The sequence below is a fragment of the Pithys albifrons genome, chromosome 9 (assembly GCF_047495875.1).
Source record: "Pithys albifrons albifrons isolate INPA30051 chromosome 9, PitAlb_v1, whole genome shotgun sequence".
Taxonomy (NCBI): Eukaryota; Metazoa; Chordata; class Aves; order Passeriformes; family Thamnophilidae; genus Pithys; species Pithys albifrons.
The window spans coordinates 24,684,096-24,798,147 of NC_092466.1; the positions used below are offsets into that span (position 1 = coordinate 24,684,096).

The 114,052-nt window shown below is 38.0% G+C and overlaps 1 protein-coding gene across 5 annotated transcripts; it reads right to left on the minus strand.

Annotated features, from left to right (window-relative positions):
- Positions 1 to 4,103: 4,103 nt before the first annotated feature.
- DLG5 (discs large MAGUK scaffold protein 5) lies at positions 4,104 to 101,542 on the minus strand. 5 transcript variants are annotated; one of them, XM_071563441.1, is made up of 33 exons: positions 100,560 to 101,540; positions 66,215 to 66,283; positions 55,930 to 56,095; positions 51,659 to 51,802; positions 49,914 to 50,097; positions 46,216 to 46,475; positions 41,738 to 42,050; positions 37,926 to 38,156; positions 36,746 to 36,930; positions 36,018 to 36,143; positions 35,178 to 35,310; positions 32,699 to 32,826; positions 31,921 to 32,096; positions 31,297 to 31,400; positions 30,485 to 30,577; positions 28,568 to 29,587; positions 25,522 to 25,660; positions 24,455 to 24,599; positions 23,811 to 23,932; positions 22,696 to 22,785; positions 21,323 to 21,491; positions 17,466 to 17,628; positions 16,449 to 16,582; positions 15,725 to 15,889; positions 15,168 to 15,351; positions 14,064 to 14,212; positions 13,607 to 13,777; positions 12,174 to 12,370; positions 11,315 to 11,458; positions 11,036 to 11,163; positions 10,148 to 10,257; positions 8,276 to 8,385; positions 4,104 to 5,965 (listed from the first exon to the last, which is right to left on the minus strand). In XM_071563441.1, exons 1-33 carry the CDS (start codon positions 100,858 to 100,860, stop codon positions 5,862 to 5,864), a joined length of 6,057 nt encoding a protein of 2,018 aa, XP_071419542.1. In that variant the 5' UTR covers positions 100,861 to 101,540; the 3' UTR covers positions 4,104 to 5,861. The 5 variants fall into 5 exon arrangements, with proteins under 5 accessions (XP_071419542.1, XP_071419541.1, XP_071419544.1 ...); XM_071563440.1 differs by having other exon boundaries at positions 24,455 to 24,602; XM_071563443.1 differs by lacking the exon at positions 66,215 to 66,283 and having other exon boundaries at positions 24,455 to 24,602; positions 100,560 to 101,539.
- Positions 101,543 to 114,052: the final 12,510 nt, after the last annotated feature.

The following is a 114,052-nucleotide window of genomic DNA, read 5'->3' on the forward strand; positions in this document are numbered from 1 at the left end:
TTTTGCTAGGGGTAACTCATGCAAAGACTGAAGCATTACAAAGTATCCCATGGAGAAGCACAGCTGTGGACCGAAGCCAGAGCAGGCCCAACACTTCCTTACTCCACATCATCACGAGAGCTCTGTGCAGGACAACAGAGCATCAGTCAGTGTCTCTGGGACCTCAAATCTTGCAGCTCTGAAGGATACTCTACCATGTAAGGCCAGAAGGAGGGGGAGGATATTCAATTAATTTTTACAACTTCACTTGAATTATTTTGCAGCTGTATAATGGTCACTCTGGCACAAAGTACGTGGTACCACCCTGAAAAATTACTTCTAAATAATTAAACTGATAATCAGTCAGAGCAGGTCTCAAGAGATCACACTATAATTGCAGCTATTAACCACACATTTTTTACTATTGCATAAGTCAGGGTATAAAAGTATAAGAATTCATCCGAGTGCTAGAAATATATTTGCAGCCAGAAGCTCTGGAAGGCCACAGAGTTCAGCCAACACCAGATATACATGATACATGTTTGCCACCATGGGATCAACCTTACTGTTTGCAGCTTGTATCACCTTCCTGGAATTCAGCTCCATGTGTTTGGTTTCTTCAGTAATTGCACTTACTCATCTTTGCATCACAAACCTGCTTGTTACTATAATGATGTGAGCATTTGCTGGCACTCTGAAATCCTGTCTTCACAGCAGAGAACAATTTTCTATCTCTTACCTTAGGATCTTCTGACTGACTTTACTGGAATTATCCTCTCAAAATGCTATAACTAAGTTATTTTCATCACAGAACTATGACTTAGAATCACATTTAGACTCCTTGCATCTATTTAGAGGGGAAAAAAGGCAACTTCAGCCTTTTATTGCTTACACTAGTCAAACAGACAAGCTTCAAACCCAATACCTTATGTTTATCCCAGGTGGGCCACAAATACCATCTTAATTTGCTTAAACAACCTGATATTTGAGCATCTAAATGCTAAGCTCAAATGCTAAGCATTTGTGGACCAAGCAGATTTGGCAAATGAAGGAATTAAGACGATTTTAATAGATTGGTGTTATTGTTCATGCAATAAGATGAATCTGCAGCAAAATGAGGAGCAAAATTTTCAAAATAAAGGTCACTTACTCTGAAGATCAAAGTCACCATCTTCAGAAAGTTGATCATTCCCTGCTTCTGGAGGAAGGGCATAGGGAATATTACATAAGGAATGTAATTGACATTTGCACTGAAAAAAAACTTTAAAAGAAAAAAAGTCATTGCAAATATGTGTGATTTTTTTTTTCAAATTGTTGAAAGAATTTAATGTTTTGACAGACTTGTTTCTATTTTTGAAGAAATACGCAGTATGTATGTGAATTGAGAGTAAACTGTTGTCTCTAAGAAATTTTAATGTATCTTCAGGAAAAGAAGGACATGAAATCGTAAGAAAGTCAAATTGGACACTAGAAGTGGTGTTTGGCAGGCAGGGGGCGGTTTTGTGCATCCAGTTTGGAGGGGGGGATGTTTCAGGTTTGGGTTGTCTGTTTTTCTTAACTAGCAGAAGCAGAATTCTAGCTCTTGGACACTCTTTATAGTGTGAGCCGCTAAAGGAAAGGAGTCATAAATTAGGATTCCATGTCTTTGAAAGCTTCCTCAGCCACTGGTGCTATTTTCTTCAATATGAGAGACACAGAAAATATCTCAGTGAACATACACATTTACCATATAATGCACTGTTAATAAAACGTAGCAGTGACAGATAATTTACCATAATATTAAGTGACTAGGTTATATAACACAAAGATTTTTCTGATTTGCTTCTTAGAACAATTATTAGATCTGTACCATTTTTCCTTTACCAGGTGCATTTTGTACAGAAAACCAGTAAGCAGTAAGATGAAATAAAGATTAAAAAATAATAAAAAAGATAAAACATTTTCCATACTGGAGGTCTGTATCATAACTTCCAGAACTGCAAATATTTTAAATTTCCTTAGTCACAGTATGCTGTCTATGCACAGTTTGTTTCAAGAAAAGGATCCATGTAGACAACTTTTAAATATAAAGTTACAACATTCATCTAAAATTATAACCTATCTAAAAACCCCTACTCTTATGAAAGCTTGCAAGAAATTTTTGTTAAAACACAGTTGAACAATCCCAAGTTAAGCTAGTACATTCACACTTAAGTAATAGGATCCCCCTGTTCACCTGGTTTTCAGATTCCTGCTCATGTCATTTGTGTTGAGCTAGTAAAAGCGCTTCTTAGTCTTCAAAGAGAGAAAGAAGGCAAACTGAATAGTTAAAAGGTTTGCTAACAAATCTTATCAAAATTTACTTTTTCAGTGAAGAAGATCAAGACATTTTCTGCAAAAAATGGCCCAGAGGACATGTTGAAAAAAATGTCTTTTAAAACAACCAAATGAATAGGAAACTCTTACGCTCATGGACAAAGCAGCCTAAGAAAACCTACAGGAAGAGGGCAAGCACCTTTTGTGTGCTGTTCAGTTTCTACTGCAGTTCTGGAACCTTTATTAGTTGTTGCTCAATACCAAAGTCTGCTTTGCTTGGTATCTGTATTTTTCACAGTAGTCTCTTGAGTTTCCAAGCCAGTGCAAATCTTCCCAATGTCTATTTTAATAGAGACTGTCCATTGTGAAATGGAGGCACAGAATTATAGAAATCACATAGAGCTTTAGACATACATCTAGAAAAGATTAGAAGATTGTACTTTAACCACAAATACATCCATCTGACATTGAACTGGGAAAGCTGTTCAAGACTGCTTAAGGCAATGCTTGCATTCACTAAAAAGGATTATGATACGGCCTCCAAATTTATCAGGCACTGAAAAAGAACCCTTGTTGGAGGTGGAGAGTTTGGCAGCTGTCAGAGTGTAATTCTGCATCTGGCAAATGCTTGCCCTGCAATTCAGGTCAATGGGACCAGAATGCAGAAGTTTGTAAGCAAGTAGATGTTTGTCAACATATTAACAACAGATCATACATACAGGCTGCAGTACCTTCAGCCATTTTATGTCAATTTAGCTACGGAGAAATAAATTGAAAATATGCTGATTTCTGGTTAACTCTTTACCTGCAGCCATACAAATGGTAGCTTAGAAGCCTAAGAGTGAAATTGTCATTTTGTTTCTAGCTTTACTGTTCTGAAACTATTTAAAAAATATCCACATAACTACATTCTTACTTGTTCCAGAAGAAGGGCCAAATCTAGCTCCAGCATGTAGTATTATAGAAGAAAATGGTTTATCAGGAAACTCCTAATTTGAGGTACTGAAATATTTCTAGTGTTTGATGATGACTTCAGTTCTATTTCCTTGTGATCAAAAGATATGCAATGTGTGGCTCTTACTGACCTGCCAGAACCTACCTACGCTCATTTTCTTCATCCTCTCTTGGAAGATGTTACCATGGAGTGATGGTTTTTTTGGTTTTTTTTTTGTTTTGGTTTGGTTTTTTTTTTAAAAAACAAACAGATAAGGTGCAAGTCCTATCTTATGACTGAAGGCTATTACTGGGAATGCAGATTACAAGGAGATTGACAGTGCACCCATTAGGTTCACACTGAAGCTAACTATTTGGCATCTGAGAATAAAGCAACTGATGAAACAGAAGAGTTAATTACCTTACCCCTAAGCTTTCAGGTAACTCAATGAACAGAAAAGGCTGGTCTGTCTGAAGTGTGGAAACAGAGTCAGAGCACTCTGCAATGTGCCTTTAAGCTATTATTTACATTTTTGTCTGTTTTCCCCAGTTTCCTGTGACACTCTCTTGAAAAGAACACTGATAGACTCATTCTTTAGATAACGCCTCCATTCAAATCAATTGCATTTCTATTTGAAATCCTCAACACCAATGGGCCACAATGTTAAAAATGTTAACGCAATCAACATCTAACTTCTTGTGTGCTGCAGTTTTTGAAAGTCTCTGGTATTTAGGTCTCAAGGCTGAGCAAAAGCACAAAACCAAACCTTGTTCCTCGCAAGGTGCATACCTGAAACTATATATTCAAATGTTAGTCAGAAATTTAAACCTTATGTGAGGACTCAGCTAGACAGAATCAAGAAGAGCAAGAGCTATATGCACCCATTACACACAAGTGAAGTTATAGAAATTGACCTTTATTTAGTAATCAGTTTCTTTAACTTTTTTTTTCTTTTGATACAAAGTGACATATTCATTTAGTACAGAAAAATCCATGTCAGAACAGTACCTGTCTGTTTCAGTTGTACCACTGGAGTCTACTCTGGTCTCAAACTTCCAAAAACAAACAAACAAACAAAAAAAATAAACAAAAACCAACTTCTGTCCCTCACCATGAGAAGGACTTGGACTAGTAATTCATCGATACCACTTCATATTATTAATTTATATATACAGTATCATAATAGTATTGTATAATACTATATAAAATACTATATATATATATTAGATGATTTTATAGTTCAAAATACTCTGTATAGTGTATAACTACATAAATACTATAAAAAGTGTTTTGAACTATGAAATAGCAACTGTAAAACAGAATTTAAATTTAGGACCAGATCTTTCTTTGAAGAGCTGTGCAAGAAGAATCCCTTTTTTTAATTATAAAAACTGCAAAACAGAAGCAAAATTACAGCCTGAAGGTAAAACAAGAAACTCTACACAATGAAATGTTAGAAACAGACTGAGAAGCAGTTCTACTCAAACAATATTCTAAAAACAATTAAAATACAGTACCCAGGAAACATGGCACAAGAGACAGAAGAGACAGGTACAAAATCTGTGTTAGGAACACAGTCGGAAGTGCAAAAAACCAAAAAGGGAACCAATATAATAGAGTTTGGTACAACAAGTAAATAAGTATTGCAACCAAAACTAAACGATCACTTATTTTTTAACAGTGAAAACACTAACAATTTAGTACCTTTCTAAAGGCTTTTAATCAAAGCCCTAAAACTGTGTCTGCTCTTAAATAAAAACAATCTATATGAACGCTACACACTGAAGTACAAAGCTTAAGAATTACCCTGCAAAATTGCACCAACATAAGCCTTCCATATTTACAGTATCTAAAAGTGACAGAACACAGCATGCTAGGCCTAGTTTATGACTCTTCCCTACTGGTACTTAATCCAGGCCCAACAACCAAAAATTATTATTTCTCAACACAAGTTAAGCTTGGATTGTTCAGTTACATTATGACGTTTAAATATTAGATTCATGCATAAAACAAGAAACGATATCTTTGACAGACAAGCATTGACAGGATACAAACAGTGGTCTGCCCTGTGTAGGAGTGTACTTCTTTCTGAGCTTACTCCCAAGACGTACCGATTCATTCCCACCTTATTACCTGGTTGTCAAGTCAACAATGTGCTTAGAAATGGTCAAAATTGTAACTGAGAGTCACATTGTGCATAAACTGTCCGCTCTTAGTCAGAATCTCACTCCATTTGGAGAGCTACCTCATTAAGTGAAAGGACACAGTTAAAAAGCAAAACAAAACAAAACAAAAACACATTCAAGTAAACAGCAAGAACCAAATACTTTGAAAAGGTTTTTGTAAACTTGTCATTCTACAGGGTTTTGCAGCATTGTTAAATTCATTACTCATGGACAAGTACACACAGGTCACAATCCCTTGTGACAACCTGTCATGTGTACACGTATGACGCGAGAGACAAGCTCGGTGAAGTGATCTACCCCTTTCCCAAATGCCTCATCAGGTCCTTGTATGTTCAGTGTTATCATTCCCCTTCATGGAACAGAAATCACTTACAGATATCTTTATAAAGACAGAAATGAACAGAGTTCATTGGATAGAAAGTTAGTTGGTTATTTACATCTGCAAAGTAGTTTCACAGCAAAACAATCTACAGTGGGCCAGCTGGAATCCACAGGACTTTGTTTTGTTCTTGGTCGACAGTTGTCATAATCTGAGTGCAAATGCTTGAAAGGGCTCCTCCCTGGACAATGCCTGGAGAAGAAGAAACACCACACACAAATGAGACTGGAACAAATAGTTATGACTAATGACAAAGAGTAGTCTTCTGCATTTACCTGCAAAGTGTTTATCAACAGATCAGAATTAAGCAACTCAATTATTTGACAGATGCATGACTATTTAAAAATACCCAAATAAACAGAGCCAAGAGGTCAAGGATTCAATACACAGTTTCTTCTGCTAGGTCTTAAAACAGTCCCAAGAAGTCACAGAACTAAGGGCTGTAATCAGCTAAGACAACTGTTTTGCAAGAGGCCTCCATGTACTATTTCCAGAAGCATCAGGTGGCAAAGTTTAAGTCTAAAGATGGTCAGAACCTGCTATAGTAAACTTACTCTGTTCAACATGTGGTGTTAAAAGTTTTATATTTACAGGGTAATATACATAGAGACTATAGCTGTAGCAACTAGACACTATTTACAAATATTAAAAGTAAATTATGAGGCAGCTCACAGACCACTGAGCTAAATAAAACAGCAGTGGTTGCTACTCCAGTTCTTATTGTCAACTACATTTAAGGAACAAAAGGCCAACAGCAAGCAACACCATGAAAATCAATTCAAAAGATAAATGAACACCTTTTCTTCTGCCCTTGCTAAACATAACAGTCATAAAAAGTAAAATGCCAACACTGACACAGGAGAGGAGAATGTATTGGCTTTAAGACTTAAAAAAGTGAGGAACTTCATGACCTGAGAAATATGTCAGCAAAGCCTCTGGCTGCAGCTACCACTAATGCTAAAAAAACATGGAAAGTCTTACAGAGCTTAAGGAATAATTTTCCTTTTTCAAGAGAGAGAATTTGATGTCACAGGTGAGTTGGGACACAGAACACAGTAAATAACAAGGTCTTTGAAGGGCAACAAATGGTAGGGAGGAAGTGGTTCAGATTGCACACAGTGCTTACATCTTGGTACTGGAAAAAACCCAACCTGAAAGAGTCATTAGTCAAAAAGTGTCCTTCATGAAGTAGTTACAAAGGTTATGTCACAGAGCGTGTCCTATAGCTCTATGAGTAAGCTACCATGTACACGTCACCCCTAGCTACCAAGCTTATTTTATGCACAACATTGTAACTTCAACAAGCTTAAATGGCAATGCAATGGAAACACCAATCCTCTCTGACTACCAGCATCTGGAAAGGTTGATGACACCTGGAGTCCATGGTACTTGGGACTAACAGAGGGAGGCCCTGCCCACAGAGCAAATGAGAAGATAACACTTAAGACTCTCTTGGAGTGAGTTCCACCTCTACTATCAGGATGAAATTAAAATCCCACAAATGACTAAACAAGAAGCACATGTCACATTCTGTGAAGGTTTAGTAAAAACATTTGTATGGCTATGACAGACAAGCAACTGATTTTGTTGAGAACATGCACAGGATGCACTGAGGAGCTCTACACTAAACACACTCCCTTTCCCTGTCCTGCACTTGGCAGTAATGTGTCAAAATATTTCTGTAATGGATCCATTGTTCAGGGGATGAAAAGTTGGATTTTGGCTAATTTAGTGCGTTTTGTTTGGTTGTTTGTTTTTTTTTTAAGTTTTGTTGCCATACGCACCAAGAAGCCTAGAATTTTATCCCACTCCTTTCTATGGACGTGGAAGCAAATGAAAATATACTCTGAAATGAGCAGAGACAGTCTTCAAACACTGTTTTCCTTCTCTGCTAAAAATACAGTAACATCTACAAACAAGGATTCATTTCATTCATTTTATGAAGTTAAAAAAGGCTTCTAATGTTGAATTTAATTACCCCAAATCATGATACATGCTCAAGCAACCTTGGACAATTTTTTTCATTTTTTGAAATATTTAAAGTATGTCTCACAAATCACAGAATCACACATTCACAGAACTGTTGGGGTTGAAAGGGACCATTGGCAATCATCATTTATTAATTTAAACTACAGGGGTTTTCTGTATTTTTGCTTGATTTTTGCAATTACAAAAAACCTCTTATATACCTCACATGGTATAAAAGTGTCAACACTGTGTCAAATTACCTTGAAGATACTTCCAATACTACTAGATATTAATAAAACAGTTTTAGAATCTCTTCATGTCATAAGACTCAAAACATTCCAAACAAAATAATACTTCTAATTGACATTCCATCCCCCAGTAAAATAAAACAACAGAATATGAGTTTGCCAAAAAGAAAGGCAGAATGAAAAAAAAATAAAGTGCTCATTGAGGGAACGCAGGATCTTTTGAATTACAGTGTAAATGGGTTAAATGGCCACTGTGTTCCTGGTGAAAGTTTGATTAAATACTAACCTGTAAAATACTTGCTATACTCTTGTTCTATTTTTTGAGCTGTCTCAAATTGTTCTTTGGAATGTTTTTGTGTAACTTTGTCCCTCAGGAAGATTGGATCTTTTTGCTCTCTGAAAAAAAGAAAAAAAAAAAGAGAAAAAAAAGAAACACCTTGTATAAGAGTAAATATTTTTTTAAATGGACTTGAAAATATTCCCTCCAGTTGGGTGAATACAAAGGCTAATTCACCTGCAAGCAGACTCTTAGGCCCAGAGTGCCATCTACTGTGTTCCAGCAGTATCAGCAAAAGTGTAACAGCCTAGTCTAACAAATTTATTTGCTGTCAGACCAAGACAGTATTCCTTTAAAGTTTCACACACTGAGAGGTAGTTGAGGAAGAATGAATACGATTTTTTCCAGTATATGTGAATCGGATCATCTCATATGCACACCAGTACTCCCTACAAAAAGCTGGGCACAAGTTTAAGGGGTTGTGAAATATCAAGCATCACGCAAAGAGAATATTTCTGTTATACACAAGATACATTTTTGAGATGCCTCTTATTTTACTATACAAGTTCTAGAAATGCAAAAAAAACATAGAAGAATTTACAAAAAATTATTTTAATTCTGATCAAGGCTAGTAACACTCTCCTGCAAACCTGACTTGGGGTATCCAGTCTGTTTAAAAGGAAGCAGAATTTATATTCAACTAACAAGGTGATATAGGCAGATAGTGAAACAATATAAATATAGTTTCTTGTAGCAGTGAGAAAATCAGCTCAATTTTATTCTACAACTAATTTTTAAAAAATTACTAAACTAACCTATCATTGCTGCGGAGCTATTCAGAGAATGCCAATAGAAGTGCTATATAAAAAAAGCTGTTTGGAAAAACCCTTGTTTCTCAAAACAGGCAGAGAAAATGTACCACTGCAACTTATACTGATGACTGCCAGAAATCCTTGCTTGTCTAATTCGATCACTCTCTGTCACTTTCCAAAAAAAAGGAAATAGCTGTAATGGTCACCATTCCATTTCCGCTGGGGGTTAAGACATGACAGTTCCATTTATTATTCAAATGCACAATCCTACAGAGGTAATAAAATACATCTCATGCTCTGTCTTGCTTCTACTTTGAAGTGGTGATACCTAGATACCCATCTTCTTTTTTTAATAAATAGTAACCAAATTTACCTACAGATCAAGAAAATAAGAATGCTAAAAATTAAGACAGCCCAAGTATAAGATCTGTTAGCAAAAGTGTTTCTTTATATGCATGTTGGGAGATTATGTCACTTCTTGCCAAATCCATCTATCAAAACCTGTGAAGGCTTATTCGGATATCAGGGGACGGACTGGGGCTTGTGACTTCTGTGTTCTGTTCCTGGCTATACTGACGCAGGGAATTCATAATTACTGAAAGAACATGGCCTGAGAAGACCACAGCATATACACTACACGGCAAAAGAAGATTTCTCTTGCTTTTTTCACTGAAGAATGAGGGTGGAAAAGCTGAGGTTATGAAGCGATTGGCACTGCATCCTTACCCTTGGCCCTGGTGAGGATGAAGAACAGCTCCTTGTCAAAGTCACCACTTAATCCTCAGTGGATCTCATCCATACTTGCCTTACAGTTTACAACAAAACTGAGTAGGAAAGATCTGAGTGCCTCCAGGATTTTAGTCTACATGGATTTCTTTTTTAGATTCACTTAATTGTCATGCAACCCAAATGGAGCTAAGACCATACACCTCACAGTGCTTTTTACGAGGCTTAATTTCCCCATTTTAAAGAGATTTAAGATGACTAGGATGAAATAAACAAGAACGGTAAAACAAGCTTATTTTAAGCCAGAATAAACATCCCTGAACTATACCCCTCACAGACTTACTTGATTTGTTTAGCATTTTTGTAGCGAATAAAAATTACAATAGGGTAGATATGAACACTGTGGAGCCGTTCGATGGCATGAGGAGCGATGTCAAGCAGACAATGACAATCCTAAGATCAAATGTAAATGCAAAACACTCATTCAGTTAAAGAGCACAAGCACACATGCAAATCCCCCATTTCTTCCCCTACTTAAATCAGAGCACCCCAACAGAATTTTGCTATACATTGAGCATTTTGGCACTACCGAGCAATTTGTACCCAAAGGATTTATAACAAAAGACAGAAGATGAAAAACTGCAAGAAATTCCATTCATAGTACCAATAGCACGCATTGATAGAACAAAAAGTACTTGAAGAACTAATGAAATGAAAACTCAAATGGAAATATATGCAATAGATTTTGTCAAGTTTAAATGTTCCTATTAATTTTCTCTTTCAGAAATCATAAGCAAACACAAGTGCTAATAGGACTTGCTGCATGGCTAACCGAAAACTGTATGCAAGGTGTAGATTTTAAGTAACATCTGTCTCCAGGATTATTATGATATTTATGTTCTGTATGACTGCATTAAATCAAATAGTTAGAAAAATTAAATCCTTGGTTTTGGGGGGTAGATAGTGGAATTTAAGATATTTCTAACTTTATTTAATAATATTGTAGAAGAATATGGATATTTGTAGTTTCTATAAAGGTGAGTTTGCATAGAATAATCTTTCAACTCTTACATGCCAAAGTGAAGTAAGTTTTATTATATTCAGCGGACTGGGGAACAATTCTCTGAATGCCTTGAAGGATGGCAATACTAATATAATTTCCACCCCCCCAACATTGCATAACTTCATATTGTAACCTGTACAAAGACCTAAAGCATTAAAATTGACTCACCTTTTCTGTTATCTCTTTTATTGAAGCTACAGTTGTCACATCGAAATGGCCACTCCTCCGTTTGTAATCAATAAACAGACAATCCTTCACACCTCGTTCAATGGCTTGTTGGGAAGCTTTCATAACCTCTGTTTCACAGAACCAGAAGAGATCCACTTTCATTACTATTCTTTAGGCACATAACAAAGCTAATAAAAACAATGTCTGCAAATTCAAGTTTTATCCATGTTTGTGTTATCATTTAGTTCATTTATACAGATGTCATATTTGCATACTTACCAAGTGGACATCTGCAAAATTTTCCAGGGGATTCTTTGACCAACATGTCTTTCACAGCATCAAGTAAAGGTCCTAGAATAAGGACAGGCCTAGGAGACGTACAGTTCACTTTCTGGACACGCTGGTATGCCAAACTTGCAGAATCTACTCACACAGAAGAGATTTCCTTGTAAAAGTATAAAATATTTGCCTGACATTCCTTAAAAAAACAGAAGCACCCTAACAGTAATTATGACAACAACTCCCTTGCAAGGGCTAAGGGCCTTGACAAGTACAAAAAAATGTTCAGTCATTACTGCAATATTTCCACTTGACAGCTTAAAATAGACATTTTTCTAATTGAACTGAGTGTTCAATTAGAAAAATTGAACTACCCACCTTCACACAGACTTTAAAACCAATCATCCTGAAAAGTGTAAACAATACACAATATTTGGTGTCTCTGGCTTGATTTGTTGAGCTCTTACAAGGAAGTAATCATTGTAATCAACATGATTTTTATAAAGGAGTGAAGAAATAGAAGTGATGATTTTTTGAGTGGTGTGCAGGATTTGTGTCTAGACTAAGCAACCTGGACAGAAATTAAACAGTGGAAAGGAAGATCAAAATCATGTATCTAAAAGAATCTCCCTCTCCAAATGAAATAGTAATGCCAATAAGTTTAGGAATATATTACCAAAAATTAATTTGAAACACGCTGGCTCATAACTTAATAAAAAAAATGTTGTTAGAAATTATGATCACCACTTGTATTCAGGGCAATCAGAAAGTAGCATTATTTGTTGTGTTGTGCTGTAATTGATTAAAAATGAAAGAGAAGGAAAGGCAACCATCTCACAAGTATAGCAAAGGTACTTGCCATCCAAGAAAGGAATTGAGTCTGTACTGATTGTATCAAGAGCCAGTAAATCTTTTCCGTCTTTGGAGCCACTTCGCTTGTGTTTATGCTTTCTTCTGAAGAATGACCTCCGTGCTGCTGCTGACAATGTCTTAGATGAACTGTTTTCATCTTTAGCCTCAGACATGCTGTGTCTCCTGTAGAATTCCTGATCCATCCTATTATGAGACAGATCAAATAGTTGGTATTTAAACTTATCTTCTTAAATTTTTTTTTTACAGTATTGCTGCTGCTTTTGGGACATGCTTGAAATGCTTTTCTCAAGCCTTTGCCTGAGTATCATCACAGAAAATTAATCCCAAACAAACAATACCATAAATCAAACAATAAGCATCTGAAAACTTTACACTACCATAATTTCCACTGAATTCTTATAAATAGCAGCATGGCACATAGAGTGATCACTCTAACAGGGCAAAATTCTCAAGGGAAGAAGTGGCAGTATGCACCTACAGAGTCATAATTTTGCTGTCCACACACGACTAAAAATGCTCATGTTTCACAAGAATGACAGTGATAACTTTGAATTCAAGGATATTTTGGCTGTAGTTACTCTCATGTTTGTTATTAGAATTATCTATCACAATACTGAATCATAGAATCATAGAGCCAAAGCATACGCTGAGTTGGAAGGGACTTATCAGGATCACCAAGTCCAACTCCTGGCCCTGCAAAGGACACTCCATGAATCACCATGTGCCTGAGAGCATCATCCCGATGCTTTTTGAACTATGTCAGGCTTGGTGCTGTGACCACCCCTCCGGCAAGCCTGTTCCCCCTGGGTGAAGAACCTTTTTCTGGTATCCAACCTAAGCCTCCTCTGACACACCTTCAGGCCATTCCCTTGGGTCCTGTCACTGGACACCCCAGAGAGGAGATCAGTGCCTGCCCTTCCTCTTCCCCTCCCAAGTTGTAACTGCAATGAGGTCTCCTCTCAGTTTCCTCTTCTCCAGGCTGAATAGACCAAGTGTCTTCAGCTGCTCCTCACACGGCTTCCCCTCAAGGCCCTTCACCATCTTCGTTGCCCTCCTCAGGACACTCTAACAGCTTAATGTCTTCCTTCTACTGCAGTCTCCAAAGCTGCACACAGTATTCCAGGTGAGGCTGTCCCAGTGCAGAGCAGAGCAGCACAATTACCTCTCTTGACTGGCTGGTGATGCTCTGCTTAATGCACTTCAGGACATTGATATTTTTACTTTACTATTTAGTTGCACTCAATAGAGAAATATATTTAATTTAATGTTATTAAAATATGCATCCCTAAAGTGACATGTCTAACAATCACCATCTCCCAGAAAGAACAAGCAAACAAATGTTTTATATCACATCTCACTAATCAGACTTTTAAAAGCAAGTACTTTTTAAAGATAAATACTGCAGCCGAGGTCACTTACATATATTTACTTGGAATCTGTCCTCTTTCCAGCTTCTGAGCATTCTCGTCTAGCTGCCAAGCCATCCAGCAACCAAAATTTCCCTGTGGGAGAGTGTCATCCACATATAAAATATCATCTTTCTTAAAGCTTAAATCCTGTTCCACCTCTGCCAGACGGTCATAAAGTGCTCTGGAAAGGAAGACACAAATAGGCTCTGCAACTGGGGAAGAACACACATACCTTTTTTGAAAAGTTAACAGATTAGTGGCACGCTCTACATTTCAAGAACAAACAAGTTTACAGCGAAACATGCAGATTTACTATACTACAGGTTGTGTCCTCGTTGTCAGAGACTAGCTCAAACAACTGAGTAAACTTTGAATTTAAAAAAACATGGCAAAACTGATGTACTATTTATCTCATGGCATATCATCCTAGCAACCATATGCTGTCATTACCAGTCATGCTCAAATACCTGATGTAGAATCCATCTCCAGGAAGCTCTTTTATTTTATTAAACTCTTCTATTTTGTATTGAGCCTTTATTTTGATGTTTTCTCCAGGCTTCAGCATTTCAAGATAAGCTTCCTCAGCTGTTTTATCTCGCATATCAATAGACCCATACTGTAAAACACAAAACAGAAACCCTTGGTGTGATTGTATCTTAACAAGCAATAGAACTAGATGAACTTGAAAAACATGCAAAATAAGTTTATTTTCCTCACTAGAAGGTTCTATACACAAGTAAATCTTGTCACTTAACTCTAGTACAGTTTGCACATTAAGATGTCTAGCAGGAGACTCACATTACATTGGAAAACAAAAACACTGAAGTTCATACCGCAGACATGTACAGTGAGAGAGCCTGCACTTCTTGAAAAAGTTTTCCAAGTGTAAGCTGAGAATCATAAAGTTTACACCAAAAAATATTTAATATTTTTAGGGAAAGCAACTGGTCTGAAGGAAGTCAAAAACATGATCACAAAGCAAAATATCTCGGTACTAGAAGTGCAAAGGGAGAGTCTCAGTATTCAGTTGCATCTGAAAAGCTCATAAATGTATATGTGTTTATCATCTGAACAGTCCTGACAAGCAAATAGGTATTCTCATTTCAGATATAGAAAGCAGAGACAAAAACACATTATATGGTTTTCCCTAAACTCTTCTTAGAATTTCACAGTGATAAGATCAATATTCTAAGTTTTTCAATATCTTTCATATCCTTGCCTTTACCCTACATACAGCAATTGGGTTCAAAGCTTCTTACTTAGATGAAGGGAGTAGGTGTTTATAATCATAAATGGACATACGTCAGTCCTTCAAACTTTCAGGCATCTTGTGCTATCAAAGCTGGTAATTCTCCAGGTCCACATCATTCAGCTTCTCATGTGTCACAGCCAAAATGCACATTTTGCATTCTCACCATTCTTACCCGCATTTTGTGGGAGGAACTCAAGATTCACAGAATATTTCCCACTGTGGGACAGGACAGCACTTGGTACCTTTATATCACTTTATTGGCACTCTCTATGTCACCCCAGCCATTTTGTCAGTATGCTGCAGACTTTTAAGGGCTTACCTCAAGTATCATGTCACCCAAGACTAGTCCATCAGGTCCTTTTGCTGGGCTGTCATCATCTACATCTGAGACAAATATTCCATACAAGTTTCCACCACATATCTGGATCCCAAGATCGACTTGGGATTTTTTAACAACAACAATTCTAGGTTCAGGGGTCCTTTTGTTTGTGTCCACAGGCCCTCTTTAGACAGAAAGAAATAACACATGTACCAGAATTCAAAAACTTGCACTGCATACAATCAACTAGCCATCTGAAGAATATAGATTTACATAAATATTATTCAGAAGAAGTCATTTACAGACAATCTTATATGACAAACATCATGTTTTCAACTAAACCAATCTTGTAGTAAACTTTCTTCACTCCTTACAGACCACCCCATCTTTCAGAAATTGTTTGAAAATATGTACTTCTATTCTGGGGTCCACCTAACTTGTTCTCTGACTTATTTCAACCAGACACAGCAATCTCAGAAGTAAACTTTGTATTTTAACACCTTCCACATCCATCCTAAGCATTTATTTTCCTTTAAGACAAAAGTTTTACTCTCTACCTTAAGGAATTTCGAGGACTTGTAGTTGGAGTGGTTTGTTTGGACGGCGGTGTCATTGTTCCTTCATCCTGTTCACTCACAGTATCAATTACGGAATGATTGTCAGGTGTTGCAGCTCCACTGCCTTGAGGAGTAGAATGATTACTAACAGGTTCTAGGCGAGAACTATGAGGGGGAAAAAACAGAATAAAAGACTGGTGGGTTAATGCCAAATATTTTCCACTCAAAAGTTTAATTTGGCTGTAAATCAGTTTTAAGTTAAAGGTAAAAAAAAACAAACCAGCATGCCAAATATGTTCACTGTAAATCTAAGAGACAGAGCTCTGTTTTGAAGTGTCATCACGCATCAAAATAGGATGGGCAATTTCACTAGGTCCTATGCCTTCTCTAATAAACTTTGAGAAATTCCAGTTACAAAAAGAAGAGTGAAAAAGATTTGAAGTACTACAATCTCATAATTCAAGGAAGAAGTCATCTTTGGTTCTAGTTTACTATATTTAAGGATTGTGCCCAAATAAAAAACGCAGTTAGATGCATCAAGCATTTTACTTTTGTTTTTCACAGGCACTTATTCACACATTACTTTTCTAAACAATTACATTTCTCATCAGCACGAATGTGCTCCTGTCTGCAAACATATTACATGTACAGAAGTTGGCTACTACCAGCTAAATAACTGTGTGGACAGGAGAGTTGCATTTTTTCCAAGTACAGCCAGCCTTACCTTGAGCGTGAATGATTGCCAAGCTGATACATATGGGGGTTATACTGAGCCAGAATAGTGATGGTGTCGCACTGCTGTCCAATGATTAGTCGAGCCTGTTGCTCTGTAGCATTTCTCAAATTTATTCCATTAAACTACGGAAAAATGCACAAACTAGGATGTCAAGTTTTCTAATGAAAACTAGCAAAATCATTCTTTCAGTGTCCTAATTAGTTTACTGTCTAAATGCTGACTTATTTTCACTGGAGTATATAGGAGGATGAAAATGTTGCCATGCAATGATTCCTAAGGTTTACTCCTTGGAAGGAATCACCATAATTTAAAAATGTTTGGTTACCTCACCATGAGTTTAACAATCTGTTAAAGAACATACGTATTCTGAGCTGTGCTATAATTTCACATCACTGATTAAAAAGAAGTTGATTCAGATCACCAATCTAAGTAAATTCAGAATTTAAAGATAAATTCAGATCTACTCAGGTCTATTTTAGTATCATAAAGACATTGTGCAACAGAAGATGCTTTACCATGATCTAACATTTACAAAACAGCTCAGTACTTTACAAAATGGTACCCCATGTGTTTATCTAATACTGTAGGCAAAAACATGACTGAGCTCACCTTAGCTTTTAACTAGGGTATTGCAGCTAAGGAAATGGCACAGCAACAGCAGTATGAAACTAGTAAAAGCCAGCTGCTTAAATATTTACTCACCTTACCAGACTGAGTATGGTGTTGGGACTATACTGTTTTAAGTACTGAAACTAGCTAGCTTAAAATTTAATTATATTTATAATAGAAGATGGAATGCGGATCTATCAACAAAAACCATTATTTTGATGATAAAGCCTGAAAAATTCACAACAATCACAATTATGGAGTATTACAATATAGCATACTGTTTTCTACATCTCATAGCACACAAGCTTTCAAACATAGTATTTTGGGGAAGGCAGTTATGACTGAAGTCATATAAACTGATGCATTAAGCCACAAGAATAGTAAGCAAACAATTACCTCTAGTAACTGATCACCGTACTCAAGGCCAGCTTGATGGGCAATGCTCCCACCTGTTACTTTAGAGACAAATATTCCACCATTTTCTCCGCTCACAATGGAAATCCCTAGTGGCTCAGAACCCTTCTGCACTTTAACATGACGTGGCTCTTCCATGTAGGGCCTTTTAGAGGAGATAGTTAAAACTGATTTGGAAAAAATTGCACTTGAACCATCACAATGTCAAAGTTACATGCAATACTTTATGTCTGTCTGAACTGTAATAAGAAAATATGTTTAAACAGCTACTTAAAAATGCCTTAAACACATTCCTTTAACACCATGCAATGTACAGTGGCAGAAGTAAATGTATACCAGGTACATGACTGCTCTAAAAATCATGGTAAATATGAATAATAAATGGTATGGTCATGAAGTTGGTAGGAAAGAAGCTTCCAGAGGCATATTGTATGAAAGTAATTGAACCACTGTATATAATATGTCATTTACAAACCATATTCCAGAAAGGTATGTTACAAATACAAATGCTGGGAGTCTTCATTGCCAGTGCAAATAAACATAATGAATAACTGGTGATAAACCAAAGGACAACAATGCACAAATATCATATTTCATATTTGTATGCTGGGAAACATAAATTAGTAATGAAAATTAAGTAGTTGCAAACTCAAGCCATTACGATAGCAGTTTGCATGGTAGCATTACAATTACCATGCAAATTCTCCTCAGGGCAATTATCCAAACATGTAAAAAAAGCACAAAGTGCGCAATACTGCTCAAGAAGGACAACCTTAGATCAGGCCAACCTCAAACTCCTTAGTGATGAGAACCTAGGCCTAGGAGCCACAGGGATTCTCAGAAAAGACCTATTACGGAACAGACATCTGAAAGATGTAGAAGATTTGAGAAGACAAGAACACTTAAAAGACAAACAGTAGTAAGACACTAGTAAGTATAACAAGAATATGGCTTATACAAAAGAAAACCCTGACACATTCCCCTTTGCTCCCCACGTATCTGGGATGTAACCACTGTACAAACAGGGCTGGTCCATTCATGCTGTGTATAAACAAACAGTAACTTTCTTAACAGTTCTGGTTTATACTACTATAAACTTAATAATGTCTTCACAGCACGAGGCATTACCAGATGTTAACAGTTCTCACTGTGAATGAAACAGCTTGGTACTATGTGTGGTGTATTTTTTATTTTAATACCACAATACTGCATTTGACATGCATTAATTTGAATTATTTTCTTTCCTAATGTTTCATTATATCATATAGACATTCTCTAAATTGTGCTAACTGCAAAACTATTTTATTGTGCTGTTCAGAGACCAGAAGAGTTAACTGGACTTCACTCCTTTCCACTAATGTGAGCCAGGCTGAGGAAAGGTATTTTTGGGAAGAGTAGGATGCTGGGCTGGGGCAGAGGAAAGGGAATATCATTTCATAGTTATGTATATTGCCACAGTCTTTAAAGGCTTTTATTGGGTAGCCTTCTACAGCAGAGGCATAATAGTTTGTCAGCTTATTAAGGTATACAAGATAAAAATGGCTGCTGACATGAGTGCAATTTTGGAACACAGTCATCTGACATCACTGTAACAGGTAATGCCCTCAGCACTTGTCTATCAATGTAGTGAAGATAAGATTAACTTATTACTGAAGTTCACACTCTTTGCATGTAGCTTAAATTAATGAAACTCCAATAACTCCCAGAAAACTAAAATTTATGAACTTTATTTTTTCCACTCATTATGAGCATGTAAGGCATCATGTTACATGAAACTTCTTAATATCACAAATTTTATCAAGATGTACTAGCTCATTAAAAATTAAAATTACATTTTTCTGAAGTTTGTTTATTGCACCTTTCTGCTTTTCCATCTGCCACACCATTTTCAATTTGTTTGTTTTGGACTGGAATAAAAAAGAATCAGACCTATACAATTTCATAGGGTCCTATCTAAGAATTCTAGTAAATACAAAATGAAAGATAACTATAGTAGAGAAGCAATAATAAACTAAAAAAGAACGATAACATTAAAAAGGTGTTTTACTTGATAAGCAGTATTATTAAAATTAAGTGAAGCACACGCTTCTATAATATTCAGACTGCCTGCCAGAATCACTAAACATTGATTAAAGTCTTCATTGATCTGATCTTTTAATTTTCATTTACATTAAAATCAACAGAACAAACAAATATTGATTTTTTTTCAATCTGTAATATTATTAATTTTATCTGGGGAAAGGCCAGGTGACTCATTTGTATTTTGTGGGGAATAGAAAGACTGCAATACAAAATAAAATTAAAATGCTATCTAGCCATCTTCAAACATTTTTTTTAGGATACATTTAAGCATTTACTTTCCTAAACTGAAAACTGTGTTTGTTAGTTTTTTGTTTTCTTTTTTAAACCCAAACCCAAATCTTAGAATTATACTCTTTTTAGAAAGTCAATCCGGACCATGGTTTATACATAGAGCAATGGGCTGGGACCTGGAACTTCAATCATCTGAACAGCATTAACAGAAATTGTTATTTTCCAGAGATCAGAACATGTATCTTGTGCTCAAAGTCACAAAGAAATAGAGGTGTCAAAACTCCAGCCTGTTCAGCTGAACACTAATCATTACTCATGTGAAAAAGAAAAAAATTCTGACGGAATTTGCAAGTGGCAACTGGAGGAACATTTATACAAGAACACACATTGAGTACATGTAGTAAAAAAGTCACATCGAAGTAAGAAAGAATGAAAATTCACAAAAGGATCTTTACATTCCCTTTCGAAGAAACAATGTCCTTTGTACACAAGACATTCTAGAATTAGTACAGTAACTTAATCACAAATTCTTTAAACAAGACAAAAGTTTCATATAACTTTTTACGAATAACTTTTTATTACTACCATAAAAATCAGAGTACAGAAGAACCCTATTACTTTATCATTCATATTTTTTATGGTCAGTACTTTTACATAAGTTAACTATACAATGGGGTCTTGAAGTCCATATAAATGTAATCTATTCTAACACATCACAGCTCCCTTACACTGCCGGAATAGCATTCAGCTGCCTTATTGTAAATAAAAGTCTGATCCAAATTTGTGTCTTACTGTTCTATGCTTTGAATTCCTGCAAACTTTTTCATATATTCAGTTTAGCCCGATCATGATAAAATGCAAACAGAAGTCCAAGACTGATATCATAAACAATGTATCTTGAAAATATTCGTCATGAGATAGAGGAATTCAATAAAACATAAAACACATGTTTTTAAGAAAACTACCATGTCAGATTCAAATTCTGCAAGCAGCAACACATGTACTTAATGCTACTACTAGCAGTGGTCCAGGTACAGCCAAAAGGATCAAGGTAGTCAAACTGCATCTGTACATATGTTCTTCCACAGTTATGCCCTCAATTTTTCACTTTATCTGGCTGTATTGAGTCAAGGCACAATGGCTAGAGCACATATTCTGCAATGCTAAGACACCTGATATTTAGCCATCAGACATTACTAGGTCTTAATTTTGTTTAGATTTCCAAAGTACAAGACAAGGTTATCACAAAAAAACATTTGAAGTAGTTCAGCTGAAGGGGCATATTTCAATTTAGACATGGAAGAAACAAAACCTTTATGAAATCACTTATTTTAAAAATCCACAAAAACATTTCTTACATGCTTTGTAAGGAAAAGAAAAACACTGGCTAACAGGAACTGAAACGTACCTCTGCACCTACATATCAGTCATTTAAATTAGATGTTCACATTCCTTCAGCTTAATAAACAAACACAAAATTTCCTCAGACACATTTGTATTAAAAACAAAAAACATGGGCACCTTACCTATCTTTCCTACGTTCTCCAATAGATACTGGGCTAATGGAAATCCTAGGTAACGTAGAAAGAGAGTTCTGAGACTGGCTGCTGGTGAAGGAAGATGTTTCCAAGTTAAGAGGTGACTGGGGAGGAGTTATTAAGCTGGGACTGCTACATTCAGAGTGTGACAACGAGCCTAAGAAAAGTCAAGAGTTGAGTTTTAGTATCCTGTACCTGTCATAGCTTGCAGATTCACAGACACAGTGAAAGACACCACACACATCTGGGACAAGAAAGAGGATCGTCTCTTCACAAGTTCTATTAGTCATGTAAAGAGCTTATGGAGACCAGGTAACTCTTTTCAGACAGTGTAAACACACTGTCCTGAATGACTACATGATAAATCTGTCCTCTGTGAGTGTGCACACAATTACTGCCACTCTTACGAGGAGACAAGGTTACACACCATAAGCATGTCTGAAAAGACTTAGCAATGCAAAGAAAAATAATAAAAAACAGGAAAGGAGAGGTAAAATAAAAATTTAATATGTAAGTTTATTTTCAAATAAAATATTTATGTGCAGCTCTTCCCTTTGCATAGGAGATATATTATTCAAAAAACATCAGAACCCCAGGATGAATCATACATAGAGACAGGAAAGCTCTGAAATTTCAAACAAGTCTGACATGACTTCGCATCTTTACACTGGCTGCAACCTCACTCAGTAACCTACTGAACAGATGCCCTGACACAGTTTGCTTCCTCTGAAAAGCTAGAGAAAATAAAACTCAAATTACTAATAAAAAATAAAAGCCATTTTTAAGAATTGTATTTGCCCAATTAGGAAAAGCACTACATACAATACATTAAGACTACAGAACATTTGAGCAATGATGGCAGCAAAAAGTTGCTTATTGGTGTCAGTAAACTCTTAATTCTACAGCACTCCAACCATTACTTGTATCTTTAAATAAGCCTACACCAAGCAGTTTTGAGTAAAGTACTAGAATATTTCCACAGCATTTCAAAATATAGTTTACAATCAGTGATACAACAGTAAGAAAATAATATACTTAATGAAAAAAATGCAGGTCATTTCACTGTTAAAACTTTCAAGGCATCATTCTAGAAGAAACTAAAACTATGAAACATACAGCAGTGCTTATTCTTAATTTTTGTCTGCACTTTTATTTAGTGTGCCATGTACACAAGTCAAACTTGCATCAGAAAGTTTCGTTGTTTGGGGTTTTTTTTACATTTCTGTGGCAAAAATCAGATTTGTGACCTTAATAAAACTGTCATATTTAGATTTTGGCACAACCTGATTTATGAACTGCAAAGGCTTTGTATTGATAATACTGAAAGCAGTAGGACTAACATTACTTATGAAATAATTCACCTCTGTCAGAGCCCATCATGGACCTTGGATATCTTGGTGTTAAAGGGATCTTAATTCTTTCTGTTCTGTATTGCAAGTTACTTGAAGAACCTATTTTTAAAACAAGGAAACATTAAAATTACAGAACTGACTACATTAAACAAAAAAGTACATTTAAATTCTACTTCTTCAATGAGCATTTAAATGGCCTCAATGATCAAGGCAAAAGCCTTGATGATTACCCTCATAATTGTAAATATTATATTTCTAGCCAATTATCTTGATTACACAGTCAGTATAAACAGAGCACAATGCAGCTATACAGCCTATAAGCAGTGTTCATTTTTGTATGAAAAAGATATTTTGAGTATTTTCCTATCAAATGAAACTTAACATGAAGTCCAAGAAAGAATCTAACATCTCTGTTTACTAAAAATCCACGGGATTTTCAAAAAGGCATTTAATTATTCTGATTACATTCTGCTTGGATGAATACATAATCATTGATACTGGATGCAAACCATTATGTCCCTTTTTGCTGTGGTTACAAAGCTACCATGCTCCATTCAAATATAACTGCCAATCATGGATGAAACACGGCAACAAAAACATGCACCAAAAAACAGTTATTGCACAATTTAAAATCTAAATAAATCTCAAGTGTTAAAATGTCATTGCTATAAAGCATGCATTTGCTTTGGTATCATTAGGCAATCAACTAAACATAAGCATAATTTAACTTCCAACAATACAATGACATTAGGCCGTTAGCCATCCTTGACTTTTTGTTTACGGGGCGCTCTCCTTGTCTTCTCTCCACCTCACTGAACCTCAACCTTTGCCTGTGCCTCCCATCTCTCTAAGGGTACTTTCAAAGGGTAACAGGCACAGAAAGGAGAATCACTCACACACACAGAGCATTTCAAAGAGACTGTAAAGAACTAATTAAACACAGCTACTTCCAGGGAACACTGTTAGTCATAAACCCATAAAAATAACAAAATGAAACACAGGAAGTCTTTAGGCTTTGCTAGCTATGAAAATCCCATAACATGGGTACTTAGGAAATTTTCCATTTATTATTTGTCTCCAGTATATAGGAGTTCCATAGAAAATAAATCAGAAAAGCTAGTTACCAAGTCTGGCACTAGATGGTAATGAATTTGAGCCATGAGATGCTCTTGTACGTGAATTTTCTGAGTAGTCATTGGAGTGTTTATGACTTAAGTCCAAACTCAGTCGACCTTGATGCTGGGAACTACATTGAAAGAAAAGGAGAATAGTGCAACAGTTAGAACTGGGCAAAGAACCTCAGGAAGTACCAAGTGGCCAACAAAAAATTTTGGTCAGCCCCATGCTACTGAATTAAATGAATGCTTCTCTCCTTCCCACTTCCCCATTGTCCCATTACTTTATGAATTAAGAGAAGTCGGAGGGAAAATAGCATAAAGTACTATAAAAAGGGGGAAAACTTTGTTTGTTTTGGCAAGGACAAGAAAAATACCAGAAATTAGTTCATTAAAACAATTAATTTCTTCAGTTAATTAAAAACTTTGTCAGTATCAGTCAGTGGAGCAGAGGGAAACCTAATCCATCAGTTACTGAAAGACATGAAAGCAACTGGCACATCACTTATATGCAATAATGGTATTGAGAATCCTGGATCAAAATAACACACAACAGCACTGTGTTTCACTCTGCATTGTGTCAAACCGTTCATTAGGAAGCCATTCCATCCTAATGAAAACAGAATTTTAAGGAGAAATAAATTTCAAAACACCTGGGATGCAGATGCTGATGACATATTTGGCTGGCAACTGATGGGCAATTGCTGGTGTGAACTCTATGGCTCCAGGCAGTATAGATGGGGTTTCTCATGACAGCAGTCACTGCGGGGCATGGTGCTAAGCTTCTTGGTACTGTCCCTGCTTAAAATGATAAAAGCACATTTTTACCAACATTATTAGCATTATATGTTTTTGTAATTATGTATTCTAACAAATACATTATTAAGCACTTTTTACATAATTCATGCATGTTTAAAACCTGGTTTATAATTTTGTAATGAGTCAGAAATAAAGTGGATTATATTACAAAAAACAAATCCTATCATTTTAATGTGTACTGGTAAATAAAAGATTTTCTCTTTTTGCAAGTATGGAAGTTTTTTATACAGCAACAAAATTTCTGCATTTCTCTGTGAATAACTGTCTCACTGGCACTCAAGTTTTTACTTGATACTTGAACTGACTGCAGATAAATTACTCTGGTTCCTCTCTCCTGTTGCCTCAAAGACTCCCACTTCCACTGTGACTTTAAATTCTAGCATTTCAATATTTATTTATGAAACTTATTACTCAAACTATTCTTTTAAGCACATTCACCCTTCAGTACTCAACCAAAGTCTATCTTAAAATTTCCTCTTAAATGAGTTGGTAGCATGGAACACAACAGCAAAAACTGTTCTCATTTCAAGACAGACTTACATTGTCTAATGTAGATCTCAGTTCTGGTGCAAAGGTATCATGCTAAGATAAGGGTTAACTAAAATCTTAGCAATAGTACCTTTTAATATTTTTCTACTATCATTAAGAGAGAGAGAAAACAAGATAAAAGAGTAAAAGAAATCAAAGTAGAGCAAAAGCTGCTTGATCTGAGCTACTCTTGAGCATGCCTTTACACTCTGAAAACTGATTGGGACACTATGGTTTGAAGCTGTCCATTGTTCCAGATACACAAATTATTATCTTCATGGTGTCCAGTAAGAAAAATAGTCCTCAATATTGTCCAATATGGACAAGTCCCTCAGGGCATTCCTGGAAAGTAGTTAGGAGTTCTGCCACTCACCTGCTGACATGCCACCAGTGTATAAGGCAGCAGGCACAAAGCCATCACTGTGCCTAGCAGAACGTTTTGGTGAATAGGGTGCCCACTCCTGTAGCTCTGGAGAGAGATGTTCCTCACTAGCTGGAGCATATTTCTGCACCTAGAATAATACAGGAATTTGATTATAGGAAGTTGGAGATTCAGAAGAATAAAATGGCCAAACTGTGAAGACAGCAAGCAACATCAAACCTTCTAGTATCTGATCCAGAATGTGTCACTACAGTGCTTCTTACACTTTTGTCTTTTAATGATTTTATTCCCTTCTACCCATTTTATCTCCACCCTGCTTTGTTATTCATTATTTTATAATCTTTTTAGGTCAGTATTTGCAACTTAAGTGATATATTTTCCTTCAATAAAACACCCAGCATTTAGTTACATTTCTCCTTTGAAATAACGCTTTCACAGGACATTTCAACTTTTATTTCAGCCACAGTTGCTGCAAGTGTTTTCTAAAGAAGATCTGGCTAACAAGCCAGAAAGTGTTTTCCTCTAAACCTGCAGCTTAGATACATGACTAGCAACTTTTCTTCAACAAGCAGTTCAGGTTTTGGAACCACCACAACTTCTGTTCTCTATATAGCAAGTAGACACTGGTGAATTAAGAAATTTGAGAATACTCTGATATTGAAAGTGATGCTAGAGAGCTGCAGGTGCAGGGCTCAGCACATGGAGTTTACACATTTAACATGTATGACATAAAATACAAGATTCAAGAAAGTAATAAGTGAAAAATAATTACTAACAAGATACTTACAGTTTTTATGATAGCAGTATTTTAATCAAATGAGAGCACAAATAATCTAAAAGGCAGAGGTGCCTTCTTAGAACCAGTACTTGATCATTTCCACAGCTGTACTAGTAATTGTACCACCTCCTGTTCAGGGATTAAAGTTCACTTAAATTTATCACCTTAAAGTACACAAAATTAACTGCAGATATACACAACTAAGGAAACTGACAACACCCCATGAGGCTACAAATTCAACTGATCTATATTTTGGTATTATAGGTACTCTTTCAGGGGTCAATACATGTAGACTGGACACTACTGTCACAACAGCCTGATGTTGTTGCAATTCACAGAAAGAAATTTTCAGAGTGGGTGGTGTCCAAATTTTGAGGCACAATACTACTTGTGCTCTCTAGTCAACAACTTTAGAGTTACAAAACTGCCTATTTTCCAAGTAGACAAGGAAAATTAAGGGAAGGAAAATAAACAAGAATCATAGAACTTAGTCCTAATTTAATCCTAGAAAAAAAAACCTAATACATTAAGCAACCTTAAAAAACCCCCACATCTCTTTGTAATTCTATTACACAATTTTCTTCTTTACCTCAAACAAACACCTACTTGATATCTGCAACATCGCTTGGGCACTACAGGGAAGGAATCACAACGTCCCCATATATCCTTTCTGGTCTCTCAAACAATCAGTGCCAAAACCACCCCCTGTGTTCCAGCAAACAAATCTGTTAGGCACAAGTCCCCACCTACATGTGTCCTTGTCACAGTTGAAAATTTGTCACTCACTAGAGAAATATTACTAGAATTATAATTGTTGCAATTAATATATATAAATATATACACCGGGACAGTGTATATGCTAATGAAGCATGGGACTATCAGTGCGAATGGATCAACTTGATATTCTACATAAAGTAAACACTCTGTCTTCTAATGTATTCAATATCTGATCTTGTTTTGTTGTTATATGTGTGCTAAAATATGACATTAGAATATACCCTCCTTCACTTCTTGCAGTGCAGTTATTGATGAAAACATGGGACCTTTCTGCACTTCAGAATTGTTTAGAATAAATCTGTTGATTTCAGCTACAAAATTAAATTCTTATTCTTTTCTGTCATTTCTTGTGCTGGTTTTGGCTGGGAAAGAGTTCTTTTCTGTATAGTAGCTACTGTGGACTATGTTTTGGATTGTGCTGATAACAGCCTTTGTAATACAGCTGTTTTAATTTTTTCTGAGCAGTGCTTACACACAGTCTTAAAGCTCTCGCAACCATTTTTCCCTAAAAATATGCAGAATATGGCTTCAACCCCTGCACAATTCAGCTCCGCTGTCTGTATTGCTTCTAAAGCTCCATGAACAGGGTAGGATTATCCAGGTATAAATGAGTACAGGCAAAGAATATGAAATTCTATATCATGATGAAGTGATTATACAGAAACAAAAAATAACATTTTTTTAAAATGTCAGTTTTGAGTTGGAAAAGAAAAAAATCTCTATCTGCCACCTGAGCAAATCTGAGGTAGTGAACTCAAAACAACATTATTGATGGATTATGTCACTTTATATAATGCAGTCATTAAATAGGTTCTTCTTCCCAGACCACAAAAAAATTTTTCTTCCATCTCCTCTCTCAAGACATGACCCATCATCTCCTAAGCAGGGTTGTTTTCATTCTAACAAATTATATGTTGATTGTGAACTGTATTATTATATCCTATTCTCATAAACAGTCCATCTTTTTTAGTGTAATGTGCATAAAACCCTATGGATTTCAGGTAAGATGTACAGAATTATTTAGACACATAGAAAGACTTACAAAAAACCAACACTATGAATGGTACACCTCCTTCCATTAAATTATACAGTGAGCCGGGCAACCAATCTGATATTTGTAAAACTTTCGAGGCTCTATTTTCAATTTTTCTAAGGCTGATGCTTTGCATTTTTATTTACATTCCTTCTGGTTGTCAAAAACAAGAGAGCCCTAAGCAGCATTAAAACCCAAGATGTGGCTGCTAGGCAGAATCTTATCATTCCGTTTGGTGCTCACCACTGCCTGTTAAATACTGCAACTCCATGAACTGTTTTTTTATTTTGTGCTACTGCCATGTGCCAACAGAGCCTGAGCTCAGGGGACCTGGATTCTGAGGATGGGCTATGCTTTTCCAGCTCTGATACATAAGTGGGCTCCCAAAACCACACTGAAAATACACTTCAAGGTTTCTAGTTTTGTGCTTCAATACATCAAGTTTCTACCTGAAGGGCAGGATTAGGAATGGGCACAGGGGTCATTTTATGCCTCAGGGCAGGAGCTGATTTTGGCCTTGGTCTTTTAATCTCTGGCTCTTCAACTCTTTGAAAGCCAATGTCATCTTCACAGGATTTCCTTGAAGACAAATGGGTGCAGTCAATTCCCTCCTCCCGGTAATAATGCCCAACATTCCTGCTGCGTCCCTTAAGAGTAGCAGAGTCCTGTTTAAGTGCCAAGGAAACTGGAGCTTGGGCAGTGGCTGGGCTTGTGGGTGGTGATCCAGTTGTTACTGTAGACTCTGATGCAGAGCTTGCCTGCTGTTTATGCTTAAATTTGATAGAGTCGCTTCTCTTAGGAGGAGTTGGAGGAGTTGAAGCCACATCAGTTTTTGATGGCTGAGGTGAATGTCCTGTCACCTGATTAGGGGAAAGGTACTCCAGTTTGGGAGGAGTTGGCGGCCTTTTGAAAGTATCAGGGTCAAAGATAGATTTCCTTTGTTTTGGCTTTTTGTATACAGAGAACTTTTCTGTTTCTGTTGCTGAGATATTAACCATGACTTTTGGCCAGGTACCACCACTATGCTTAGTTCCATGTCCTTTATCAAACGCTGTCTCAACCATCAGACAGTCAGCTCCTGAAGGTTCATACGGCAGCCCCCTGTTGTCCAAGTCAACAGCTCCGTAGCCTTGGTCCCCATATGTCTCTGGGCTGAAGGAGCTGAGACTGTGTTCTGAATTACTATGGCAACTGTGCACTGTGTTCCTACGAGAGTTTACTCGCAATGTGTTACTAGGGAAAGGTTTGTGATCACAAAATGAAGTGCTGCCCTGATCACTCTGGTCCTTCTTGCCATCCATGATGTCTGGATTGAAAATGTCAGTCTGGGTTGAACTGTTGAGTTTCAGATTTCTTTTATTTTGGGCTTGTATCTCTGATGTGTGAACTCTACAGTTTGATATTTTTTCTGAATCCTTCAAATTTTCAAATATATTTTGACCACTCCAAGATGAACTCTGAGGAAAAATCTAAAACAAAAAACACATGCAATCACTTAATTATTGTGGCTGATTTCTGTTTACTATCAGTCATCTTCTACCCTCCTTGAATTACCTAGACCTGAATATACACTAAGGCACCCATAGATACAAATGGGAAAGGTTTAATAGTATCTTACAATTCAAAGAACAGAACATTAGGTAAAATGAAGTGAGAAAATTTTTGTAACTTTTTCAGAATGATTCCAAAAGGACAACTCCACAAGATGGCAGAAGTACTGAACCGAAAGTGAAGGAACCATTTCTACCTCTGATAAGTGATACTAATAAGATGTCTTTCATTGCCCATTTCCCTTCAAACATTTCATCTTTTTATTTTCTTAAGCCTCAAGCTCTCTAGATCTGAAATTATCACTTTCAAAGCCCATGTGACAGAATCCACATAATGGAATTCTAAATGCAATATGCAAAACAGAATAATACTTTTATAGAAAAAAGCCTGAAAAAGAAAGCCTTGTACTTAATCTTCATGGCAGACAAAGTTCAGTTTTCTGCACAACTCCCTAACTCCCTCCTGACTAAAAGCTAACATACTGTAGTCAAGAGGCAGTTTATTTTTCATGTACAAAAACACTGCAGGTCTGAAGCAAAAACCAAGAAGCAGCAGTCATTCCATGTGACCAGCAAACAAATGGGAAAGAAGACAGCAAGTTAGACCAATTTCCTACTAGATGCCACAAAAGTCTTACTTTGGAAATAACTGCTGATTGAGTATACTACAAGTGAAATGCATCCAGGTGGTCTTATTTTTAGGAGAGACTTTCCCATGTTGAAATATTAATTTTTTTCACAGACTCTTCCTCAAACAACTGAAATAATTGTGTATAAGTTCAAGAAAATTCTGCAGATTTAGCTTCTCCTACTCACCTTCATCAGAGATAGAGTAAGGGAGTCTCTACAGTTCCGTAGCAAAGCTTCACATTCAGTAAGTGACTTATTATCTAGTGCAATGCCATTGATCTGAACACAAAAAAGACACAACAGACATCTGTAAATCAAAGGTAACAGGTGTGGAGAATCTTAAGGTAGAAAATCTCTGAGACAGGGAAAACACTAGTTTTATATGTTTACATAACTGAAGTCTGGTTGACCTTTTCCCATTCCTCAAAATCGAGTGGAGAATGGAAAATGCTTAAGTACCATTTACTATTCATCCAGGGACACAGTGCAACAACACTTGTTCACTGCATCAGCCCCTGTTAGTTGTGCACCAACCATAACCACCCCTCATATCACAGGGCATACATCACGCCCATCATTTAAGGCTGCAAATGCACAAAGGGACACACTTTCTCCCCAGAACAGATGACAGCTGCAATACCAAAATTTAGAAGACAAGAAACCTTCCATCCACTGAAGTGATGCCTTTTTGGAACTGACCTTTCCTAGTCAATATAAGACTCACAAGTAATATACATAAGCCAAGTGGGAAGATTAAGTTAGTCCTTCTGTCAAAACCTGTCACAGCACAGCACAGCAAACAACCTGCACACAATATTAATCACTCAGCATATAAAAATATTAAATTAAAATAAATATCTGGTGAATTTACAAAAAGGGCTTAATATTGCAAAAGTAAAAAATTCATGGAACGTTTGGCATTTTAAAGAGTAGCATCAACAATAACACTTCAAAAATAAATAAAAATTAAAAAAGGCAAATGCATTCTTAAGACTTACAGCAATTATTCTATCTCCCACAGTAAGGGAACCCTCTTTGGCAGCTGGGCTTCCAGGCACAACAGCAGCAACAAATACTCCATTTTCTAGACTGACTCCACTATCTGAAATACATAAAAAAGAATTTACTCCTGCAATTCAAATATCTTTCTCAAATGGCTTGTCTGACCTGCCTGCACAAGAGAGAAATATGAGTATCACACCAACTGAGTTTCAATTTCTGAAAACTCTTTTAAAGAAATAATAACACAGAGGGGAAAAACAGGGTTTGTGAATATCCCCAAATTCAATATAATCATACAAAGCTGGGGTGACTGGGTTTAACAGTCTTGTTTACACTCCTAGTAACACTACAGACAGCTAAGTAAAGCTAAGTATTTAAAAAAAGAGAAAAATAAACCTAAACACACCCAAAAATAGAGTTCCTGTATTTACAGAATAAAGCTATTATCAATAATAGCATTCTTAGTTTTCAAAAAATAACCCTAATGAAATCCCTATCTAGGAGGCTGTAACAGTTTAAGAGGGATTTAAGCAAAGGCTCAGAGAACATGTTCCTTTATGTGATGCCATTTCTGGCTGAACAAACATGTACCATTTACATACATCCTTTATAGCCATTACCTTTATGTCCAGAAACATTGATGTGAAGAGGTGTTATCACTCGCCCACCTAATGACTTCCTTCTTCGAACCACCATATTAATAACACCTCCTCCATTTAGAACCGCTTTTATAACTTGTTTTTTATCCTTATTAGTAAGATCCACATCATTTATCTTCAGCAACCAATCATTCACTCTGGTAGATAAACAAAAATAAGAAGACTGGTGTTATAAGTAGACTTTCCCAGACACAGCTCATAAAAAAATACTGCATGAAAAGATACAGAGCTGATCTCAATAAAATAATACTTCATTATGTAGAGTCGTCCATTCCTGAAAAAAGCATTAAGTAGCAGCTAAATGAAAACCAGGACTTCTAGTCTGCATTTCACTAGGAAAAGTATATCCTCAAATCACTAACAACTACTTCTTAGTTAAAAGCAACTCTGACTGAGGACAGTTACTAAAAACCTTATTGACAATAAAAACAGGAGAGAGATTCAAATGATTCCTTGCTCTACACAACTTTTCTATTGCCTTCCCTCCATAACTCACCTTCATGTCTTTCCCAAAATTTAAATATATAGATCTAAACTTGAGAAGATAAGGGAGTAGGTGGGAGACAGTGAAACAAAAGAACATTTCAAATCCTGTTGAGTTTTAAGTGCAGAGATGAATATCTGTAACACTTCTAGGCATTGGTCTTCTCAGTGTGATTTCCCAACTAACATTAATAATATTTTTATTTACTTTATCATGACCAACATAAGACGAGTATCTTCCAAAGTCAAACCCTACCTTAACCGACCATCAGCAATACTTCCTTTGTCTACTTTGGTAACGAAGATCCCACAGTCTCCAGGGAGATATGGCTCATTCACACCTTCAGCCACATCAAAACCAAGTGCTTTCAAGTCCATGTCATCCTAATAAATATTAACAAGTGATTTGACTGCACTGGCAAAAATTGTCTGTTAGCAAGAGGCATTACTACATGTTTGCACTATGCACTTATATTTACAGGGTTCCTGTACTAGGCAAGTTTTTATTTTTTGCACATAAATATATAAACTCCTGATTTCATTAGTTATTAGGGATTCCCTGGCAATAGAATCATTCTTTGATTAGGGCTGAAAAAACACAGGAAGAGAACAGAGAAGCAGAAAAGCATGTGAGAAAGCACACTCAGACTCATATAACCTGTTTTAACATTGATCATGGTTGCGCAATGAGAGCACAAGGACATGTTCCTCAAGAATGGGCATTACATAGGGAAGAACAATTTTCACAGTAAGGTAGCAGCACTGTGTCTTACTGATGAACTCAGACAGACCTCCACTTTCATTTGGCTACAGACCAGAAGCAAACAGGAAAGAAAGCTCTAACATTACGGGGACCATTTCTCAATACAGATGTAGAGGTGATATTCTACTAAGCCTGACCCAACACAGATCACCCTTGATGTAAAAAGTGATAAACATCTTTAATAGATCAGTCATTGAACTGAACAGGGAAATTTTAATGTAGTATTTGCTTTGGTAAATGGTAATGTGACTGTAAAGAAAAAAAATGGTAAAAAAAATAATAAAAAACTGGGACCAACCGACCACAAACTGATTTATTATTGCTATTTTCAGGGTACATTTTCAGTACACTTCCAAACATTAGAATTCTACTAGAAATCTACTGGAACAACCACCTCAGCATACTGAAGGGAGATGATACTTGAAATTCAAAATCTAACATGAAAAAACCAAGCAGAGCTTACATCAGATGTGTAAGCAGGTTCAACTAATCCCCTCCAACTCAGAGGAGCATAAAGTCTTCAGGGAGTGCAAAAGACGCCCAATAAAAGCTGAAGATATATGAATATTTACCAGAAAATAAGTTGAACTAAACCTGACAAAAACATACTAAAATCCTTATGATTCTTCCAAATATTCTATGAAAGAAACAAATTTCCTAGGGATAAGAATGAGGCTGCCATAAAATAAAGATTACTTGGATCATTGCACAGCATCAGAGCTCAAAAGTGAGTATTATTTCTCTCAGTTTTGAGCTGAGTGATTATGTAGAAGAACATGAGCTTAGCCAGACAGATGAAATTTAAGCAAAAATAAAAGGATTGAAATGTATTCGACTTTATAATCTTGATCCTGGAATTCAAGTGCTGGTAAGTCAGCAAGGATTTTTCCATATATCTAATCAAGGTTGGCACGATATTATTACTATATTTTGGTACCAGCAAGTGGAATCCCTGTGTTTAGAGAAGGGAAACACATTCAGATGACAGAGTACACAATTGATGTCAGTGATGCAAACATGTAGAATAATCTTTGAAGTAGAAAATTGCTAAGTAACTGCATATGAATGGAAAATTCATTGGACTGCAATGTTGTTTACCACAAGTATGCCATATGCTGGAGTTGCTAAATAATTTTACAGACAATGGAATGCTCAAAAAAGTTACTACTAACAATGTGATGTGCCAGTGAAAAATTTCAAATAGAGTATCATAGAAGATTGGCATACAAAACAAAAATACAAATTTTAGATTACAATGCAAAAAAGTGAAATTATCTGGAGAGCAGTACTACTAGGATAATGAAAGGAAATAGGAGTTATCTGGAAAGCGAAACATAAGAACTTTATTCAATATACCAAAATGAAAAAGGAATTTAACTTCCTCTACAGACAAGCAAGAGATTGGCACCTCCACACATCCCAGATTTTCAAGCTGAAGGGTAATGTTGCCCTAAAACATATGTTCACCTTGAATAAATACTTGTAATATTTTATAGTTTCTAACGAGTGTATCTGAGCCAAAGTAGGAGAAATAACTTAATGTAAAAGCTTAAATATTTTATAGATTTTAGTGATGTTGCCTGTAAGAGTAGAAGACTGGCCACTCTAATGTCACTGTTTCCATCACATCTTAAGTTTTGGTTGCCATTTACCTCTGCCATATCTGCAATGAATCACAAATTCAAATTCAAAAACTATGTCACATGGACCTGGGTACCTTGCAAGATTAGATATAGGAACTATTTTTATTTATAATTTATATGAGGAAAAATACAAAGGTTATATATAACAGCTTGGCTTTGTGAACCAACATATTTGGTGCCTACATGTTTACCTACATGTGTACCTTCACAACAGCAACAAAGAACTAACAAGAACAAAATATTTTTAATCATACTGAGTATTAAAATATTATAATTGGCTTCAGAGCTATTCAATACACAAGAAAATGCAGTTGATGTTTTTTACTTACTCTGTCTTTTTCAAATTCGACCACTTCTGTTTCCCATTCCAGAGAATCTGTGTCTATGGCCGAGTCATGGGAACTATGGGCCATTAATTGACGAAATCTGGCCTCCTTTTCCAACTGATTCTCCATCTTCTCCCTAGTCAAAAAAAATAATTCCTTATAGACACTGGCAATCTCTTTTTAAATAAACTGCAAAATAATGTTATCATTGTGATAGACCTTATATTTGGTTTTCTAAATCAAAAATTCAAGCCATGTCAAAAATTTCTTGGGCTGCTATCAAATGGACTTTCTATTTATTTATATTATTCTAAAATAGTCTTACTTTGCAATATTTTTAAATGACTCAAGCACACAATTAAGTTTGTACCATCTCCCAAAGTGTATTTAATGCTCCCTCACATGAGCTACATCACTATGCTCAGGATGAGTGGGGCATGACAAATACCGATGGCAAAACCTCTTCCACAACCTAATGAGATGACATATGACGCACACCCTGCATTCATAAGTCAGTGATAATACAGTTGGAAAGAACTAAATTGCAGTTAATCTCACTTCAGTGAAAGAATTCCATATAGCTTAAGTGTATCTCCACAGTAAAAAAGCTTAGACTATGCATCTCAATAATAAGACAAGAAGGTTAACATAGTGAAACTTTGGGTCGTGCCCACCATAATAATTTCCATGATAACTATAAATATAGGCAATGCTTTCACATACAGTAACATGAATATCTGCTGCCTACAGCTGTAGTAACATGTAGTTCACTTACGAACACAGTTAACAAACCAAAGATTTTATCACAAACATTCATGCAGTTTGATCATTTCTCTAACATACTTCAGCTCCTTCAGTTCACGAATGGCATCATTTTTCTGCTTTCTCATGTCATCCAGATTGCGAAGAGCTTCAGCCAAGTCACTCACAGCTCGGTCTCTCTCCCTCCTTAAGTTGTCACACAAAGTCCTTCAAAAGAAAAGAAAATTTAGCTACTTAAAACCCCATCAAAGTAACACTGGTTTAGCCATATTGTATAGTTAATGTAAAATCTAAAAGAGCAATTTCAAAAAATACCTCTCTGCAAAATAAAAAAGGATAAGAAAGAAAAAAATCATATATGCTAAGTGTTAAGGAAATGCTTATCAAGATTACAGAAACTTTCTTCATCCCTTTCAGAACTTTATTTCTACTTACCTTCTTTAAACTGGCAGGGAAAAAAAAATCTTATTTAAGGATTTTCCCTTAGTTCCTTACATATATTTAGTAGCAAATATGTTGGATACTTTTTGCAAATGCCCCCACAGGTAACAAATTATCTGCAGGACTATAGGTATAGCAGGATTAGGCATAGCACACCTAAAAGACTGCACAATTTTTTGTTCCTACACAGCAGTGTTGTTAGACTCAATGCTTATGAAATCACGGAAAAAGAAAGGATCTTGTAGGGTGCCCTCAACTTTTAAAGAAAACCACCCTCTGATAGCTCACCCAGAGAAAGCGCTAGAATTGCATCAACTGCTCACAAAGTGTCACAAAGATCACTCATGAATCATCTAGCAATTGTTTACCGTATACTTTCCCTTTCTGCAACAATCTTATCACGCTCTTGAAAGGCCCAATCCCTCCTACACTTGGCTACTTCTGCTTCCTGGACAGCTTCCTTTAGTTCTTGTGACATTGCCTCATATTGTTTCCGAAGCATTTCAATTTCTTTGTTTGCTCTTTCTATGTCTAGAGTAGCAGAATCTTGTATCTAGGAATTAAGAAACACAGGTAAGTATTTTAGGCACAATTTTTAGGTACGTATGCACAAACAGCTTTTACTATATGTATGTTGCCAGATGTGTTCAATTCTCACCTGTTCATGAAAAATGTTCATTTATCTTAGCAGCAACTTTTAGGAGGGAGGGAGAAGAGAAAACCTGCTGTAATATATTTTATCCAGTAGCATACAAATTTCTGCAACTACGCGAATAAGAATCCTCACTTCAAAACAACATCAGTGAAGACTTTGTGTTTCAGAGATGACACTCTGCTTCTATCTTATTCTGCTTAGCAGACAGAAAAAAACCTTCAAGTACACTTAGACACACTACTATACACAGTTACAACATAGATTTCCTGCATTAGCACCTGTTATTTACCCTGGCACACCTAGACATGGATATTCAGGCAACAGACTTCGGATTCACACAGGTCCCTTAATTCCAAAGCAGAGCAATGGAATTCAAAGAAAATTTTGATTTCATGTTTTTTGTTGTTTAGATAAGAATTACTTTATTCTTAAATTAACGTGTCCCTCTAAAATTCTTCATTTTGAACAACAGAGATGGTTAAAACAGTAATACAAACACACAGAGAAAACTCTGAGCTTGCAGCACAAGCCAGCTACAAGAGTACAGCCCACTACAAGGCTCTGGGCTTGCACACAACTGTGTGAGGTTAATTTCAAGGTTATAAATATAACTAATGAACCTAACTAGACTTACAATTTGGTTAAAAATTAAACTTTTGCTACTTATATTTACAAACAGAAACTTAATAGGAATCACAATTGTATTTCTTTCAAACAAGAAGTGCTGCCACTATGTATTGAAAAATACAGTGCATTCACATGTAGGTATTTCAGAGTGACTTGAGGAAAAGGGGGAAGACTCCCAATGTGTCCAGACCTTTAACTCATCTCTCCAAAATTACTGATCCCTTGAAGCTAAGAAAGAAAAAGGCATCGGTGAAGACTTGCAATACCTGACGGGCTTGATAATATTCCCTGAGCAGATGGTCTCTCTGGATGATGGCTTCTGTTCTCTCTTTTCGGGCAACATCTCTTTCTTCCTTCACTGTCTCTATATCCTTGCAAGCCTGGTCAAGTTCCTTCTGGGCCTCAGCTTTGTCCTTCACTTCATGACAGTACTTTTCCAGTAACTCATTCCTCTCACAAATCGCTCGATCTCTTTCCACTAGAGCTGAGTTTAGTTCCTAAAACAAGATCCATTGTTTGCAGTAGGTTAAGTTCACACGGAAATAGTTCATCTTTCCAACTGGAGACACATGTCACTACACCCTTAAAAGCCTACAGAGTTTACCACTGACATTCTGAAAAATGGGAGTAGATCACATTACATACAAGTAAGCACTAGCAAAGAATATTAAAAGTGGTATTAAAGATATCACACCATCACATTAGCACAGTGCTATGTCAAAGGTAAGCAAGATTCTGGAAACACTCATAGTTTTAAGGAACCTAAATGAACAAGGTTATTAATCAGACAGACCTGGTGTTTTAAAAGAGGCTTTAAATATGGCAAAGGGTAAGAAGATATTGCAAATAATTTTAAGTAATTGTCTTGATTTTACAGAATTGAAATAATTTAGACAACTCAGCTACATAACTATCTTATAAGTTCCTCATAAGTTTTAAAGGCACATTAAAGTTACATGCCATTAAGATATCAATGTGCTACAGAATGTTCAAAGATAAAACTACAATATCTCAGAAAGCAGAATGACAGTACATCTTATTAAATGCAGGATTCAGCTACAACATAGTAAAAAAGATATGGCAATTGTAGAAGTGGAAGACCATTGAAATAACTTAATTTCATACCACTACATTTTCAGATGGTCCAGCTCTCGAGAAGCATTCAACCAATGGCTACAAAGAAGTCTTCCAATATATCAGCACCCCTAGTTGGAAACTGTTTTGATCATAAAAAGAAGTCCAGAGACAAGGGTCCAGACACTTAAGTATAGAAAGACATCATGTCATAAACTGACTTCCATTCTATTTACTTCTACAATTTTCAAGGAGTAAAATTGAGTATTTTTAAAGCACACATGACAATTGCATTTTGCTGTACTAACATAATTGTTTGCAGATATGCATCTAATTAAGGCTAGTCAGACTATTACAACAGTTCTGCAACGTCATTAAGAGTTATTTTTGCTGTAGAGTAACAGACGAGCACTAGAATTAATTACTCACTCTGAACTTCAAACGTATCAGTGACTGTCAATTACAAGAGCACCCACGTTTTCAACATCAGTAAGACCTTCCCTTGCTCAGTACCTCTGAAGAGTATTTACAGTTCTTTAAAGTTAAAAAATACATATTACCACAGTTTCTCCCAGCAGGCTCGATATAAACTATCTGAATAAGAGCAGCCATTGCCTCCAGAGGTCAGTGGTGAAATTTCACCTTTTTCCTATGACATTTGCACAAAATTACAACATGACAGCACAGGGAAATATGTCATTTGGCACTGACTAGAACAGCTTCTGTTTGAAAACAGTAGAGCAGTTTGGTTTGAAGAATGATTCTGGATTCATGAAGAATTTTTATGTTTTAGGGAAGTTTTCATACATGAATGTAACATAAGGATAAATTACAACAGGTCCATGAAACAGAGGGGAAAACTGACTACCACTGAGATGAAACATGACATTCTAAGTACTTTACATAGCAAAAGATTATGCCAAACAAAAAACGCCACTGGAAAAAGTAGATGCGGAGATCTATAACATCTAATCCCTAGTTTTAGGTGGCTGAATTCATGAGAACCTAATACAAAACTGCCCAGTAGTGCAGAACCCATGAGATTTCTTCTATCATTTATAAATGCCAGAAAAATAGTTCCTTTTAAATGTCTATTCACCCATTAAGTTTGGGCATGCGTAAAAAAAAGCTTAAATGTCTACCTAGGAAATTGATTGGCTGACCTCATCAGTAGCTGCTCAGACCCAATGCTCAAAACCAAACCTCTTCTGCATTTCAGGAGCTTTACAACTTCTTTAGGGAAAAACACAAGCTTCAGGGAATAAACTACATTCCAAATTACCTACATGGTCATTTGCTGTTTCAACCTATCAACAAGCACTACACCACAGGACACTTAAAGGTGCTACACATCACAAGAAAAGTGAAGGCCTTTAAGTTGCCTTTTTCGAGAGCATCAAACCAACTATTCACTGACAGGATAATCCCACTTACCTGGATCCATGTTTCAGGACGCTATTTCAAGTGAATCAATACACTGATCGATATATTTTTTTCAATGTTTCAAACATTTTCCTTGACAGAACTAGAAAATCCCTTACGCACTGAACGCAGCTGCAGCGAGCCAGTACTATATGACACAAGAACATACCTCCTCACAAGCAGAAGAGTCATAGCTACAGGAAAAGAAAGTATGAACAAAAAGACAACTCACAGTACTACTACTTTACACCTAAAACATTATAGAAGCAATTTTTTCTGCTTTCTGATGGGCCAGTTCTGGGGGTGAAGAAAAATGCATGTGTATGCCCTGCCAGCACCGTGCTCACCAGTCTAATGCTCTTTCTGTTTCTCAAACACCCCTTCAAGTCATCTAGGCAGGAGGGAATAGCCATGTATTTAAAATTTTAATTCCCTGCCCCTTAAAGCACTTTGGCAAATTACTCATACTACCACAATCACAGATAAAATGGAGAAGAAGGAGTAACTGCAGCTATTTTCATGAGTATTCCTGATTACCTACCCAGATCCCACTGAAATCAACAGACATTTCTATTGGCTTAAAGACTTGGATGAAAGTAGGAGAGGTATGAAACATGTGTTAAAACCTCACTCACTGCAGAAGCTAAATTACAGAGCTGACAAACAGAGAGGGCTAAAAAATACAAAGTCTTAAAGCCAGAATTTTGTTTTATATTTAAAAGCTCTGATGCCACATGTCACAATCCACATTATGCCCCTCAAACTGGTGTTACTTATTTTAAAAAAAGTTCAACAACCTAATTATTTGTAAAGGGTATTTTGTTCAAATGTAATGCTGTGAAAAGAGTAAAATGAGATTTATAGGCAATGGAATATATTTGCTTGTATCTATTTCATGCTAAATTAAATATTTGTAAACCAAAGAGTCAAGTGAATGCATGTCAGCTGAAATGAAACCAAGCAGGAAATTGTGTTCTAGAGATTGTAACAGCATCATTCTACCATGGTTGTGATATAAGCGTTTCAAGAACATATTGCTGAAAAATACAAAGTTCTGGTTTTACGCATTTTTAAGGCATGCCTGAATCCAAGAGAAAAATATTCAAAATATCCTCTTTAACTTAAAGGCAGAAAGAGGGCAAATGAGTAAGAACATGCATGTCAGCACAGGCTTTGAGTAAATATTTGAGATGACTTGATCATGTACCGTTTTAAGCCACAGTAGATAGTATCCAGTGGTTCCTGTAGAGGTTAGAAGTTAAAAATAGTGAATATTTAGAGCTATACTTTACAGACAGCATTACTTGAGAAGGCATAAAAGACTAATACAGCAAAGGAAAGGATTTACAATAGGCAGAACAGAATTAAGTCAAGTGACTAGCAAATTTCAACTGGTGGGTACTCTATTCAAACATGGAAGCTTGATAAACTGATAGTAAAAAGGTCTGCTACAGGAAAATGTCAGAACCGAACTTCCCCTTTGCAGTGCATTCCTGTTTTCCATGAAGTAGTCATCCATTTCTGATTCTAGCATCAGCAATGGATACTCATTTCCCTTCCCATGGAAATAACAGGTTAGTACCTGTCTTAAAGCTTCCATCTCTTCACTGGCCACACGCTTCTCAGAGGAAGTGTTCTTCAGTTTGGACTCCGCAAGCTCCAGTTCTGTTTGAAGCTTATCTACCTCTTTGATTACTTGATCTCTCTCACTCATTATGAGGCGGTATTCATTGAAAACTGAATCCCTTTCTTCCTTGTATTTTTCTGCATCCTTTGTTGCTTTCAGCTGCATTGTTTTGAACCTTGTCACCTCTGACTGTAATCTCTCCATCTCTCTCTGCAACTCTTTGTTTTGTGCTGTGGCGCTGCTTAGTTCCTGCTGTACTGATTCAAACCTAAAATAAAAAGAGCAAACACCAGTAAGACACTTGTTAATCACTTTCCCTTTTCATAGAATTAAGGATTTGGCTGGATAACCAAATGTATCCATTGGTAAAACACAACCACAGAGGACTTCTTAGAAAATGTATTCTCTCTGCTGAAAGTAACCCTTGCTTTACAAATATTAGTGGATGTTCAGGAATATTAGAGAACCTCTTGAAGGAACTGAAACACAGAAATTATTAGAAACAATTTAATTATTAGAAGTAAATTTATAAAAAATATGCTAAAAGGAATGAAAAACATTGTCATTATTTAATAGCACAAGCTTATCTACTGTACTGAGACCTGCTCATCCTAGAAATTAATTCTGTCTTCCAACACACACTCTCAGGCATGTGGGAAGAAGGGAAAGAAATGCAGAAATCAGAAAAAAACCAAAAATTCCACATGTCAAAATTTGCCACAAGGCTGGAAATGGACAATTTAGAAGAGAACAAAAAGTAGGTTCATCATAAAAATGCACAAAATGGAGCTAAATAGAGGTAATTCAAAAAATTCGAGCACAACCGTTTGTTTTCATCCATAGATCATCCAGTAAAATTAAAATGCGAAATATCTCACAGCATTACATTACGTTTGAGAGTAAACACAGGCAAAAACATATTACTGAAATATGGCAGGCACAATGAAAGTCCACAAAAAGTTTGAATACTTTTGGATAAATAACAAAAAAAATAGAAGTTTGATAAGCTTTTGTTTTTATATGAAAAGGGCATTCTCAAAAGTGGCAAGAATGTAATTCCACACACAAATTCACAATTCAGTTTGAAAAGAACTTCTCCTGTGTTTTACCACAACTGGGCACTACGATTGCATTACTTTTTCCCCCCAGAACTCACAGGCAAATGTCATTAATGAAAATAGCATAACAAACCTGATGGATTTTCAGGGTTATCCAAATTTCAGATGCCCACAAACCTCTGGCAGATTGTGTTCTCTCTCTCTCCAGACAGCCCCCGCCCCCAATGCTGTATAAAAGTCCAATTTCTCATCTAATCCAGTATGTTGCCTGACTTTTCCTGAGACAGAGCTGTAAAGAAAATTTCAAATATTTTCTTGAAAGCCTCAGTGTATTCAAAGTATTGCCATTGCTTTTCCGAGGCATCTTCCATTAATTTCAAAACTCTCACCCTGTTCTTTTCACGAAAGTCTTGAGTTTAAGAGATCATCAGAGTGGCAGTACAGAAGACCTAATGTTTTACAATCTGGATTTAGTTTTTCTTTTCAGAACTGTAAGGATGAAGGTAAGAATAATACACTAGGAGAGAAGAACAAGAATGTATCTGAGAGACTATGACAAACCATCTCATTGCCATGTAAGAATCCACAATACTGTTACAAACGATTTGGAGGTCAAATCAAGGACAACAACGGAAGATAAAAGAGAGCACGGAGGAGAACAGATTTAAGGCAATGCTTATCAAGCAAAAAAATATCACCAGTAAGGAAGAAGAAAAATTTTAAAAGGTGGAGGGGGGCAGGGAATGACACACTGTGTAGAAACCAACAAAACAACCAAACTAGTAAGGGGAAGTGATCAGAGAAAGAAAAGAAAATCTCTGCCATAGAAGGACATTCACATTAAATACTGATGGTTGAGGAAATCTGAGAGTAAAGTTCCATCTGGAACACCTTGGTCCTGACCTTGCATTGCCTCTTAATGAGGAAATAAAGATCATGTTTTCATAGATGCTTTCACTATAGTGAATGGGTTGCAATAGGATGAGTCAGTACAAGTAACCACGGGGCTGTTGTGGTTTAATCCAAGCACTGTGGAACTGCTCACTCACTCCCCCACCAGTGGGATTGCACAGCAAATTGAAAAGGTAAGAGTCAGAAAAGTCATGGGTTGATATAAAGACAGTTTAACAGGAAAAGCAAAAGCCACACATGCAAACAAAGCAAAATAAGAAATTAATTCTCCAGTTCCCAAGGGCAGGCAGGTGTTCAGCCATCCCCAGGACAGCAGGGCCCCATCATACATAACTGTTAACTTGGGAGGACAAACACCATTACTCCAAACACTCCCCCTTCTTCCCTCCACTTTATAAATTGAGCATGATGTCATACTGTGTGGAATATCCCTTTGGTCAGTTGGGGTCACCTGCCCTGACTGTGTCTCCTCTCAACCTCCCATGCACCCCCAGTCTCCTCTCCAGCACGGCAGTTCCAAAAGCAGAAGACTGTGTAGTCACTGCTCAGCAATAACAACATCTCTGTATTATCAACCCTGTGTTCAGCACAAATCCAAAACATACTATCCATTGTGAGGAAAAACTCTTCTCCAGTCAAAACCAGCACAGTTGCTCCAGTCTATAAGGAGCAAATAATATTGAGAAGAACCCTAACCAGGACTACCTGCTTTGTCTTCAACGCAACTGCAAGCTACAGGCAGATCTGTCTGAGTGCCGTACCCACATCCAAAATGCAGCTGCATATGTGTAGGTTAAGATGTAGCACACAGGAATTAGCTGTACCAGATACCTGGTACAGCTAATTTGTAATCTGCAAACTGTTCACCAACTAAATCATCTTGGAAGCATTCATAGGATGTGGGTTACTGTGACAACATAATAGATAAAAGAAAAAAGGCTGAAGACTTCTTTGATTTTTTTTTAAGACCAAAGATGAACTCAAAATGTGACCTCAGCTATCACAGGTGTTCTTGGTCCCTTTAAAACCTATTTTGACATTGTTTACAACAAGCATTAATTAAAAAAGCTAGTGCTACAATTTATGACCCATTCATCCTCAAACTACAAGCTTGTTAAGCTCTTATATTCTGAAAAGTATATGCACTTGAAACGCATTTTAATTTTTTTTTTCAGAGAAATATGGTTTAGGTTATGAAGAAATGATATAAACATAAGACCAACAAAGGTTTCTACAAATACAAACAACTACAAAAGAAGTTCAGACCCAAAGTCAATTGAATAAAACACAAAAACTCCTGAAGCTCACTTATATTAATTTAGTTGGATCACTGGTTCCCAGAAATATGCCGAACTTTTATGGAATTCTTAAAACCAACATCTGATCAGTATCAAGGAACACGTTCCTTTCAAGAAGGAGACCTAAATCACAAGGCCATAATAGAGTTATGTTGAGCTTCTGCATGTACCAGCATGTTTGCAGTGTTTCTTCTAATAATATGTTAAACTTTTCATCACTTTCAGGAATCCCTGGCAGTTTCAATTACATAATTTCATGTGTACATTATTATCTATGCTCAATCTCACCTTTCTGAAATACTAAATGTCTATGAATGTAGACAAATCATTTTTTGGCTTTCGTCTGTGGGAGTTGTGTATCATCCCTAACAGTCAATGAAAACATTGTTAACACACCCACGGATGCTCTTTGGAGTCTTTGTGTCTACTGATGGTCTTCCTACCCCATGTGGTAAACTGTGCAGGCTTGGTACCAAGAAGGAGCAGAGATAAAGGGTAATCATGGTACAACAATGTCTGTGTTCTTTTTTAGTACTTGCACTGCTCGTAGCAGCACCTTCTCAGTGCAGCAACTCCCAAATGCCTGCATGCAATGAACTCTACACCAGCCCCAGGCCCTGTCTCACAGTCCCACACAGTCAGCAGTTCTAATATCAGGGAAAGTTAAGATACGCTTGAGAAGATCTTCATTTGCCAAACACCTTTTAGAAATCACACCTTCTTATTGACTTGCTTTTAGTATTAAATAAGGATATATGCTCATGATGCAGTAAGGAGTTTGTTTGGAATACTAAGTCTGAGGTTTAACAAAACTCTGGTTACACAACTAAAAATGAACATAGCTTGAAAAAAAGTATCCCTTTCTCACATGAGATAAATAATGGTTAAAATTCCTCATATAATTCCAAAACCGTAACTGGGAAATCCTTTTCTCAAGAAGATGCATCATTTCTCCAAATAAACATACACATCACCTTCACACCGTCCAGGACCTTTCTGGACCTTCCTTTATATATATACACACCAAGGAAACATACACCAGAGAAAAATCTGGGAAAAAAATTAGAAAGGTGTTTGTGATTCCACCACAATGAAAACAAGATGTGACATTAGAATTGTTAATGACATCACAGAATACCTCAAAGGTATCAAAACTTGATTATACCTCCTAAGAGAGGATGAATATTGCTGCTGAAAATGAATGGCTGTGTCCCTTTGCTTCATTAACATGTCCATCTGTTTCTGAAGACGTCTGTTCTCCTCCTCAGCCTGTTCCAAGCGGCTCAGGTCTGTATTGTGGCTTGCGATCTTCTCATTGTACCGTTTCCTTAGGGCATCATAATCCTTCTTCACACCCTCCAACTTGTCCATGGCTGTATCGTAAAGTTTATTTAGTATCTCTGATGATCCGTTTTGCTTCATAACCTTAAAAAAATGCCAGAAACCCTATCAGTAACATTTGGTTTTAATCAGTTCAGTAAATATGATTTAAAATACATAAGAAACAAAAATATATGAACCAATTTTAGCAACAGTTCTTTCTGACTAAGGAAAGATTGAACTGCTCTAAGTGCTATTGTTCCTCTAAAACATTACTAAACTGCTATCTGTTAATTGGGTTAAAAATCTGCTTTATCACAACTTAAGAGCATACAGGTTTATGAAAATCTCTCTCTAATGGTAATTGCTATGAACACCTATTATACCCACGTTGTTTTTTAAGTACTTACAGTTTTAAGAAAAAGTTATCACTACTTGACCAAGATGACAGTGGTAATTCAGGAAATGCCCACAAGGTGGCATTCACAACAGGCTGCCTGTATCCTCTATGAACAAATTAAGTAATTAAAACCTTTAAGATAATCAAATCTATGCAAAATATGTTTTATAAGCAGGCATATTATTTTAATATTCATACAATATTTCATTTGACAACTATCCAGACAGGTTTGTGTTTCAAAAGCTATATATAGAATATGAGCAGGAAGACAAAAATCCATTTAAACATGAATAAAGCCTGTCCTGAATCTTAGTTTCAAATTAATTTCCATCAGCATAAGAATTTTGTTGAAAATAGCAACACTGACGACAAATGACCAGGCAACAACAAAAGAAAGCCCTAATGAGCTTCAGCAAATCTCGTCCATGTTCATTCTCAAAAGGGAAAAAAAATGCCTGAAATGAAGTCTCACCTTTTTTTATTCTGTTTTTCTAATTATTAGTTTTTATTTCTATGCTCTTTTCTGGCTTTTTTCTTTTGAATTGAAATCTGGCCTTGATGGAGCGGTGGGAAGACATAGGAAAGCGTTATATAGAGAGCTGCCAGTAACATGTAACGCTACATTAGCCTACAAAGGTATGTCCCTAACTATCTGAAAATGAAAAGTATTGACAAAGTGACAGAAAACATGTGCTCTATAAAGAGCTGAAGCCAAACACAGAGCAGCTATCCTGCACAAATACGCACAAATTGGCTCCTCCTCTTCTTTTGTGTCTTACATTCAGAGTAAGAACCAGTTCCTGAATATGGAAGGGCCTGGATTGCTTGCAGACTAAAAGAAAAGGAGAGCCAAGGGACTGCCCACTCTTCATTGTCCATAGGTAGCAGATAACAACTGGTACTGTTAATAAACTCCTTCACTACATAGGCAAGGTAGGAGAGACAAAATTCTTCAGCCTGATACTGGTCTCTTTTAAATAACCAGAACATGTAAAAGTAGTGAGTTACTGTTCATAAAGCAGCCCTGGAAAAAGACTATTAGGCTATTTCCACATACATCCCAATCCTCAGTGGACTCGGCAGCATAACCCACGATTAGCCAGCATGCTTCAGTGAACCATTTCAGATAAACTAAACACATGGTAAAATGTAGGCATATGTAAAGTATAAATACATATTGACTTAAACTCACTCAAGAAAACCATTTTCCTGAACACTCCTCCTCAAAGCAGCTTGAGAATAGGTTTGAGAATCCAGACAGAAACAAACTACTTCTTGCTGCCTAAAGCATATGTGGAATATATTTATGTTGCAAAGACACTAAATCATTACAAAAAAGAAGGACTAATATACAAGAAACTGGACGGAATTCAGCATAAACTCAGAAACAGAAATTTGACAGAGGAAGACAGAAACACCATTGCAATAAAGAAGGTTCCCCATTCAAAATCCCAGTCAGAGAAAAAGTAAATAGTCCCAGCTGATCCAAGGAAGACAGCAGTGACAACATGAAACTTCATATGTGAGCAGCAGAAACTTAAGCTGGTCAGCTGCTACACAGCAACTCCATAACAATCCTACACAAAGAGTAATTTGATCAATGTTTTTGCTCTCTGAGGCCACCAAGATGTATTTTGTTATGGCCTGACAACAAAACATAATGTCAGAGGGATCAACACAGACTAATTCATATAAGTGGCATGGACAAGATAAGACTTCTGGCACCCTTTCAAGACACCATGATTCACTCAGACAAGCTGAGAAATGGAGTCACACAACTTTCTCACTGAGAGTCGCACACATAGTTTTCATTAAGGGTTTAATCATGATGTAGACATGACAGTGAATTTCTTTAAATCAATAGTGACAATGATACTTCAGCCTCTTTCAGTGATTTCAGAGAATTTCAAATGTCAGGACAGATTCACAAAATACAACAGCTTTCTCTTGGAAGTTTTGCATCCCTGCTTTGCAGACTGGGAAACTGAGACAAAGGACAACTAAGCTGTTGGCCCAGGTTTACACAGCAAATCATTTCTACTCTCTTCTGAACCAAGCCACTAATCATTTCACAGCAGAGCTCCCAGAAGAGTGTTGGAGGAACGGATAAAAAGGAAGAAAAAATCTTCACTCCCCTTCACACTAGCCCTCAAGTACCTCCTAAACTGTCATTCAGCACATCCAGCTGGCTTTGACCTTTGCCCGTCCTACCCTAGCAAATAATTATTTTGGTTTGCACAGATTTTGCTTCTGAAGCCTAATGTTTGACTTGCAAGTTTGCCCTGTGAATCCGCCTACACACAATGAACCAAGATACTCTGTTTAACCATTCCACATGTTACTGCAACAATTCTAACTAAATGACCAAACTTCCGCAGGTGAACAGTGGACTTGATGTGACCAATTACTCCCTAGAATTACTCTTGCTTTTTTATTTTTAGAATACATGAATAACACTGACCTGGAGACAGTCTGTGATAAATAGTCCTGAAATATCCAACTACTCCAGTCCTGAAAATTTTGTCTCTCTTTGTTTCAAGTTCAAAAACATTAATCAACCTGTAGCTTTTTTTAACTGAATAGCTCAGTCATTCCACTAACCTTTACACTGTCACTAGAATGAGGAAAAAAACCCCAAAACCTAACCCACCACACACCCCATCAAAACGAACAATTCAAACCCCTAAAGGTTCTCAAAGTGACTGTCACTCTTTTTTTTTATTGTGATTCTTTCCAAAAAACAAACAGCATGCAAGTTTAAAGCTATCCCTGTCCCATAAAATACCCTAGAAAAATAGGCATCCTTTTAATCACTTTGCAGTTTCAAGTTAAGATTTTTGAAGCCTCTCCACCCACTTGAAACAAATATCATGCATATACAATCCTCACATACACTTTTTCATCTTTGTATCCAAATCCCTTAATACCATCTCATATTCTACATCACTCATTCTTCCCTCCAGCTAGACACGGAAAATCAGTTACTATCCAAGGTGTCATTTTCTCCCATAATACTGTAAAACATAAGGAGGATGTTTCAGAATCCGTGAGACATAAAAGGTAGCAACGCTGCACATTCAGATTTGTTCAACAAAGGAACCAGCCACGACCTCTGGTGGCACAACCCCTGTGCTGTGGCTCACCTGCTGCTGCTGGCTGCGCAGGTCCGTTATCTCCTTCTGATCCTCGTCGTGAAGTCTCTTCATTTCCTCACATGACTGCTGGAGGTGATTATGTTCTCGCACCAACTGCGTGTTTTTCCTCTTCAAGGTGTCCATGTCCTCCTTCAGCTGTGACTGGTCACTCAGCAAACGGCTGTGCAATGTGCTGTCAAGGCACACAAAAAATGCTCTTAGAGGCCAACTTGCAATGACAAAGTCCTGGACTAATTCATTTCAAGCATGAGTTTCCTAACAAGAAAGCAGGTCAAACTAACTCAGTTTTGTGTATTTGTGTGTGTCAAGCACCAGGAAAAAAAAATAAAATCAGAAACAAGCTAGAATAAAAGTATGAAAATATGCAAAAGCACACAGTACTCTTAAACTGCATCAGAAGAGATGATGGATTTATGCCACCCATCAATGCCATTTCATAGCCATTAAAGCAGGCAGGCAAACAGAAATGACACAACATGAATATAAGATGATCTTCAAGATAATAGGAATTATCCCACCATCTCCACTTTCTCTCAGGCCCCTCAGCAGCTACCCACATAAAAAGCACAAAAATCTCCCTGGATTCTACTGTTGTAAAAATAAACAAAACCTCCCAAACTATAAAAAAGACACAACCAAAAAACACACTATGCATTTTCAACTACATTCAAGTAGGTCAAAAGCTTGGAAAGTTCTTCCAAACTTTATTATGCAAGCCATAATCACCAAAAGAAATACTCTCTCACTTAAACTGAGAGCCACATTCAGGTTAAAAGTCCACGTAGCAGTCCAAAATTAGACCAAACCACTGCTGAAAACGAGCAGACACGTCAACTGAATATATTTTATCACTGCAGATCAAAAAGAGTGACTTTTGGATACTGATAAGTAATTTTATTGTTGAAGCAGAACAATTCTAACTAAACTCTCACACTTTGTAGTAAAATGTTTGAAGTATGGATTTAAATATATTAAAAAATCCCCAAACACACAGCAATGAATAGAACTACTTTACATTCCAAGATACTTTGTATTCCTTTCTTACGAAGTCAAATATCAACATTTCCTGCACAGAATGACGCAAAGCATCAAAAAAAGTTTCCTTAAAATCAGAACAACCTATTAAAAAAAAGCCTTTTGACAAATTATATTCACACAACTAAGTACACATAATCTTTAGATGTAGGTTATTAACCTGCTATCTGTTATTCATATTTCATTGGAACTGAGAAATTCCTTGGAATGTTAACTTTTTAAAAAAAAAAAAACATTTTCTCCTCTAGTAAATGTTTTAACATTTACTAGAGGAGAAAATAACATTCGAATTTAAATTATGTTAAAGCTTATACAAATTGTCATGAGAGCTTTCACTATCTATTAAAAGAAAGTTAAAAGATACATTCTCAAGGATTATATTCTGCTCTCTAGCCTGATAATAGAACTACCAGACTGTAATTTAAAATCAGTAGCTAGGCTTTCCTTTTTAATCCCATAAAGACATGGGATTTTTAATTCCCATGTCTTTTTCAAATTCAAAAAAAAGTATAACAAGCAGTCCATATTTTAGCATTTCAAGCGGGCCAGAAATGTTCTATCTAACGCAGGCACGCATTGATATTGCAATTAAAGTGGAAAAAAAGTATTAAAAAATTACTTGACTATCATGTTTTAATACTTTCTGATCTAGCACAGACTGGTAAACTCTTCTCTTGTACAGCTTTAATAATACTTACTGATAAAAATCTGCCTCTTTTGCTGCTTCTTCACACCTTTTCAGTGTCTTGGTGTGTTGATTCTGCAGAGACTGTAGGTCTGACATGGCCTTCATGCACTGAATCTTCAGCCTTTCATAATCATGATTTGGTTTTGGACTAGGCCTAGCATGGAAGAAGAATATGAGGTCAAACATCTGCTACCAAAGAGAGTGAAAAATTACTATCCAATAAAAAAATGCTATCACACAACTGTTGATACTTGGGTTATATTATGCTCTAATTTAAATACTGAACGGTTCACATTAAGATGCAACTCACCAAAAAAAGTCACTGACTTTAACCTGTATTTCTTTTATGCTGAGATGTAATATCTAATAATGGGATCATTTTGTCGAACTAGCCAAAACCAGGATAGAGTGTGCATGTACCCCTCCTCTGAGCAGCAGGATTACCACACAACAGAACAGTCACTCGATGCAAGAACAAGTCCATCACAGCACACTCAGCTTTCCTGTGCCACCGTGTCAAACTCTCAGTGACAAAGCACAAAGCTGCAGTGAGAGTGGGGCTGAAAAGAGGCTGCCAAAGTCAACTGCGGGTGTGTGGCCACCAGGGCTAGAAAAACCTCACACAGGCAGCAGCTTGTCTATAGCTCCCTAGGAAAATCAGTTAGGGTTGAGAGAGAGACTTCCAGTGGGACCCCAAACATATGTCTGTGCCAGCAGAAATTAACTTGTTTGACTAATTAAGCTTGAATTAAAATAATATTACCAAGCCAATCTGCTGAATTACATACCTGATTGTGTGTTACCATGTTCTTCTAAGCTACTATAAAGGATTGAGAAAACATGTCAGAATCTGCCTCACATTTCCATAAGATAACCCAAATTTTGTTTAAATAATTATTAGGAATCTCCAGCACAACATAATCTCCAACAAGGAGTTTTCAGCAAACTGAATAGAATCAAAGTCAGTCAAAGAAAAATTTTGACTCAAATTTCTTTTATTATATCAGGATGATATAATAAAGGACAGGAGAAATTTTCTGAAATAATCTACCTTGTCAAGCAATTGACCAACATAGATTATGTCTAGAACATACGGTATTTGTACATGATACCTTTATTTGTAGATTAATTAGATTTCTATATCATGCCAGAAATTGCAGCACTAAGTTTCTAGAAGAGACTCTAAATTGAACGGTTCCTCCTCTATACAATTACAGAATTTTTGCACCATTGAACTTTCTAGTTTCAAAATGGAGCTTCTGCCAGCTGTCCCTGTGTCATCTCCTGGGTCTCTTATAACACCACAAGCAAAGAAAAAACAACTGAAGTAATTGCTGAAGTAATATCAATATTACTATTTAAAAAACTCCCACAATAAAACAAAAAAACCTAGACCAAACCTGAATCTGAAACAAAAACAACCAACCAGATTAAAAAACAAAAAAACGACCAATAAACATATGGAGACCATGGTAACAACACAACTTGGCCAAACTGCACAATAAGGAAGGACCAACAATGCCACCAATAATATCCTGCACTCTATCTCCTCTACATGAAATAAAAACCACATCGAAATCCAAGGCCGTATGCTCTACAGTACAATTTCAAGGCTTTACGTCTAAGCAAGAAAAACAGGAATGTGAAAATGAGCAATACTGGCCAGAAGTCAAAAATCAAAACTGTTGCATCAAACAGTCCATTCAAGTGTTTGCATTGGTTCACTCTTGTTTAAGGAACATCACCACAGTTTTATGCTAAAATGCTCCATAAAAATACAGAAAATTATGATTTCAGTATAGAAGAGGTGTCAGTTACTTTTTTGGAAACAGTCAGATATTAACAAAATTTAAAATGCTAGTGTCAAAGGTCCCATTGTTTTTCTGATATTCATGCAAGACCTTCTCTGTGCTACAGTGGAACTACCCTGACCATAAATCAAGGCCACAGAGAAACTGACATTTACACGTACCTGATGCTGACATAAAAACTAATGCCAACCACAGGTCCAAGTTTGTGAGCAATGCCTACCTAACTTGCAAATCCAACAACAATTACAGATTACATATGAAACAGTCTCTTCTCAAGGGCAATTTCCAGGGGTTTTATTTGTGTTGTAGTTCTCTTTTACTACTACATAAGTTATAATGGCGAGTTTAAGCCTCTGAAGTGCAACTTGAGCATACTAAATTATTTGGTCAGGTCTCTGCTTAATCACCACCACACATGCACATACACAATCCCTGTCAATCCACAAGCACAGCATGAGCAATTCTTGCTCCTGTCCAGCAGGATGGCATATGTTGATCTGATTCAGTGCATCTCAATCTACTGCTGTGGCGCCTCTTCCACTGCTCTAGACTCAGTGAACATGTGCTTTGGAAAACAGCTCTCAGTTTTCAATGCCAACTGTCACACCCAGCACAGCCCAGGCTACGAATGTGTCGGGAGCTGCAACTGTTTTGAAGCACGTCAACATGACGTGTCAAGATTTGCCTCTGCACCACCTGTGTTTGGTACAGCCACAGTTAAAGCTGCATACACAGCCAGGAAAACAAAGCCTGGATAGTAAAAGTCACCATCGACATAATGATCTCTCAGCTTTCACACTTCAGCCTTAACAGTTTGCCATGTCTGGTTTTTGACTCCTGGAAAGCTGAAGATTAGTTTTATATGAGGAAAGAATGCAGAACAAAGTAAAACAAATACCAGCAAGATTTAAAAAACCAGAGATGTGTATGGGGATGGGAGAAGTTGCTTTTACACTAAAGGAAGAAAATGTCAACTAATAATCTTCATTCATTTCCCACTCTCCAAGGACTACAAATACAGTGTTCATTTTGATGAGTTTTTCTCGAATCTGCAAACATTTATGTTTTCTACAACATACAAATTCTACACTGGAAGCAAAGGATTGATTTAACAAAGAGAAAACTAGGGCAGTCTAGAGGACAGCTCATCAGAACTTTATTAATAGCATCATGGATTATGTAGATTATTGTGATCTATAAATCCTCAGTGCCTAAGCTCTAGTAACTTCAAAAAAGAAATCCCTCTATATAAGTAAGCAACTGGAAGCTATTCAAAAAATGTTGACATTTGACAATCTTTTCCTCTCCCATCACCACAATACTTTGAGACCATTAGACAGCAGATGCTCTTAAAGTAGCCCTCAGAACTCACAGTGGGAGGAAGGGGGTATTGAGATGAGTAGCTATGGAGTTAATAAAATGTCCAGATTCTCTCAGTTCCAGTTGATTGGTTTAAATATTGACCTTATCTCATAAGGACAAAAAGTTTAATTAACTACCTGACCACACACAGATGATAGAGTTGACTAAGCTACAAACAACAACAAAACATGCAAGTTCAGAGAAGCTACGCATAATGACACCACCTCCCAGAAAATCTGTTCTTCACTCTTATTTCACATTCAGTTGCAACTTTTTTCCAAGGTTTAAATATATTTATACTGCAGGCACAAAGTACCTGCTCAGTGTACCCAGTCACAAATAAACATTTGCAGATCTTTAACCCTCTAAAATAAACCAGTTCTACTTCCTACTCAGTAAAACACTTATTTACAATTACCTCACACTCTGAGTACTATCTTCCTCACATGTCAGCTCTCAAATTAGAATGAGCTGCATAAGGCTACCAGCCATTAACTGACTATGAAGACATGTTATTTTAATTTGGCAGCACCCATAACTTCTCAGTAAAGAAGAGCTCCTTACTCTCAATATATTTCTGTTACACAGTTCCCTAATACATGTATACCAGAAAGCTTATCTTTTAAATAACACTTAGTCCACTCAACAGAAATCCAAACCTCTCTCTCCTTGCAGAAGCATAGGAATAGCTAAGAATTTCTTCCTCTCCGCATTTTTGTTATCCAGCCAAGTATTCAGAGCTATTTCCCTTTCTTCTCTCAAGCTTTCAAAACATCGAATGTTTCAATTCAATTGCCTTCTTTCTTTTCCCACAACAAAACCCAGGAAGCCTAAACAACTTGTTTGTTTTCTTCTTCCAACATGATGAAACCTACTTCCCTCACTCCTACAGAAAAATTGCTGGACAATGTGAGAATAGGCATTCAACAGGCAGCTGTGAAACCTGGATGTGGTCACCCACCTACACAACCATCACCAGGATGCAAATAGGTTACAGCAACACATATACACTGCAAGCTCCTTAATGCTTCACAGGCAAGTACGAGTCAAGACACTAGAAAACACTACTGAGAACTAAATTAAAATGTTACATTTCCTTTATGTTTACCTGCAGTCATCGAAGGTTGACCCAGGAGACGAAAGTGCAAGTTGCTTGCGCAGCTCATCCCTCTCTCGCGTTACCTGACGGAGCTGATACAATACAGTCTCCAGCTTCTCGTTCATCTGTCTCGTGTCTATTACAGGGGGTGGAGATGATGCTTTACCAGTCGTACCTGTCAAGGAGATAAATAAATGGCAGTGAGTGAACTCCTCAAAAGAACAATACAACTTCACTGAAGAAATACCACTGATTTAAAAAATCCTGTAGTTTTGGTTGCAGAATCCTGTTCACAAATGAAATAAGTCGTGGAAGATTTCATTAGTGAGTTTAGAGAAGAGTAACTCCAGTCAGATCTCATGCTAGCAGAAAGGCCCTGTGCGCAAGTTCAGTTTGCATGAGTAGGTTCCTTATTCACTCATGAAGTTAAAAGTTGCCTAAAAGGAAAGGAAGTTTGCAGTAACAATTGCAAAGACCTCAGAAACTACCACAGTGCCAGAAGTCACAGACAAAAAGTTACTTCCAATAAAAGAAACATGTTCGTGCTTAAAAGAAAACAAAAGAAAAAAAAAAGGAATAAAATCCACCCATATCAACTCTTCTCCAGCAATGGCAAACTGCTACTGCATAGGGGGTCTTTTTCTCCTCCTTTATCCAGCAGCACAGACATCCTATTCTGCTATGTGCTACAGCAAAAATTTATTTTTAATGCAATTCTGTGCTTTTACACGTCACAATCTTCCAGACCAGTACATGAAACTGAAGATTTGATTTACCAACAAATCATGAAAAATGGGCTTCACTTTTAACAACATTAGCGAAAATAGGCACATTGCAATCACTGCAACTGGACTACACATTAAAGTTCCTCTAAGGGGCAGTCATATATTTGAAGCATTTTGTGAAGCTTTTTGATTCTCAGCTTTCCCAATACCAGAGGAGAAGATGATGCTCACTGTCTTCTCAGAGAATATCATCAAAAATATGTCATCTTCCACCCAAGAGATGAGAGTCTTGTATATTGCTTCATAACATGCTGACAACTAACTCAACTGTAATTTTAGTTCTGCTCATTTAAAATAAGTTGCAAATGTAGTTTTGCTCATGTATCTCTCAAACATATGAGAGCAGACTCAAAGATACAAGTCAGACAAAAAAATTCTAAAAACCATGTACATAATTACACAACTGAAACAAGTTGCTGATGTATGTATGATCTTGTTAGGTTATTATGCCTTATTTTAAATAATGAAGAAACAAAAGATAGAAGAGTAAAATAATGCTCTCTGATCACTGAATTAAAAAAGAATTTCAAATAATTTTTTCACTGAATCAAATTCTAATGACTTGCAAGGATTGCCTTTTTATCTCTAAACTTCATTCATTTACTGTAATTATGTAATGAGACTTTATGAGTGCAGACTGTTCTTTTAATCCAACTATTGCATAATAATGTATGCAAATACTCTAATAGTAAACTGTAGAAATAAAAACTGAAGGAAGGACCTGCACCCTTTGGAAAGACACAAACTCACATCACTCTGAAAAATTCTCAATAGAAGCTGTATTTGGGCTTTTTCTGTTACTTTGTTTCATTCCTATATCCAGATGGAGCCCATTCCTTTCTTTTAAATGAGAAACATTCTACATAGTTTTAATGTAAGGTTTTACAGAAACCAGTAATAATGCAAATTCACTATCCCAGGCTCACGATAAAGGGAATAAGGAAAGAAACAAACAGACAGATTAAAAAAGTCAGAATATGCATTCACTTGGAATAGTTTGGACACATCAATGAGCAAGGAATTTCTTAAACAAGCTGAAAGGTAAAGGCAGACAAACCAAATTCTGGTACTGGCAGGCTGCATGATCTTCAGTAAAGTCAATGGCAACCTGCACATGATCTCACTTGAGCTGACACATCAGAGTATGTGTTATAGAAAAAATCACCTTCTCCTCTTTACAGAGAAGTTCAAAAGCTTATGTCATCCTGGGGCTGTTTGCAAGCAGAAGAGATGAATAGGATGCAAGAGGTCATGAGGAAGGAAGGGATGAATCAGGAAAGCTGGTGTGCTTTATCTGGAGAAAAGAGCATTGGATTAAGTCATCCATCACAGTATCAGCATTACCTCCAGCAGCAGCAGCAGCCCCATGGACAACGTCCACTTGGCAAACCTACACCCGCACGCAACAGCTGCCCTGGGAATCTTGAAACACAGTAACAGCAGGCCAGAGTTATACTGTCTGCTCCTCCACCTCTTTCCTCCCCCAACAGCTTTGACCGGATCCAAGGGACAAACTTCTTCAAGAAAGGAGAGCATTTGTGCACACAGTCCTAAAACCATGCCAAACAAGAAAAGTCTGCTATGAATAGACAGGCTAATTAGCCCTAGAAAACAAGCTTTCTTCACTAATGTGAAGCATTCATCTTGGTACCACAAAGGGTTATATTTCATTAACTTGACAATTTTTACAAGTACATCAACAGATACTTTCATCTCTGCAATGACATTGTTGACACATAGTATCAGCCACAAGACATATTGCTGTTAAGTGCTGGAAAAACACAGATCAATACAATCCACTTCTTTCCACTCATCCTTAAAAGACGACGGTGAAGTTTATCTTTGCTTGATGTACTAACAGCCTTACATTTTCAATAGTTGTACAAAATGTCCTATAAAGCTTCAATCAGACTTGTGAATGCTTATAAAACAAACACCTTCAGTAAACACCTTTTTCATGAGAAAAACTGCATAGTATTTGTTTCCTTTAGAGGAACTTTTATGGCTGAATGCTAAAATCCTTTTATTGCATCTGACATCTTGATGCAGCAAAAGGAAAGTGACCTGTGCTCGCAGCTTTGTATTCTTTTTTCATCTGACTGCCTATTTTTTATAGAAGTACTTCCTTTCTGCATTTAACCACTCAAACTGGTCTTAAAAAGTATAAGCCCAAAGGTAAAAACTCCATTATCGAAATCATGCCCCTTTTCAGTAACTCACCTGCTTTCTCAGACAATCTGCAGGATTTGTGAAAGGGCATTTATTGCATGTCCTGCCAAGTGCAACTCATTCATCTACTTTGATAAGCCTCACAACTCATTTTTGACAAAGCTGCACTTGGGTTCTGAGAACTCAACCGCTTGGGAGTCACTCCCTGGGCAGGCTCCAGGTAAGCAGCGCTCCCTCAACTCCTGAAACAGCCGAGAGCACAGTGACCACAAGGCAATACACTCCAAGTCCTGAGCATGCACTGACTTAATCTAAAAGCGAGATTTTTCAAGAATTCCATCAGAGGTTGTATGAAAGAAAAACCCTAAAAGCAGAAGCTGGAGCAATCATACCCTCTGTATTACAGCTCAAATGCTGGATTTCACAGAAACCACAAAGATCCACTATTGTAGCACATATCAAATATAATTCTTGATGATTAATCTGACAATGACTGAAGAGATAATATGTCCACACAGAAAAAACACACTTTAGTTAGCTTTATATTTGGGGATGGGGTAGCATATTTTTTGAACAATAGCAAAACATTTTAAGAGCTAATTTTAAGAAACACTACTAACATATTTGGAGTTATAATGAACCCATTAGTCTTGGGGAAATACACTCCTATCACAGATTCAACTAATTCAAAAGGCAATCTGTCACCAGCTAACAGAATTCCTGAATTTTACAATGATTTTTCTTAAACTCATAAATTTATGCCCCTTCTTGCTTGAAAATGAACAGGAGAGTACTCATTGTACAGTCAAGTCTTTTTCATTGTTTTCTTTCATAAAAAATAAGATCAGCAGGGATGCTCAGAATATTATTTCTTTATGGCCTTGTAAATCATGACAGAAAATGTTAACAAATACTGGCAAGATGTATTTCAAAGCATAATCAACAGGATTTCTCCCCAAGCTAGGGAAGCAGTGAACAATAAAGACTTATGCCTGCTGTAGCAAAATGCATTCTAAATGAATTATTGTTTTTCAATAATTTATGAGGACAAGAACAGGATTACATATCAGAAATTTTCATTTAGATAAATTTTTTCAGATATATCTTTTCAAGTGGCCTTGAAACAGCAGAGCGCACAGAACAGAACTGCATGCAGGTAAAATAAAACATTACTAAAAATCAACAGCAAAACACTGAGGAAAGGAAACTAAAAGGTAAAATAATGACCTGTGTAAACAGTTTCATCTCACAGACAGAAAAACTAATAGGTTATGAAAACAGTGAGGTTCATGCAGCATGCAAGGACAAAAGCATGGGTAGCACTTCAGTATATTGTTTTAATGCAGAATGTAACAAGCTAAACAAAGCCAGCAGCATCTAAAACACATTTTCAACTTCAGTAGGTTTAAGACTATAAGAATTGAACAGTGGTTCTAGAAAGGTCAACGTGAAAGAGAATCTACAACCTAATACTCAAAAATAGCAGTGTGGTAGGGTGGGGAAGGGCAGATATATCAATATGAAAAGCACTTGCAGAACTTTGCTGAGCTAAAATACAACTGAGAGTAAAATCTGTTACTGTGACCAAGTAAAATACAGCTGAAGCTTCTGGGTTTGAATACATGGTCACCACCTGGCTCAAACCCTACCCTTGTCAGGCTTACAACTCTGTGCTGAAAGCATGACCTACACAAAAGTGTCCATTCTCAACCCCAGGGGGACAGTGACTATGGTCACCTGCTGCACACTGACCAACGGGGTGAGACCCCCTCCAGCACTCAGTCCCTCAAATCATCCTCTGAGCAAAGTCAACTAATTGTTACTGTTTCTTTTTTTTGAAACAGAGCAGGGCGTCCACAGTAATCTTGAGTACCTCCGAAGAGACAGAAGCTGAAAAAACCCTGTGCATGATTCATGTCAAACCACAGCTGCCTGAAAATGGGACACCAAAGAAGACAATGATAATACAGTAAAGCTATTCAGAGTGCTTATTATTTAAGAGGAGATGGTTACTAACACACACACTGAAAATGAGTTAGGTTAGGGATCAGTCCCAGAGAGAGCTACATGGTTCATGAACACAGTAAAGTAAGAAATTCAAGTTACTTTAGGTGTGTGGAAGAGAGTGTTCATTTCCCAAATTAAGAGTCTTGTTCCCAGTAAACCAAATGGGTAGTTTCCTACATAGGAAAAAAATAGATACAACGAGGTTTAATTCAATCATTCAGACCAAATTTTACAGGAAAAGGACTTCTGAACAGAGAGACTAATTAGTGAGGAGGTGGAAGGTCGAAGCCAATTACTGTAGTTGAGAAAAGGACTGATGTGGTGTACCAGTAGTGCTGGTAGTACCTTTTCTTATTTATTTATGGCCTTCCAACAAGTGTTATATTATCACTTGTTCCTTTGTCAGTATGTGTTAACTGTTGAGGCATCTTTACCAAATATACACTTTGTGTCAGTTAAAAAAAAAAAAAACAAACAAAAAAAAACAAACCCAAACCAAACCCAACCAAACAACAACAAAACAGCAAGAAATACAATGGAGATGCCAATGGGCTGTCAGGAGGGAAATAAATAACTCTTTCAGGCAAGGACAGAGTGTTTATCTTTGACTGACAGAGCATCATAAGCCACACCTGCAACTGAACAGTTTCTGTGAACAGTGAAAACAATTACTTTGTTATATACAGCTGTAGAAAGTATGAAGCAATAACGTGAAATCACAACAACATGAAAGGACATTTGTCAGAACAGCCAACAAAAAATGGGGAATCAAAGACTAGACATTGTTGGGAAGGAAACTGATGGGAGGGGAGTAGTTTGCTTTGGAGTAAGAATTAAGGCTCTCAGATTAAGCAAGTTGAACTTGAATTAGTGAAAAACTAACTGGTCAAAGTTGGACAAGCTTGGAGAAAAAAATATATATGACCATCTGATGGCTGCAAGAAAAAGGCATAAAACTGTAGAGCTAATAGTGGTGTTTGTTACAGACTGCTACGTCCATGGCAGGGGGCGGCGAAACTAGATGATCTTGAATGACACTTCCCACTCAAGCCATTCTATGACTCTGTGCAAGTTCCCTCAGGAAAATGTAGCACAGTGATGCGAACAGAGAAGAGCAAGAAAAAAAATATGTGATGAAAAAGTGGTACCATTTGCAAAGAACTGAACACCTGGAAAGATAATAGTGTGTTAAAAGTTAAAAGGTGATAATATGCAATGCGGAATGAAGGGGATACAAGATGGACAGCTGTAATCAAAACAATGCTGAAATCTGGCTGTGGAAAGAAGAAATTTATACGTGTGAAAAGATGAAAGGTTTTCTGCAGTCCAAAAATCTTCTAATTAGGAACTCAGTATACTTTCAAAGAATGGAAGAGGACACAATGCCTTTCTGTGAAAATGTCACAATAAAAACAATTCCAGAGGATCTTCACAGAGCCATAGCCTGTCTCCTGCATACAAACCGCTGGGTTTCATTAAACAACATTTCTTAAAAACAAATAAACCAAAACAAAATCCAAACACCTGTGCATTGAGAAGGGGAGAAAAAACTCACCTTTTAAAGCACTAAAGGAAAACTTTAAAGCTTCATTATGTTACTAGGAGAGGTAAAAAATGGATCGATTCTAGAAACCATACACGTGTTGTAGCATCAAATGTCAAATGATTAAGTGCACTATACAAATTGGCAATTTCTTTTTTATTTTTCAGAAAGAGGGTCTTGATTCTGGGTTCTATTCCTCACCATTATCATGACCGGTCAAGTGAGAGACTAGCCAGCTACTGTCACATATAGATCTGTTACTGGTTTTGATCCCATTCCTAAGTGACACTGTTATTCTGTGCTTGGCATAACAGGCACTGAATCTTCATACATAATTATTCTGATGTCAGAAACACAGGATTGTAGCTCCATTCAAAGAGTTTGCTGGGCATGGGGAGGAGGCAGAAGAAGGATGCTTCTATTTACACACAAAGACCTTTGTCATTAGCCAAGGGCAAAGCTAAAGGAAATACAGAGAGAGACCCTGACAATGTAATGGGGATTTGCTCCTTTGACGGGATGAAGGTGGGGCTGAAGAACATCAATGGTATTACTATTACAGCAGTTTATATTGGACCTCTTTTGGAAATAAACTGCAAATATTTACTCTCTATACCATCAAAACTATCTATTTTACATGTATAGCATGAACTTTATTAATACATGGGAAAGAAAAAGAAGTAAGCAAAAGAGAAAAACTAAAATATTGCCATCTAAATGAATTTTGAATAGTGAGGAAAATATGCAAGAAAAACATGCCATCACTTAGCATTTTTATTTACATACAGATACAAATGAAAAAGGCAGATACAACTACAAAGGAGTTTGTTCTCCAAGGCTGCTAACCTGTTGTTACATAAGTGGGAAAACTGGCTTCCACTTAACTGCTTAAGCTACCACATGTACCTGAGGATGGAAGTTCATTCTTCTTGCACTTCTCATGCCCTGCAAGCCCATATAAGCAGGAAAAGAGAAAAAAAAAACCTTAGACAACCATCCAGTACTTGGCATAGACTTGCTCATCTCTGAGTTATACTATGCAAATGACATCACTCCCTGCGCTCCTCTTGTACTGACTATGAGGCTGCTGCTGACTGAGAGAACCCCAGCACACCCATTTGTTCCCCATGCAGAAGCTGCTGACAAAGTTCATCTCTGCTGCTGCTCTCCACGCTTGTTGCACTCTTCGCTTTCAATGAGAGAATCAGAACTACAAATACACCCAAGACTTTGGCAGACCAGGGGTTTAGAAAGTAATAAAATGATATCATTTCATCTTTCACTTTCCTTTTCAAATCCTAACACCATGCTTCATTTATTTGACTGGGACTGAACCCATGTTCTCTTAGAAGTATCTTTTAAGAACAACTATCTTAGTACTATTTAAGATTAGTTCTTAGATTAGGGTCGTCTTCTGAAAAATAAGGCCAATGTTAATATACATCAGCTTCATAAATTAACTCAGAAACCCAGGATAACTGTAAAACATACAGCATCATCTCCATTTCACAACTTCCTGGCTTACTTGGAGGTATTTCAGAAAAAAACATTTAATTAAGAATGCTGGCAGCAGAAACCATCCCCAGCAGCAATGATGGTAAGGCTGGGAAGAGAAAATAAAGCACAGGGACATACCCTTCTCCCTAGTTACATTTACAAACTATGGAGTCCAAAGACTACAAATGAAAGATTGTATTACCTCTTCGAATAAGCTGATGCTGCGATTAACTCCCTGATGATTTATCTGGGCGTAATAAGTGGCACCAATACTTTTCTTGTTTCTTCTGAAAAGTCAAATATGCCAATCTGTTTCTGAGCTTCTTGACAAACAGAAGCAAGGTATTCACTGAAAGCAGTATTTTAAACTCAGGTATAATAAAATAGATCCTTATCTGTCCTAAGAGGAAGCTCTATGTGAATGGGGAACTAAAAATATCCATTTATATTCATGCGTACATATAACTATAAATATCAAACTGAACATATTCTAAAGCTTACACTGTCTCCAAACCATGAGCTATTTACTTTCTTTCACTGATGCATTCATTTCACAGGCTGAACTTACCACTTCCACCGCATAGAATTACCCTTGTGAAAATTATTTCAAAGAGATGGGGACAAAGTGGGGGGAAAATGCATATGAAATTCCTCAAATCCTGCAGCACCTCAGTATTTGTTGGGATTCCATTCAAAGAGGTCATATGAAGCCTTAGGCGCCCTGGCATGCAAGTGGTTGTAGTTATGATGGTTTGTCATTCAATAAATTAGTCAGTGTTAAAATAATCTGACTGCAGCTTTGAAGTGACTTGCAAACACGTCTATTAGGATATGTTAGTCATTAAGCAATTTTTCTGCTGATACTACATCACCTAAAAAATATTGTCTGTTGCACAACAAGATGTGAGAGTGAGAAAAAGGGGAAAAAATCATACTCATTAATAATAAGTCTGTAACCACATCATAAAATAAACATGCCAGCTTCAAACAAAGAATTCCCCTGGCTGTTAATTTATTAAATATTAAATTCCTAACTCATACAAATCATTTGAATAAAACAAAATTCTGGAGGATAGTAGATCACAAGTTTTGTTTAATAGTAGGGCACTTAATTTTCAGATTATAAATAATTTTGATCACTGCACACTCCAAAGTCATGTATGAGTTCTGAGGAGAGCTCCTTATGTCAAATGCACAAATCCAAATTAGGTACAACCTTCAATATCTTAAAATACGAACAAAATAGGTTTTGGGAAGGAACATACACACACACCTAAAAAAAACATTTAAGTGTACTGTTACATTTTAGAATCAGAGACACGGAACTAGAAAGGATCACTTGCATTTTCTCCTATCTTAGCCATCACTTCATCCCATTATCCCACAAACTTACTGAATTTCACCTCAGAAGAACTTCCTTCTTTGGGAGGTTCCCTTTTGAGTTTGGTTGCCCTCAAAATTTCTGAGCTCCTTTTTTCCTATTTCCAGCCCCTATTTTTTCATAGCAAATTACATCTATCCTTCCTTCAGGTAACAGCATACAAGTGTGATCTTGATTAAAATCAAAGTAACATGTCACAGCTTCTCCTGTTTCAGCAAATAGTTCAGTCAACACTAAGATCTTGTTCCTGCATGCTGGAGTTAAAAGTTTAACTCCATGATTGCAATAGACGTCTACTTACATCCTGTAAGTCAACTGACTTGCCAGTGCTGACAAGGAAGTCCAAAAATGCCTGACACATTCCCCATCCATGGCAAAGGACTTTTACAGGGATTTCATGATACGAGATATTTGTATAAGTAAAGATGAGGAAAACTGACACCTAATGGAGCCATTCCAAGATCATCTTGTGCACAGAACACCTCTAATAATGTTTCTTTTACCTCTATTTTTTCCTGAATATTTTGTCTTTCCCAATGATTTTAAAGACAGAAATACATACATATAAACACATCTACATATATTTTTATATGCACAGACTTGCATGAACCAAACATTTCCATTTTTACATCATTTTACTAAGTACCTCAAAGCATAGTTACATCATTTAATGTATCCAAATGTAATAGATACTACTGGCAACAACTGCAGTCCCTCATGAAGAGGCTTAGCTTGCACCGCACAAAGCAAGTAGACTTTTTCCTCATGAAGATGGATGGTTACATCTTATAGTTCAATTTCATTGATTTTATGACCAGAATCCCTCTACCGTTCCCAGAGGAAACCTTAAAAACTTGTTCTCCCAGCTCCCAAGACACACTCTGCAAGTTGTTATATTAATACTTTACTCACCAATGCTGCTCAGAGAACTGCTGCTTTCAGAGTCAGAAGGCATTATGGACAGTACACTGTAAGTAGACCCTAAAATCAGGAAAATAAATATAGTATTACTTTTTTCCCCCTTTTCCTCTCCCTAAACCAAGCTAATGATCCATTTCCTTGATACTGTAGATGCCAAATTAGAGAGAACACACATCACTGAAACATAAAAATCTAACAGGCAAAGTATAATTTGTAAATGAACATTGCACTGTGCACAGAGTAGAAAATCATTTTCTATGAAACAGCAAAAATTAGTTCAGCAAAACACTGAATTAATACATTAGTTATTTCAAATACACTGAAAATAAGAGTTTCATGTCTGTAATAGGAAGACTATGCATGATCTCTGTGACAACAGCCATAATTTATTTTGATTTCTTATGGTTTTACATTCACCAACTCATAACTTATTGTGTAACTGATTTGTATTATCCTCAAACCTCATTCAGACTTAGAAATTTCATTTCATATGTAAACAAAAATTTGCTTACATCTCTTTGCAGCTTTCAGTATCTAATCTTAAAAGCAAGAACCCACAAAGCAGCAGGTTTTTTCATGTATTAATAGATTAACAGACAGAGAAGCCTTTCAATTTAGCTATTTCAGGAGTATGCTAAATTGTACTTACCAGAAGAACTAGAAAAACAGGTCCTACTTCAAAATATTAACTAAACAGCTCCCCCTTCCCTCATAGACTGGATAAATACACGACAATAAAGACAGGGAATGATTATGTGCAAAAGCCATTTGAAATATGGTCCATTTTCAGCACTAGCCAGGATGTGAGACCTGTCCTCACAAGAGCCAAGCTCAGACAGTTTCAATACTTCTAGAAGCTGGCTTTCCTACAGCCTCTCCTTATTATAACCCAGTATTTCATTGTTCCTTTCTTCAGCTTCTTTGAAATAAAAATTGAGATTATCTGTATGGATTTACCTTTGAAATAGACTGAAGGAAAGACAGGCTAGAAAATAAGACAGAAATCCTAGAGAAAGACATGACATCTGTAACTATCACGGTGTTAGATGAAGGAAAGGCAAGATGTGATAAAATAATTCTACTAATAACACATATGACAAACATGCCACTGACATAGTGGCTGTTTAATGAAACCCTATTTCATTAAAGCTTTTTAAAGGCAAAATAATTTCTGCATTAATTTTATTCAACCTCTTTGTATGTTCTAAACTTGCATGATTTTCAGTATTTCTTGCAGTCTGGACTTAGATTAGGAAAGCTGAAAAAAACAGATCAATATATTAAGCAAAGTAGGACATCATTATGACAGACAACATGTACTGAGATTGTAGAGAAACTGCGTGAGATCAAGCACAACAAGATCTTGTGCCAAGAAGTGACACTTGATTAAGCTCAGCAATTTAAGACAAAATTGCCCAGTTCCTGTAAAAGATTACATAGAAGTAAATAAAATTGTACTGATTGTTAGTGGTTTTCACTTTTAAGAGTGAAGAAAGAAGACTCAAAATCTCATCATCTTAGCTGATGTCACTTTTATTTATCTTCAAAATGCACTGATCCTCTCTGCCTTCTTTTCCTGCATTACACGCCAGAGCGAGGACTTAAAACAAGTTAAAATCTGCACCCCTGGAATAGAGAGAAAGGTTTTTGTGAAGCTGAATTCGTCAGTGGAGAAATCTGACTCTCCATAGTGATGTTCTTAGAACGTTAGATCAGATTTGTAAATGAAAGATCTGGTATACATGGCATGTTATCAAGAAAACCTACAATTGTGAAGAGGGGAGGAATCATCCTACTCATTCATAATTCCTCATTTCCAACAACAACAACCAAAAAAATCTAGTAGCATTTGTCTGGTTTTGCTTTGTTTTTAAACTACACACGATATGAGTTCATTATCTGTAGCATGTGCCACCATTGCCATCAGAAGCAGTTGCATTAGAAGCAATAACCAGAGGACCCTACACGGCTTTCACAACATTAAAATTCATTTGTAAGTACGGTACTGAAACACGTCCATCAATTCAATCCAAGCTCAACTGGCATTGCACTTGGCACATTCTGCTTGATCAAACCAACAACACATCATGCCAAGACAGCACTCCCCCATCTATGGGATGCCTCCTCACAGAAATGAAAACACTCAAAAGCATCTCAGCAGCAATTCAGAGATAAAAAGGCACAAGATAGTTTTCACAACAAAAGGCACCAGAACACCCTGTTTATTCATGAGCTACACAACCATGGTATTTTTAGAAATTTCTTGCAAAACCACCACCCCCTCAACAATATGCCACTTTATTTCATATTCTTAACACTTTCTGACTGTCCATCTTGTCACATGGCACAAAAAATAAGCTCAGAACAGTAAACCTAACAAGAAACCATTAATACTTTCTTGGGTAAATGTTGGAAGTGCTTCACACCTAGGACTGCACAAGGCTTTCACCATACTTCTCCAAATATTTGACTTTAATATTTTTCTACTAGCATTCATCTTGCATACTGAAGTCCCACAGTATTAAAACTTGTTACATTTGATCTCAATTCATTGATTTATAACAACTGCTGACATGTTCCTGAAGTTCAAAATTACAACCTGAAATTACAGGATTCTAAGAAACACAGCAGAACCTACTCTTACTTAAAATTAAAAACAAGGCCAAAAACCAAACCAACAACAACCAAATAAACAAAAAAACAAACCTGTCTTTTAGAGATACATATTCATACAGAGAGGGAAAATACCACAAGCATCCTGTCTTTGCGTGGCAGGCTTGCTTTCTTTTTCACTCATCCAGACATAAGCTTTGGATCAGTTCCTGGCTGTATTAAACAGCTTTAGCAGAGCACAGGGATTTAGAAACTGCTACAGTATATACTTGAGAACCTCAAGAATCTAATTTCCTTCTATTTTCAACAATCAGAGCAAGCCAAATTTCTTTAAGTTTTTACTGCCTTTATTAATCAGATAACAGGAAGACTACTTAAACCTCACAAATTCAGGAAAGGAATTAGTTACTTAACTGTGGAAGCCACCTCCAGGGACAACAGAGAACTGTGTGCCAGTTTGCCTTCATCTTATACTCAACAGCCACACAGAAACAGTGACAAGTATTTTCCTTGTTAAGAGATACATGATGGCAGATGGGGGAAAAAAGAAAGGAATGTAAGACAGAAGAGTTACATGTCCTAAGAAGATACCGACTATCTAAATCAGCAATATCCTCATCAGCAATGCCAAATCTAGATTGATGGAAATAAATTATTCACACAAAATTAAAATAGAACATTTCTCTCTTCTATTTTTCTAATTTCTGAATTGTGAAACACCACATAACACTGCCCATCACCAGTACTTCAAGGAGGGGCTAAAAAAATCCAAGTCAGATAATCTCAAAGTAAAGACTCCAAAACAAGCTTGCACTTGATACCTGTTGTAAGAAAGCAGTATAAAGGCTAAAGTATGACACATTCTAGGACATTATTGAACAACTTCTGAGAACAAACACACTGTGTTCAAATTTCATTACAAGGATATAGGCTGACAGTCACAATTGCCAACCTCTCATCCTCCTCCATACAAATACATGTACATACACAGGCTCTGCTCATGGCTCTAAAGCACAGTCTATCCAAGCAGACTGTAGTAGCAAATTAAGATATATAAAATTTATTACACATATGCTTTCTTTCAGTCCACCAATTCTTCCCCCCCTTATCTATAATTCAAAGAAGGCTATTTTATTTTCTAAACTTCACTATATTAACTAAATGTGTAGAAATAAGAATTCCCTCAGATACACACCTCCCCCACAGCCAAAAGAGATGAGTATACAGAACCTGCTTCAGTGCATGAAGAACCAGGGGTTTATTCAAGGAGCATTAGTTGTTTCATCCCACAGGATGGGGAGCACTCTGACCTGATACACACAGCTCTTTGAGGATCCATCTTTGAGGACTGCATTTAGATCTGCAGTATGGCAGACTCCTACATTAACAATGTTTTCTAACTAGAAACACTTAGCTCACTGTAGGACTCAGCCTGGAAGGAGCACTTGGCCTGAACAAATCTTTTACTACACGTCTGTGTTTAGTGGTGATTTAAATAACCCTCCATTCTCCCCAGCAGCAAATTTCCATTGTTAATTAAACTCTGTTCTTCTTCCTACCTCCCTTTCCAGTGCAATGACTGCCAGCTGACTCAACTTCTTGCCAGCAAATCATTTTTCTGATGGAAATCCAATGCACAGGATGAGAGGGCAGCATGACAAATACTGTTTTATCCATATCTCCATGCACCAAACCAAACTGACTTTGGCAGGACTCCTACCTGCTGGGGGGGGAGCAAGAAAGTTTGATTAAAACTGGAAATGACCCAGATTGCAATATTCCCATTGCCTTTTCAAGCAAAACTGCCCAAGGAGCTTAAGACCCACATGGATCTCCCATGCTCTGTCTGTGATGCTGTTCTTTTCTTGGCAGCCCATGCAGCCAGGTTTGTCAGAAACCACAAGACATGGTTGTTTTTTGCATGTTGTGCGACATTCAGATGCTAAATTCTGACCTCATACAAAGATTTCAACTGGTTATTTGCTTCCATCCATGTCAAAATTATTTGAGATGTTTCACAGTCATTTCCCTTTAAGGATATGAGTAACTCCAAGAACAAAGGTACAAACTTAGCAGTGACTCTTCCTCATCTTGTTTTAAACATGGCTTTATTACTTATTCTGTACACCTATTTTTAGGATGCCATGAAAACTAAATGAACACTAAATGGCTTTTTAAATAACCAAGCAGCTAAAAAATTCCTGTAGTATTATTAACTGTACAACTAAGTGCTATATTTAAACTTTACTTTAAATTTTGTAAATAAATCAAAGTAACCCACCTAATCATGATTGTAAATAGGCCGTGACATTAAAAAAATACTAAATGGAAGAACAAAGGAAAAAGAAACTACAGGTATTCAGAACTGCAGGCACTGGCATTCAAAAGACTATAAATCTTCCAGGTAACAAGGGAAGCAAGAGTTAACTCCTCAAGATTAGCCTCTTAATGCATCCAGGCCTCTCATTAACTCTGCATCCTGTAACTGGGTACTTCCTCTGCAGAAGCAGCTGGGGGCATGCCTGGAACTGTGGGTGACTAGACCAACCTGAGCTTTTCGCTAAAAATTCAAACTTTGTCCATAATAAATAAACATAGTGGTTCAAACTGGTTTTTTTAGGACACGTCATCAAGAACACACACGTACCTACACCTATTAATAAATGTAATCTAAATATAAGAACTGATCAGCTTCAATAACAGTACAGTTAAAGTCACGTCACTTTCCTACTCCAAAGAGACTTTCAAAGAAGGGCAAAGGGGTTTATGATAGTGATAGCTTAGTCCTGTACAGCATGAGAATTAGACATATGTGGAGGAAAGCCCCTGAAAACAAACATAACTGCAATCACACCATGGTGTTGTGCTACTTACAGCTCACAGAAATAAAAAGGCCCATTTAGGCCAGTCCTTTGTGATTCCAAGCAGAGAAGTAACATATCAAAGTCCAAAGGCTTTTCTCCCCCCTCAAGATACTATCTACCTTATCTAAATTCACACGTGTACAATTGAATGTTGTAAAGCTATCTTCTCTGAATATCCTGATTTCTACAGCTCTAGCATATTGACAAGGGCCAAACTTTTTTTTCTACCAAGAAATGGAACAAAGTAGTTGGAATGCCCTTCTCAAAATGCAGTCCCTTTTAGGATCCAAACACTAAACCAGGAACTGATTCAAGAACTTAGTTACACAATACCTCCTCACACGCTGCTCTCCATATTTAATGCTACAAATAATAACTGATTTAAAAAAAAACTTATAAGCCAACTGTTTGCTCTAACCCCAATTCCATACTTTTCTACAACTTACAAACCAACTCACTCCTACTGTTCACCAGGATTGCAAGAGATCTATCCATACAATCATCCAAATTCAGACTCTGTCAGAGAGAATACTCAACATGCCTCCTTTGAAATTCAAGTTATGTTGGGAGATTGGACTTCTTTCAAACCATGCATGTTTAGAAAAGGTGGTTCACATTACTGGCATAATGCTCAAGAACCCTCCTTTCAGCCTTGAAAGGAGATACAGTCCTCAATTCAATTAAGCCCTAAAAAATGATCTCTCCTTATTGCTCTTCATAGTGTGCTTCAATATTAAGCCTCTAATCAACCCTCACTCAGAGAAAAAAAAAAAGGCAATCAACAAGAGAAAAAAGACAGTTCATTAATAAGGTATGTCAGTGAAGGGCTTTAAACTCAACTTTGCTGTGTTATTACAATGGACAAAACTATATGCACTTTCATATAGAAGTGAGCTTGCATCCAAGCTTCTTCTGTCTCTGTTTAGAACAATTGTTACTTGAAATGGCAATAGAAAACATGTATCTAAGCTAAATAATTTAATCTAAATTTTCTTGTCTCCTTGGCAAGTTAATTTTTTCCCTGACAGTCTAGTTCATTTAAGATCACAAAAGTAAGGAAGAACAAAAAATACAGCTCTTATTCCTGTCCTAGTGCTGTAGATCAGGAAATCCTGCTGTCAGCAGTAATTCCATATTAAATACATATATATATATTTATTCTGTAGGCACAGACTACAAGGTTCTGCTCAGTAAAAGGGATGTAAGTCCCTGTTACCTACAGACTTGAGACCTAAGTCCTTTTCAGGACATCTGATACTACAGGAAGGTCATCAGAACTGTGTGAATGCTACTAGACACAAGCGCTGCACACAAAGGAACTGTCAAATCCATGGCAAAGGTACTGAGACCCCCTCTAAACCTAAAGTGGAGCAACTGTTCTGTGTATATCTATACAGGATCTTTCCAGAAATGAACCACTTTTCACAAAGCTAATAGCTTAACTAGACAGTCCCTGCAAGTTCCAAGGAGTGATGTTGACCTCAGAAGAGGGGCCAGAGAAGGCAACTGTATCAATATCAAATAAGAATATATTTGAACCACAGACTGTAGTTTTTCAGAAGACAAACACATAGATATAAAAAAGCAACCACACCTATGCTGTCATTCAAACAACACAATCAAGCATGTCCTCAAGTGCCCTGCTGTACTGAGTGATTATTACAGAAGTCTATTACCTGTGAACTATTTACAAAAATAGTTTGTTGCAAAAATCCCCAGGGGTGAACTTCATGCCTCTTCTGGTTACAGCTGCACCACCCACAAGACCTTCTACTCCCTCACCGGAGGTAACCTTCCGCTGTGATGATGGCAGCAAGAGTCTGATAACCTCCTCCACTGGCACAGGCACCGCCAGTGCCTGTGAGCCAACCTCTTCCTGACACACACAGGGAATACACAGAAAAACATTGCTTAAGCTTCCTGAAGGCAAAAGCAACACCTGTAACTAAACAGAACAAAAAGCCTTCTTTCCCCCAAGTGCCAGGGTGCTCATGCATACAAATGCTCTACCTGGGATTTAAGAGCAAAGAATGCCAGAAAAAAAGGAAGTCATCAGGAAGCACTTACGCTACGATATGCATTCCCTTTTTACCTCTTCTCTGCGGACATGAGTGCTGGTACTTTTCCTTATCTCTCAGTCATGGCAGGACGGGAAGAGACAATGTCCTCAGCCTCTGCTATGGCTCCACAGAGCCGGCAGAAAGACATGTGGTGCTTTGCAATGCTGAAGGAGTTTCCTTGCTTAGACATAGATATTCCTAGTAGCTTCTTCTTTTGGCTTCATCTTTTACAAAACATCTTCATGACAGACCTTGTTTGGAGACTAAATCCATTTTAGAGTCTAGAGAAGATTTCTCCTACATAGCTACGGCATCAATGTGCCAGATGGGCCTTTTACTTTTTTTTCCAGTTATTGTTTTGGGAGAAATCAACAGCAATTGTTGCAAGTCTAGCAAGTCATGGAGTGGGTAATGACTTATTTAGGACCTTTTAAGCCAATAGGTCTGGGTTACCAAGCAAGCCACTGCAGTGAGCTGGCAAGGAATATGTGGGAACTTGAAGTACTAGTGACAGGCAGGCAGATCTTAGTAAGGGGAGGATTTTTAAAACTCAAGATATTCACCATAAGAGCAACTGTAAGGGATGGAGGTGGGAGGGATGCCTGCAATACAGACAGACGAATACTATTGGCTTTATCAATTCTGGGAAAAGTTCTAAAGCTTCCGGCACTCACAACGTACCTACCAAAGACTGAAACCACATTCTGACCAGGAAGCAGGAGCAGTAGCATTACATGACAGCACACACTGAGCTTAATGGAGTGCAGCAGACCTCCCTGGAGTCCACGGAAGAGACAGTAGCTAAAAGTTCAGCAAATACACTTGAAGTCCAGAATGCTACTCCAAATGCAAATAAAATGCCCTAGTCCACTAAGACAGTGACAAGAGAGAAGACAAAAGAAAACAGGACTACAACCAAAAGAAGTGGACCATGGCATACTGGACAGAACAAGTCAGAGCTGTTGAGGGGACAAACAGTTGCCTCCTACCCAAGACAGGTGACTAAGCCAATAAACAAGCTTGGATAGCCACCTGCCTGTCAGAGGTCTGGTTTCCCCTTAACCATCTCTCACCTACATCTCTCAGAGCAGAGGAGCAGATAAGGTTACTGCCTCCCCATCAGCACCGCTTGTCAGGCATGAAGGTTAAGTGAGGACAGTTTTAACATTCAGGTTCAGCTAGTGATGCCAGCATAAAGGTGCCTTAAATAAGCATGCCAGGTGGTCAGGCATAACACTTTGCAACCTCTTCATTTAACCATATAAATGTCCGCATTTCACTGATTCCACATCAGCAATGGAAGAGGCAGTGAAAACTCTGTCCCCAAAGGTAGCCTTGAACAGGCTTTGCTGTGTAGGCTTAATGGCAGGCTTGGACACCTTTTCCCTACTTTAAGCCTTCAGAATATCAGCATTTTCTAAATCTTCCTCCTTGAACAGGTTCTGAAGATACTGGGGATATTCCAAAAGGAGATGGTGCCAACAAAAGCAGCTGTTATCAGGACTAAGTGTTTCATTTAGATTCCCATTTCAACAGTAGCCATGAGATCAGTGAGGTCAAGGGTGTGCAGGGGACAGCAAAAGCAGAGGGAGAATCACAGTGGTTTTAAAAGAAAACAAAAAAGGTAAACATTCATTGCATCCATTGTTTCCTTCACATACATACTGCTTTCACCATGAAACACTGAAATACAATTAGGCACTGATTAAATCATAATCAAAACCATGCAATTTCTATAAAGTGAGAAAAGCTTTCCCTAAAAAAAATCCCATCAAAAACCCCGAAGTGAATTACAATGCTACTGTACCCATAAGACCCAAATACTGAAAGACATTACAATGAAGACCAAAGTCAAATACTCTGTAACATGAAAAAGTCCTTAGGAAATGAAAATAAACACAGAGGTTGAGAAGGATCACTGTTCAGAAGCACAGTATTAAAAGCCCCCCTGCCATCTTCAATACTGCAACTCTTCTCTGGAAGACATTTTGACTACTTTTTTCTTTATTGTTGTACAGTACTATATTATCTCCTGTTGTTAGGGAAGTATTCTGAGTCTATATTGCCATGAGATAAATGAAGAATATTCAAGATATTTAAATCACAAACAACTAGGTTATATTCAATCCATATTTTTATACATTCATTTGTTCTTACGTTGTTGCAGGATTTTAATATTAAGAATACATGACGGAAAAAATAAAAAGGAAGTCTAACTGTGTAAACTGAAGTATATAAAAGCAAACAGATGACTGGAACTCAGCTCAACAATTCCATCTCTTCTAATCACACTGTAAACCACAAGTTTCTCATGGGAATTAGTACATCTCTCTGCTTGGATAATATCTTCCAAAAATTCGCATTTTGAGTACATTAGAATACACGTCAGAAACAAGTGTGACTCTGTTAGTTTGGATCTATTAGAAAGTGGTTCACATTTCAAAATCCACAATGCAGCAAATCCCAAAAGGGTTTTAATTTGAGCAAAAGCATATAACCACCTCTTTTCTTTCCCAAATAACATTAGTGGAAAACTTCAGAGAAAATTTAAATTCTTCAACTGAAAAAAGAGTTGATAGCATGTAGCTTTTAAATAATTTCTTTCCCTTCCTGTGCTACACTTTATCCTGATGGGAAAATAACTCCTGCAACTTTTCACTTGAAGGGCTGCATTTGCTTTTTAACTACACATACTTATGCTGATTCTGTTTTATTTAAAATGCAGAGATCCTTTCAGAAATATTTTATTAAATCAGTACTTTAAAAAAACACTTGCACAGAATTAAGAGAATTGAAAAAAGTGAGGGGAAAAAATCCAAGTCACTGTAGAGATATCTGAAAGAAAACAAAAACAAAAAACCCCAAACAAACAAACAAACAAGCAAAAAAAACACAGGAAAACTTGTTTCCAGCCAAAGGAAATAGTTAGGACTTTATAGATTTTCATCTAGGTCCAGATTTTTTTGATCAAGACCAAAGTCAGATAAACTACATGCTACTATCTTCAGTGTGAGGGCAATGGAATTAACCAGTAAGATTTAATCCCATGAACACTCTTATTTTTTGGCATGTTCTCTGTATGTATCCAGCTATGTATCCAGACAGGTAAGAGCTTGGGGTTGGCCGTATTCATTTATTTTTCAGCTTCATAAAGAAGGCTTTTCTGTATTCCCCAGACAAATTATCAGAGGGAAGGGACTCAATGCACAAACGTAAATTAACACTTGGAAAAAACAAATAAAAACCCTCTTCACCCACCCAACTAGAATTGCCTGTCTCAGTCTCCTGCACACAAGCATCAGAGTCCTATAATACAACAAAGTTGCTACCTTCAGGTAGACTACCAGGAGAAAAAAAGAAAAAAATGAAGCCGATGACTTGCCAGCAGCTCCACATATATAAAACACACGAGTCCATTGTTCAGTATTTGTAACTACCCAGGACAAATTGAGCAGAAGCTCCCAGGCTTACAAGAGGCTTTACAATTCAAAACGGAGCTCGATTTGCATCCAAGATCTGTAACCTGTTCATTCCAAAAACATCAGAAGCTTCCCATCAAAAAGCACAGCATCAAGTGCTTTTTGCAACGCCATCAGAGACCAAATATGAAACATAAGAGAAGGCATCAAGAAAGTTTTGAAAAATTAAACCTTAAATATCTGAGCTACCGTGGGTCTTTGAAGAGGTGAGCAACATCCCTCTACTGAAAACCTCTAGTAAGGAAGCTTGCTGTTTGAAACAAGTCAGAGTGCCCCACCTAGTTACAGCACTCACCTGCCTCCTGCTACTTTTAGGTTGAACCTCTGTAATCATTCCTAAAATTGCAAATACTAACTACTACTACTACTACTACTAAGCACTCGACATTTGGATGCAGGAGATCAGCATCATCGGGTTTTCAAGGTGGGATGATTCTAGTCACAACCTAAGTGTTTTTAAAATGTCATCTCCCTGGTTCCTCAGCTTGCCACAAGTAGGGCAAGTATTTGCACAGATGAAATGATCATCCACTGATTCATGCCTGCATGGCAAGTACATGCCCTCTGGCCAGAAAGGTCCAGAATTCATCAGAAACAAATTTCATGGATTTGGAACTGGGATTGTTTGTCACATACAGAAAAGTAATGGCACATTTATCACCTACACAAATTTACAGCACACACAAATAAAAGCAACATCCAGCAAATAAGTACCAGTAATAATGGGCAGCTAAAGAGAACAGAAGACTCAAAATGTTTCAAAGAAATGATGAAGATAAAGATTCAAACAAAGACTGTAACACCAAATGACCATGATGTTTTACTGGCACATCTAGTGAAGCACTGGAATTTGCTTCGTGTTTTCACAAGTACAGTGGATCTTAAAAAGCACTCCCCTCCTATCAGACAGGGAAGAAAAACTACTAGAACTCAAAGAAACAGGATAAGGAAATCCATTCCAAAATCAGCAAAATTGTTCTTGGTCCATTAGGGCTCTGGAATACAATGGAAAGTGACAACCACACACTTTTATGCACCCCACTAGTAGAAATCAGAGCCCTAAGGAACCTGCTGACCCCTGTACTATTCTCACCCCTCCAAAGTGGAGGCGTATCCTGTTGTCTTCTATCTCACGGCAGAAATCGACCTACTCCTACCTCTTAATCATCATCTTTCATGGCTTTCCGAGACACTTTATCTTCTTACTGAAGCCTCTTGAATTTTCCTACTTCTTAATTTTTGTTTGTCTTAGCAAGAAAAAGGTAATAATTTTCATCACTGTGGGGAGGGGAGCTCTTATGATTAGTATTTTTGGAGAAGAGAAATAAAAGCTCTATTCTGAAAGCAAACGAACCTGTTTTTATAGGACCAGAAAGACCCTGCCATGGCCCTTGTCTCCAATTACACATCATAATCTTTTGAAATATCCATCATCTCATCAATATTCCTGTTTCCCACCCAGAAATCTAGTATTCTGTTTTCCAAACTAGAAACCAGAATGAGGTAAGGGAAACACTTGTACACTTTACTTTGTGTTCTTTTAAAACAGAACACTGTATATGGAGGATGTATGTTCAAGTGGAAAAATTGAAATCTTGACTGATAACAAAAGGCAGCACACAGACAGGTGGATTGCATATTTGATTCCACGTCACTTGGAACAAATGACAACATTTTTCTGTTGCAATTTTTAGCACAGGACAATAAAGTGGGTCGATTAATTTCTTTAAAAATAAATTTAAAAAATAATTAGAATGTCATTTCTGATACACAGAAGCAAGATTATTAATGAACCAGGAGCCCTGAAGAACAAATCACAACTTTTGTTCTAAAAAGTCCTGTTGCCTCTCTGTTTAGTTGTGAATGACAGAAAATCTGTCAGCATTGCTTGTATACACATAAAGAAAACTGGAATGATAAAACCTCTCTGTTACAAAGACAGAAGCTTCAATATGGCAGTATTGTGGCTGTCAAAAAGACAAGCCTATAAAATTCTGCTTATGGTCAGAATAAAAATACTACAGAGGAATTGAATGTATCAAAAATTTTCTAAGGAGGAGCTTTAGGAGTGCTTTTAAACTGCTGACAAACAGATGACATTGAGAACCCAGAGAAACCTGAGCTACAGCTGGAGCCAGTGTTTGTTTGTTTCAATACTCCTGTGTCTGCTCAGAGAGCAAATGCTGCCGCTGGAGAGGGGAGACATTTGCCATTTATTAGACTGAAAGAGAAATAAATATTCTAACAAAATTTATTTCCCACGTAAGATGTATGTTCCATATAAACCAAGTTTGATGTCAGAGCAGCAAATAGTAAAGGCGAGTGTTCTTCACACTGTCCCAGGATTCTGTCCCTACATTTTCCTGTGGGCTGAGAAAGCTGCTGACTGCTCAAATCTTGGTCTTCACACCAAGGTGACAAAGGTCCCCACTCCGTTTATTTTCATCAAGAGAGACAGAAGATCTTTTCATAACTCGTCGGAGGCATAACTGCCTCAGAAGCTGAGGCTCAGCACAGCCCCAGCAGAAGACAAGTGCTGTGCCCCATCGAATGCTCATTTTCATCCCTAGTGACTGTGTGTATGGGAGGGGGGTTGTAATAAGAACCTAATACGCAGGTTGAAATGCTATTCATGGTTCCGAAACTCAGAATCATGTTCATTTATTGCAATTTGCTCATTCTGAAATCTGTCCTCACTACTGAAATAGTGCACTATTGCACAAGTCAAAGAACTGAGAGCGAGTATTATTTTGGCTTCGCACCTCCAGTAAAAACATCTTACCCATCAACTGAATGTCTTGCAGTGGTGTACATTACAACCTCTGTGTGTGTAGGTATAAAAGACTCTGGAAGATTTGTCAACATCAGTTACACATTTCCCTTTTCTCATTAAAAGTCTTTTTTTTTTATAATAAGCTCAATTATGAATGAGAGTTTCATTAAAAAAATAACAGCTTCAAACTACAGCTCCACTTATGCCTTCAATCAATCAGGACTTCTAGCAGCTTCAGAACTGATGCTCTCAGCCATGCCCCATTTGACATACACGGTGCAGAACCAACATTGTGGCAATAAATTAACTTCCCCAGCAACAGCAAATGCCCCTCATTTCATGTCCAAAACACAACTTCCATTTGACTTTTGCAGCTACAAAGTGAACACTTCCTTACAAACACTGCTAATACGAACTCTCACATGGGACTTCCAGGAAGAAGGTCCACCAGACTTTTAAAATAAGAATAAAATAATTGGATGTGGGGCGAATGATGATACAAGAAATGAAAACATCATGTCTGAGGAGGCTGGCTAGCAAGACCTCTGTTTACACAGCAATCACCAATAGAAAGCCCTGGATGCCAAAGCCAGGTTTGCAATGCCTTCATTTTTCAGCCTCAGCTCCTAGCAAAACTATATCCTCTAGACATGTCATAAACAAAGAAAGGTATAAACTGATAGATCACACACGCACACCCAGAATTTCAGCATCACATTTAGAAGGATCTTTCATTTTTATCAAACTCTACGTCAATATGACATATGACACAAAGGCAGACGGAATGACTTGTTTGAAATTTTTTTACCATGCTATTTACAACCTGTTAGCAGAAATTTTAGCTATTAGCAACCTGTTAGCAGAAATCACTTAACAGCGTGTCTAGAAAAGCTAGAAACATAAGATCTGAAAAGCAATCTAACTCAATCATCTGCTACTGATTCTGTACAAAACTAAAAAGGTAAAATGGCGCAAGAAGAAATTATTTCACAGCACATACACGATTACAGAACATATATCCTGGGTTGGGGATTGGATGGACACAACAAAGAGGCAAATATTTGTCTTGCAATGAAAAAAGAATTCTTTTCCCCACATGTGGCTTTTAATTGGTCTCCACACAACCACAGGAAGCCCTGGTGGTTGAGAATTCAGCTGAAATGCTTCCTATGCTACTGAACACTCAAAGAGGGAAGTGGGTTATGACACTGAAACAATGAAACCACTAAACTCCAATTTTTGGTCTCAGAATGTTTCACTTTTTCATGCTGTACAATTCTTATCAAGAACCACACAAAATAATTGGCTGGATTGAACATCAGACTTTGATTTGCCAGTGAGAATGTTTTTTCCTTCTTTAAAGGAATTTTGGCCATTATTTTCAATTACTTTTTGCTTTTAAATAGCAACTTTTTGTATTTTACAGGCAACTTATCACAAAGAAGGGCTGAAATACATCTATCTGCTGCTCAAGATGCAGACCAATGCTATAAAAAAATCAAATCCCTCAGAAAAAGAGTAACATAAAGCAATTATAAAAGGGGGAAAAAAAAGAAACATTTCTCCGTATTTTTCACAACCTTTAACTATTTCCTTTCCATAACCAAGCAGAAAGCCAAAAGAGTAGCTGACAAAGAGCCCATAAAGATACTCAACACCAATGCAACCACTCAACTTTCCAATACCTTTCAGAGCAGCTTTACAGTAATGCATTTCTGCTTCTTCTCTCTTCCAACTCATCTTCCTTCTCAGCTCCAAAGATTACAGGTTGATTGTACAGACAGTATCTCATATATGCTGCTCCCAAATCCTCCCTACTCAGCTAAGCTTTGTCATTATCATGTTGCTATTGTTTTGCTCATTAAGTCCGTGTTCCCCAAACAGGTCTCTGACTAAAGCCAGACAAGTTTTTTTAGTAACCATAGTCATTACCATCCGGTTTCAGGTGCTGCCCACATAACACTTCATTTTCCTTATTTGTACTATGTTATAGCCATAATTGTATTTGTTGCACTCTTCAGCATTGCTTTCAGGATGAATGAGATCAGCAAGCAACTACTCACCCATAAAATGAAATAAGCCCCAAGATTAAGTTAATGCAAGCCTGAAAACAAAGTCAGATTAAGAAACTCTCAAAAAAAAAGCGTATGGGAAGTCTTATTAGAAGCAGTCATACCACTTTTTCCAAGCACTGTACACGTACCAACATATATTCTACGTCTGTGTATCAAGCAATTTAGCTCAGTCCCTGTGATTAAAACATATAAGCTAATGCTGGGGGGGTGCTAAAGAAATGATAATTAGGTACACTGAACACTCAGTTATTACTGGAACACTGGTAGTCAAGCTACAGAATGTGCTTATATTAAAGTGGCAAGTAGCTATAAAATCAGCACTAAATCCTATGAGCAATGTCTGAATAAATGCAACACAAATTCATGTCTTGCATGCAGATCAGTTTACATACAGGTTCAAAATACTTCATGTGCTTCCTGGCAAGGCAATATTCTTATAAAGCAACATCTTTGTAACCATTCTAATTTTCAGTTTTCCCAATACTTGGAATCGGAAGGCATTGTGCATATAACAATATTTTTCTTTTTAAAATTTTATTCTTGATACAAGAACATTTATCTACACAAGTCTGAAAAGAAATCCTTGAATTAGTTTTTACTATAAATGAGTAGAAGTCTTTGTCCAAGCGTGGCTGAAGAGAAGCAGTTAAAAAAACAAACCAAACAAAAAACCCAAACCAGTTTTTAGTAAGCTTTTACAAGAAACATCACTGGTGTAAGCTCAAACACAAGAGGATTCCCTGCAGTAATACAGACTGCAAAATCTAAGTCTGCTAACCCACCCAGGAACTACTGCCATATTTCAGGCACTTCAAGCTGTGTATATAGCACAGAGCAGACACCTTTCCCAGCCAAAACCAAGCAAATCACACTGCAAATATTCCTTGGACTTTGTGCTACTAGTGGGAATGTAACCCAAAGCATAGGCTCTAGTGCAGTGCAAGGCAGGCCGGCAGCTCTCGGTCCTTGAGCAGCCCGAGCAGCCCGGCACAACAAAGGGCTGTTGTTCCAAGCAAGGCAGCAGCAGGGCGGCAGCTGAACCAGTTGGCCCAGTACCCTACAGTGGTCTGTAGGACATCAAAGGCTGGCTGTGACCTAAGCAGACAATTAGGATGTGTGGGTGTAGAGTTACAGAGTTCCAAGAGGTCACTCACAGATGAATTTTAGCACTGTAGTACAACCCCTTTATAAAGCAGTATTATTGGCTTTTTTGTGCAACTATCCTTCAGGCTGACCTCAGATCTAGGGAAATTACTGCAGCATTGCTGGTTTTTTTCTACACAAACTTTACTGCAAAGATTAAAGTGCAATTCCTGAGATGATCTAAGTATCTTGAACATACATAAAACAATTTTATTTTGTGAAGGATAGATACTGTGGTTCTTGTTCTAAATAACCAGGTAACGAAATTAACTGAGACACTGATGAGGAAGAGGGTGAAGAGCTGTGGAGCAATTAGCAAGGACAAGAATCACACTCTATTGCCAAAGACACTTAAGCTGCAGCAATAAGGCACAACGCTCCTTTTAGAAAGTATCATTAGCACAAAGTAAAGTTTGTGAGTTCTGTGCATGTGACATAAAGTGAAGACATGCTTTCTTCTCTGTTGAAGACACCACCAACATCAACACCATCTATACCACCACACAGCAGTGCCCTCCTCATCAGCTCAAACCCATGGTACTGTCCCAGAAGGACTATTCCCCCTCTTAGTAATGCTGCTCAGCACAAAACTTTCCTCTTTTAACCACCAGTTCCAAACATGCATGCCAAACTATTAAAGATGGACCTGAAACAAGAAAAAACAGGGCCAAGATCACAGCACCCCCATACAGAATCACAGAACATGCTGAGTTGGAAGAGACCCACAAGGATCATTAAGTCCAAACCTTAGCCCTGCACAGGACCATCCCCAAGAGTCACACCACATAGCTCAGAGTATCATCCAAAAACTTCTTTACCTCTGGCAGCCTTGGTGTTGTGATCACTTCCCTGAGGAGCCTGTTCCAGTGTCCAAACACTCTCTGGGTGAAAAACCTTTTTCTAATATCCAACCTAAACCTCCCCTGATACAACTTCAGGCCATTCCCTCAAGTCCTGTCACTGGTCCCCCCAGAGATCAGTGCCTGCCCCTCCTCTTCTCCTCACAAGGAAGCTGTAACTGCAATGAGGTCTCCCCTCAGTTTCCTCTTCTCCAGGCTGAACAGAGCAAGTTCCCTCAGCAGCTCCTCACACGGCTTCCTCTCAAGGCCCTTCACCACCCTGGTTGCCCTCATTTGGACACTCTATAAGAGCTCAATGTCTTTCTTACGGTGTGGGGCCCAAAACTGCTCACAATATTCCAGATGAGGCTGCCCCAGTGCAGAGCAGAGGGGGACAAGCCCCAGCACTGTTGTCCCTCCTAGCTGCCAGGGCACTGCTGTCTCATTTATCTTGCCACCAACCGGGAGCTCCAGGTCCCTTTCTATAGCACTGCTTTCCAGCATCTCATTCCCCAGTCTGTATGTGCACCATACCAGTCTTTAAATTACATAAAGATAAAAGTTCTTAGATGATTCAGTAGTAAAAAAATCAGACCAGATTTCTTTCTTCTTCACTCTTACCATGGCTTCAGCAGTAAGGCTAAAGATCACTTGCTAATCAGAGATCATCTTGAGTCAGCTACTCTGAACAGTCACAGCCTTGTGGCAGATCTTCATGCAGTCCTGGACCTGGGGGCTCACAGTGACCACCTCTGGCCAGCTGTACAACACTCTGCCCTTCACATCAGAATTACTTGGCTTTATTTTCCTTGTGTGGCAAAACACAGACCTTGTGTACATTGCTACCAAATGGCAAAATGCACAAGAGGTTGGTGTTACAAATAGCGTTTAAAAAAAATAGAAAAGCAGAGTTGTTTACACAATCAGCTTACAAATCTGCATATTTTTGTACTTTCAAAATGTATTATGTCTTGGATAAAAAACAACTTCATTTCCCTATGAAGTTTTTTTTAAGAAACTTTAAAAGCTATGATTCTCTAATTCAGGTGCTTAACAGAAGTTCCAAATAACACATACCCCCCAAGTTTCAAAAAATATCTTCATACTTTTTCTTCAGTCCACCATCTTCTTCCACATGCAAGATGATTCCCCTGCAGGATCTTCAACAGGAGCAAGGAAGCACCAACCCAGAGCATTTAAATTCCAAATGCTGTCAAACTGGAATGCAACTCACACCATGAGAAAGCAAATTTTGTTTGCAAACTATTGTATCAGGAACTCAGGCACTGGTATAAAAACATTAGGGTCATACTTAATCATCTTAACTCATTTAAGCAGCAATATCTTTATATAACCCAAGAGAGGGAGTGATCTCTTGCTTAAGAGGAGAATATGTACCTTGTTAAACTGAACTGAACCTTTTGAATGATGTCTTTATTTCCCCTTTGTATTTTTTTAAGACCTAAGAGGTTCTCTTACTGAAACACACTTCACCTGAAGAAGAATCTCTTGAGACCAAACTACTGTTTTTACAGAGTTAGAAAAAACCAAGCAAACAAATAAACAAAAAATACATCGAAACAGTTCTAAAGTTACATTGTAGCACTTTACATTAAAGTAACCCAAATAAAGTGTGTGTATTTTCCTTGTTTTTCTCCTCTAATATAAATCATTACAGCAGATAGAATTTCTCTCTCAGTTTTCACCAAAATGTATCTTGAGAGTTCCCAGAATATCGCAAATTTTAACTCCTGCATATTTAATTCAATACTTCGAAACCACAAGTTTTAGAAACAGATTCACTTCAGTCAGGACACCAGCAGAACATAAGAGTGAAATGCAACAACCTTACTATAACAGTTCAATCTTAGTATTGTAGTTCAAGAACATTATATTTCCCAGAATAAAATGTGATCAATTACACTAAGTAGAATATTTCACACTCAACACAAAGGACTTGGTATATCCATATCACAGCTATCTTCAACAGCAGTAAACCTCAAAACATAGAATAGCACTATTTTTCACAGCATTCAATATCTTTCGAAATGTTATGTGATCACAGAAAAGTCATTACTACTTGTTTTTTCCTTCTAATTAAAAAGCCAAAGAGCAGTAAGCAAGATGACAGAGGTCAAGAGTAAGATGAAGAGAGAAATAAACCAGATGGCATGAGACTATATTTATATATACTTAAGTTATTCCCAAATGATGAAAAGAGAAAGATCAAAATCTTTTCATTTTCCCTATAATCAGTGATCTTTTCTAAAACAGTTTTCAGATATTTTTATGTAGAGTGGATTGTGAATTCTAATTAAGATATAGCTGTAAGCCAGGATCCTCTGTCACACAATTATCTTAAATCCAGCCTCTAGCCAAGCAGGGTACAGACGGAGATAGGCAGATGTAATTACAAAGTCCCTCAGCACTAAGCCACTGGGAGAGGCTTTCCTGTATTTCTTCTTTGTACAGGGTGGCAGGTTATTTATGTCAAAATATACCAGGAAGACACAGCTTACTGTGATACAGTCACGCACTTTAATATTAGCGTGAGTTTGCATCAAATATTTTAAGGCACTAATTTTGAAGAAAATTACAACTGCGCTTCTATTTCTGCAGGCTGCACTGTGTAACATGCTGGAGTTGGTATTGCATTCCCAGCTTCATTTCTGTCCTTCAAGACAAATTATTCCCTTCCCTGTTTCAAATCTCTTCAACTGTAAAACTCCATTTTACCATCATTCTGAACCTGTAAAGTGAAATTGATGTTGAAAAAACCATAATTTTGAACATATATTCTAATAAAACAAAAAAGTTGTAACTCGGCAAAATATTTATGTTTCTGCAATACATGATTTGCTCTGCCATAGTGTCTGCACACAGAGATTAGTTTCCTTCAAATGACAGAAACCATCTCCACAAGTCTTCAACTCATTACTGTCACTAAAATCCATGCATTCATGGAAATTGGCCATTTTTACCAATTTTGAGAAAAGACACAAAAATACCTTGTTCCATCTAAGAATCAACTTCTGATATGAAAGACTCAGGGGGCAGATTTTGAAATCCTATGTCTAAACCTAGTGTAGCAACTAAAACTCAACTATATTTCTGTAATTTCTTACAGCAACAGCATTGAAGAGGAATATCCAAGAGCAAGTCATAAGATATGTAGTTTGACATTTTCCACTAACTGCAAACCTATGAACACTTTCTCCTTAGTGTCTGAAAACAGCACTAAAATCACACATTTGAAATGTTATGATGTTTCCCTAAAAGCAAAAAGAGCACAGCAAAAAAAGAATATTCTGTCTTCATATAATGCAGTCAATTCACATTCCACCATTATACATGAACCATTCGCTTATCTGAGAGGAGCAGTAAAGATTAACAGTAAATGTGCATTAACCATTTTATCACTGTTATCCCACCCAGGCTACATCTCCCATGCACTACAAACAGCTTTTCTTCATTAGTTTTACACAGGAGTCGAAAACACAATCACTAAATAGACAGATGTAATGTAAGTCAAGCCTAGTAAAACATTCACAGGAAAATTCTTAGCTTCAGGGTCATGAACTGACAAATTTAAGAATATACAAGAGTTAAAAGTATTCGTACACATTTTCAATTACGAATCACTGGCTATTGGCCATGCCCAAACCCTGGATAACAAACATCCTGCCCTTTAACCTTTGTGTTCAAACTGATATGCCAAAAGCAGATGTACTTCAGTAGAGCAGCAACAACAGTAACAGTACTGGTAAATAAAAAGCCTTTTTTAACACTTACTATACGTTTCAGGAAATTCTTTGGGCTGGTTCTAACCATTAGTGAGCATAATCTCACTTAACTTTGTATCAAATCAACCAGGAAACGCTCACAACAGAGAAAGTTCACCGAGTTTGCTGTCACCTCTCAGCCACTCTCTCCACCTCTCAGCTCCAAATCTCTAAAAGCTCATCATGACTCCACCCATGCTACAAAGCAGAGACCCCAAGCCCAGGCTGGCTGGCAGGCTCTCCTCTGACCCAAAGCTCACGGAACACCAGATTTGCAAGGCAAGTTGAAAACAGTGTTAAATCCCATTGCCAGCCTGAGCCCACGAAAGGTCACCTGGCTCTGCCAACAAGCTCAGGGCTTAAGTAAGCACATATAATTGCCCATGATACATGGGGGGTCCCCCCCCCCCTTACAGAACTCCACCTGATTTTGATAATGAAAGCAGTCCTTGCAATGAGCTGCTCATAATTCATTAACACTACATTATTCACATCCTGCTCTGAACACACATTGCTTTCCAACAATACCTGGGTCCTTCGGAGGTGATCATTCCATTAACAACATTCTTATAGTTACCTCCGTGGTGTTTATTCCTTATTTTTGCAATAGGAAACTAAGGCAGAGCAACTTACACCAGTAACGCTGGATGTTCAGCTCAGACATCTGCAAAATAGCTGAAAGAACATCATCAGAAGGCAGCTGGCAAAGAAAACTTCTCTCTAAAGTGTCATTTTTAAGGAGCATTATTTGAAACTGAAATTGTTTGCTATATCAACGTGAAATGATTATTTTTAGCTTAAGCATTAGCAGGTTCACTCATAATGAAGCTACTAATGAACACAGAGCTATTTAGGAGACTCAGAATAACAGCTTTTCCCCCATGATGCTAGTTCCAGATAAATTTGTAGATATGCATGAAAGCTGATTGATACAACAGAATGAAACTTTCTAAGACTCAAAGTTACTTTTCCAAACCCTATTCTTAGTCTGAAAAAATATATAAAGGGAAAATATATATGTATTTCACAATTTTCATTATGATAATTAATTCATTCTTAATGAAAATTAGTCTTTGGGTAATTCCTGTTTAGGAAGAATTCTGTAAATTTCTCCAGGCTGATATAAAATTAAAACAAAAAAAATACCACAAAGCATCAGCTTTGAAGTGAGTTTTAAAAAGAAGAAGAAAAAAAAAAATCTAAGTGCAGTAAGACCTGTGATAGGAATAAGCATTTTGGCAAACCCCATTTTTATGTTCAGAAGGCTGCAGATATACATATTTAACATGTACTTACTAAAACACCCACAAACCACAAAAAAAACCTGTTGGAACAGAAAAACGAACTTCCATAGTTTCCTTCTGTCCAGCATAACAAGAGAACTCAAGAAAAATTTTAGTTTTTCAAGGACTTCCAAAAATCCTTCTGGGAAATGTCTAGCCACTGGTGTACCCTGCAATCCAATCAACAGACACAGACAAATCATTTCCACTTCCCAGCATATCGCACCATTTATTATCTTTATTTATAAATGCTCAGAACAACTTTTTTAACCAAAACAAATTCATAACATGAACATGAGGCATTTTAAATGACAACTTCTTTTTGAGTCTCACCAAACAAGTTGTCCTTAATATAAGGATATGTCTTAAGGGAATGCAGAATTATTTGTCCTACTAAACTCTTTCTTATATGTTTATCTTCTACAAAGCATATAGATAACATACAGATAACAGGTGTCCTATCACTACCATCATAAAAAGACTCTGACTGCTCAGTGGGGAAAGCCAAGAAGCCTGTTTTCACAATACACCACACGTAAACTGAAAAAATACATGAGGACAGCAGAAAACAGACAACAGAGATTTGCCAGCCAAATAAGACTCTACTTCATAAGCTAACAATATTTTGTTGAAATTATTAAGAAAATTAAGTGTACATTTGATGAGTTTCTGAAACAGATCACAAAATGCAGATACTACCCACATTAGATACATGTTAAAATTAAATCAAAGGCCATAGTCTCATGATCTAATCCCAAAGGTTAGAAATACTACAGCACCAATAAGCCAAAGTCACCTCCTCTCAATGTCGTAAGACAAGGGAATTATTCCCTAACATTTATTATCTTCCACAAGCTAATATTTCACTACAGTATGCTCTAAAATGGTTCTGGTGATTACTGTGGGTTTGTGTCTTGCACGGCAACAAATGTGTGCAACCACACTTCAGCAAAGCCTTTATTTTTTGCTTGCACTGTAGGAAAAAGTCAAAGTATTTTGATAAGAGAAAGCTAGTCTTTAAAAGTCTCATCTACTTTCAAGATAAAGATTCTCTCCCCCCCAAAAAAACCACCCTCATTTCTCATTACAAAAGAAGCATCTATTAAAATTTCCAGGCACAAATGTACACATAAAACCCATTTGATAGATGAATTCACAGGACTTTCTATGTGGATTCCGTACAACAGCTACTGCAACCCTCAGATACAATCTGGCTCACGCCCGTGAGAAAGCCAAACAGATTCAGGGCAAAACTAATAAACTCAACACTGTATTGTTCCAATGCAGACTTGCAGAAGAAGAAGAAAAAGAACCTTCCAGAGATGCTCAGAAACGTGTAGTGCCCTGACGTTCCTTGCAGGAGGGTACAGAGTGGCACGGAACACGCAGCAAACTGCTCATCACTGCAGCCAGACAACAGCTATGCTGCAATCCTTCCAGTTTCACCAGTCTGCCTTTACTTTCTGGTTATCACTAGCAGGAAGGAAATCAGGGCCCCCCAAAACACTACAAGTACAGTACCAAAACCATACAAGCAACCTGGCACTTTGCAGCACTTAAGGAATTTGCTATAATTGGCTCTAAAATTAAATGGAGATTTGACATTCTAGACAATACAGTGGGATACTCCCTGGCAAATGTTTTATGCAAGTCATGTATGCACAGCGTATCACTGAAGATCAACTCAGCGAGAGATGGAAAAACAGCTCAGCATTTACACATTGTGTTTTCTTCCAGTCCAGCACACATTACACACAGGTTTCAGCCAAGCAATGTCGTACAGAAGAGGGTTGCCACAGCCTTTACAGCCAAATATTTCTTGCCTGCTTTTACCGATTTTTATACTAATACCACTACTCCTGATATCCTAACCAAGTCCTAAAATCTTGAAGCAAAGTATCTCCAATCCTCAGTATCTGAAACTACGTCTCAGTGTTACCAAGGAACAGCCAAAACACTGCTCTGACACTTGCAGCAACATGAAATATTCCCGGCTACTGCAAAGATGCCAGAAAACCAGGAAAGGTTCATGAACCAGTGTAACAAATGAATATATTTGAAACATGAGCTAATGTAGTACACCTTAAAGTGCTAGCCTACACATTTTCAAGGCCAGTGATTTAGAAAAATAGCTCACTATATATCTCAAAGTTCATATCTCAGTCTATACCTAAGTAGGCCTTTTGTTACCCTACAGAGAGGGAAGGGGGCTTAACCCAAAAGGGCAAACTAATCAGACCCTGAACCTAAAGTAGTAGTCAATGCATCTTACAGAAAGTGTTCTTTCCTAATGGCAACTAGAAGTCTCAAACATTTAATTTCTTCAGTGAAAAAAGCAGGTCCTGCTTGTGCACTGTCAATCAGCAAAGGAAAGCTGTGGCAACGTATCTACACAGAGACCAAAAAAATACACAGTCTGAGCATCCCAAGGTCCACCGCCATAGAAAGAGGAAAAGGGGCTGAACAACAAAGTTCCAATTTTTTACTACTCCTTTCTAATAAAATGAGGGAAAAAATAAAACACTCGAAGGTGAAAATAATAAAATTGAAAGTGAATGTCCTCTTGAGAACTTCTCTTTTGTGATCTTGAGGGAGTTTAGTGTTGCATTTTGTGAGTTTATTATTACTAAAATTAGGTACCCCCACAGCATTCATTCAGAGTCCATCCCTACTCCAGAAGTACATGATGGAGCAACAAACAGCAGTAACCAGTTGATCAATGGCAAGGAAAAGCCTGCTGTTGTTTAAGGCTTTTTTGTTTGTTGGGGTTCTTTTCATTAGTTTTTGTTTGTTTTGTTTTTCTTTCAGACCTAGGCTTTTTATATTATTTTTAGCCACACCTACTTAAGTCAAATGGCCTTTAACAAACCGGAAAAGCAAATCTATTGAAAATACAATACAGCCTATCTTCAATTAAAGGATGCGTGAACTCTCAAATAACCTCGCTCTCTCTCAGAAAGGAAAAACCAGACTGGACATTCATGACTACTTTAAAAGATTGAGATGTGAAGTTAGTAACTGACTATTTTCACCGTGGTGATGTATATAGCCTCACATGAAAACTTTAGATAATCTGATTTCGCCACCATTAAACACATACTCTTGCATGCCACCTAAAAACCACATCATAACGATCTAAAATGCAAAATAGACCTTCTTAAAAATCACTGCAAATGTTCACAAGATCATGCAGGATGTGCTTAAGAGAATTTTAGAACTGCGTAAGATTTCCTGAAAGAAGTAATTAAATAAAACTGTCAATCTTCTGTCAACTTCTAGCTGAAGAACTCCCAACAACTCAATCAGCCCTTCTTTATGCAAGAAGATCATAATTGCGAAAGGCAACCTCATATTATGTAAGTGCTCCAAAAAGAGCAAGATCACGTGGTTACCCAAGTTTCAAAACTCTCCCTAGAGTGATTTTTCCACAAAAGCATGAAACAGGAGAACGCTACCTACAAGAACGCCAAAAACAAACAAGAAACAGAAACAATAAAGAAGATAGTTTTATGCTTATTAAAACAAAACATGAACATTTATGTAACAATATTGACAGCTGTGCTTTGCAATTTTGATAGGAGTATTTTCTACACCAGCTTTATTTCCCCAATCCAGAAGTTCTGATGCTTTTAAAGAAAACCATTTTAAAGAAAATCAACAGACCTTTTGGCTGGTCTGTCTCAGAAAAAAAAAGAACATACTTCGGAAGGGATTTTGGTGTACCAGTATCAAAAGAAGCTCACATCAAGAGAGTGCCGAATTCCAACTACGTTTTACATCCATCCTTAAGGAAAATACCTCTCTTTCTACACCACTGCTATCTTTTCTCACACAAACTCCATTTTGAGCACTACTGAGAAGGAAACAGCCATCAGCCTCACTTTCTGAGGCACAAGCAATACTTTACTGAAGATATAGTCTAATCCAAAGACCTTAGTATGCAAGGCCTGGATTCTGCCAACATGTGCACATGCCTAACCTGACGCATACAAATGAGGATTACTCACATGCCGGAAGGTAAGTGCACGAATAATAAGCACATTCATGAATCAGCAATTATGTGCAGGTAGAATAAAAAGCCAAAGCGAAGGCAGATGAGGCACAAGAGGCAAGAAAGTTGTCACTAGGATTAATAGTTCTAAGTGCGAATGCTCTCAACTGGAGTTTTAGGAAAACTAATTTAGAAGTAAGTGAAAAGAACACTGGCTTTGAGGGTTTGGAGGTATGGAAGAAGAGTTTTTTGATTTATCATTCAAATACATAGTAAATTGTCAGCTATAAAAAAGTCTGACAATAAACAACCCTCTTTACCCAACCCCTCCAACTCTCCAGCTGAAACAACGGTTTTACATTCTTGCTTGCTTGCTTTCTCCAGCTACAGGTCAGTTACATGTCTGGAAATCTTAATCAGGGCAATATGGCCTCTTTTAAACACAATTCTTTCATCAGTCAACTAGAAAAAAAAATATGATTTTCTAAAATACAAAGACCAGCTCTCAAAAAACCCCAATCTTATTAATGCTGTGAACAAGCAAAGTGCTGAGAAGTTCAACCCACAAACTGTGAAATTAGAGGGTTTGGAAGCTGTGAGGAAGGTGGTGGTGGTACATATACAAAATAAGGTTCCTCTTAACCTCCTCGGACACCAGTTTGGGTAAGAAGGGCCTTTCAGTTGCAGCAGGTTATTCTGTATTGCCCAGTAATAATATACTGTGAAGAAAAAGATCCTTCAGTGTTCACCCCAAGTGACCAAGTGCTTCAACAGCCACCAATTGTAGGTCCCGCATCTGCTGTCACCACCTTCTGAAGCCCATAAAGGGTGCCCTGTAGTCATCAGACTCTTTTGCGCAACAGCTGACAAGAGAAGTTCCAACCTTAACCTCATTTGTCAGCTACAGCAGCCAGGGATGCTGCTATTACCCCATCATCATCAACACACCCACCAGTGCATCACAACCTCTGACAAGTGTACGAATATACCTATTATACATCAAACATTGTGCACTGGGTATTTCGGATGCACTAACAACACTGGTCTCTTTAGGGGACAGAATCCAGGTATGCTTTCATTACAAAAGCACTGATCAGCTTCAAGCCAAAGCTCAGTCACTGTGACCTTTCCAGCTCCTACATCAGAATGATTCAGTACTAAATAACCACTGTTCACAAAAAACCAGTCAATGACTTGCATCTTGAAGGTCACAAATAATGTTTCAGCACCAACTACTCAATATAATTTGGAGGCCTAGATATGTCAACTTCACTACTATAGCTCTTTTTGTACTAAGTTACATGCACTAACATGTTTTTTCTATCTCCATCAATACTATCAACAGTTTACATCAAGGAATGTTTTAGCATTATTATATGTACAGTATTTTACAATTCTTTATATGAAATAAAACCAAGAGGAACTAATTGCTTCACACTAACACCCAGAATGTGCTGGGGACTTAGTGTGGTTTAATCCCAACCAAAACCAGCCCTGGACTGAACAGCTCTGAAAATTGAAACCTCTGGCCTTGAGATTGTACAGTCTAAGAAATCATTACAATCAATATATCAAGACTTACTTGATATCTTTCTAATGACTGGGGTTTTGAACAAGGAATTTCAGTGCTAGAAAATAATAACTGAAATAAGAGTTAACAGGAGAAAGGAAAGCTACAAAGCAAAACATAAAGTGGCAAAAGCAAGTAGCAAAGAGGAAAAAAGAAAACTCAGCTCAAATTGCAGGCTGCTAAGGAAACTGGAAAACCCAAAGTCACTCCCCATGTGGTGGCTGAGGTCTTCACCATCAAGACAAGGGGTCCAAAAAACTCAGAGGAACAAAGGCTAGTCACAGGTGCAAAACAACAGTGAGACTGAGAAAGGTAATTAGAACAAACTATCTGAAACCTAAGTATCAGACAATCTTTAAGTTTTAACAAATAAATAAGGAGCAAGTTAGAGAAAGTTGTTGGCTTGTCTTACTGATCATATCTAATTTTCTAAGATACCAAGTCCTGAGTGTGTACAATGCAACTTGACAGGTGTATGTACTAACAGCTCAAAAAATGGTTATTATTCATTTTACTCTGGTGAAAACTATGTCCCCTGGAGTTTACTGAGGCCAGTTTTCTTCCCACCTCCTCCCTGAGCACAGCAAAAATGTAATTGAGAACTACCACCCTTGGGATTCATGAAGTACTAGAACATGCATTTCCTTCTTTGGAATTGAGAGCCTACTTCAATTCACTTACTACTATTAGACATTTCATTCAGAATATCCATCTGGACACTTGCCAGAATCTTCTTGCATTTTTTTAGCCTGACAATTCCAAGAGATACCAAAAATCTGAGATCATCAGAAGACACAGGTACTGCAAAACTACCACTGGGCATTTTATCGAGTTTAATTACAGTGCTGCTGAAGACCTGTACTTCTCCTAATGTGACTTCTGAATGCTACCTGCTTTTTCACCCGTACAACTTAAGAAATCCTTTAACAAGACTTGTGAAGCTACCCTGGGAACTAATAACAGGTCTGGAAAAACCCAGACATACTGATCTACTTCTCCCACTCTTCAATTTTCAGCAACGGAAGGGAGTGTAAATTGTAGTTAATTGCAAAATTGTCAGTTCAATCCTTGAGTCAGTAGGTTGCTTGTACAATTTCTGCTCATTCTCCCCTCTCTCCTTTCCCAGGGGACGCACGCTTACAGCACTAATTCTCATCCCCGAGCATTTCCAGTGTCTTCTCCCCTCACCTCACCCCACAGACTCCTGAGCCCAGCTTCCTTCTCACTTGGTCCTACAGGAGACCACACCCCACCTCCAGACAGTCTCTCAGCTCCTCACCACCACAAATTCCCATTCCTGCTCACAAGCTCCTCTCACCAGTCACCAGCCAATGTTTTGTGGGGATCAGTCTACACTTTCTGAGGGACAGGGAAGAGGGGGCACAATGCAGAGGTCCCAGGACCAGCTCCATGTAGACATGCTCCCAGCTCTTCAGGAACATCCCTGGAATTACTGCATTTCTTTTGGGTCTCCTTGGTGCTGCCAGAGGAGTGGGACCCAGCTCTCCATCTCCTAAAATCATACTTACAGAGCTCGCCTTTTCTGTCTTTTGCAATTTTTAAAAGTAAACTTTGTGACTTCAAATCCCACACTGTCTGAAACAATTCGCTCCACTTTTTTTATATACCAACCAGAGGGAGCAAGTTGAAATAATCTCTCTAAAAATAGGAAGAAGTTAGAACTCTTTTTCTTACTCATATATGCCCACATGTACTTTTTGGACTGGAAATTAACACTTGATGTCTGACCAAACACTGTTAGAGAAAGTCTTAATAAATAACAGAAGAAAAACTTCAAAAGTCAATCTACAACCATTTTCTTTCTTTCCTTCCTCCCTTCCTGCCCCTTTAAAGATAGGTTTAAATATGCAATCAATTTTGAGTTTTAAAACTTAAATTCCCATCTTGAAATTGTTAAATAAAGCATCTCTAAAACCTAATACACTCTGCTTTACAAATCCAAAATGGTGCTAAATTCTTACAGTAAAAAAGCCAGCACGTTATGGTTAAGTTTACAGAGACACACTGACTGACTACAGCTGTAGGGATACAGAAAAGCAGAAGACCAACTGCTAATAAAAGGAAACGGTGAACATAAAATTTTAATAACTGTGAAAACAGTAATGAAGCTTTTTAAGTTCAGCAGTTTACTCCGTTTGAGGATAAAGCACTAGGAGAACCTTTTTAGCCCCACAAGTTCATCTCAAAAAAACAAATTCCAAGCTTAACAACCAAACCTGCCTTTTCCCCACCTTTTTAGTATCACAAAAATGCAAGTATAAAGCTATGCATTATGTAAAGCAGTCTGAAAACTACATACCTTCCTTAGATTTCTGTTCTGGCCTTATAACTACATTTAAAGAAAATACATCATAATAGTACTTTCCATAATGAAGTATCTTCCATTGTATTTTTGTCCTGGACAATTTTCATGACACAAAATTCACATTATATCAATAATGAGAGTGAAGTATCTGCTTAGCAAGATATCTATGAGACAACTGTGCTCAGAAGTAGTTTATTTTCACACTAGAAAGGATAGGTTATTCTATCAGGATAAAGGATTTCTCACATGCATGATGGAGGTCATTGGCCAAATCAACTATTTCATGGTAACCCATCAGTTCACCCCCAAATAAATAAACAAAAGCACTTAGCACAGTACTTAAAAAATTAGTCCTGTGCCAAATACTAGGAGATTTTAAAGCAGCCAAGCAGTCACTCTCACACGGACAGCAACAATTTCGCACAAGTGTTAACAAAGAAGAGCAATGTAGTAATGAAAAGTTTTACTCAATAAAGAACTCAAGTCTCTAAACACAACTAAGTGAAACAACAGAGCAAATCCCACTTACTTTAGCTTCTGCTTTGACAGAAGGTAGTTTTCTGTTAGATTTTGCACTCTGTTTACTAACACTGCTAGGCATACTACTCTCAAATTAGAAACCAAAAGAACTTGAAAATACCTGTTTTTTGAAGCAAATAACTACTATACAGTTTTAGGTTAAAAATCAATAATTAGAAGCCACTATAGAAGACAAATATATTTAAATTGGGACTGAACTGGTTGAAACTCTATAAAGAAAAAAAAGCTCTGTGTAAAGAGTGAAAGTCTTTTACAGCTACCAGGACCCCAGTTACTTCCTTTGAGCAGTCAGACCAGTTGTTTACTTCCCTCCATGTGGCACAGATAAATACTTATAAAAGTGTCAGCTCTACATTGTCCAGCCAGTCACAAGAACTGCTGGTATAAATAACAACCTGAGTTTCCATCTGAGTTCACACATCGCCTTTAAAGTACAAAAGGAGGCAATATTTAAAAGGAGAAGGAACAAAACACAAAGTAATGGTACATGTTATTACACACATTAAAATGGATGGAGAAACATCCTACTGTAGGGAACAGACTATATGCCAAATTCCTCAACTTTGAACAAAAACATGTTGTCAATTACCTTGTCACTTTCCTCACAACAGCAGCACATTGGAAAAAAAGAAATTAACAAACAGCACTACAAGAAGTTATTGATTACAAATAATTTTCATCTCCAGCAAACATTCAAGGGAGGTACATTGTATTAGCCTTCTCTTTTAAACAATTCTAAAATTAAGTGTACCATTGTAAACTGTCATTTTTACATATGCTAACAGTAATTTTAAAAAACTAATTCAGCTGTATAGCTTCAATCAAAGATATATATTTTTTACCTGTTAGAATAGAGGCCTTTTACTGTTTCACTTCAGTATTTTAAATACAGAACCCAACAGTTCAGTCCTACCATGTTTGCATTTTACCACTACACCCAAAAATCAAAGTGACTTGAGCAGATTCATCTACAATATCCCCAGTGAAAAGAACTAAAATTCCCAAATGGCAGGACAAGAGAGGATGGGTGGTCAGACATCCTGCGGTGAGATACTAGAATAAAACTGAACTACATCACAATATAGGTTCAAACAAGAACCTTTCTACCACAGTTAGCCTTAAACATTAACTCTTTGCATAACACATCCAAGACAAACTCACACATAGGCCAGGAATTATCAGAGGCATTCAGTGGGCACACAAGCAGTCTCATGACTAATTACCATAAGAACCTCCTCAGGAGAGTAACGCTGGAATATTTACAATAGGGTTGGAAGGCTCAGGCCCTTTATCGTTCTATGATTTATTCTTAAAGCTCACTGTTAGTGATCTCCTGTGAACTAATTTTTAAACATGTTTATCACAAGGAAAATAAATCTATAACTCTCTGAGTTAGCTCTTTATTATCACTGATAAATGAAAGCAATAACATTTTAAAACCCATCACATCAGAAGAACATCCTTCCCCACGCAGATGTTAATTTAACTCAAATTAGCCTCCTGAACACATTCAGTTAAAGAGGATATAATTCACTTTGCTAATCAAACTACTTTTCACTCGAGAACTCAGTGTTGCGAGACATTTTGCAATTTCAACTTGCATTTTAAAAATGAAGAGCATTACTACATCCAAAGTCTACTTTGTTTTTTCCTGCCATACGTGTTTTACAACTTTGTTTTTAAGACTGGGGAATGTTAGCAGCCCCGTACCATTAATGCATCTTCTCAACAAGACAAGAACGAGCGTTCCTCTAATCATACAAAACCATCCTGGGTCCCATTCTGAAAGGCAGCGAGTGCCCTCATCTCCCATTGATGTCAGAACACATAATGTTAGAAGTGCTGAGCTCTATTGTTCAGTCCATTTTTCCCTGTCTTGTGGGGTCCTGCCATATATTCATTACGATACTACACTGATATAAAACAAAACATAAGACCCTCACACATTTGTGATTACCAAATTCCTAACATCCACAGCGTAATTTTCAAACAAGGGCAGAAGTACACAGTGCAACTGCACATACAAGTACTATTTCTCTTAAAGGGCCTTATTTTCCTAAAGAAATTGTATAGTTTTAAGAGTCGGGAAGCCCTCCCAATGCAGTTCCTTACGTAAACAGGTAGTGTCCCTGTAAGTCCCACATCCAGTAACACCAAAAAGAGACTTCACGTTTTTTAATTAGTCAATTTGGTCACAGTGGATGAGAAGACATACACAACACTCAGAATTACTACTTACTTCAATTTCTCATTTACAAACACAGCTGCACTTGCAAAGCCTTACGTATTATCTATTATTATGTTCTTAAAGCAGATAATGTAGGCTGTGACTTGTTTTGGAGGGGGGAGAATAGGGGAAGACTTGCGGATCAAAGCCCAACTTACTTAAGGAGGTGGTTTACACACAAATCCTTCTCGTGTGGATTTGCAGTTAAATCAACGGTTTTCCTGCTCTAACCACCGAGAAGAGTTACAACAATACAGCCTCAAACAAATACATGCCCATCCGGAGAAAAGTAGTTACAATATCTACTCGAACGCACATCTGCTGGAGCGCTGCCAGCCAGCCTGCTCCGGCACTCGGGCAGCAGGGAAGAGTTTCAGTTTTGCCCAGTCAAGAAGCGTCTGTGCGGCACCACCGGCGGACACAAGGAGCTCAAGGAAGAAAAGCTCCTTCGGGTACGGTTTTCTCGAGCCCCCAGTTGGCTTCGGGGGACGGGAGCAGCTACACGAACCAGGCTGGGGTGGCACCTCTCGGGGACCAGCCCCAGCGCGCCCGCCAGAAGGCAGAGCAAAGGGTCGGGAGCACAAAACAAGCATCGGGAACCGAAGTGCAAACACGGGAGAGTTTTTACTCCTACCGGAAAAAGAGAACCCCCGCCCGCCCCCCTCCCACCTCCGGGCGGGGGTCCGAGGGGCCCGCGCTGGCCCGGCGGGGGTGGGCGGGGGCAGCGCCGCAGTCCCCGTCCTGCTCCTCCCGCCCCCGACCCCCACTCACCGGCCGTCTCGGCCGCAGCCGGTGCCCCGGCCACGCCGTTCAGGTAGAGGATGGAGAGCAGGTGGGGCTGCGTCTTCTCCAGGGCCACCCGCAGGTCCTGGAAGTGGTCCCGCTCCTTGGCCAGCAGCAGGGCGATGAGCAGCTCGGCCTTCCCGCCGCCCGCCGCCTCCAGGTCGCGCAGGTCGCGGGGGCCGAGAGCGCCGGCGGCCTCCAGCAGCTCAACCACCTTGTCCACCTCGGTCATGGCCTGCGCCAGGCTCTGCCGGCACTGGACGAGCAGCTCCTTGTGCTTCGGCTCCATGGCCGCGCCAGGGCCGCCGCCGCCGCCGGCCAAACTTCGCCCGCCCCCCGGCCCCGCCGCTTCGCCACCGCCGCCCCCGGGGAGGCGCAGGCCGAGGCGGGGCGGGCGCCGCCGGCCGCCTCCTCCGGCGCCCCCGCACCGGCCCCCGGCGAAACTCCGTCCGGGGAGGAGGCGCGGAGCTGGGGCAGGACCTGGGCCGAGGGCGGCTTCGCCTTCGCCTCTTCCTCCTCCTCTTCAGTAGGCGGGGGGTGAGCCGCCGTAAGGGGCTGCTGCTCTTCTTCCTTCTCCGGCTGGCGCCCCGTTCGCCTCCTTTCCGCCCCCCCGGGCGGCGAAACAACTTCTCCTCCTCCTCCTCTCCCCTGCCCCCGGGAGGGAACCGCCGGGAGCAGGAGCTGCGGGAAGCGCCACCGCCTCCCGGCGCCCCGCACCCCCGCGGGGCAGCCCAGACAACTTCTCTCCGCCGCAGCCGCACGGCCGGGAGGGGGTGCGGGGAGAAGGGCTCAGCTCCAGGCGCCTCCTTTCATCGGCGGGCGCACGCAGCCATATTGGCTGCACAAAGCTGCCGCCTGTGCCGACACGGGGCTGGGGCTGGGGCTGCGGCTGCAGCAGCGCATCGCCCGTCGCTCCCCCGGCCCGGCCTGGCCGCGCCGCCGCCCGCCCCCAGCCCCGGCCGTCAGTCAGCGGCGCCCCGCGGGGCGGGCCGGGGAAAGGACCCGCAGCGCGGCCTGCAGGAGGTTGTGCCGCTCCTCCCGCCGGGGCAGGACGGGGAGCGCAGCCCCGGATCCTCGGCGAGCAGACAAAGGCCGGGCCGTGCGCTCGCCCGGGGGCGGGAGGCGCCGCCCGCTGAGCTGCCGGCGGGGCCGCGGGGAGCGCCGGGCGGCAGCTCCAGACGCCGAGGTTTATTTCGCTCTAAACCGGGAAAAGCTAAACATCAAAATAATAGCAGACCGCTTGCGGCTTTGTCCATTAGAATTTACAACATTGAAAGTTTTCAAACAAGAGACCTAAACATTAGCAATATCTCTTGGCTCATCTCCCCTGTAAATGTTGCTTCATCAGCGTCTCGTGCATAACCAGAGACCAGGTAGTTTACAAAGTGTACAAACCGTTCGTTCTGATCAGTAGCAGGAAGACACAATGGTTTAGCAAAGAAATTGGAGAATAACAACTTTACTGTCTGGAAGTAAACAGGCTGCCAAAATCACTTACACCAAATGTTATCTTAATTTGTAAACAGCTAGGGAAGCAGACTGCAGAATGACCACAAGCAGTTATCATTTTAAATTCACTTTTCCTTCCTTTCGACGACACTGACGGAGCATTACTGATAGTGGTGTTAACCCCATTACATCAGGTAGGAACCAAAATTATCTGACAGCCTCCTGCCCAAACAACCATTGCCTTTCTTTAGTGTCCTGAGAGTTGGACTCAGAGAGTTCAAGGGGAAGCCATTGTTCCCTAAAATTTTCTGTTAACACACCCATTAGGACAATTGACATGCTGAACTAAGTTTGCAGTCACTTTTGTAGTTCAACAGATAATGATTTCTCTCATGTGTGAGAACAGCCTTGAGATATGTGCATAATTGTGCTATGCATTGTACTACTACCAGGAAAGGCAGAGAATAAGGGGACTTAGGGCTTTCTCTCAACCTTTAAAGTCATTATTTACAAGAATACTGGAAAGTATGGTGTGATTTTGAAACAAGTTTTTCCATATTTGGTCCATTCATTGTTATTTAATTCTCTTACAGACTCATTTCTTCTAATTTTGCATCCATGTTTCTCAACAACTTTCTTTGCTACACAAAATACAGAGATTAGGTTTGCTGCTGTGCTGGTTTAAAGGTAAACCAGCAGGAAAAATGAACCCAACACAAAAGAGATAAGTCAGAGTTACAATTTAATAACAAAATTACAATAAATGCAATGGCACAAAGAGAAATTGGTTTTAACGCACAAAACCCAAAAGTATGACCCAGCACTCTGGGGCACAAACACATAGGGTTTGTTACCCCCTGTGCTGAACCCCACGTGGTTCCCCCAAGTCCAAAGTAAAAGGAAGGGAAAAACCTGTTGTTGCAGCTGATGGTTGCAGTCTGGTTGAAAGTGGTGGTCTCCTCTTCTCGAGGTTCTGGTCCTCCACTGGATCCAGCAAGTGGTTTTCCAAGTCCCAAAACTCCCAAGGTTATACCCCCTCACCTCCAGGTGGGACTGCCCAGTACCTCCCTCAGGGTGGGGAGTTACACAATGAGTCATCTCTGTGAGTCAGGGGCTGTCTTGGAATCATTGATGGCCCATTAGCAGACATGGCACCTCAGGCTGGGTGTGGAGGTGCTAACGACTTGTTGGAAGGGAGTTATCACAGCTCTTATCTCACAGGTGTCTGTCACACCCAGCTCACATGCTGAGGGGTCAGGTGTGCCCTGGGCAGCTGCAGCAAATGGTCCATTTTTAACAATTCATGGAAAATGAATAGAGGGTATAGAATACATAGCTTTGGTCACACCCACACAGTGATAAACTGGTCCCACCTGCTGAACTAGGACAGCTGTCAAATGATTAACATTGCAAATTCCTACAAACTATTCTTTCTAGGCTTTAAATTTATCAGAAAATCTACCTACTCTGTTAAGTTGGGCAAAGTTTAGTCAGTAAAGTGGTCACATGTTTCCGAAGTACTGGTTAACACTATTATTTATTACTTGTTGGCTTCACCTCAGCAAAACAAACTTGAAACAGAACAGAGTCAAAACTATGGCTGAGAAGTGAACCCTACCTCATGTCACCCAGTGTGCAGCCAAAGCAGACTGCTCTTGGCCAGCACCAGGGTAGGGCACCTGCAAGCCTGCCATAGGATGAAGGGCAAGTCCCCATGCAAGGGAAAGCTTTTGAAAGGCAAATGCACAAGAACACTGAACAAAGATTGCACAAATTATTCAATTATGTCATACTTTTTAAGGGTTTCTGATCTCAGCAGTCCTTTATATGTGATGTTTTATTGTGTGTGTGCCTATACATTTTCCTGTAAAGGAACGGAAACAAACCATCAACTTCCATTACGAGACATTATGTTAAGAGACAGATTTTATATCGATACAGCAGCCCTGCTACTTGAAATAATAAAGACAATTTTCTTTACTGTTCTCTGCCTGATTTGGCACTCTGAGAGGTGCCTTTCACCAGGGGTTGCAGCAACATGGGAATGGCTTCATTCAGGCAGGGGATGGCTCAGCTATCTTGGGTCCCATTTCAAAATCTAGAGGGAGATATGCTTTGGCAAGTGTTTACTCTGGACTTGACTTACTTCCTCCTTTGTCAGAAGTACATCTTAGTTTTTTGCCTTCTCTTCCATATAAAACATCAGTCTACACGTTGTCTGCCTCGCCTTTTGCTTGCAGATCCACATCTCCTGTTGCCATTGCTCAGGTAGTGCCAGGGAATAAGTAAATCCCTGTTGTACAAGGTTTCTTTCTTACTAGCAATGCAGTTTCTATCTTTTTGTAATGTCTGAGTCTCCTACACTCCATTTTTCTTGCAAATGGCAAGTCTTTGCTCTCAGAAAAATTCAGATAAATTTCTCATTGCACAGGCGTCTCTTCCATGGGTCCCGTGGTAGGCACTTGCCTGTATGAGAGAAGGACCTCACTGCTACCTCAGTTACTTGACTCAGGACAGACCTTCTTCAATAAGTACAGGGAAATTCTTCATAAGACTTGAGCATATTTTGAAGATTCAAGTTATGAAATGGGTGCAGATTTATTATGCAAAAAGTTTGTCAAGTGACCCAAATTCATATCACTGCAGTACTCCAGAATATAGAACTCTACTGCAATACTAAGAAGCAAAACCAATTTTTAACTAATTCCTTCCTCCCCAACCCCCAACAGAAAAAAATGAATAGGTAAACCCCTTTGGTTCCCCTCCCAAGTATTCCAAAAATAAATTTATCTGTGGAATAAATTTTCAGAACTAAAATCTAAGTTAATCAAATACAGATCTTTGTAATGAATTAAAGTCTACAACTTGGATGCACTATGTGAGAATCAAGCAGGTGTTTATCAGAGTATCAAAATGAAGGCAGGTTTTTTTGTTTGTTTGTTTGTTTAAACTAAATAAAAGGAAGGATTTAAAAGGTGTATGGAGATCCAACACAGGATGTCATTGGTACTTGTGTAAAATGTCATTTAAATCACATTTGACAAATTAACAGAAGAGATTGGTACATTTTATAAGCCTTGGAAAAGCTTTACAAATTAGTTTTAGATTTGGAAACTAGGCTACTGAGCAATTATGTTTTGAGCGTTAGAAAAAAACTCTGACTTTCTGAGAAAGTGTATTAAGCTAGCAATTCTTATGCCTATGAAGTCTGAGAAAGATTTGGGAATCAAGACAGGGAGATGGAGGCAGAAATTTGAGTTCATTTTTATTCAGTTTTGTACCTTCTGTTCAGAAAGAAAAGGAGAAACACTAGTGTTGCCATGCAGAAATAAAGTCTTTCAAATATAGATAAAATTTGCAAGGCTTAAGAAAGTATCAAACATTGAGATCAATTTTCTAAAGCAGAGATTGAAACTGAAAACATCAAGTTGTTATCTACTTGGTATATCTGCTTGTGAAAAATCTCCCTCTAGATTTAAGGTGGGGGCAACGAAGCACTTGAGTTCCTGTCTTGCTGAACTTTCTGATCATCCTCAGAACAAGCATTAAGTTTCCACAAGCCCCAGTCCTGCACCTGAAGACTCTTTTTGTTACAAATCTGTATAACCTTGTGTAGTATATGAAATTCAAAAAACTCCACAATTTTAACTACAGTATATTTAAATAAAAGCAAACATGCTTTGAAAATATTAAGATCAGAATCAAGAGCAGCAAGAACAGGATTCAATGTTCTTACAAGAAGATTTTGTTCCTGTAATTTTGTCAATGCACTTTTTTTGTTATGCAATAATCATCATGTTTGTGTATTCAAACTCAATGCATTTTCTGAAATATAGTGTTGTGTCATACCTTCATACTAGAAACTAGAAAGAGATTCAAATTCATGTAATCCAGCACATAGTTCTCACTTGAAAAGTCTACTTTCCCTACAGATCACAGGTTGGCTGAAACCAAGAAGACTCCGAACATCACAACAATCAAGAAAAGGGAAGAGGAAAGCAGAGAAAGAAAGAAGAGCAAAAGAAAGCAGAGAAACAGAAAAAGAAAATCCTCCCTGTTTTCAAGATGGATCTCAATAAGATAGTATAAAATGCTGCACCTGCAATGACTGGGACTGCACCCAGTGACTGTTCTTCTGTCTTGCAAAACTGGTGCTTCCAAAAGCCTCTTGGTGAAGAGATTTATATTCTGCATCAGTCATCCACATACTGATTGACACTGTCATGTTGTTTTAGCTTGGTATTTTCTGATAGGACACTCTTAGAAACATCTAGGCTTGAAAACAGGCTTCTTACACTCATTTTAATAGAACTTTGCATAGGACAATAGTATTCTGTGCAAAAATACCTGACACTCCTTGCTTGGCTGCCCGAGGCAGAGCAGCAGCTCTGCTGCTGTAGGTTTGCTGGTAAATCACCTCCTCAAAAATCATCAACTGGAACCAATCAAAAATTCTAGTGGCCAAAAGTAGAGGATTTTCTATAGGACTAAGAGTTATTTCTATTATTTTAAAATACACGTGAGACATTTCATTTGCTTTTAGGTTTTGGAGCCCTTAAGATATAGGTCTTTAAGCTTCACTGGCAGTTATGTATGCTAGAAATGGTTTTGTAACAAAAGCTAAGCTTCTCATTTAATCATATGATTCAAGCAACTATGTGTTTAGAGAAAAATATTGAGAGATTTACAGTATGTTAATGGAAGCTGACAATACCTTGTGGATCCTGGGAAGGATGGTTATGCATTCTCCAAAACAGCTATATGAAAAATACAAGTAACCATCAAGTTAAGATTAGAGCTCTCTAGATACAAAGTAAACACCGCAGAGACTGTCATAGGTGTCACACGAAACATCAGCACCTAAGTGGTTCTAAATAGTAGTTTACTTTTTCACATTAATGTGACTGGTAGACAATTAATTAACATTTTAGGGATAGGAAGGTGTGGGTCTAACAGGCCAACAGATCAAAGGATCTAATTTATCCAAGAAAAGAAAAAACCCAAAACATAATGTGAGCAGTTTGGGCATTGCCCAGGGAAAATATTTCACCTGGCAGCATCATTTCCAGGAATGGGCTATGCCCATAAATCCTGAGGTCCTTGGAACTCCTGCTGAAGCTGCAGGCCAAGAGAGCTGCCGTTGTACACACAGAGAAGCACAAGGATCATTTATCTTCCCAAAAATGTGTAACCATGAACTCCAGGAAATGGTTTAACTCTTTCTTAAGTGAGCTCCTATGACATACAGTGTGAGGGAAGGCAGACCTTTTTTTCTTTGCTCCCCTCCTTTTCCCCCTCCCCTCTTTTTTTTTTCCTTGTAGCCATAAAACCTATTGGTCATTTAATCTTGTACTACACTAGTCAGTTTTCAGATAGAAATTATTGTGGTCTTTTTCCACTCCGGGTAAATTAAAATGAAGAAGGTGAGAAAGGAAACATGGTGTTTGATGAAGGTTTTAGATTTCCCTGAGCTGTTAAAAAAGCAAATCAAAAAGATGGTTTACTTAATCAACTTATTAAAAGAGAAAGAAAGAGAAAGAAAAGGGCTTCCTCAAGGGCAAAATACTTGGCAGGAAGGTGTTTGTTTGTTTGGGGTGGGGAAGGGGAGAAAAATGGCTAGGTAAATAGTCTCCTCCTGGAACTGTAAGTACACACAATCACTTCTGTTTCTCAGACAACTGCTTACAAAAACAGCAGCAAAAGAAAACCAGAACTACAGAGGGACATTGGTGATGACACGGCAGGGCCTTAAGAATTTCAGCTTTTGTAGGGAAGACACTACACAAGCAAATCCCATCTGCTTAGAACAGACCAGGGGATGATTTAATTTTCTTTCCCAGACTGGGCTGAATTGTGATGTGGTTAACTTCCATAAGCAAGCAAATGTTAAACAGTCCCTTTAAAAGCTGTTGCTTGCAGTTTGTTATTGGTTCATTTTCTAGGTCAGTTTTCAAGTCAAGCCAAGGGAGATTATTTATACAAATCATTTGCTTTTACGTCTTCTAACACTAAAGGGGTGATAAAAGCAAGTGGGTGCCCTAAACATCCACAGGCAACTTCAATAAACAAGCCATGCACAGAGAACTGGTAAGAAGAAAACCCAAACTGCAGTCAAAGAAGGTAGAGAAATGTAATAGTAAGAACTCCAGAGAATGCCTCTGCACATTTTCAACCTCTTCACTGGTTTTCTGTCAGCAATGAGCATTTTCAAAAGGGATTTGAATCTAAAGGCTCTTGAAGAAGGAAAGGTATTTCTTTATGTTCCATTGCTCAGATCTGCTAAGAATTGCATATGTACATTTAATAGCAAGTAATTCCCCTGCTCACTGACATGCAAGCATTTAAAAGTTGAATCCCTCTCAGTTACAAGATAAGTTTTTCAGGATCTCCTGGGACAGAGATTGTGCTCTAATTGTGGCACAAATGGACTTGAAGAGAAAAGCTCCTGATGCTAAATAAAACCCAATATTCCTCAAAAACTCATGGGCAGTCCAAGTATCTCTAGCCCAAACCCAAAGAGCTCCCTGAGGAAATGGAGACAGGTATTCATGCAACTGTGGATTCCTCTGTAGATAGTGTGCAACACCCATCCTTCCACATAAGCCTGAAGAGCTCATCTCACAACTCATCCGCTTTGCAATGCTCAGACTAAGGGGAAAACACAGGTGGCAGCCCAGTTTCTGGAAAAACCCAGAACACAGCAGATCCACAGGTGAGAGCAAACCAATACTCAAATTTGGACTCCAAAAGTTTATCATGCACAGAAACAGATAAGCAGGATTGTGGGGAGCATCCAACTAGAGGGGATTATTGCTTGTTCATAATGAATGCTCTAGCATTCTGAATTCATCTGTTTTATGACATAGGAGAAGCACTTCTGGTGTACTTCCATTAATGGTGTACAATTTTACAAATGCCTGTGAGAAACAGATAAATGTAGACGTTCAGGATATTGAAAAATGTGCCGGGCTTTCAGCAGATCCTGTGCGTCATACCCGTAGCTAAGACTTGAACTCCCATTTGACACTGATATATAGATTTCTGTTTACATAAATACTGTGTAAATTCCATATGCTTCTCATTTTTTGAAGAAATTTTTGCTTTTAACATTACCAGGTATTCCTTGAGCAGGAGAGGGAAATGATTTTTGTAGGAGGTAAACACAGGACTAGAATAACAGTGAGAATAAAGTGAAAAAGAAACCCATGTACAACTTGCTATAGTCAATTTGTTTGGGCAAAACAGACTATGGGCCAAGATGCAACTTAAGACACAGGAGTGTTTAAAATGATAAAAATACTGGACTTCACTGAAATTACTTCTGAAAACAGTAACTAACGTGAAATGAAGTAACTCCTATAATACACTCTGACTTAGAAGGCAAAAGTAATACAGTCTCTGTGCTAACCTACATGCCTTGGAAGGAATGGGAAAGCCATCAGAGTTGCAGAATGAAATAATGTCTCAGCTTGGCACGGTGGCAGCTGCATTACCAGCTTCCACAAGGTTTGGTCATCCAGTTTAAACTGAGTTACAGATCTTCAGCACATCTGTATTTTTTCCCTTCCAAACACAAATGTAACAGTTCAAGTTAACTAGTATTTTTTTAAAGAAAAATGCCATAAGATTATTTTAGAATCTAAGTTATTATAATACCAGGCTTTGTCAAAATTGAACAACAAATAACTCCCAAAACAAACAGAAAAACCTCACCTCGATACTAAATGGAAAAGAACATATAAAACATGGCCCAGAATAAGCAGAAACATCTGAGAAAAAGTCCTGAGTGGCATGGAAGCCTTAAAAATGATTTAGGTTAAAATTATTCTTTTTGAATCAAGTATGCAGCAATGAGGTTTAGAGAAGTGTTATTCAACTGTTTGAAACTTATAAAGATGCATTAATTGGTGGGAGTTTGATGGATAGAAATATTTAATATAATGAATGTATCAAAGCTCATCCAGTTCTGCTGAGTTCTCTAATTGGTTTCCAGGGGACTTGGATTAAGCCCCAGTTTGGTAATAAAAGTACTGTGCAAAAGAATAACTGAAATAGAAAGTCTTCAATGAAGTCTGCTAGGGATATTCCATGAAGGATAAATACACTTCATCAGCAAAGCAAGCCAAATATTATCCTTTTTACTCTGGGCTATTTGTACTGTTACAGTTTTTTTCCCTAAACTCATCTTCAGAGCTGCCATTCTCCCCTTCCAAAAATATTAATGACAGCCAAGAGCTCCAGTGCTTTGCCCTCTCCTTTTCCAGCTGAAGTCAATGTCTGTCTTGCAGCTGACTTCAAGAGCACCAACTACTAGCCTTTTTCCACTTACTTTAGAAGATGAAAGAATAAAAAGAACTAGACACAGCAGATGCTCATCACATTGTTAAATCCATACATCCTGGCAATGCTATTTACTAAGTGCTTCATATAGCATGTAAGTTTTCACAAGCACTGTTCCTTCACTCACCTTGATAATTCTATAATCTCATAACAATGTTGCTCAGGAGACACTATCATAATTTAATAGTCTTTAACAGACTGAATCTCAAGTACAGAGAGTCAAAAGTTTACCCCAGGTCTTACAAGTCTGTGGCAGGAAGTTAACTGATTCTACATGTGCCAGCTACCTGCCAAGCTGCTGCACTGATCCCTTATTTTTATTCTCAACAGAATACATACAAACACAAGCAAGGCAAACAACCCTGGTGTCAGCCAAGTTGGGAGGGCCAGAAAAGGCTAAGGACAAAAGTAAATGGAGACTCAAAGGGTTGAATACAGTTTTTAGTGCTGACAAAGAGCCACATGAAGCAGGGATGCTTTACATTTCAGTTTAGAGTGTGAATCTATTCCCTTATATAATCAGGTCTTTTTTTTTTCCACAAGTTATTTGACCATAGTTATAATTTTGATGGCAGTAAATCGCCACATCCACATGTGCTGAGGAGATGTTTTCTCCTTGAGTGGTTTAATTATTCTGCAGGCAATTGTTCACAGTAACCTTGCATGGCTGAGCTGACTCCAGCTAGCGGCACAGTATGGTTGACATAGCACTGCTGCAGGGAGCGATGTCACCAGCAGTGACAGTCACTACGGGTCCAGAAGGGATGAATCCGTGTAAGAAACAAGGACGAGGAGACAGAAATAAATGCAAAGGAACCTAGAAAATGCACAGCAGTGGCCTAAGTCGGAAGAACTATGTATCTTCTGAAAAACAAAGTTTAAAGGAAGTCTCTGAAGTAACAGAAAAATATCTGCATGAGCTGAAAATCTGGAAGAATGCCATATGGGAAAGGAATTAAGTTATTGTGTAGGCTTGTCAAGGTACCTACACATACAACAAATGTTTTATCATCATTGCAGGGATCAGGGTAGAGAGCGAGGTGTGTCCTTCCTTTCAGCAAGTGTATCAAAGAGATCCCCTACCCACTGTGCCCTTCCGAAATGAGTTTCACAGTGTTGCTGCTGGTGCCTCAAGTCTTCACCATGACATGGCCAAAGCCATCCTCATCACTCCAAAGACAATCAGCAGTTTACCATAGAGATGCTGTGAATCAACCTGAGCCAAAGAATCCCCTGTCTGTGACAAATAGGTGAATTACATCACACTGCTAACCAATTTCCATAAACCAACAAAACTCTGAGGAATAAATCAAGTAATATAATTCTCAAGTCTTACACCTAATTTTAGCATTTTCTGGGACTCCTGAAGTTTACCAGCACAATTTCAATAGTGCTTTTGCATTTCTTGGCAGTTAATTTTATTTATTTTGCTTTTAAAAATCCAAACAATTTAACACTTAAAAGAGATGCACGCTGAGAAAATTGCCATATGTATTGAAAGATTAGCCAACCAAGCTACACTTTCACAAAAAGGAGAATAAAATGCCTAAGGTTAACAATCCAGGTACCTGCTGCTTTCAGAACAGCTTCATTTCTGTCCAACACTGTCTCCAACTGACAGAACATTGCCAACATGAAGGAGAAAGAACTTCGTATGAAATCCAGGCAGGTACCTCAAGTTTCTGTGGACCCTGACACAATCAGAGAGGCACTTGCATGTTCTTTTTTACCCATGGACTAAAACTCCAGTGCTATCCAGCTCTGATGGCAGACATTCATTGCAAACAGACCTCATTTTTAAAAACAGAAAAATCTAAACAGAATAGCTTTCCCTCACAGACTTGAATTATTCATCTGATCTTCATAGATGTTGTTGCCTCTCTTCCAGTATGAGACACAACACAACTTTAATTGGTGTAATTTCTGTATCTTGACCTAGTAGCAGGACTTGCACATTATTAAAAACACGTGAGATAAGGACTTCCCCAGAATATTTCTGATCCCACTGCAGGTATTAACACTACAAGAGAGATTCCTATTCCTCTGCCAATTACAGGTAAGGTCTTCCACATGGGCTGTACCAAAAACCCACCAGGAACAGCAGTTTTTGTGCTTAACTGCAGCATATCACTGTAGTTCAGCAGCTGTAACTATGTAGTTGGTTGAAAGAGCATTATATTCAAAATGATACAATAACTGAACAAAATAGTTCAGTTATTTCTCATTATTAATAGTCATCTACTAAATGAATGATGATTGAATTATCATTTGTCACAGCCAGTAACAGTAATCTCCAGTAGAAATGATGAAATCTTAGTTCTCAGGAACACCTGGCTTTTTCCAGCTATTTCCATCACTTCACTAGGACTCCTCATAGTGATTACAAGTGTCTGTGCATCACTTCACCTAGCTACCACCTTTGTTTCCCCCCAAACAGATCTGAACTTCCACTCTCTGCTTCCATATTCCCTTGCTTGTCTATACATTCCCTGTCTTTTCAGCTTTCTTTCCCTCTATCCTCATCTGCAAAACCCACCATATTCCTGTACAACATCAGTCCTGTCTACTGTCATTGCTTCCAGCAGGATCATACAATTAATTATTCCTGATCCTGAAGACTTGGACTCGCAAAACAGACTGTTTTGGAGAAGAAACACCTTTTACTATCTATGCACACAGTGGCTTTACACAGAACTAGGTGGTGGTTAAGACAGTGCAGTATTCAGAGCACATCAGGGCCCACAGAACCCATAAGCAGAGCCAGACAATTCCAAGTTCTCAGCACTGTGAATGGAGTCACATTTACAATAGGAACTAAGAAAGCTACAGGCACCCTTGTACTTTTCAGATATTAAAGTGGAAGTCATCTTTCATAAATCTTGCTGTTTTCAGCTGTCTATACACAGAGAAGACCACCTGTTTCATATTATTTTCAGTCCTAAACATTAGTCTTTTGTATCGATCAGCATCACCTTCAAGTGTTTTTAATACAGCCTTGCTTTGGAGTTCTGCAGCAGCTGAAGAATGTGAGACATTACCCAGCAAGCTGCCAGGACTTCACGCTTCAGAGGAGCTCTCAGAGCTGTATTTCAGTGCTCACTGTCGAGAGTGAACGCAGATTGTAGCAATCACTGCTGCATGGAAAATGCTGCCACAAAAGACATGTCCCAGTTCACAGTACAGATTCGCTGCTCTCACCTCCCAGGAGCAACTCGTTCTATTCTTTTGGGAATGACTACAGTCTTCTGCTTAAATACCCTTTTTGTTTGCTTGTTTGTTTAGTTTTTTAAAGTCAGATAGATAAAAAATATGCAAATGTAAATTTTACCAATTCATGAAGAAGCATGCGTGGACTCCGCTTTCTCCTTCTTAAGAAAAGAATAAATTGCCTTAATCTTCTTCCTCATGTATACCATCTTAACAGGTAACTTTCCTTCTCATAATTACATTTCAGTCTTGATATTATAAAACCCCATTTTTAATAGGGAAAAAAAACCTGCTACCCAAATACCTCTTTTCTCAAAAGAAAATGCTGCTCTCTAGTGGAAGATGATGATCTAATTTCATTAGAAGGAATGTTTTAAAATATTTATCAGTTACAGAAAACCTGAACTCATTTTCACAAGTACTGATACATAAAAGTAGTAGGGCTGGTTTGTTTTCCATGAGTCTTTCACATTGGTCTATGAGAT

Bases quoted from the DNA above. Each gene is read 5' to 3' on its own strand.
- DLG5 (XM_071563440.1), bottom strand. From the start codon at position 100,860: ATGGAGCCGAAGCACAAGGAGCTGCTCGTCCAGTGCCGGCAGAGCCTG. The intron at 51,803-55,929 runs GTAAACATAAAG...CTTCCATGCTAG, and splicing joins TCAACCTTCGATGACTGCAG to GCCTAGTCCAAAACCAAATC. The intron at 8,386-10,147 runs GTAAGTCTGTGA...TCTTTTTTTCAG, and splicing joins AAAAATGCTAAACAAATCAA to AGAGCAAAAAGATCCAATCT.